The following is a 129,049-nucleotide window of genomic DNA, read 5'->3' on the forward strand; positions in this document are numbered from 1 at the left end:
CAAAGGAAAAGATGGACATGGTCTTTCACATCAGGGAGCTTACTCTCTAGCATAAGAGCTGACCCTGAGTAGATAACTACTGAAATAAATGGCCACCGTGAAAGTACAGGCTGCCTGTGCAAGTGAGTAACAAAGAAAACTAGTCTAGTCCAGAGGGTCAGGAAAGGCTGCCCTGGAGAAGTGATATTTAAACTAAATTGAAGGAAAAGTAGAGGCCAGTCAGTGGAAAGGGATAGAAAAAGCATTTTTGAGAGAAAAAAAAGTGCATGTGTGAAGCTACCAAAGCAGAAAGGAACTTGGTGAATTTGGGTAGCTGAAAAAAGGCCAGAGTAAGCACTAGGAGGAAAACAGCAGAAAGAGTGATGTAGAAGGAGGTGGTGGGCAGGGATCAGATCATGCCAGGTCTTATGTGCCATGTGAATGAATTGAGACATTGGCTGAAGGCCTTGGAAAGCCTTTGAAAGGTATAACCAGAGGCATGATATGATCATATTTGCATTTTTAAAAGATTATGTTGGTTACTATGTACGCAGGCAAAACAGAGTATACAGAGTCCAGTTAATAAGCAAGCAGAGAGGCTGGATAAGAAATGGCTGTGGCTTGGTGGTTGGAGCATATGTGGAAAGGAGAGAGAGAGAGAGTCTATGGGTTTCTGATGTGAGCAACTAGGTGCTTGATGGTACCATTTAACAACATAGGGAACAAGAAAGAAGTCAATTTAGATGGAGTTGATATCCAAAAAGAACAAGAAGGTAGTCAGGTCTGGCACAGAAGACAGGTTTGAGTGGAAGTTAAAACCATGAGAGAAGATTAGATTTCCATGAGAGGGGATATAGAAGAGGGCTAGGATAGAACTCCAGAAAGCTCAAATATTTAATGGCCAGAAAGAAAAGATGAAATCACAGATGGAATAGACAAAAAGAGAGGATTTCAAGAAAAATAGAGTGGTCAACTGTGTTGAATCCTGCTGAAAAGTCAAGTAAGTCGAGATCTAAAAGTTTGTCTGGATTTGGCACCCTGAAGGTCATTTACAACTTATAAAAAGCTTTAGTGAAGGGGGCTGGGAGAGACATATTAAAGTGTGTGAAGGAGTAATGACATGTATTAAAGGATGCATTTGTCATGCATGGCCTCTGTGATATTATGTCATCTAGTTAAATCCGATGCTAGGGAACCACAGCATTCCTAAAAAGCCTTAATCAGTCATGAAACTGATGCCCAAATTCTGCTGTCCACTAGGGCTTTACAAATGGCAAAGAATCATCTATATGGATTTTAACACTCTTATTGAATCAAGCTTGCACTTTATCCTTACAAAATCTTTGCCTTACATAAATATACCTGGGCATGTTAAGCCACAGTTTTAAAGATTATTAGAACTCACAGTGCTTGCCAGGTCCCCTCCCCCAAGGATTCTAAAGGTCAATTAGTGATAAATTCTGATATGGTCCTGTTGAATAGGATAAGAATTCTGTTGGGAGAGAGTATTAGGAATAGAAGAAAGGAAGAAGATTCTATACATATTAAATAAAAACTCTTATCCACAGCATGAAACCCCTTCAAATTCTTGAGTCCATTGTGACTTATATTACCTTATTAAACAAACACTTTTATTTTGGGCAGCTGAACCATATTCAAAAGTATTCACACACTAAAGATGCAGGATGAGAAGTAAAGTGGAAACATTATGAATTCTTTATATTGTGTTTAATTGTAAATGATCTGACGTGTTTATTTAGCCTATATACTGAGAGCTGGTAGTGTGGAATTGAAATAGACTAAGTGGCTGTTGGCTATTAAATTGTACGTGTAATGGGAAATATTAAAGTCTATATTGTGCATTTATATGGTACTTGGCTTAAAAAACGCTTTCACATACATTATTCAATTCTCCCAACAACAGTGTCAGATTAGCCGGGCAGATGTCATCGTCTCCAGCTTACAAATCATAGAAGTGAGGATCAGAGAATTCAAAAGACTTGGTTAGTGTCAGAACTCAGGTTTCCTGTCTCTAAGCCCAGTGCTATGTTGAAAAAACCACACTACCTCTCTGGGGTTTGTGAATAATTATAATCAAAGTCTCTAAACTGATTCAATCCACCAACCTGAGTTTCTGGGTCTACGACACTCCCAGATCATGGTATGAGAAGCTTGTTTTCTTCCTTAGTGATGAATTTTTTTTCCCTTATTCTGATCCATTTTCAGTGGTTGAGGGAGATGGTAGGGAGGCAAAGACCCTTGAGAAAGGGATATTTTCCTCCTCTTCAGCTTCATTTGGGTCTCCATTCTTGTGGATAGAGATATTTTGATTAAACCTCCTTTAGATACTTTCTTCCCCAAACTCCCAGATTTCTTTCTTCCTTGAATTACTCCTTTCTTCCACTTTAGCCCCAGAGAAACTCGTTTATTCTCAGCACTTCAGCCTGACACACTCATTCAGCACTACAAACGGAGCAGCTACTCACCAAGCCTCACAGAAAACCAGTCCCATTCAGCTCTCACCCATACCCACAGCTCTTATTCAGCACCACGGACAGCTCAAGGTCATACTTGATACTGCCTTACTCTTTCAGAACCACGAACAGTACGTGCACTTTCCTCCACAATGTAAATACTTTTGCTGTGCCCCATTCCTGGACAACATATTAGCTAGCTATTATCTCTGGATCATTCAGAGGTAAATTACGTTCAGCAAGGATTCCCATAGCCCCATTTTTTTAGCACCAGGGGCAACTCGGGACTATTCAACTTTAAAAATGGCTCAGTGATATTTTTCTGGTGCCATAGGTAGCTGAAGCTCCATCTCTGACTACTGGGCAGAATTGTGGATAACATAGTCTCACTGTTATCATCACAGTTTATTACACTTTCCAAGTGGCATAGATACTTCAAATACTACCTTTTTCCTGGACAGCTTACTCACGTGTCCGGTGCCTTGTTGTTCCAATCAAATGCCTAGCAATGAAAATTTTCAGGGCAATGGACAGCTCAGCTAGACACATGTCAGCATAACCGACTATCTAAAATTCTGACATCTCAGAGACTTCTCTAAGCCTTGACTAGTCTGGCCACACCCACCCAAAAAAGAGACATTTAATTTCATGCTCCCATTAACATGGAGAGTCCAGCAATATTCCCAGTGCTAAAGCTAGCTTGGTTGCTCATTCCATGGACTAGAGAGCTTAACCACACTCTCAGCACCATCCACAGCACAGTTTCACTCAGATTTGTGAATGACTTGGTCACTGTTTCTCAGCACCAGCTCAGTCACACTCTCAATCTCGTGCCATGAAAGATCCAACCACACTCTCAGTCCTAGCGACATCCTGACAACATGCGTGGTGTTCCACCAGGCAGCAAAGTTATGGCAGCAGCTAGTTATCATGGTCCTGTTCTTTGGGTTCCTCTTATAATTAGTTTAGTCATGTTTTCAGTTACACCCATATCCCAACAACCACCCTCTTTCAGCAACTCGAGCAACCTAGTCACATCCTCTCCACTCCATCATACTTATTCACACTCCCCCTGAGTCTTCATGATTAAAACCATTCCAACTACTAGAACGAGGCTCAGCAGTTCTTAAAACTTTTCTTTCTGCTGTTTTTATGACAATGATTTATCCTTGTTCTTCTTTCTCTTTCACTGCAGCATCTCTGTAATGTTCAATGCCTCTTTGCCCCCATATCCCTCCAGATTCCAGCCTTCATTGTTCTCCTCTCACCTTGGAGAACCAATTTCATCCAAATCAGGATGGATTTTAGGACCCCTAAGCCTTAAGTTGTTATTGAACAGAAAACCCATTTTTTTTTTCTAGTAACAGGGAAAGTGGTCAGTTTCTACCTATCCTGGTCTCACAGTTCAGGTACTTGTGCTTTCTCTTCCTTGTATTTCCCAAATTCAATCATGGTGGCAGATGAAAAGCTCTAGCATTGTTCTGTAATTATCTGATACATACCCATTCAAGATCCCTTGAATTTATTCATTGCCTTATTCCACAAATATTTGTTGATCACCTAGTATGTGCCAAGCACTGTTCTCAGTGTTGAGAGTTCAACAGTTAACCAAACAGACACAATCTATACCTTCATGGAGCTAAAACCCTAGCTGAAAGAGCTAGATAATAAACAAATAAAATGTTAATATTAGTTGGTTAAAAGTGCTATGAGGAAAAATGAAGAGGGATGAGGGATAGAGAGAGGCCAGAGGCTGTTGTTTGGGAAAGGATGGTCACAGGAGGCTTCCCCAACATAGTGACATTTAAATGAGTGCTGTGGTTTATAAATGGGAAGTGAATACCAAGCAGAGCAAAGAGCGTGTCAAAAACCTTGAGGAAAGAGTGTGCTTGGAGTGTCCAAGAAATAGCAAGCTGGTCTGTGGGAAGGGGTTCCAGTGGTTAATAGATAGAATGATATGAGGTGAGCTCAGAGATGAACTTCAGAGAATGTTTTTAAAGAAGCACTCTGATTGCTGTAAAAAGTATAGCCTGCAAGAATTTGAGAGAATGCTAGCAGTGAGACATGTTGAGAAGTCATAATAGGAGGCCAGACAAGAGATAACAATGAATTGGACTATGGCAGTAGCAGTGGAGGTGGGTGGTAGTGGTTTAGATTATGGTGGCAGCAGTGGCTGTGACGAGAATGCTTCAGAAGCAGGGTCATTAGAATTTTCTGAGGGACTGCACCTGAGATTTGATATAGAGAAGTAATGGATAATTCCAAAGTTTCAAGACTTGGGGTCTGAGCCACTGGAAGGATGAAGTTTCAATTTATTGAAACAAGGATGACTAAGGAAACAGCACATTTGGGGTAAAGAAATCAATACTTAGGCTTTATAACATCTATCAGACATCCACGTTAGGGGTGATGAGAGGACAGTTGAATATAACAATTTAGAATGTAGGTGAAAGGCCCAGGCTGGAGATATAAATTTAGATTTATGTTTCAAATGTTACTCCAGACTACCCATGTTGTCATCATAACTTCAGTGTTTTTCTTCTCTGGAAAGTGTCTGTCTGGGAAGCTGGCTAGAAAAGTTGGCTGAGACTCAGAGCTACATTTAAGCTCCAAAAGGTTGTGGATCTATAGCTTATTTACTGCTGTATCCCCAGAGTCTAAAACAATATCTGGAATAAAGGAGGAAGATTTGAGGGAGAAAGAGGCATAAAGGAGGACCTTAAGTTTCCACCTTTGAAAAATGGCTATGCAATTTATTGAGATAAGGACCATAGGAGGAGGAGAAGTTGGGGTGGAGAACAGATGAAGAGAATATGGGAGACAATAATTTTGAGATGTCTATGGAGCTCTCAATGGGATATGTCCAAAGGCATCAGATTAGCTGGTCTGGAGCTCAGAAGAAAAGTCCAGATTTAGGAGTCACATGAATGAAAATGATAATACTGGTTGTATATAGTAGACGAGAGCAACCATGAGAAGCATGAGAAAGTGCTATCCTAAATGGGGTGAGGGCTGATATTTTTATCTACTAATCAGGCTCTGGAAAAACTAGAATTACCTATTTGCCCACATCGGATCTGCCATACAGAGCCAAATGCTACATTAGTGAGGAAAGTCCTCTATTGGATTCTTAAGAACCTCAGTGAGCTATACAAGACAAAGAAGCTATTCTCTGAGGCCCCTGGAAACCTCACCAAATCTGAATGCATTCAGACCAGCTCACGTATCTCTCAAGCCCCAGAACCCTCCAGTGATGCCCCAGTCAGTGGGATTCCAGAACTACTCTAGCCAGACAGACCTACGCCAGCAATGGAAGAGCAGTGGATCTGGAATCAAAAGACTCAGAGACAGTTTGTTTAGTCCATTAACACCTCTGTAATCTATGGTGAGCACAGACCCTCACTGATTCTTAGTTCTCTTATATGTAAGAAAATACTTGTACCTACTCCACAGGATTTCTGTGGGGATTAAAAGAGATAATCATGCATTATGCCCACTGTTGATGTTGCTGTGGATTGAGGATTTAAGTAGTTCTTCTCATGAGGCTCAGTCTTCTTTGTGATCAATTCACTTTTGCTGCACAATCAAAGAAACATTTTTCCTACTAAGAACAACAGAAGCTAGGAGAAGGGACCCTCTGTCCTGCCCTGCCATTGTAATCTCAGGGAGACCATCATTTGCACCCTTATACACATCCACCTGGATCATAGGTCTTGACCAAAGACCAATCAAAGCTATTTCCATTATCAGTGAAGTGACAAATGTGAAACACCAAATTGAAACATCCATTCAATTACCTTTAGTTGACTGTGTTTCTTCTTAGAAACTGCTCACTTGTTAGAGCTCATAGAGGGTGCATAAGATGGCTCTGTGGCCCATCAAGAGGAAACCCAGTAGTCCAGCAGCTCCTCTTGTAACCTAGAAACCTCAGACACAGGATAAATGCCATCGGAAGCTTAATCCTCAGAAATGACCAAATCCCACTCTTTGTTCCCATCCTCTGAGTGTAAGCTCTTTAAAGTTTCCAGCCAGCAGTTGCCCTAACTCTGACAAAAGGAGGAAGGTGGTCCCAAGGACAGCCCCACAAAAACCTCTGAGGAGTCAGAGTTTCTTGGGAAGGTAACTCAACAAGAACACCCCACCACTTGGTGCCAGGTCACTTCTTCCTTAACACACCCAATTCTGGCTTCTGACCTGCCTCCAGAATCCAGGACTTTCATCCAAGTTCCAGAGTTGTGGGAGTAGGTCATCAGATCCTCCTCTGATCCTGTAACTCTGACCTGTTCTCCATCTCACATCCACAGTTGCAGAGGCTTTCAGCGCCTCTCGAAGGCAGAATGCCTTCAACAGCTTCAGCTATAAGTTTAGAAAATCCACCTTCCTAAGCCTCCTCAGACCTATTGAATGAGAATCTTTGTGGGTGGGGTCCAGGAATCTGTATCTTAACTCGTTCCCCCTGTGACAGTGATGCAGCTGGTCTAGCACCAGGCTGTGGTCTGGCATTTGAAGATCACTGTAGAACTAGAACAGGTGGGAAAACTACATTATTCACAGAGCCAGTGGTTGTTGCAGAGAACTAAGAGGATAGATGCCTATTGTAGGAGCTTCAGATCCAGCTTCCCTACAGTAAATAGGGAAAATGCTACATAGATACTGCTCTTCCCATCTGTGACGGCCAGCCATCCTGTTTACTTCCAAAATAGCCCTAGAGGTGGCAGGCTTCCTGAGAACATTTCATCCAACAGAAATCCTAGAGAGTCATTGGAGTGCCTTCCAGGTTTTGCATGGACCATGGTGGACCAGGATCCCAGAGACCCAGTGTGGCAGCATTAGAGACCATGTGTTAGGTCAGGATTTTGCAAACTTATGGGACCAGAGAACAATTTTAAAATCGTCGTCCTGCACTATTAAGTCTTCAAAGGGCTTTAGGAGATGCAGGTGCACTCAGATCCAAATAAACAGCGAAAATGGGTTCACGAATCAAACAGCTGAAGAAATGTTCAAAATCTTATTCATACAATCTTTTTAAAAAAAAAAAAAAGTTAGAAGAAAAAGCACCCAATTAGAAAAACTAAATAATTTATTTTATTAACAACCAAAAAATTACAAATATACTGCCAAGCTGTAGAGGATCAAGCAGGCAGCACATTCTCAGTTAGCAAGTGCAGCCATGTGCTCAAGGAGCTGGGCCTTCCCTATCTTCCTGTCACATCCAGGAATGGCTGTCACTTCTTAAAAGCATTTCATTACATGATAAAAAGAACAATAAAGCATATTACCATCTTCCATACTTTTTAACAGATGCATTTTAATGGGAGAAATTCTACTAGCATTGTTTTTTCCACAGACCACCTGTTTACAGTGCACTAAAGTTCTGTGGAATGTAGAAATGCAGGGTTAGAGAAGTCCTCTCTGAAGGCTTTGAGCCCAGACCCCTATGACTGATCATACAGTAAGAATGATAGGGGCTGTGGTGAGAGAAGTTTCTGCAGGGCTGGGGCTGGCTCATGGGAGCTGGAGGCAGAGAGAGACCTCACTACAGAGAAGAAAGTACTGGCCCTGTCGCTAATCTCCTCTGTCCATCATGGAGGTTAGTATTCCTGGAGCTTAACCTTCCTGCAGAAAGTCCTGCAGCCTCTGGATGACATGGGCTCTTTAGAGGAGCAATAGAGAAGGGTCCTCTCATACTTGACATTAAGAGGGCAGAGGGAACCAAATAGGCCTGTTGGCTCATCTTGAGAGAGCTGCATGTCCACCAAACAGGGAGCCTTGCTTAGCAGGGACAGCTACTGGGCTGGAGGGAATATAACTGCAAAATACTCAAGAGAACTATTTAAAAGCCAAGGCTGAGCTTGGAGATGAGGGAGAATAGAAGTTTCTTGTATCAGCTCCTCCCATCAATCCAAGAAGTGAATCCTAGGCCCAGGCTAATCCTGCAACACATAGGTCCAAGATGATTGCTTCACAAGGGACACGCCTTCCTTACTCCATTCAAATGGACCCAGAAATAAGGATTCCCAGTTAGGTCTGTAAGCAGCTGCACAACAGACCAGGAGTGTAGCAGCAGTCGCTATCTGCATCTTGCCCATATCCCCCAGGGGCCCAGAGTTTACCTGCAGACACTTTCCTTATATGTTGGCTTCCTGCATCTCTCTCTGCCTAGGGTTTCTCTGGTTACTGCTGTAAATTCTATAGAGTTAACATTCTTGGAGTCACTCGCAACTGCTGAGGGGCAGGACTGCTAGATAAAACCTCAGTATCCTTATCCTTCAGTGAAACAATTCTGAGCCCTGGTTGCCCACAAGAGTAATCTGATCATAAAAATACTATTGGCTTTCTTCTTTCTATCTTACTTTTTCATCTTCTCTGAGTTTCCTGAAATTAGCTCTCAAATAAACTACTTGCACCCGAATGTTTATCTCAGGGGGCCACGTAAAATCACTGGGCAATAGATGGAAAGAGAGAGACCACTTTGATCAAGGGACCAAATGCCAGAGCTCTCTCCTGGTTTGAAAGTCTTGGGAGAAGGACTGGGCCCTTGTACCTACACTACATCACTACAAATTCCCACCTGTGAGCATAGTCTCCCCCCCCCCCCCCCCCACCCCCAGCTCTGAGAACAACCATGTCCTTGGCCAAAGGGATTTATGGTGGCCCAGCAGAATTATCATGGGCACTTGGCGTCAAGTCAGCCTTGTGGCTGAGCCAGCTTTGACTTCAAGCTCCAGTTACAGCACCTATAATTCTGGTTTAGTCCTATGCTCAGTTCTAAACATTGCATTCCAGTCACAGGGAGTCCTTGTGTTGTTCCTCTGTAACTGAGTCCTGGGACTCAAATTTGATTCCAACATATGAGCAGCTCTTCTCCTCTGGACAAAGAAGAGAAAGTTAACTTAGCTCTTGTTCCTCAGAAGGAAAGAATTAAAGACACTGATTGGATTCAATCAAGTCAACAGTGTTTGAGTGACCATTGCATAAAAACATCATTTAATCAGGACATGGGCACACAGAATATACAAGTTCTGAGATAGAAGACAGATGTTTAATCCTGTAAACTAGGTAAACTTTGAAAAGTTCCCTAAGAGATAGACCAAGGACAAATGGTCAGAAGGCAGAGAAATGGGAAGGATGCAGAGTAAGTTTCCAGGAGAAAGTCATGGAGGGCCTTAGGAACAGGGGTGGTATCAGAGGGGTGAGGGCTCCTCCGTGGACCACAGTACACAGGAGAACTGGTGACAGCAAGCCGAGTCTCTGGCATAGCAGTAACAGTTTCAATAGCTGTCCCTGCCACCATCTGCTTGACTTTGGGGTCTTCTAGTCTAAAAAAGTCATTAGACTCAATAATCTCTTTGGTTCCTTATATTTCTACAATTGGATTTGTGATTTTTGCTGCGCTTTTCCTGACAAAATGTTCTTTAGTTTTTCAGTTTCTGAAAACTTTGCAGTTACCACTATTCATTTGACAAATATCTATTAAGTGTCTACTAAATGCCAGGCAGGCACTGTACCAGCTCCTGGAGAATCAACACTGAACAGGACAGATGTGTTCCCGGCTCTTCCTGAGCTTACAATCTAGTGAGAGAAATAGAGAAGCAAATAGCAGGTACAAATCAGAGGTTTATGGGGGGAAATGCAGTGAATTATGGGAGCATAAAATTATAATCCTAACATAGACTTCACATAGGGTCAGAAATGGAGGATTTAAAGAATGAGAAGGGGTTAGTCAGGCAAAGCAAGGTGAGACAATAATTTCAGGCAAAGGAAATTGGACCTGAAAAGGCCTTAAGATGAAAAAGAATGGGTCATATTCAAGGGGAAACTAATAAAAATGATATGGCTGGCAATGACAGTACTGAAGAGGTAAGCACACAGTTTGGGTTGTCTTGAGTGCTGTGGGGCACTTTAGAAGGATTTTAAATAAGGATATAATGTAACCAGATTTGCATTTTAGAAACATCATTTGGTTATAGTTGGGGGATAGGTTAGAAAGGACTTAAGGGGAAGCAAAAGGACAAATAAGAAGTCATTGAGATGACAGAGACTGGACTACTGGTATGAAGGCGAGGTTAAAGAGACATGGAGAGAAGATACTAAGGAGATGGAATCAATAGCACTGAATGTCTGATTGGATGTGGGCATGAAATAGAAAGGACATAACTATGATACTCAAGCTTTGGGCAGGCACAGAAATAGGCTCTTTGGGCCCATTCACAGAGGGAGAGAGCCTTAGAGGACAGGCAGGTATTAGAAAGGGGTGGAGAGATGATAGTGAGTTCAGTTTGGGGCATGTTGAGTTTGAAGTGCCCATTAGACATTCAAGTGGAGACGCCAAATTAGGGTTGGAGCCCCAAGGACATAGTGAGATCTGGAGATAAACACTCAAGAGTAATCTACATATAGATGAGAATTGAAACCATAGGAATAGATGAGATGCTCTGAGGAGACTGTATCAGACAGACCCAGGAGTGGGTACCTGTCCTGCCACTTATTAGTAATGTGATCTTGGAAAAGTTAACCTTGCCACCCTGGTTTCTCATCTAAATATTAGAGATAATACCTCGTAGGGTACAGTGATGGTTAACGTTATAATGCGTGCAGATTGCTTAGTCGAGAGTCTGGAACACAGTGGAATCTCTGTAAAAGCTAGTATTATCAGTGCTGTTGATGTTATTACTATTGTCATTACTCAAAAATTTAAAAAGCACAACATAGAGCCCCAAGATTCACAATCATGTATGGGAGAAACTGAGGAAGAACAGATTGAGAAGGAGCAGACAGAAACTTAGGAAAACCAAGAGAATATGCCACAGCAGTTGAGGAGAGACCATGTTTCAAGAAGGAGGAAGTGATCAAAATGGCCATTAGATAATAACTGAAAAGGTTCCTCTGAATTTAGCCATAAGAAGATTTATGGTGTTCTTGCAAGGAGGCATTTTGGTGAGGTAGTGGACACAGAAGCCCAGCTGCTAGGACTGAAGAGTGACCAGAGACAGTGAGTGGAAGTGAGTCCTTTATGAAACTCAGCAGAGAATGTGAGGAGAGAGGAAGATCTGGATGACCTGCGTATCGAGTAAAGTTTTTAAAGTTGAAGGAGACTTGAGAATCCCTAAATGCGGATAGAAAGGAGCCAGTAGACAAGTAGGGAGAGAGAAATGAGGTAGTGAGGCATTAAGATCCAAAGCAGAAGGAAAAGGTTGGCCTTAACCAAGACGAAGGAAGATATCCTCCCTGTTGTGATAGGAGGGAGGGAGGGATGGAGGGCATAGATGCAGGTAGGTTGGAGATTTGGGGGTATGCAATTGAAAGAATACTGTTTTCTTCATGAAGTAGGAAACATGGTCACTGTCTTACTGCAAAGGGAAATAGAGAATAGCCAGAAAAGATGAAGGGTATGTGAACAATCAGACTAGAATAAACTGCTGCCTGCGGAAACCACATGGTTCCCAAGAGGCATTGATGTTCTCCATCACCCCTCAGCATTCCAGATTCAGAGAAACCAGAATTAGACTCATCTAGATTGACTTAGACTTGGAATTTAGGATCAGGATGAGAGAGCGGTCAAAATGGCAGACCACAAGATCTGATCTTAATATGGAGAGAAGTGTTCAGCCATGGACAAAGAGAAAGCAGCCTGGGGGTCCAAATGAAGCTCAGAGAGGGGAAGAAATGTTGAAAATGTCAATAAATAAAAGGTTGTGGTCAGAAAGTAGGATGAGACTCAAGATAAAGTAGGACATGAGCCGAAGTCTTTGATGGATGCAGGAGAGCGCCTGTTGTTCAGTGGTCATGGGAAAGAGGGAAGAGGGCAGTATGACTAAATCTGGTGGTGGAGATGGTGGTGTTACAAAAAGACAAAGGAGAAATGACTTAGAAGCTCATGGAGAGCATAGACACACCCTAGCCTGAAGTACCTGCAGTAGGATGGAATAAACAGCCTCCCCTAAAAGTGCTGAGGAGCAGTGGGGTCTTGGGGGAGCTCAGCTTGAGTCAAGGAAGGAACTGGAGAGGGGGGTGCTGGAGCTCTTCTAGAAAGGTGGGAGGGACGGGATGGAGAGGGCCAGTGGGCAGGCTGTTACCTCTCCGTGGTTATGTCCATTGTCATAAAAGTATAAATTCTCCTTGAAGAAGAATGAGAAGATGGAATTCCCCTTTGGGTCCCTGGGAACTAACAACTTCCGTCGATTCACTCCGGAGTCCCTGGCGGAGACTGAAAAGCGAATTGCTGCCAAGCAGGCAGCAGAGAAAGCCAAGGATAAGCACAGGGAGCAGAAGGACCCAGAAGAGAAGCCTCGGCCCCAGCTAGACTTGAAAGCCTGCAACAAGCTGCCCCAGTTCTATGGTGAGCTCCCGCCAGAGCTGGTTGGGGAGCCGCTGGAGGATCTGGACCCCTTCTACAGCACACACCGGGTAAGGGCTACTGGCTGGAAGGGCTTTTCTCAGTTCTGAGAGAGGAAACCTCTATCCCACCAAGCCCAGGGAGTCCCCCTGCACCCTGGGTGATGTGGTTGTCAGCTAGACTCATTAATGAAAAATATCTCTAACTCACCTCCTTGATGCTCTGTTTGAATCTTTATAGTATTTATGGTAGAGGCTAATTAAACCTAAATCCTCCAAAGCAGTGACAACTGGTGTGGAGTTTTCAGAGGAAGTGTGCTGTTCCCTTGGATGAGCTCTGGCCTAGGATGTCCAGAGGTGTGGGCTCTCTTTGCAAGTGGAGAGCAGAGATCTTGGTGTCAGGGTGGGGGGTAGACAGAAGAGAAGGGGATCAGAAGAACAGAAATCAGGATGATTTAAACTAGTGGTCCTCAAAGTACGATCTTGGAAGCCCCAGGGTTCCCAAAATCCTTTCACTGGGTTCAAGAGGTCAAAAGTATTTTATAGCAATACTTAGATGTCATTTGTCTTTTTCACTCATACTCTTTTGTGAACATACAATAGTGAATGTAGAGGCTATTGATGGGGGATGACATCCTCAGTCTAACAGCTACTAAAAGGTATGCTTGTATATTCTTGTTTTAAAATCTCCTATGTTTTAAATTTCTAATATTATATATACATATGTAAATATACACACATGCACATGCAAACACACACATATGGTATAAGCAAAAGGGTATGAACATTAACCAAAGCTTTTTGGGGTCCTCAATAAGTTTTGAAAGTATAAAAGGGTCCTGAAATTAAAAAGTTTGAGGACCACTAGTCTAAACAAGAGCTGTTTTGTGACAATTACCCTGTTGGTATTGCATCTTAGATGTTCTCACAGCCAAAGAAACGGTGTGTGCATGTCTGGGAGTTGGGAGGGGCAGGAATCAGCCATCTGAAATACGGTTTTTAGAGAAAATAAAAAGCACAGCAATGTCCTTCTCCCTCCTCTCGCCTGACAAAAACTCTCACCCTCCCAGGAGGAACCAGCAGAGGGTTTAAAAGGGGGAGACCAGGAGGTGAAGAGCAGAAGGAACATTACAGAGCCGGGGATGGTCCACTAATCAGAAGAGGAATCCATACAACCAGAACTCCATCCTCCTGCTACCAGAATCCTCACCCTGGGCATGATGCATCTTACCAGCCCGAGGGTCAGCTGCCTGTCCATCGGGCACTCTCAGTGGGCTCATCTTGATGCACAGTCAGCCACAGACCCTGGGGTCTTGCTAGGAGGGTGAGGATATGATCCTCCCTAACTCTCTGCCGGTCCATTTGGCTCTTACTGACCTGAGATTATACCACTCATGCTCAAAAACAAGGTTGTGTGAGGATGTGTGTTTCTCACTGGAGGTCCACCTTCTCTTTTGTTTTGTTTTAGACATTTATGGTGCTGAACAAAGGGAGGACCATTTCCCGGTTTAGTGCCACTCGGGCCCTGTGGTTATTCAGTCCTTTCAACCTGATCAGAAAAACAGCCATCAAAGTGTCTGTCCACTCATATCCTTTGCACGGTTGCTTCTTCCACATGTTAGAAACAAGCCTTGCCCATGTGTCCAGTGCCTTCTTCACAGGTTAGCAGTAGAGCCTTCCTCCAACTGAATCCTGAAAAAAGGGATCACTAAATTGAAAAAAGTGTTTGTGGTTTTAATGTGGCCAACATCCCAAAACAGTCCCAAGACAGAAAAGGTGTTCATGCAACCCACAGTGGGTTTAGGTTCATCTAGACTAGACTGGAAACACCTGTGCATGCATAACTTGAAAAATGTCCTCTTTATGAGGGGAGCTTTGCTGAAGCACTCAGGCACATTCTTACCATATGTGGCCTGCTCTTCCCAAAACATAATAACTGGTAAAGGGGCCCCAAGTCTTCTTTGGGCAGATGAGACAGGTATGGGTTGTTACTCTGTGCCATAGCCATCCTGGGGAGTGGCTGCTTATTTGGCAAAAGAGCAGCATCTCCCAGAGGACAAAGAAAACAGACCTTGATGGGCAGAGCATAGGTTGTCCCAACAGGATCACATTGGTCATGGTGCACTGCCAATGTCACAAGTTACCCCAAAACTACTAGCAGGTTAAAAATGTCAACAGTCCGAGACTCACATCATTGGGAAATGTAGTAATGATTAGAGACACATTGGCCAAATGTCCATATTATATTAGTTGCTTTAGGTAGCTTCAGAAGCTGCCTTCAGTTTTTGTTTTTGTTTTCTTTCAAGGCAAGCCAAAGTAGGACAAAAAAAGAGACTTTGGCTTGGTTTCCAAGGATCTTCCTTGATGACTGTCCAAACTGGAAATTCCTAATGACAAATTCAGCCCTGGCTTCCAGGAGGTTGATTTGCAAGAACAGCCTTGCCTCAGCTGCCTGGCAGACGGGAGCCAGCCTCTCCCTAGGAGGCTCCAGTAAAAGGAGCCCTCTCCCCCGACACTGGGGCAGCTTATCAGATAGCTGGACAGCACTCAGTGAGCTGTAGCCCTGCCACAGGGTCATCTCAACATGAAATGCTTATTGTAGTTGCACTACATTTTCTCTTTACATGTTTTATCTTTATGGCCAACCAGTTGGAATTCTATTTTCTTATTTCAGTCTTGGATTTTCTGATTCTATAGAAGGATATTTAATGATAATAGTGGGCAACCATTTGCTACTACCTCTTGAGCATCAACAGTGTCATAGGTACAGAAACCCTTGAAGAAGGGATTAGCATTCCCACTTTACAGATGATGAAACTGACGCTCAGAGGCATCCAGTAAATTGTCCAAGGTCACACAGCCAGTTAGGAGGTCCAGCCTGTATCCTGCTTAGAGCAGTGTCAGCAGTAAGGGAGTAGACAGTTAATGGAAATGAATTAGGGTAACTTATTTTCTCAGTATGTCATCTCTACTTGGGTGTTTTAAAAATATACATGTATACACAATTACATAAAATTGCAAATAAAGAAAAACAGCAAATACACAAATTCCTCTCTGTGCATCCCAGTTGAACAATATCTAGATAAGTCAGAAACAGCTAATTAGAAATAAAATTCCTTTGAAGAATCAAGTGACCAGTGAATATTCTTTTCATCTTGAGATTTGATGAGTAAATAATTGCCTGTTCAAGTTCCCGCTGGACAGAAAAGCTGTTGAGGGTCTTCTTCTCACAAAAGTCTGCATTTATATATTTAAATCTCATGAACTTGGTAGCTCCAGCCCCAAAGATATTCTTCAAGGTATGGAATTTTCAATGTCTTATTATTAACATTTCACCAAAATTATAATTCTAATCAAATTTGCTATGAATGTTTTCACAAGTAATATTATACATAATATATCATATTACTTTTAAAGGTTTGTAGAGTTGGAGATATGATTTTAATTTAATCCTTGGGTTAACATTTCGCCCCCATGTGAACAAATGTCTTAATTTAATTGCAAGTCAATCGGAAAATGTGGTTTAATTAGTAGAATTTCCCTTTTCAAAATAGATGTGTTCCTAAGTAACTGTAAAACAGGGCACATTAAAGGCATTTAGAGAAAACTAAAATAGATTTAAATACTTCTGCTCAAATTGAAATTATGAAAGATGAGTGGTTTACACTCTCTATAGGTCAAGTTTATCTTCAGGCTTCGTTTTTCTTTAGGAAGTAATTGTTAAGTAATTTCCCAGATAGTCCTGAGAAAAATGTCTAATGGAAGAAATTTATCTTTGGATTTTCCCCACCAACATTTCTTCCTATCTCTTTACCTCCTTCTACTCACCTTCCTTTTCAACGTCTCTTTCCCCTTCTGGTAATCCCTTTGCCCAATCTCTCCTCCAAGATTCTCCTCTCTGGCTGTTCAGAGTTCTCCGCTGCAGCCTAATCCTATTTGGAATTTTCTTTTTGAGCCAGTACTTCACTTCCCTGTGTTGCCTCCACCATTCCTGGCCGGAAGTCCATTTCCTCAGTGTGACTGATCTCAGCTAAGTTAGGAAAGCAATCTGACTCAATGAATGCCCGCGAAAGCTGATAGCCCCCTCTTCATCTCTAACTCCTAGGAGTATTCTGTCTTTTAGGATAAAAGAGATATTTGCTGGATGAAATGTCAGGCCATATTGTATAATGAAATGAAAGCTTCTGGTCAGAAGGACATTTTGGAAAATGGATTCTGTTTCCTTCCGTCTTACTCAGGGTTCTATTATCAGACGATCTGAGTTCACATCTCAGCACTGTGGTGGACTAGCTGTATGACCTTGGAAAAATTATTTAAGCTTTGTCAGCCTGTTGTCTTAGCTTCAAGATGTGGATAATAATATCCACCTGCAGGTTGGTTGCATTAGAAATAATGCGGATGAAGTACTCAGCCCAGGGGAGGCACTCGGCAAATGTTAGTGGTTATTGTATGTCAAGACCATAAAGCTGATCCTAGCTGAGAGTTACGAATTTAATCATTCAGCGTCAAGGTGATCATAGATGACATCAAGGAAACATGGTGACTCTTAGCTTTTCCTTAACACAGGCCTTCTCAGGTGGTTCAGTTTATTTATCATGGTCACGATTGTGATCAATTGTGTGTTCATGACCCAAACTGAATTTCCAGAGAGACTCGAGTGAGTAGATTTGCTGTCATTTTTGTGCCTTCTCTTTTTGCCCTCTTCTTCCCTTTCCTTCACTTGGTGGCTTTTTTCTTTTATTTATCCTCCTGGGTCTCGTCTGGGTAATATGGAATCCTACTGTCTATCTGACTTTGTAATGGTTAGATATCGTCTTCTCTGGGGACTTTGTTTCATAAACATATATATGATTTGCAGCTTTGAAGAGCTATAGATTAGTGGTTCTCAACCTTGGTTGTGCATTGGAATCCCCCTGGGGAGATTTTTTTAAGTATTGATGCTTGGGTCTCAGTCCCAGAGGGTCTGATTTCATTGGTCTGGGGTGGCCTGGGAAGATGAGCCCCTCCCGCCACACACACATTCACCTACTAGGCGCACACATGACTGATGTTTAGGGAAGAGAGGCAGGAGCAAAACTGAAACAGAATTGAGAACAAATGGTTCTGGAACATATTCAGAAAATAATCCATGAATGAAGCTGTTTAAGTTGTCATGGCCCGTATACTTCAAAGTGACCTTAATATTTCTGAGATTATTCTACCTCCTTGGTTAACAGATGGAATCTCTGTAGTTTCAGATTGTGGGGCCTTTCTAAAAACATCTGCACCAACACGTGCGGAAGCGGTTTCCCCCCAGCACAAGCCTGACACACCTTCAGTGTAACAACAGGAGCTCTGTAGAGCTTTCTCTTTTTTCAATTTTTCAATTTCTTTTGCTGGCTATAACATTAATACATGCACCATAGAAAGTATGTTTCATTTCTATTAATAAATTAAAGAATAAAAATCATACGGCCAACTTGATGCTGAAAAATCATTTGATAAAGTTTAATACCTGTTCATGATTAAAAACTCTTCGAAGAAGTAACAGAAGGGAATTGCTGTACTCTGATAAAGGGAAACCACCTTAAAGAAAGCAGCAAACTTCGTACTTACTTGTGAAACATGGCAGGCTTTCTCTTTGAGATAAGAAGAAAAAAAACGCAAAGATGTCTGTTTCATCAGTTCTATTCAGCTTCATAAAGGAGATCCTAGACAGTGTAGTAAGGCAAGAAAAAGAAATAAAAGGTGTAACAAGAAAAAAGAAGTACCAAAGACGTCATGATTTACAGGTAATATGATTGTATGCATAAAATAGCTGATATAATCTAGAGATAAGCTATCAGAATTGATAAGAGAGTACAGCAAGGTAGCTGGGTCCAAATTAATATACATAAATCAATTATGTATATATATATATATACTCACAATAAGCAGAAAATAAAACAATTTTTAAAAGTACCATTTACACTGTCATTTTAAAATAGCAAATATCTAGACATAAGATTATCAAAATATGAATAAGATCTTTACAAAGAAAATTATAAACAATATTGAGTAATATTACAGACAATCCAATAAATGGAGCTATATATTATATTCCTGGATTCAAAGTCACAATAGTGTAAGACTCCCCAAAAAAGTAATAAATTTAATGTGATCCCAATCAAAATCCCAACAGGCCCTTTTTTAATTACTTGACAAACTGATTCTAAGATTTATATGAAAATTCAAAGAGCAAATTATAGCCAAGACATTTTTGAGGATGAAAAGTAAGGTGGGAGAAGAGAACTCACTCTACCGAATATCAAGATTTACTACAAAGCTCTAAATAGAAACTGCGTGCCATTGGAGTAAGATTAGTCAGAAGAGCGGAACAGATTAGGTGGCCCATAAACAGGCCAACGCACATACAGACATTGAATTTGTGGCACAGGTGGTTCTGTGGGACAGTGGGGAAAGGAAAGTTTTCAGTGAATGATGCTGAAGAATTAAGAATCCCAATAGATAGAGCCGGCCCCGTGGCAGAGTGATTAAGTTGACACACTCCGCTTCAGTTGCCCAGGGTGTCGTGGGTTCAGATCCTGGGCACAGGCATGGCACCACTCATCAGGCCATGCTGAGGTGGCATCCCACATGCCACAACTAGAAGGACCCACAACTAAAATATGCAACTATGTACTGGGGGGCTTTGGGGAGAAAAACGAAAAATAAAATCTTAAAAAAAAAAAAGAATCCCAACAGAAAAATTACATTGAATCACATGGTATATAAAGAAGATGATATAACAAATAAAGTAAATAGATTTGAGAAAAGTATGAACACACAATACTATTTATTTATAAAATGTTTTTATAATGTTTGTACTTTTGATTTAAGAGAAAAGTGTTTTTTCTGTTCATTTTTTTAAATTTGTGCTTTTTAATAAAACATTTTTGAATTGTAGTAAAATACAAAAAAAGAAAAATTACAATGAAGACTCAACTTTACACCAAACACAAGAATCAAGTCTAGGTGGATTAGGATCTAAATTTCTTGGTGAAAGACAAAGACATAAAGCTTTTAGAAGGAAAAACACACACCCACACACACAGAGAAGAATATCTTCGCGACTTCAGGTTCTGGAAAGATTTATTACATATGACACAGAAGAACTAACCACAGAGGAAAAAACTCGACACATTTTAGTACACCAGAATTAAGAATATCTGTTCATCAAAAGACAACTTTACGAGCCTGAAAAAGCAAGCCTCCTGAGTGGAAGATATTTGCAACACATAGACCTAAAAAGTGTTTATACCCAGAATAATGAGCCCCTACAAATCAGTTAGAAATATGTCAGAGCAACCAATTTTAAAATGAGCAAAAAATTTAAATGGATATTTCACAAAAGTAGAAATCCAAATGATCAATAAACATATGAAAATATTCTTAACTTTTTTCTTGATCAAGGAAATATGAATTAAAATCACACTGAGAGATTATCATATACTCACCAGATGAGGAAAATTTTAAATTGTGACAATGCCAAGTATTGAGAATGACATGGAGCAACAGAAACTCATGTACTGCTGGTGGGAATATGAACTTGTGTCACCTTTTTGTAAAGCAGTGGGTGTTACCAAATATAGGTGAGGACACAGAGACTGTGATCCTCTAATTATCCTCTTATATGTCATTGTACATACATTCAACAGAAATATGCACTTATGGACACCAGCATATAGCTACAAGGAAGTTTATGAACATTGCCCATAAAAGGCAAAAATTGGAAACAACCCAGATGTCTATAAATTTTCGAGTACCTTAAATATCTCAGTTATATCCTTAAAATGGGATAATGTACAGCAAGGAAAATGAATAAACTATAGCTCCACACAAGAAGGATGAGTCTTAAGAGAATATAATATTGAACAAAAACGCCAGACACAAAACATTACGTAAGTATGATTCCATTTATACAAAATTCAGAAACAAGCAAAACTTAACTATTTTGTTTAGGGATGTATACTTACGAGATAAAAATATAAATAAAAAGGGCAAGAAAAAAATACCCCAAATTAGGATAGTAGTGACCTCTAGGGCTTGTGGGGTGCTCAAAATATTCCATGGTGTGAGTATTTGTCACATAGCTGCTACGGACCAAATTGTGTCCCCCTAAAATTCATATGTTGAAGCCCTAAACCTTCATGTGACTATATTGAAGAGACCTTCAAGGAGATAATGAAGGTTAAATGAGGTCATAACACATGCATGTTGGATATCATAACAAAAAGCTTAAAAACAAAGTAATTTTAAAAATAAATGACCACTGCATAAAATGAATAATACTAAAAAGTATAAATCAGAAGATAATAACTAAGCATAGATCACTGTTAGCATTTTAGCTTATTGTTCTTTTCCCTCTTTTTATACCATAACTGAGATCATGTAGCATGTACGATTTCTATCCTTCTTTTGAACTTTTAATGCAAAGCATTTTCTCTCAAAAGTAAGAGTTATTTGGGGAGTCTGGTTAAATATGGAAGATAGCGCAAATACATCTTACCCCAACCCTCTCCAAATGCCAGTAAAATGACAGCATGGGAATAAGAACAGCATAAATATGCAAGAACAAAGAGAAGGAGAGAGGAAAGCACAGAGGACAAAAGATGTCAAAACAACCTCAGAAGACGGAAAGTGGGCGGAGGACTGGCAAATGACTCAGCAGATCGGGGCTTGTTAAACTACAGTCCCCGCAGAGAGGGATAAAAAGGAGGATCGAGGCATCTTATCCCCTAAAACTGCAGAGGCTCTGAAAGTGTTGACAAGATACACACAGCAAACACTGGGAGTAGAAAGAGGAAGGAACACGAGAGCAGAGAACGCTCACTTATTGCTGCTTCTAATAATAGCAAGAAGCTAAAGAGTATTCTTTACAGTTAATAAATCAAGGAGAGAAAAATAATTACATTTAACAGTACAAAGGTAAGCACAAAAAAGATATTGTTAAATACAATCAGGTGATGATCAAACAGAGGAGAAAGGAAAGAGAATTGCCAAACGGAAATGAGATATTGTTTAAAGAGATAGCGTACTAAGGGCAAGGTATTACATGGCTTTAGTTATAAATATAAATTTGTACTTATAAAGGCAACCACTAGAACTGAAATAAAAACTCTTCTAAATTCAGAATCATACACAAAAAAATAAAGCAAATGAAACATACCAGTCAACAAAATATTTAAAATACTGTTAAATACATAACACAAAGTAATATAAGCAAACTAAGATCAAACAAATCTGTCATGTCAATAAATATAAATGTTTTGAATGATCTGTTTCAAAAAAAATTCATACTGTATAACAAAGAATATCCAACTCTATGTTGAATAAAAATACACTGCTCAAAGCCATACGGAAAGGTCAAAATTAAAGAGCAGGAAGAGATATAAGCAAAGACAGAAAGCGAGCAGGGGGCATGATCTTAATAACACAGAAGGTGGAATTTAGGCCAAAAATCATTAAACTGGACAAAAATGATACTTTGTAATGCTAAATAAACCATAACAGTAATGTATATCTTTGTAACAAATAATGTGGCAACAGTATTCATAAAGCAAAAATTATAAAAGTATAAGGGTAAACAGACAAAAACACTGTAGTGCTAGGAAAGTGTGATTAATTTCTGTCAGCCTGTGGCAGATCAAATGTATAAAAAACCATGTAAAAATATAGATGACTTGGGAATGTAGTTAATAAGATAGATCTGGTTAATATATATCAAACTATATTCCCAGAAAAATAGAGAATATACTGCCTTTCAAATGATCATACAAACTGACCAAATATTAAACCACAGCAAAAACCTGCATAAGCTCCAAAAAGTAGAAATGAGAAAGAAAACATTCTCAGATCACACTGCAGTAAAATTAGAAAATAGTAACAAAATCGGGGGAAAAAAGAGAGGCATTCCCATTTGGCAATTTTAAAAACCTCCCTTAACTTTTAGATGAAAGAAAACCTACAAACTAAAATTATAGAGTTTCCAGGGAAGAAAATAAAAAACACTTTAATCAGAACATATAGGGTGCAGTTAAAGACGTGCTCAGGGGATAATCCACAGCATTGAAGGATTGTATATTTATATCAGTAAAAAATGAAAAGAATTATTTAAGTACCTAACATAAAACTAGGAAAAGAACAATAAAATAAATGAAAAGAAAACAGAAAGAAAAAATAATTTAAAAGAAAAAATTAGTTAGAAAAACAGCAGAATTAATAAACCCAAAAGCTGTTGTAGAAAATAACACAAGACTTTTATACAGAAAAACGACAGTATAAAGTATTTTGACAATGACAAAACACTATTGAGAGAGATTTTCAAGTCTCTAACTAAATTTAAAGATATCTCATATGAACGGATTAGAAGACTCGCTATTGAAATGTCTGGGCTGCCTAAATGAATCTGTATATCCAGCAAAATCCCAACAAAAATCCCAGCAGCGCATGTTTTGTAGAAATTGACTGAACAGATTTTACTTACACGGATGATGCAAAGTTTATTTAACTGTTATCCTACCGATAGGCTTCTATGTTGATCATAATCAACACAATCCTCTTCTTTTGCCATCATGATTCTTTGGTGAATATCCTTACACACATATCTCTGTACACATAACGTGGGGAAATGTGAGGGATGAATTCCTTGAAGAGGCATTGTGGCTCAAAGGGACATACAATTTTAGTTTTTGAGATATTGCCAAATTCTTTTCCAAAGTTGTACCAATTTTCATTCCTACTAATTATTAAACTCATTCTTTGTCAGATTTTTGTGTTAACTAAATTGTTGACAAATTTCCTTGATAAACACACTTTGAAAAAATATAAAAGATAAAAATCTACCTATTTGGGTCTAGCCGTAGAAATCTCAGTGACGAGTATTGGATGCTGTTCAGCATCCTCAGCTTCATAAAAATTATCAAACTCTAGATTTTATTTTTGAAATGTGAACTGACAGCAGTCATTAGTTGTTTACTATGTTGTTGAGAGCCCAGGGGAAAAGAGTAAATATCCTTAGGATACACTGGGACTATAAAGACCATGCAGTGTCTTTTTTAGTAAAAATAAATTGTAGCCAGTAAGGAACCAGAAGCCAATGCTATTGCCATGTTCTTGATACAGTCTTTTGGACGCAAGCAGTTCTCATCCCTTACCTCCCCTGCCTGCCGTTACCCCTCCCTGAAACGTTAACTTTGCACTGTCACCTGCTGATAAAGGTAGCTCCCTGCTTGCCTGCCTATCTGTCTGCTCGTGGGATTATATATGTATCCCACATATATGTGTTCCATTGTGTGTATTCCATTTTTTAATCCTTTCTTGTGCTCAGAAAGAAACTAGAGATCCACTGGGGCCAAAGTGGAGAAGAACATCTCAGATTGGGCCCCAGGAGGAGGTGAAAAGGGCAGGGAGATGCAAAAATGTTAACAGTGACCAGAGCAGAACTTTCCCGCCATCCCCAGCCCCTGAGCTCACAGAGAATTGAAAGGCCCTCTGATGGCCCTGGGACACCCATCGCTAACCTTACTGAGAATCTGGAGAAACATTTGACAAAATACAGCAATTTGGTTGCAGGGAAAAGCACAGTGGAAAGATAAATGCTTCCTCACCTGGAAAAGAACACATGAAATGAAGCTGAACCTATGGCAAACAGGGGAATGGGTGCCCGGCACTGCATGCATAAAGTATTTGTGTCTTTTAAAATTTGTATGAATGATCCCATACCATATGTGTGCTTTAAGCTGAAGCTTTTTAAAAGTCAATATTGTGTTTTTCATATTTGTCTAAATGGAGATATGCAGACTTATTTCATTCATTTTTTACTGTATATAATATTCCATAAAGATATTCTCCTGTATTTTCTTCTAAAAGTCATATTTCTTTTTACATTTAGATATTTCATCCTCTTAGACTTGTGTGTGTGTGTGTGTGTGTGTGTGCATGGTATGAGATAGGCTTCTAATATTTTTCCATATGGATTATCCCAACACCTTTTTTTTTTTCCTGAGGAAGATTAGCCCTGAGCCAACGTCTGTTGCTAATATCCGTGCCAGTCTTCTTCCACTGTATATGTGTTCGCTGGCACAGCACAACTGATGAGTGCTATAGGTCTGCAGCCAGGATCTGAACGAGTGGAGCTGGGCAACCAAAGTGGAAGGTGCCAAACTTAACCACTAAGCCTCGGGGCCGGCCCCCCACACCATTTTCAATAGGTCATTGTTTCCTGAGTAATACCTTCTACTACCCCTGTCATGCACCAGATTCTCAAGCATCCTCAAGTCTGTTTCTCCCAGTAATCTATTTGTTACTCCTTGAGTCAACACTACACAGCTCTAAATGCTTTACAATAAGATTTGACCCAGTTGATGATAACCCCCCTCCTTATTTGTCTTCATGAAAATCATCTTGATTCTTCCTGCTTCTTTACTTTTCCATATCAATGGAAGGGTCAGATTTTCAAGTTTTTTTCTTACAACTCTGTTGAAACTTTGATTGTAGATGCATTGAATTTATCTATCACCATGGGAAGAATTGCCACATTTATAATACCAAGCCTTCCCACGCACCAGCATGGTGTACCTCCCAAATGATACAGACCTTCTTTTATGTTTTTCCATAACATTTTATAATGTCTTCTGCAAAGTTCTTACATATCTTATGCTTAGGTACATTATCATTTTGGTTGCCCTTTTGAATATTTACTTTTACTGCTAAAATATATGAATGTTATTAGTTTCTGTATATTGGTTTTGCATCCAGCTATCTTTCTGAACTCCTTCACAAGTTACATTTCTCTGTAGATTCTCTTGGATTTTCTATTTAAACAACCATATCATCTGCAAATAATGATGAACTTGTTTCTTTCTTTATGATTCTTATACCACTTGTTTATTTTTCCCTTCTTATTGAACTGGCCAGGACCTCCAGCACAATGCTGGATTGTAGCTATAATAGTGAGCAAATTTCTTTTGCTCTTAATTGTAAAGAATATGCTTCTAATATTTCACTATTATCATGATGACTACGGGATTATCATAATTACCCTTAACCAAATTATGGAAATTTCTTTCCACTTCTGGTTTATTGAAAGTTTCATTTTGAATGAGTGTTGGTTTTTATCAATATTTCTATGTTTATTAAGATTATTATATAGTCTTTAATATATTAATATTATTAATGTAGAGGCTACATTAAAAAATTTGCTGATCTATTTTTATTAGTTCCAGCTTGATCATTGATGGATTCAATTTGCCAGTATTTCATTTGATCTATCTTGGTAAATGGGGCTGACTTATAATCTTCTCTCATAAACGTCTCTTTGGGTTGCTTTTCCATCTCTCTGCCTCACTGTCTTCCTCCTGTATTGTCCCTGGGAACTCAAAATTCTTCTCACTCTGCTTGGAAGAGCAATTCAGCTCTCTTCACCCCCTACAATGTTTCTCAATAAGTGATCTAAAGATCTCTATTGATCACCGGAAGTCTCTCAGTAACCTCTAAAGCATTTGACAAATTCAGAAGAAAAAGCAATGCAATCATTTTATGCACAGATAATTTAAAAATCTGAAATGTAAGATTAATTCTAATTTTCATAGTATTTATGACGTTTTGCGTTCTCAAAAGCAGGGTACGTGCTTCAAGGACTGATTTAGCTCATACTGGTTAACGTGAAATTAATCACAGGTAGTTTATCTTAACGTGTTTTATCATCATTTGACAGTTACTGTTTCCGTTTGTTAAACTTGCATTTGTCATTGTTACTGTTGCATTGCATAATATCGCAATTCAAAAAAATGAGTCAGGATTTCAAAAGTGGTTTACAGAAATAAAACAATAGTGACAAAAATAGAAAATAAATCCTACAATATAAAATAAGTTCACAAATATAAGTAATGAATGGACTCGTCAAAAATCTAAAGCTTGAATATGTACGTCACAAGACAAGTGGACAATGGATGTGGATAATCTCACAAAGGCAGATAAAGAATAAATAAGAAAGCAGGAAGCATGACAAGGAAAAATGATAATTAAATTTCATTGGATCAATGATCCTTTTGTCCTAGTACTTAGTTTTTATCTGTTAACATTTTTAACAAATAATAATATAAAGCTACCAAAACTTCCACATTATTTTCCAGTAAAACTCATCAACCCACTATTAAACCAATTGACTATCTCTAGTACAAACACAAAATAAGGCTTTCCATTACAAAATTGTCAAAATTTGGTGTTACAAGTTGAAGAGACGAGAAAACTATATGGTCATCATTCTTCCTCATGGAAAAAACAAACACAATTATACTCTTGCTGGTAAGATAGGAAACCAGCTTCAAAATCAATGAGAAATATTGCAGTTGGAAAGAAATCAGGAAACAATTAGTGGAATTTCTTTCTCAGAAATATTGAATTTCTTATAATGTGACTGGCCTTTAAAATCAATGATGGTTATGTATGTAAACAAGCAGACATTTTACTTTATAGTTGAATAAAACTATGAATAAATCAGTTGTCACCATATATGTGAGAGAGAAGTGCTCGATGACTTTTTGCACTATTTATCATGAAGCTAATTTTAATATAAGAGATTTTTGGTTTAATTAATCATTAGTTTGTAAACTATGAAATAGACTTTAAAAACATATGTTAGCTTGTACACCAATGTTCATAGCAGCATTATTCACTATAGCCAAAAGGTAGAAACAACACACAAACGTCCATTGACAGGTGAGTGGATAAACAAAATGTGGTCTGTACATACAATGGAATTTTATTCAGCCTTAAAAATGATTGAGATTCTGATACCTGCTACCATATGGATGAACCTTTAAAACATTATGCTAAGTAAAATTAGCCAGATGTAAAAGGACAAATCTTGTATGATTCTACTCATATGAGGTACGCAGAACAGGCAAATTCATGGAGACAGAACATGGAATAGAGGTTGCCGGGGCATAGGGGAGGGAGGAATGGGGGGTTCTTAATGAGTACAGTTTCTGTTTGGAAGGATGAAAAAGTTCCGGAGATGAATGGTGGTGATGGTTGCACAATATTGTGAATGGACTTAATGCCACTGAATTTTATATTTAAAAATGGTTAAAGTAGTAAATTTTATGTTACATGTATTTTTCCACAATTGAAAAAAAAAAGATATGATGAATTGGTACTGAGGAAGCTCCAGCCACATGGTCAGCAGGGGAAGGCATTGCTATACAAATGAAAAATATTGCTTCCAAAGGCGGTACATGCCTTATTCATGCAACACAGCAGGGGGTCCATAACCTGCCTCCAGACTCTGATTTGCTGTTGAGGGATGTAGTTGAAATTGTGAATGCCAGCTGATTGTGGCCACTTAGTATACGTCTCCTCAGCCTACTGGGCTGAAACGAGAAGTGAGTACAAGATGCTTGCTCTCCACACAGAATTGCTCTGGCTGGCACACCAAAAAGGTTTACAGTGTTCTAAAATAAGGAATGAAATCCTTTTAAATTACCATTTCCATGAATACATGTGGTGTGTCTCAGTAATACATTCAGGATTTTGAACAGTATGGATTTTTGACTTCAGGGCCTAAATATCAGGATTTTTTAATGATTAGACATCGGAATTCTTAAAACCAAGCAGTGGTGCAAATGGCTCAATGGCTGAGAGTTTGAGTTTTTCCCAATACCCAATGACTTTCTTCATTCATCAGAAAAGCCACTTCAGATATGTCTTTTGTATATTAAGAATCACATCCAAGAGCCAGCCCTGATGGTCTAGCGGTTAAAGCCCCATGCTCTCACTGCTTTGGCGGCCCATGTTCATTTCCCGGTTTTGGAACCACACCATCCGTCTGTCAGTTGCCATGCTGTGGCGGCAGCCCACATAGAAGAACTCAAAGGACACCCAACTAGGATATACAACCATGCACTGGGGTTCTGGGGAGAAAAACAAAAAAGAGAAAGATTGGCAACAGATGTTAACTCAGGGCAAATCTTTCCCTACAAAAAAAAAAGATAAAAACTCACGTCCAAATGCTGCAGCTGAATGTGATGAAATGCCTCGGAGCCAAATGCCTCCAGAGAGAGGATGTCACTCCATCAGCTGCTGTCTCCCAAATTGAGACCTTTAACCTTCAGCTTTCAGTGGCACTAGGCCGGTGAAACACTGAAAACAGTCTTTAGAGAGAAATTTCTCCATAATTTCTGGATCTGTGATTGATCTGGAAAGCCAGAAATATCCATCAAAGTTTCCCAACAGCCTATAATTCTGAGTTAAGATTTTCTAATTTAGAAAACATAAAGAGTTGGGGGAACACCAACACAATATGGAAGCTGACAGCTCAGGCAGCTACCCAGCCAGATATAGATTTCTTTGTGAATGATTTCAAACACTATTTCTCCTCTTACAGATATGGACAAATGTTACTGCTATTCACTTTTTAATTTGATTTTTACTTTTATTTAAGATATATAGGTTTATAGTTTAAAAGGTCTCATAGTTCTATAAAGATTCTAATAAAAACAGCAATTTCGTGTTTCTCATCTCCTCACCCCTAATCCCGTAATTCCAGAGGCAACTACTCTCAGCTTTTTTACCTCTTTCTTCTGATATCTCCGTCTCTAATAATATACTCACACTACTATTTTTTTATTTTTCCATTTTAGATATCATCTATTGACTTTCTGCTATGGAAAAAAAGAGCTGGGTCAGCATACACACACTCATTTCCTCTTGGACTCGTCTTCCCATTACAGTTATAAATTTTGGTTAGATAACCAGATAACATGTACATTGTCCAACTACTTATATGATTATGTAATAGTATTGTTAAGCAATTACTACTCACAGATATATCATGCAATTACTTTGATTACATTTCCTTTTTGCATGTTTTTGCTTTCTCTGGAGTTAATAAGGATTTCGTTTCTTCATTTGCTCAGTTTTCTATATATTTATCACCAATTTGCTCCCAAATTTTTCTCCAGAGCTTTAATTTTTGCTTCAGTTTATTCAAACACATCAGTTTCCACTTTTCTTGGGGAAATCACTCCTAGAATCTCTATCTCCTGCTTTAATCTAACCTAGATGTTCTCAAGGCCTGATGCACAGCTCTTTTCTGGAGATTTTTCCTTCTCCATCCTCTTTTGGATTCCGTTTGTCTCTCCTCTGCATCCCATGTCTTCCTCTTTATTGGTTACTTCCTTGTTTTTTAGAGTGCATCCTCTAGTAACTTTCTTAGAAGGGTAGATAGGAGGTAAATTTTCAGAGACTGTACATCTGTAGTTGTCTTTCTTCTACCCTCATCTTAACAGTTTAGTTGGGGAAGAAATTCTGTATTAGAAATTATTTTCCTCAAAAATTTGAAGGCATTGTTCCATTGTCTCGTAACCTCCAAGGTTGCTATTAGGAAATCTGAGGGGCCGGTGCAGTGGTTAAGTTTGCATGTTCTGCTTCGGCAGCCCAGGGTTTGCCAGTATGGATCCTGGCTGCGGACCTACGCACCCCTTGTCAAGCCATGCTGTGGCAGGCATCCCACATATAAAGTAGAGCAAGATGGGCACAGGTGTTAGCTCAGGGCCAGTCTTCCTCAGCAAAAAGAGGAGAATTGGCAGCAGATGTTACCTCAGGGCTAATCTTCTTCTTCTTCAAAAAAAAACCCAAAAAACAAAATAAAACAAAAAGAGAAATCTGATAGTTTTTTTTGTGGCCTGTGATTTTTGCTCCCTCAAGAAAAGTTAGACTCTTCTCTCTGTGCACAAGGTTCTGAAATTTTGTGATGTTATGCCATGATATGAGCCTTTTCATTCATGTTTTGGAACAACTGTGGGTGTTTTTAGCTGATTACTTAGATCCTTCAGTTTAGGGAAATTTTCTTAAATTATTTCTTTGATAATTTGCTCCTGTCTGTTTCTTTCTAGATTTCTCATTAGTCAGAAATTGTACCTACTGGCCTGACTCTCTAATTTTTCATACTTTTATCACCTCTTATCCATTTCTGTCTTTTTGTTCCACTTTCTATGGGATTTCCTCAACTTTGTTTCCAGCCGTCCTATTAATGTTTTACTTTCGCTATCATATTTTTGTTTTCAAAAATTGTGTTTTGTTCTGGGAACATTCTTGTTTATAGCATTCTGTTCTTGTTTTATGTATCCACTATTTTCTCGTCTCTTAACTCTATAAAAATGTTAATGATGGGGTTTTTCCCCCTAACTTTTCTTCTGCTCCCCACATTGTCTCTTTTTCTTTCTTTCTTTTTTTTTTTTTTTTTTTTTCCTGTTTGGTTGCTTTAGTCTTTGGTGTTAGAAGCACCCCTCCAATTCCTGATGCTCATTGGCTGGCTGTCCATATTAAAAGTGCAGCATCTTCCCGGGCTATTAATCTGACTGCCAGGCTTCTAGGCACTTACCGAGGGGAAGAAGAGGGTTGTCTGCCTCCAGCATGTAAATTTTTTCTTGATACTCCTGTTTCAGTATGCAGCTCTCTCCCTTTTGTTCATCTCTTGAGAAAATGAACATCCAGTCCATTTCCAGAGCAGAGGAGGCAGCTCCTCACTGGATGGGTAATGTGGAGTGGGGTCTAGCCCAACTGCTTCTTGTAAAGACTCTCAAACTGTCCTTTCAGCCCCACTTGCCACCCTCTCCCCATCCCCACTTTCAGAAGCACTTAGCATCTCTAAGTCCTGAGCTGCTCTTCAATGTGGGTTGGCTGGTTTCTGGGAACTCCCCACTTCCAGCTAAGGTTTCCACTTTCTTGGGTCTGCTCTGTCAGTTGCCACTCACCCATCCGCTCTCTAGTTTCCAAAACGCTATTGTTGTGTTCTCCATTATCTTCGTTCTAGTGGGTTTGCGCTTTTTAAAAAATCCTTTTACTATCATTTAAGAAGGATTTCAGAAAAGATGGAGGTAAATACATATGTTCAATCTGTCATATTTAATCAAAAGTCTTCCCATTTTTAACACCAGTGTTTATGTTTATAATTTTAAAAAATTTAATGTATCCAAAATTACATGTGATTTACATGTGCATCTGAATCCCTTTTGTCAATGGTTCTAAAAGGGCAGTTCCCCAGGCTAGCAACATTACCATCAGCTGGGAACTTGTTAGAAATGCAGATTCTTAGGCACTACCCTAGACTTCCCGAATTAGAAACTCTAGGGGAAGAGCCCGGAAATCCACATTTGAACAAGCCCTCCAGGTGGTTCAGGTGCTTGCTAGAGTTTTAGAACCACTGCTGTAGGTGATTGAGGGGTTCTGAATGTTTGACAGACACTACCCTACTCTCAACATCAGCTCCAGAACCATCTGTTCAAATCCAAACCCACAAAGTGCCCAGAAGAATAAAAGGGCTGTTTTGAGATGGTCCTCTAACGGGATCCATCCTCTTGAGAAAATGCTTGTGAATTTAGATGCCTTTTTCTTCCATGATGCCTAGTTGCTTATTGCTTTATATGGTTCTTAGACTGGGATGCCTGAGGCCAGAAACAAGGCAGACCAGACACAGTGTGAGAAGAAAAGACAGCCAGAAGTAGAGAACTTTGGAGACGGGGGATGTAGCAGGGCCTGGCCCTCTTCCACATCTTCAGCCCTCAGCGATTTCAGAGAAGTGCCTCCAGCTTCCCTCAGGGCGAGGAGCCTCTGGGAACCTCATGGAACAGGAAGATCCTTGTTCTGAACCTTGTGGTACTTCTTGAGCTACCACTGCCCTCTGCCTACCTTCAGAGCAGCAGATGCTGCAATCATCTCAGCCACACACATCCCTCCCCACCTTGCTCATCTGTGTGACTCCTCTAAGTTCCTCCGTCTGTGTGTTATCTCCTTCCCTTCCCATCTTCCCTTTCCCAGCTGGTGATGATCTTTGCATGCTTGCCTTTGGAGCAATCACAGCAGCTCTCCCCCAGAGCTCTCCCCAGGCACAGTCAACTCTCCTTTTCCACCTTCACTCCCAGGTATATCTTCACTGTCATTTACACCTTTGAAGCCTTGATCAAGATACTGGCAAGAGGATTTTGTCTAAATGAGTTTGCGTACATGCGAGATCTGTGGAACTGGCTGGATTTTAGCGTCATTACTCTGGCGTGAGTATTTCTCCATGCTGATGTGTCTGTGTGTCTGTGTGGAGCTTCTGGGTGTATCTAGGCTCAGGCTCTGGAGGTGTTTCCTTATCTCCATTCAGCTTCCTCGTTTGGGACTGGCGGCCTGGGGTTTTCTTGCCACCAAGTGTTGCTTTGGGAGTCACTTTCCAGGGTTAGTTCCATACCCTCAGGGAGAAGTCAGAGACCTCAAATTTGAGCCCATAACTGGCCTGTCAAAGTGGATCAGACAAAGCTCAACCTTGCATCTACCTGGCATGAAGTGCTTTCCCTGAGGAATCAGTGTTTGAGAAGACTGGTTGGCCAAGCCCACATGCTTGAATATCCATCCATACGTGTAGCACACAGAGCCCCACACACAATGCATCTTCCCAAAGGGACCATTCTGAAAGATAATGCAATAAAGGAATCAGTGTTAGTGTCGGTCTATAGGTGGAAGTGTTACTAGATTCTGTGTTTGTTCTGGGTCCTTTCTAGGCTCGTGTTCCCAAAATTGTTCTCATTTATGCTGCATGCACTCCCAGGACCCTCCCCTTGCAGAGATGCTGACTGACTTCTGGTCCTACAGATACCTTGGTGAAGTGATGGATCTCCGAGGGATCTCAGGCCTGCGGACGTTCAGAGTTCTTAGAGCTTTAAAAACAGTTTCTGTGATCCCGGGTGAGCTGCCTTAACCAGCACATTTATTCAGAGCACATGTTGATTTCCACAGCATAAAGTCTTCCTCTGATTTTCACAAGAGCCCTGTAAAGTTCCAGGGCATGGAATATTGTCCCCACTTAAGAGACAAAGAAACTGAGGCCTAGGCAGCAGAAGACACAATCCCAAGTCCTCATCACTAGTAGGAGGTAAAGTGTGACCTGGAAACCCAATGTCTCAATTCCTAGGCCAATACTCTGTTCATGGTGCCACATGGCCTCCGCATCCATGACAAGAAGGTCATGTCCTCATTTTATGTTGCTGTGGGGTTCAGCGAGCCTCCAATCAGATTCTCATTTATACCTTAAACCAAAGGTGTAAACTTGGGCCCAGGGAGGAAGGGAGAAGGCAGTCGGAGGCTCTGGTGAATGTCTTTGCCATGTCCATGGATCTGAAACCTTGAGGCTGAGCTCTATCTTTGGACCCCCAGAGGAGAAAACAATTAGGCAATACTTGATTACAGAGAGTTCGTAAACAAAAGTAGTCCACCAGAGCTCACGTTCTTGGGCCTCCAAGATCTCTGCTGTCACGAGTAGCCCAGTGATACTCCTCGTTGACTGGTGGAGGGAGAGTGACAGCCCTGAGACAGGACTCAACGCTTCCCCCTCGTGGCCTGATGGATTATCTCCCCTCCCTCACCTGAGAATCCATTCCTTCATCGGCAAAATAGCAACACTCATGCTGGAGAGGAAGTCCCTTTCTACCACTCTATGTCTGACTCTGCAGGGAGCAACTGGAAAGTTTTCGCCAGCTCCCACTGGACAAGCTTCTTCATGAAGAGAGTATTAGCAATAAGCAGTCAGTTCTGCCACTTGCTCTCACTCTTACCTACTCTTAGCCAGGAAGACCCTGAGTCTTGTTTACAAGACCTGCCCTCTCCAGACTCCCTCTCCTGCCTCATCTCTCTCCACTGTCTGCCTCAGATCTGGTTCCAAAATCTACCTGTGGTTCCACAAATACTGCACACTTCTGCTCGTCCCTCAGCCTTTGACCATGCTGCTCCTTCCATCAGGAGAGTCCTTCCTCCTCTCTTTACTCAACTCATACTCGCTCCTCAGGGCTCTGCCAACCTCCTCGAGGAGACTCCCTGGTCTGTCTCAATTCCCCACCCTCCATCTCACCCCATCCCCACTCCAGGCTTCAGTTGGGGGCTGCTCTTATCTGTGCCCACCTGCTTGATAATCCTACAGAGTTTCCCTTCAGTCTTCAGACAACCCCACCACATGCCAGTGCCTTCACCATTGTTCAGCTCCCAGCCCAGGGACTAACACGGGTCATATTCAGTGGGTTATTTGTTGAACAAAATGACAAGGCAAGGATAGATCCCAGACTGCTTTCCTGGTCAGAGCTCTTCCTGCTACCCATGAAGCTGCTTTCCCAAAGAAGCTGATTTCTTTTGCCAGAGCAACAAATTATCCTTCTTCAAATAAGCAGGGGCCCCATCTTTGCTGCCAGCTGTACTTGACTCTGGGATAGCTCCTTCTTAGATTCTCTCTGTTTCTGCCTCAGCAACTCTCTCAGTGTCTCTCATGGTCTCACTCTATTGTGATGTTCATCTCTTAGTGTTGTTGTGTCTCTGTCGCTCTTTCTCTGTCTCAGTCTATCTCCCTTGTATGCCTTTCTCTCTCTCTCACTCCCTCTCTCTCTCTCTCTCACACACACACACACACATGCATTGAGGCTCATGTGTCCCCAGCCTCAAGCTGCCTCCCAGAACTAAGGTGAGTGCAGAGAGACAGATGCCAAATGATTGGAGTGAAGTTAGTAGCCTCACGTCTAGCACAGTGCCTGGAACATAGCAGATACTCAACAATTGTTTTTTAAATTGAACTGCTACTGTGAGGAATTTATTAGCTTAAGATGACAAGAAATGCATTGCCTGAGTCTCAGTTGCCCCATCTTTATAATGGGACAATAATCTCTGCTTGCCTGCCTGCCCGCCTCTCAGGGTTATTGCAAGGTTCTGATGAGGAACTGGGCTTGGAACTGCCCTAGAGTTTGTAAAATACCTCCCACCTGCATGTAGGGAGAGGGTAGGATGGCTAAGATGCAAGCATGCCAGGCACACATGCTCTGTGTGTGGTACCTCATCCATGTGGGAGTGTCGCTGTCATCTTTCCGCAGGGCTGAAGGTCATCGTGGGGGCCCTGATCCACTCGGTGAAAAAGCTGACTGATGTGACCATCCTCACCGTCTTCTGCCTGAGTGTCTTTGCCCTGGTGGGCCTGCAGCTCTTCAAGGGCAACCTCAAGAACAAATGTGTCAAAGATTGCACAACTCTCAACGAGACGGCCAATTACTCCTCTTACGAAAAACTCCAGTCGAATTTCTGCCATACGGACAAAGGTCTGGTTGGCAAGGGGTGTGAAGCCCCTGCAGACCTGTAGAGACATATATTTTCATTCCTCTTTCCTGCTGAAGTGCTTCTCCTGAGTTGTGTTTTGCTTGCGGGTCCTTCATTTTCTGTTGCCCAATGTCCCTTTGACAAGGAAATGAGCTATAAATCCAGAGGCAGACCATTCTGCCTCTGCTGGGGGAGGCTCGGAGCTGAAGTCACTGCTCAGCTTTTCTGTCCCCAGATGGGACTTTTCCCCTTCCAAGTGTCCCAGCATGCCCACTGAGTGCACGTAGCTGAGGGAACTCACCTTGCTTGTGCAGAAGACTTAGGAGGTGTTGCCCTCACCGCACAAGGCTTGGGTTGGAACGTCCAGAACAATAGATGAGGCTTTCATTCCCTCCTCTGTTTTGCAGATTTCTACTTCATTAAGCAGGGCACTTCTGATCCCTTACTGTGTGGCAATGGATCTGATGCAGGGTGAGTGCCCAACCCACGACAAATCACCAATGCCCAGTAGTCCATTTTCCTTCTTGTCATCAGCATTCCTGTGGCCATTTTTGAAAACAATCTACCATGGGAAGGAACTAATACTTATTAAATATAGTTTGTGTCAAATGTTCTACATTTAATCACCACAATGCAATCACGTGGGTTTCATTATCCTCACACAAAAGAGGAAGAGACACATGCATCCAACTTCACAATTTCAAATTCTTACAAAGGTCAGACACATCACAACAAATGAGAGGAATAGGCTGGGCGGAACCATGGCAGTGAGAGTTCATGCCCCAGATAAAGGGGACAGCCACTGCTCAGTCCAGCTTTTGGTTGTCATGTGGGTCCACCGCTTCCAGCTCTTCCAACTTTTAAAAGAGAGACTGGAAATTTAGATTTTTCTGTGAAATTTCCCAACTATAAATATTCTCTACCAATTCCAAAAAATGTCTCCATATTGTGGGCCAAATAAAATATTTCTGCAAGCCAAATTCAGCCTGCAAGCTGCCAGTTTGTGAGCTCTGATGCATATCCATTGAGCTATTACGCGATGGAGAACCAGTGCCATGCTAGAGGCCCCACTGGCTGGGGAAACACAGTGAGGCGATGGTGTGAGGCAGGGGAGGAGGTCAGGGAAGGCTGTCTGCGGGGGCTGAGGTGAGCTATGAAGGGCAGGCGGGATGTCTCCAGGTTGGTTGAACAAGAGATAGTTTGGATGGAAGCCATTCCAGGTGGCAGAACAAGATGTGAGACAAAGTAATGGGTAAGAGACCCCTCAGGTCTGCCAGCTGCTTTGACCACTGGTGCAGGCGTGGACAGAAAGGGTCCAGGCAATAGATTAGAAAGGCTTATCTCTCTCATCTCCATGGCTGGGGATCTGGAACGCTAAACCCCCATGATCCCACTCCCTGAATGGCTGACAGCCCCATATTGCCCAAGTGGAGCTGGGTGAGACCTGTGTGGAGCTCTGCCTTACTCAGCTCACTAGGAAAACAATCTCTGATACAGCTGAGGAGTGGGGACAAATAGGAGAATTTGATCAACATAGGCTCCTTGACCTCTTTCTTCACAAATGCACTTGGCATTTGGCTGTTTGGCTCAGGGAGAGGATTGTTCCAATGTCAATTTTCACCTGCCTTTGACTTAAATTTAAACATAGGGCCCCCTCAATGTCCTTTTCCTGTCAGGATAATGGCATTTCTCAAGGTGGCGGCTCCAGAGTAGCCCAAGGGCTGTTCGTAGTAAAGTTGTGGGCTCCATCCATGCTGCCCGCCCAGCTCCAGCTCCAAGAGAGACCAGACATCCTGCCGGGCAGGTCCTGGCCAGGCGGCAAAGAAGTGGGTAGGTCTGGGATGGTAAGTGGCGGTCAGCTCAGGATGATGGGCAGAGTGAGCCCTGAAGGGCATGCTGTGAACACCAAAGCTGGGTCCTGCGCTGGGCCACAGAGAAGCCAGAGCCCTGAGTGAAGTCCTGCACTGACCAGTGGCATTGTGGGAGGAAAGTCTGAGGTCTCAAGGTGGAGAACAAGTACTAGGAAATACTTGATGATTTTCAGCTTTCTTTCACAGGTGTTATTCCAGTCCATCCTTTTGGTAGCTTCAGGTCAAAAACAGCAGGGATTTTAACTTTGCATTTTACATATAATATTTGCTATGCTGAAGGTACCATGCAAGAAGCTTTGCATCGTGGTCTCATTTGATTCTTAGAGCCATTAGCTGTTGATGTGGAGCAGCTATAGAGAGGTTCCATGGAAGACCTGGAAATGGGTAACATAGGTAATGGGTTGGCTAGTTCCTTGGGAGAGCGAACCAAGAGACCGTCTTTACCTGTGGGCCTACAGAGTTTGGGAATTCGCACATCTCCAACCAAAGTTGGAGACAGAATTGAGAATGATTATAATCAAGTTGCTGGGACCCTAGTCAATTGTATGGGCCCTGAGATTGTGTGTTTGCGTAGTTGTCTGGAATAAAGAGAGCCCCAGAAGTCAGTGTTGGTGGAGGAATCCTGGAGCAGTAGCACCCCAAACTATAAACAAGGCATGACTGTTTTCTCAGTCAGATCATCCCACTAGAATGTACGAGAGCACCTCGCATGCCCTGAGCTTAGAGATACTTCTTGACACCAACTTATCCCCTTATTATAAGAGAGAGGAGTCCAGCACCCCCACCCCAATACTCACCAAGCAGTCATCTTCAGTTTGGCCCTCCTTCATAGGTCAGTCTTCATAGGCTACTTGACAGTTATATTTCTCCTTTTAAATAAACACATTGGCATCTGTGTGGTTTTAGGCAACTGACTTCTTCTCTCTGAACCCCAGCTTCCACATCTGTAAAAGAGGATTGTTGAGATGATTAAATCATAGTGTGTCTGAAGCACTTAGGGGAGAGAGTGGCACACAGTAAGTGCTCAGTAATTGGAAAGTGTTGTTTTCATTGTTATGTATAATTGGTCAGTGGACTTGGCTAATGTGAGTCCTCCTTTGATAGACAACTCTGCAGGTGATGCCATCTGGCTCAGGTTTTAAATCTCCATTATTGGTAGTAACTCTCCATCCCCTGGTGTGAACTTGCAAAGAGCTTACCACCTTATAGGGTCATGTATGGGCAGTCAGTTGGCCATCCCCAAGCCACTCCCCTGTGCATGAAACTATGAAGTGAAAGTATTTTCAACCCCATTTAATGGGCAATGAAACCATTTGGGCAATGGTCCCATTAATGAGACCTAAAGAGACTAAGTGTCCAAGGTCATCCAGCTAATAAGAGGAAGGCCAATCTTTGGCTTCAAACCCTGTGGTCTTCCTGTAGCCCTGGGCTGCTTTACCCTCAATAAACAGGGGGCTGTGCAATTGATGACCTTCTCTATTTTTGCTACAGCCACTGTCCTAAAGGTTATCTCTGCCTTAAAACATCTGACAACCCGGATTTTAACTACACCAGCTTTGATTCCTTTGCCTGGGCTTTCCTCTCACTGTTTCGCCTCATGACACAGGATTCATGGGAACGCCTCTACCAGCAGGTAGTGATCTGCCTGTCTCCCTACAGACTTGGTTGGAGGGGGGTCAGCTGTATGGCTACATTTTTCCTGGAGGAGCCTGACAATGTCAGGGGCCTTTGTACTCTGGGTATATATCTCTCTTCTTTCTCTTGAATCTGCAGACCCTGAGGGTGTCTGGGAAAACATATATGGTCTTTTTTGTGATCGTCATCTTCCTGGGGTCTTTCTACCTGGTCAACCTGATCTTGGCTGTGGTCACCATGGCATATGAGGAGCAGAACCAGGCAACTATTGATGAAATTAAAGCCAAGGAGAAGACATTCCAGGAGGCCCTTGAGAGGCTCCGGAAGGAGCAGGAGGTCTGTGAGGGGTGGAAGCTTTGTGAAGGCTGTTGCAAGCTGTACATTCCTGGGCAGAGGTCTGGATCAGCCACTTAGATTAAGGCTATTATTCTAGAAAACTATAGGAAGATTCATCTTACCTCAGGGATGATCTCAGGGCAGGTTTTCTCAAAAGAAGAACCTGAGCAAAGATCTCATGCAAATAATTTATTGAGGGGTTCTCTAAGAAGGAGAGTGAAGGAAGCAGCATGGGACGGGGGAAGAATTACACAAGAAGGTGGCCTCAGCAAGACTACCTTCAGCCTGATCCCATGGGGAGTGCTGGGGCATGACATACCACAGAGTTAGCCCTACTCTGAGGCAAGAGGGCTGGCCTTTTGTACCCCTACACCTGCCCCAGACAAATGTAGTCAAAGAAAATTTTCTGCAGAATGCTGCAGCTGTGGTCCATTATCAGCTAACACTCAAGCAGCTGGAGATGGGTGTACTGACCTGGTAAAAGGGATCCAGGCAGAGCATCAATAGGGTCTACTACAAGGTGGGAGCTAGGGAGGTGACCTAGAGGTGACTCTTCCTGTCATGTCTCAATCCCACTACCACCCAGGTCCTAATCCTGACCTCTTCTGTTTCAGACACCCTCACCTCTGTGACACCCCATGTCTAGGGAATACATTTATGCTAAGTTCAACCAGATACTGTTGGATTCAACTGCTGTTCTCTCTCTTCAGATGCTGACAGCACTGGGGATTGACACAGCCTCTCTCCACTCCTACAATGCATCACCTTTAGCCTCCAAAAATGCCAATGACAGAAGGCACAGAATGAAGCCAAGGGTGTCAGAGAACTCCACAGATGACAACAAATCGCCCCAATCTGAGCCTTACAACCAGCGCAGGATGGTAAGGGGCTCAAGTTGTGCTCCAAAGATTACACACCCTGGCAGCTTCCATGAACAATAGGTTGAAGTGGGAAGAGGTTTGTAGCAGAGAAAAAGCTAGAGGTACAGAGATTAAGAGGATGTTTTAGTAATCCAGACCCCACCCCCACCCCGCAATGGTGGCCTAAACTAGGACAGGAGTATTGTGAATGGGGAAAAGGGGTGGATTATAAAGACTTATGGTGGTTGGGAGGAATCAACAAGATTGGGACTGTGGAATGTGGGAAAAAAGAGAGAGGAGTCCAAAATGACTCTCAGGTTTCGGGATTGAGCAATTAGATGAGTAATGATTCTAAAACAGGAGTACTTGAGGAAGAACCCAGCTTTGTAGGGAAGATGGTAAGCTCACATTGGACATTCTGACCTTGAGGTGTCTGTGGACCTGTAGACATCAAGGGTCGTCTTCCTCCTGACATTCTTACCTGCAATTCCGGAGCGGGAGGAGGGGACGGGTGTCATTGTCCATGGTGCTGAAATTATTTACAAGCTTCTTTCTGACCTCATACCTCAGCCCCCGCAGCTCAAACTCTCACCTCTCCTTGGCACAGAGCAACGCAGCACTCATCTCTGTGATGCAATCCAGCCTAAGAACAACTTCAGTACCTCATTTCAGACCCTGTAGCAATTCTGCCTAACATCGTAACCTTCTACCTCTCACTCCAAGATTCCCTGTACTCTCAAAGTTTCCTCCTACCGCCTCCCTCTCACTTGAAAGTCCTGTGTACCCCAGTTACGCCTTTTCCACAGGCTTTAGAGATAATAACCCCTTTGTGGAGGGTAGTTCCCAGATTAATGGTATGGGAAAGGGGATCAACATGGCTATTTTTCGGGCCTCCTGACCCTCACTTCCCTCTCAGTCTCTTTTCCTGTGCTCATCTGAAGGATGTCCCACTTTTTGGAATCCTATCTCTATACTCCCAGACTTAGGTGTGCATAAATGTACATAGATGTGCTCACATGCACACTGGCCTCAGTGATACTCACATTTCAGCATTTATCAAGGTCTGTGCTCTTCCTTTCCTTGCTCTGCCTCTTTTTTTTTCCTGAGGAAGATTAGCCCTGAGCTAACATCTGCTGCCAATCCTCCTCTTTTTGCTGAGGAAGATTGGCCCTGAGCTAACATCCATGCCCATCTTCTGCTACTTTATATGTGAGTTGTCTGCCTCAGCATGGCTGGACAAGCAGTGCATAGATCCGCACCCAGGATCTAAACCGGGGAACCCCGGGCCACAAAGTGGAATGTGTAAACTTAACTGATGCACTGCCTGCCCTGCCCCTTGCTCTGCCTCTTTTGAGCAGTACCTGGCATCATGGGCACAGTTCAGAAGATGTTTCAAAGGAGATTTGACTAGGGCTCTGGCAATCATAGATCAGAATGAACCACAGCATCCACAGAATGTCAATGACGCTCTGAATTGGACTTTAATTTCCCCCATTCAGTTAGCCCCACATAGATTCGTGCCTGGATATCCAATAATTGTTTGATGTCTGTGCTTGTCTCTCCATCTGGGCTTACCTTCAGAGGGAAAAAAGAGGAACTGTGTCTTTTTAAGTTAACAATACTAGGTGCTTGGTATAAAGAGATGACTAAAACATGGTCCATTTCTCATGGAATTCCATTTGGGTGGAGGAGGCAGATATAAAAACAGCTATGTGTTAAATACTGTATTAGAGACACATACATGGTGCTTTAGAAATAGATGTATGGGGGTGGGGGTATGTCAGGAAAGGCTTCATGGAGAAGGGGATAATTGAAATGAATAGTAAATAGTGAGTAAAGGTTCCTCCAGTAATTGAGGACTAGGAGGATTTGGGAAGGAGTATTTTCCAGGCAGAAAGAAGAATATGTTAAGTGCAAAGACAAGGAGGCACCATCTGGGCACTTATTTAATCCTAACTGATTGAGTGGAGCCCATTCAAGAAGACATTCCCTTCCTCTTTTTCCAGGTGTGTTCATGTGGAAAATAGGCCATAGGCAGTTTTTATATAAAACCATTTTCTGACTAGCAGCAATGAGAGAAAGGTTTGGGGTAGCACCTAGGAGAGACACACCAAGGATTTGGGGGAACCCACAGGATACCAGATGGCCAGCTTGGATGATGCATTTTAAGGCAAGTCTAACACTTAGATTCAGAGGACATTGCCCACCACTCGTCAAATAGGTTAATTCTGAAATGTTAATTGGTGGCCAAGGAGGTACAGACTGTCAAATATGGGACCAAAATTTTCTTCTTAGTTTCTTCATTAGTTTGCTTAGTGCCCAAGTGCAAATAATTCAGTTATCCTGTCTTTAATAAGGATCAGCCAATTCTTAAAGTGTGATATGCCAGTTCAAAAAGTGTGAAGGATTTGTGGATTTTTATGAGTTCCACAGTCCTTGGGCAGATATTCTAGGCCAAAGGTGCTCAGTTTAGAATACCAGTATTGCAATGGTAGTTGCTGAAGAGTACTGAGCTCCAAATTATCAAGAAAGAAAACCTCAGTTCTGTGGGATAGGTGGATAAGTAAAGAGGATTCTGATTGATAAAATGTCCCAACTTTGGTAGTTTAGTAAATAAAAGGAATTAAGGAAGGGGAGGAAAATTCAGTAGTATCATTGGAGTTTGGTAGGAAGTCATTGGTTAGATTTTAGAAATACTTTATATGACCTGAGGACAGAATTGATAACTTGTTATGGTCAGGTTCCCACAGTGGTCATGGGAACTAGCCAACCCATCATATTAACTCTCCAGGGCTTTTGAACCTATAAATTAGCTCCTTTTCTCTGGCAACTGTAAGCCACACATTTCCCTCACAGGAAGATTTTGATGGGAAATGTTTATTGATTTGGAGGAATGGCATTATTCTTCCAGGAAATTGGGCTGCTATGCTATCTTCAATCTCCCCATTGTTGACTATTCACAGTTTGCCTCGAGGGATCCTGGAGGCTCATTACATTACAAAGCTCTTGTCTCCTCCTTTGCAACACAAACTCTCACATCCATATAGGCTGAGTCTAATGAATTGTAGAACCTAATTTTCAGACAATGTAGTGCACCCGTTCATTCAACAACCGTTTACCAAGGTTGTTCCAGTACTGGTGTGCATAATAGTCTCTCTAGGTCATAAGTTGGCATGCGGAGCAGGGAACTGGAGACAGATTTGTCCAACACTATGACCAATCTGGGTGACAAGATTGTCCTCTGACATGCCCTTGGCTATGTTGACCTACTTGCTGATCCTAAGTATTGTAATCTCTCATCTCTCTTGGCCTTTTCCCAGGCTGTGTCAAGAATATTCTTTTCCCTGTTCTCTACCCATGTTTACCTAGAATACCCATTGGATCTGTGTCTTTAATTTTATGCTGGAGGGTCATGAGAATAAGGGCAGGGAAATGGGAGTGGGTGGAGGGAAGCGCTGAGTTCCAGATTTGCCTGCAGGACAAGCTGCCAGCCTGCCTTCTTTCCTGCTCCTTTGGGGCAATGTCCAGTCTTTCCTAGGCCTCACCTCTGGAAGACGCCGGGCTAGCCATGGCAGTGTGTTCCATGTCCGGGCCCCTGCCCAAGACGTCTCATTCCCTGATGGGGTCATCGATGATGGAGCCTTTCCTGAAGGCAGTGAAAGCCCTCGGGGATCCCTGTTGCTGAATAGAGGTGCCAGCCAGCAAGGGCCCCTCCCCACGAGTCCGCTGCCTCAACCCCCCAACCCTGGTTCAGGGCATGGAGAAGATGGACACCCCACATTGCCCACTGGTGAGCTCGCCCCTGGAGCCATCGAAGTTCCGGTGAGTTTGTGAATGCTCCAGACTCTCTTGGGCTGCCCTCCAGCTAGAGGCCTATGGCCAAGAGGTCCTGAATGTCACCCACGCAAGGGTCCTTTAAACCTCACTCGGCTCAACACCTCCCATCTACCCCCATTTTACAGACAGGGCAAGTGAGACCCAGAGAGAGAGACTGGGTTCACCTGAGGTCAAACAGGTTTTCTGGTTTTCTCTGCAGTACAGTGATACAGATTGTTTTCCGGTTGATCCCATATTTTTTTCAGCATTTCTCTGTCCATTCTCAACACCACTGCTGTTACCGAACCTGAAGTGAGTTCGTTCACCCATTGTACAGCAAGCCAATCTCTGACACCGGGTGTGGTGGAAGAAAGTAGGAATTTTATTTTTGCACAGCGCTGAGCAAGGACAGAGGGCAGCTAACGCTCAAATCCCAAACTCCCCGAATAGCTAAAAGGAAGGGTTTTTATTTGGGGTTTTAGGTAGGGGAGGGGGAGCATATGGCCTTGCTGGTCGGAGGTTTCCTACCAGCCTGTCTTTGGCCTTGAGACACCTACAGAGAGGAGGGAGCCTGTGACCTTGCTGGTCAGCAGCTTTCCCACCAGTCTGTATCTCTTTGTGGGGAGGAGATAGTCCAGATGCTTGTCCTTGACGGTGTCTGTCTCCATGGAGGATAGTAGATTCTGGAGCCAGGAAGCCAGAGAGTAAGCAGGGAATGAGTGTTTTGGTTTTAACCCCATATATGCTGGGTTTAATGTAGGGAAACTGATATCAGGGTCGATATCACTGCTTTAAAGATGGGCCTGCTTGCTCCCTGGATGAGTAGGAGAAAAATTGAAAATTCTTCTGTTCCTGCCTGTAGCTCTGTGCACACTACCCTGGGCTTGGCAAATGGGACCCAGAGAAATCCTGGGAGGTACCCTGGACAGATCTCAGCAGAAGCTAAGTATTCCCTGCTTTACTCAGAGATAACTTGCCAAAATGCACAAATTAGGCAACGGTGACTAGCTAGCTAGCATTCTTAACAGAATAATCACAGAATGTAATGGCAAACCAGGGACTCCTCATTGGATTGGGAACTGTGATTTAATTTGAGCTCTCCCTCCAGTTTCAGTAATAATGATGCTTCTAGTGTTTTTCATTTGCCCTCTCTTGCCGACCAGGGACACAGAGCAGTTTGCAAACAGAGTGGTGAACTGACCAATATATGGCTCTACTGACTTGGATAAGTCTTACAGAGTTACCTTAGCTCCCTCTCTGATTGGACGCCATGTAATTCAGGGTCCCAGCAGGAGACAGATGAACCACTTCAATGGGCAAGGGGAAAGAGTTTATTGAAGTATTTACAGAGGTGTGAACTGGACTCTGGAACTAAGAAGGGACAGTGAGGCACCTAGAGACCAGCAAAAGTGGGATTCTGTGACCTACCTTGGCTGGGAGATGAGGGAAAGGACCAGAACCAGAACAAGGCAAGAGCTGCAGCTGTGTGTGAGAGGCGGCCAGACAGAACCTGTGATCTCAGGTGGAGGATTGTGGCCACAACCCAGCCACAGCCCAGCCACAGCCCAGTAGGGAAGAAGCCAGGTGACAGATAGCCAACTCCTTCTCCTTCCAGCTTCTAATCTCCTATCTGTGCCTCCCACTGGCCAAACCTCACCAGAACCAAAGGGTACAGAGCAGGGCAGAGAAGATGGAGAGCGGGTCTCCAAGAGCCACAGAGAATCGCCAGCACAGTCCTAAAGTCAAGGCCAGCCTGCAGGATGTGCCAGAACACTCTAGAAAGTGCCTCATTCAAGAAACCTTGTTATTTCCTAGATATTCTGACCTTGATTCACTTTAGTTAAATTGTTTGGCATGAAGACCAAGTCTTCAAGACCTTCCTTGTTGCGTGGACCCAGTTTCAATAACAGCTGTGCCATTTACTGAGTCCTTTAGCAAGTCCTTAAATTCTTCAAGCCTCCGTGTCTCCCCTTATAAAAAGGTTTCTAAATAGCTGAAGAGTTAAATAGAATAATAAAGTGCCTACATTTATATACATGTATCTGTCAAATGACAACAGTAGCTGTCAGTGTCTTTTGTTGAGTCCTAACTGTTGAAAACTTTCTAAACTTTCTTTATATGGACCAAGCGCTTACCGTATACCCATGAGTTTCACCTATGGCAGGTGCTCAATAGATGCTTGTTGAATTTGGATTCTGAATGGTTTGTTTAGTGCTGAATCAGCTGCCGTGGGCCTCGGACTCCCCACATCCGGGGTGTGTCTGTGACTAGAAGTAGGGAACTGGCACAAAACCCAGACAGAACTTCCGGTGAAGCCCCGAAGAGGGAAAAGTCGAAAGGATTGTGTCAGACAACTAAAACTGGACAATACACACACATAAATATCCCCTCAGAAAGAAAGAGATTGGGTGGAATTGGAACGGGATTGTGTGTTGGGGAGGAAAATGGGCCTATTGGAAGGGAGGTCAAGAAAACCCATTGTGGAGTAGGAATTCTGTCTCAAGTCCTGTGTACAGCCCAGAGTCTCATAATGACTGCCTGCTACTCCTGCAGCTGTCACCTCCCTTTGGTAGAAACCTCAGAGACCCTGGAGGCAGCCCAGTCCCCACGCTGGTACCCAGGTACCTGTCCTGGGGCAAGAGTTTGCAGAACCTCAGGTGAGCCCAGGTCCCTCCATTAGCTGCAAACCTAGGCTCTGGTTGCACCCCAGCTCTGTGCCCTGGTCCTCACGCTAGAGCTCCTACCCCAAGTTCAAGCAGTAGCCTGTTTCTCCAAGCACGACTCCAAGCAGAGGCTCATAGCTTCCCTGGGCAACTCACAACCCCAAGAGACTGGCCAATAAGAGGCTGAGTGATAGTCTTCGCCACTGAAGACTTCAGGTTGGGGGAGTGTCCTGACTCTGTTTGTGTCCCAGCAGGCACTTGATGCAGGACAGAAGAAGACTTTTTTATCAGCAGAATACTTGAATGAACCTTTCCGAGTCCGAAGGGCAATGAGCGTTGTCAGTATCATGACCTCTGTCCTTGAGGGTAAGTACTGTTTGTTGGAATATCCATCCCTTGTGCCATGATGAGTCCCCACATGAGCAGCAGAGAGGATGCCCAAAGCAGGCGTCAAAGGGCACCCATCTCTGTGCCCTGGGATCCTAATGCCCCTCTTTTTTTATGCCCTTGGTTCCATCACCCTTTATCAATGTGTTTTTTTTAACGTGGATAATTTTGCAAAAACAATAGAATCCAATGAATGAAATGCCCGAGTTCATCTTTTATTCAGATTAAAATCTGCTTCATATATATTCACAAAACTAGATTTTAAAAAGTGATCTGGCAGGCACCAGAGAACTTCAAGCTACCACAGGTAGACAAGAAATTGAACAGTCTTTAATTTTCAAACATGGCAAAATTATCCTGATGTTTCTCATGGCTGTAACTTTTACGGTTATAACTTAATTTCTGTCTCAAGCCCCCATTATGCTGAGTAATAGAAGACAATTTAAATAAATTAATCAGGCAATTTAACTAAATCCTTGTTAATTCAGGGTTCCATCAATTAAGTTGGAATCCACTCAGTCTCCCTGGGGATGCATCCAAGTTCCAGTTGCTTACACCAAGGCAAGGGTGGAGGAAAAGAATGGCACTGGGTCATGTCCACCTGACACTGGAGTTCCCAAAGAGCGTGGCTGCATCCTCCTCACCCTGAGTACAAGGCCTGTCTTCTTATCCAGGCTTTATTTTGTCTCGGGGTATGGAAAATACAGCGTTAGTCATAGCTGGTTATTTATCTCCCCTAGACACATTTAAAATGTCACGGACCAGAGGACAGAGAAGGGAGCTTGGATGTTGGTGTGTTCCTGAGAAAGGGGTCTGTGTGCTTTCCTCCAAGCCTGGGCTGAATCCTAATTGTGAGGGAAAGGCATGGTGGATGACAGAAACCAAAAAAATGTTTGAGGGATTTGAAAACAGAGCCAATCTGTGCCCTCTTTCTAGGTGAAGCCAGAGGTGGCAAGCCTTAGAGAGATACCTCCATGCCCAGCATGGCACTGAAACTGTGGTGTAGAATGGACTGGTAAGGTACCTGGTAGAGAAGGCCTGAGGCAGACTCAGAGAGGGCCCAGTGGCCCTGGCATGACAGGACAGTAGCTGGATGATGACCTCACCCCCACTGAAGGCTACAGAAGAAACTGAGTGAGAGCCAAAAAGGGAAAGTGGAGAGGCAAAGAGGGAACAGCCATCTCTGTGGCTCTCCCACCAGAGACCAGATGGGAACGGTGATGACTCAAGTGAAATACACCTGGCCATGACTAGGGACCAGCTCAACTCCCACCAACCTTGAGCCCCCCAGAACTCAGACACCAGATCAGATAATGCAGTAGTAGCAGATATTGAATTAACCAAAACAAAGTCCCCAGGTTGAGGACTTGAAGTACAAATTGAATTCAATTACAGGGAAAAACAACTCTTAAATCACATTTCTTGCATACCTGAGTTTGGGTTTTGAGAAATGTGTACACATTCCAATAACAACAGTGTGCACATCCTCTTCCATGATTTTTCCTCATTGATAATTATTTAGCAATCTGTTTTCATTAGAATGCTGTCTGCACGCTTAACATTTCTCACAGGTGTGTAGAATTTCACCATGCTGCTCTGTCCATGAGTTTGTTGGCTATGTGGGTTGCTTGGAATTTTTTTTTTTTTTTTTTTTTTTTTTTGCTGTTAGCCGTCAAACAGCAAATACTAAATACAAACAGCTTGCTTTCTCATTTATTCTTCAGAACTATCAACCTTCCTCCTTCCCTCTTTGTTCATCTCTTCACTCATCAGCAAACATTTGTCGAGCACTGCCATGTGTCTGGCATTGTTCCAGGTCCTGGGGATTCAGTGGTGAACAAGACAGAAGGCTGTGCTCATGGAATCCACATCCTGGGGCCAGGGTATAGAGATGCTAAACACAAACAGATATTCAGGTAGTGATGAGAAGTAGGAGAAACAATAAAATAGGGAAGAAGATGGAGAATAGGGGGCTGCAGAAGGGGCCATTTTACATAAGGTGGTTGCAGAAGGCCGTTCTCTCTAAGGAGACCAGAAATCTGAATGAAGACTTGTGAGAACATGGCGGAGAGAGTTCCAGACAGATGAACAGCAAATGCAATGCATTTTGCAGGAATTAGACAGGAATGAAAAAAATGAGTGTCCTAAACACATCCCAATTTAGATAAGAACAAAGGAGGTCTTGAGATGGGTGAGAGGCAACAGAGGGTAGTAGTTAAGAACACAGACCCTGGAGCCCAACTTCCTGGGTTTGCATCCCAGCTCTATCCCTTATGGTAAGCTGTGCAACCTTGGAGCTCCATTATCTGCTCTGTGCCTCAGTTTTCTCACCTATAAAGAAGCGGAAACATCACATCTTAGGGTGTTTTATGAGGATTAAATGAGTTAGCACAAATAAAGTGCTTACATCCATGACTGGCACATAATAGATACTCAGCAGACGTTGGCTATACTTATTCACTAGGTTGTAAATTCCATGAGAACAGAGATTTGTCTGTTTTGCTCACAGCAGGATTTCCAGTTCCTAGAAGAGCAGTGCATGGTACATAGTAGGCACTCAACAAACAGTTGCTGAAAGAATGGTGAAGGAGTGTGATGCACAAAGGTGATGTTGAAGGAGGGTGATGCTAATTTATAGTGACTTGAACTGATGAACAGGAAGAGAATAAGGAATGATCAGATATCCTGAGGTAGGAAAGACTTCCTCTCAAGGAAGACACTTGGAGAAAAGACTAGGACAGGTAAGAGAAACACTGACATTTTTCAGAGAATCTGGGTAAAGATGACCTTAGGTTAGGTCAAAGTTTTTTGAGCATAGGGCAGGTGACGTGTGATCTTCTCTGGTCAGACAATCTATCCACTACACCCATGGAATACATGAAAGATGCCTGATGCTGCCAGAGTTGTGACAGGATTTACAAAGGCCACCTCTTTGGGAGTGATCATGCCTGAGAAAGTTTGGCTCAATCCAATAAGACCTTGGCCATTCACTGAGCTCAGGGCACTTGAGCCACCTATGCTCGGCATACAAGCTAAGACTTGGCAGTTGTCCAAACCAGAAGACTAGAAGCAGGAGCACAGCAGTGAGCACAGCCTAGTCTCTGCCCTCATGCTGAGTGAGAGAAAGATGGGGAACAAGTTATTACCAGGTACTGAGTGTCTTGAAGGGGAAGTTCAGTATGCTAAGGGAAATACAGTAAGGTTAGCCTGGGGTTAGAAGTATTCCAGGCAGAAAGGACCACAAAATCCCTGAAGCAGAGGAGAGCCTAACACTTGAAGAAATTAAAAAGCCTGATGTGGCTGGAACACAGAGAGTAAAGAGGACAGGGGCTCAAAATAAGGCTAGAGAGATGGACTGGGGCCAGACCCACAGAACTTTCTACACCATATCAAAGAGTTTGGACTTCATCCTAAAAGCAGTGAGGTGCCATTAAAGAATTGGAGACAGGGGAGCTACATTTGCATTTTATAAATGTTGCTGTGAATGCACGTAGAGAATGGAATTAAGAGGAGCAGAGTGTTGGCAGGGAAACCGGTGAGGCGGAAGCCAGGTGAGAGATGGTGGAGCCCCAGCTCTGGGGCAGTGGCAGTGGGGATGACAGGAAATGGGAGGATTCTGTAAGGGGCATAAGATTCAGGACTTGGTTGTCATATGGTTCTGGAGGGATGCTGGTGCAATGACTCAAAGGGAACACTTTAGGGGGAGAAGGGGGGTTCACTGAGGAAAGATGAGAGGGGAAGATCATGAGTTGAGTCTGGGACACATTGGGTTTCAGGCGCCCTTGAAACATCCAGGTAGGGATGTCCAGTAGGAAGTTGAGTTTTGATAAATGGGTCTAGAATTCAGAAGACAAGGGTGACCTTGAGATACATATTTGAAGGCAGTTTGAATATAGATGGTAATTTTGAAATGGGGGAAGTGGTTAAGGTGACATAGACAGAATCAAGTAAGAAGAGAGGAAGGTCTGGAACAGAGTTCTAAGAAACTACTATGTTTAATGATTGAAGAGAAGACATGGAGCCAGCAGAGGGGGCTGAGAAGGAATGCCTAGAAATACAGGAAGACCCAGAAAAATAAAATGCAGAGCCAAGGGGCTAAATTCCTTCAGGAAGAATAGAAAGGTCAAAAGAGGCAATGCTGTAGAAGGATCAAGTAAGATCAAGCCTGAAAAGAGTCCAGGGGCTTTAATCACTTGAATATCTTTGTGATCTGAGCAAGAGAGGATTGGTGGAGTAGGGAAGTAGGCAGAGGCCACGTTGGAGGGGATTGAAGAATAAATGAGAGGTGAGGAAATGGAGATATTGTATACGGACAACTCTTTCAGGAAATTTGCCTGTGAAGGGGAGGAGACAGTAAAATAACACTAAGGTGTAAGTAGAATTGAAGGAAGATTTTTTTGGTTTTCCTGCATGGGTTTTTTTTAAGCATATTTACCTGCTAAGGGGGAGGATCTGTGACAATGGAAGAGACTGAAGATGAAGGAAACAGACAAAATATTCAATAGATTCCTGAAGTGGCAGGAGAGGATGCATGAGTGGGACATTGGCTGCTCATAGGGGGGACACCTCTTTAATCGTAACAAAAGGAAAGGAGGAAAATTCTTTCTGGATTAGCTTTTTGCTGGAGATTCTTCTGGGGAGGAACCATGATCACGTTGCAAGCTAGCAAGTGCGTGATTCTTTTAGCCTCTGCATCTCCCCAGACAGTCAAGATCAGCAATGTTAAAGCTGTTTACAAGGCTGAGTCTCTTTTCCTGTCCTTTCTCACAGACAGGCTGCTTCCTGCCATAATGGCGTATCTGCAAGATTCCTCATTCAGTCCTACTTCCTGTGCTTCTTTTTAGCGCTAAAATAGGTCCAGGGAAGCTCCTGCTTTTGCTCTAACCAGAGATTGTTGATTTTGTCCCCAGGACTTGCTAACTTCTTTAGAGAACCATGCTTTACCAGTTTTGGTATCTGCAGTTTCGAGTGCCCCTTCAGAGGGTCTCCTGCACCCTGATTGACCTGTGCTGCATATGAAAGCCTTTGCACATCACTTATGATTTGAGTTTACAGATGTTACCTGGTTTGAGCAAAAGTAGAGTTTGCGTTTCTCTTCCTCAGTCTCCTTGATACCTTTGGTGCTTTCAGAAAGTAGAAGGGGCAACGCATCCTTTACTTTTTTTAATTGACAAGATTTTTTTTCAGTTTTATTAAGATATAATGGGCAAAATTGTAAGATATTTAAAGAGTACATTGTGATTATTTGATTTACATATACATTGTGAAAGGATTCCCCCATCTAGTTATTAATATAATCATCACCTCATGTATTTATCTTTTTTTTTCTTTTTGGTGAGAACACTTAAGTTCTGCCCTCCTAGCAAATTTCAGTTACACAGTGTTATCAGCTATAGTCACCATATTAGATCCTCATACCTATTCATCTTTGCCTGAAAGTTTGTATCATTTTACCAACCTCTCCCCATTTCCCCCACTCTCCACATTCCTAACAACCCCTAACAACCACATTTCTACTCTCTGTTTCTATAAGTTCAACTTTTTTTTTAGATTCCACATATATGTGATGCCATGCAGTATCGGTATTTGTCTTTCTCTGTCTGGCTTATTTTACTTAGCATCAAGCCCTCAAGGTTGAGGGCAAACACCAAGATTTCCCTCCTTCTCATGACTGAATAATATTCCCTTGTGTATAAATATATGTACCACATCTTCTTTATCCATTCATCCATTGATGGACACTTAGGTTGTTTCCGTATCTTGGCTACTGTGAATAATGCTGCAATAAACACAGGAGTGCAGATATCTCTTTGAGATCCTATTTTCATTTCCTTTGGATGCATATGGAATTAGGATTGCTGGATCATATGATAGTTCTATTTTTAACTTTTGAGGAACCTCCATACTGTTTTCTGCAGTGGCTGTACCAATTTACATTCGTATCCACGATGCACGAGGGTTCTCTTTTCTCCACATCCTTGGCAACACTCATTTGTTGTCTTTTTTATAATAGCCATTCTAACAAGTGTGACGTGGTTTTGATTTACATTTCCCTGATGATTAGTGATGCTGAGGACCTTTTCATGTACCTATTGGCCATTTGTATGTCTTCCCTTTGGAAAAAATGTCTGTTCAGTTCCTCTGCCTATTTTTAAATCAGATTATTTGGTTTTCTGCTATTGAGATATGTGAGTTCTTTATATATTTTGGATATTAACTCCTTGTTAGATACATGATTTGCAAATATTTTCTTCCATTCAGTAAGTTGAATTTTCATTTTGTTGATGATTTCCTTTGCTGTGCAGAAGCTTTTTAGATTGATATAGTCCTACTTGTTTATTTTTGCTTTTGTTGCCTTTGCTTTTGGTGTCAAATCCAAAAAATCATTGCCAAGAGTTTGCATTTCTATTTCTCAGTCTCCTTGACAGCTTTGTTGATTCCTGGAAGTAGAAAGGTCAGTACATTTTTTGCTCCACTATTTTAAATAGACCTTCTCTCTCTTTTTTTTAAATAGACTCTCTTTATCAAATTTTTGTTTAGAACATTTTTGTTTGAATAGGCAATACATTATACAGAATTTAAAAGATACAAAAGGGCATATAAAAAAAGGGCATATATAAAAAAGAAATATCCCTTTGTCCACTCAGTTCCCCTCCCCAGAAACAATACTCAAACCAGCTGTTTTGTGTTTCTTTCCAAAAATACTCTATATACGTTCAATCAAAAGTCTATAGCCTTTTCCTTCTTTGGAAATGGTAGCATATCACATATGTTATTCTGCACCACAGTTTATTCAGTTAATGTATTTTGAAAATCATTCTACGTAAATATCCTTATGCTTTCCAATAACAGTTAGTATTACATTGTATGGATGTACCATAATTTATTTAACCATTCCGCTCTTGATGGGAAGCAAACTCCGCAGCCAATACATCACTTTCTACATGCACAAATTTAACTATAGGTTAAACACCTTGAAGGGAAATTGCTTTGTCAAAAGGGATATGCATTTTTAATTTTGAAACATGATGGATGCTTTGCATAAATGTACCAATTTTCACCCACCCAAGCAATAGATGATATTGCCTTTCAACCCACACCCTCCCAAACACAATTACCAGACTGTTTTATCTTTGCAAATCTGATCAGTGAAAATAATGTCTTAGTACAGTCTTATTTTGCATTTCTCTTATTTTGAGTATTGTTGGCAATCTTTTCAAATATTTATAAACCATTTGAATTTTCTTTTTGGAAACTATCTGATCCTTTTTCTGTTGGGTTGGTCTTTTTCTCCCTGATTTTTAAGAGTTCTTATTTATTAATGAAATTAGTATTTTGTCTGTGATATGAGCCATGATTATTTTTCTCATTTTTCTACTTTATTTGACCAAATGTTTTAAAGATTATAAATCCACAGTAAGTCATTAAAACAATGTGATAGTAAAAATAAACAGTCTGATCTATGGAAGAGAAATGGGCACAAGTGTATATGAAAACATATGGAAATAACTTGTGACCAAAATGAAACTTCAAATCCTTTGGAAAATGAGGTATTATGCAATAAATAGTGTTAATATAAATAACCAGAGGTTCAAAACAATAAACTGGATCACTATCTTACTCCATACTCAAAATAAACTCCAGATGCACCAAAATTTTAAATGAAAAAAGTAAAGCTACAAAAGAACTAGAAGAAACATGGATAGATTTTTTCTAAATCTCGCAGTGAGAAAGGCTTTGTTTAAAAGGCATGAAAGCAAGAAACATAAAGAACAGCACTGACAAATTTGGCTACATATAAATTTTTTAATTATCTATGGGAAAAAGAAACAGCAGAATTTGGCAGCATACATTTATTTCTATAAACTCATTTTTTTGAAAAAATGCATGTAGTAAAAAAAAGTATTCAAATACTACAAATGAGGGGCTGGCCCCATGGCCGAGTGGTTAAGTTCATGCGCTCCGCTTCAGTGGCCCAGGGTTTCACCGGTTCGGATCCTGGGCGCAGACATGGCACCACTCGTCAGGCCACACTGAGGTGGCGTCCCACATAGCACAACCAGAGGCACTCACAACTAGAACATACAACTATGTACTGGGGGGCTTTGGGGAGAAGAAGAAGGAAAAGAAAAGAAAATAAGGGAAAAAAAAAGAAAATAAAGGGAAAAAAATGATTGGTAACAGTTGTCAGCCAGCTCAGGTGCCAACCTTTAAAAAAAAGAGATTAGGCTGGCATTGAAAAAAAAAATACTACAAATGTGTGTACAATGAAAATTATGTCTCTATTCCACCAAAGATCCTCCTTGCTCCTCAGGCTCCAGTGCGCTCCACCAGTTTCTCTTGTGTCCTTCACGCAATATTCTATACATATATAAGCACACATGCACACACATACACACACACACACACATTTCACAGATTTTTTTAATATCTTCATAACTAAATCTGTCTCATCCTTTTTCATAAGGTACATTACCCGTTGTTCCCTTTTTTATTATTCTTATAAATGATGGACATCACCTCTTTTTGCCCAGATAGGCTGGATTTATCTGCAGGGTGCATATGTTACAGTGGAATTTATAGACAGCCCTAAAGCTACTCAGTTGCCCTCCACAGAGGTGGTCCCAGTTACACATCCAAGTGGGGAGTTGATGGAAGCAGCTAGAGAGATGAACCTGGTGCTTAAGGAAGAGATCAGAAAGTGGACATATAATTTGAGGGGAATCAGCATAGAGATGGTTTAGAGAGAGAAAAAAAAGAGAGACTAAGGAGAGAATACTTGAGTTCTCCAACATGTAGAGGCTGGAAGGGAAGACAGAGACAGGAATAGAAACAGAGAAGAAGCAGTCACTGAAACAGGAGAAAAACCAAGAGATTGTGATGTCCCAGAAGCCAGATAGACAAAAGGTTTCAAGGAGAGCATTATAAATTCTGTTAAATGCTCTGAGAGACAGAGTAAGGCAAGGACTGGAAACTGAGGATTTGAATTTAGAAGGGGTAAAGCCCTGATTCCAGGGGTCGGGGAGGGAACAGGAAGTGAGAAACTGGAGATGGTTAAGTGTAGAAAACTCTTACAGGGAATTTTGCTGTTAAGGGGACAGTACATGATAGATAACGTAGGGTCCAAGGAGACCTTTTTAAAAGTAGAGATAGAATGAAAGCATGTTCACATGCTGATGGGAATGGCCCAGAGAGGAGAGAAAGGGGAGGACACAGGCTTTGAGGAGGTGCGAGACGGAGGGGCCCCTCCACAGGTGGGAGGAGTCCAGCGAGCTCAGGTGCTAAGCAGGGCACAAGGCGGAACGTGGGGATGGACTTGGAGATTCGTTGCAGACTCAGTGATAGGAAGAAGAGGAAGTTCTTGGGTGAGTGATTCTGTATTCTGAGGGAATCAAAGGGAGCTCATCAGCAGAGAGTGAGGATTAGAGAAGGAGAGGTACAGGCTGGAGGCGAGAGGAGGAGACGATGCTATCCTGGAAGACTGAAGGAGTGGACTGAAATGGAGAAACATGGCAGGATTTCTGGACAATGACAAGCTGGGACTCATGAATCTCTGGTGGGACCAGTCAGCATGGGTGCATATTTTTCCGACTAGGTTCACTTTGTTGGGTACAGTCTGCACTTTGGGTTTATTCAGGGCTGGGGTTTTGCAACAAGTCCAATGAAGGGGGAGAGGGGCAAGGGAATTGAGGATATCTGCAAGGGAGTATGTAGAGGGGTGGACATGAAATCTAAGCTGGGTAAGTTGAGACATAGGCAATGGACAGTTAAAAAGTGTAGGGGCCATGGTTTAGAGGACCGAACGGGACAGAGATTGGATTGCACTTGCTAAACTGGAGGAGCTCAACAAATAGAAAATGGAAATCAGAGAGAGGGGGTGCTGAAGTGGAGATTGGAGGTGGTAGTTATTAGTAATGGAAAGGTCTAGGGGATGGCCATGGGACGGGACTCTGAGACAATGCATGGCTAACAGCTATCATTGACCACACTTGTGATGCAGAACTCGAGGAGTCTGAGCAGAGATGCCCACCCTGCCTGACCAGATTGGCTCAGAAGTATCTGATCTGGGAGTGCTGCCCCACATGGGTGAAGCTCAAGACATTTCTCTTCGAGATTGTGACGGACCCCTTTGCAGAGCTCACCATCACCTTGTGCATCGTGGTGAACACCGTCTTTATGGCCATGGAGCACCACGGCATGAGTTCCACCTTCGAAGCCATGCTCCAGATAGGCAACATTGTGAGTGCACTGCCAGCCATTGCCTGCGCTGTCATGGCTGGGGGGCTTTGGGTGGGTGACAGCATGCCGTCATTTGTTAGAGTGTTGATCTAGCTAGCTGAGAGCAGAGGAGCAGTGAAGGAGAGGTAGGGACATTGAGTGCAGGAAGTCAAGTCTGGAGGACCAGGCTGACTTGGTGGGAATTGCTTTGGGATGAATAAGCACAGAGAAGTGGACCAAGAGAGCCATGACCTAGGGGCATCTAGCTCCCCTTTACAGGACTTAGGACAGCCACTTGAATTCTCCAGATCTCAGCTGCCTCTACCTTGAAATGAGGATAATTGTCCCTTTCCCAACTAAAGACAACCTATGGACTTGCAAGTTCCTTCCTGTTTTATTGCTTTTATGACCGCAAAACACAGTGACTGTGGTTTTTCAGTGCTGTCATCTAAGGGCACAAAGAGTGGGAGGGGAAGGGGAAGATAATGAGAGGGAGGGAACATGGAGACCTGGTTGCTGTTGTAACAAAAGCGTCAGGGAGTCAGAACTCTTCTTTTGTATCTGGCTTATACATGATGCAACTTTAAATTTTCCTCCATTATTTTTTAGTATTATTTGCTTTAAACCAGATAAAATCCATACTGGATTTCACTACATGCCAAGTAAAGTATCTGACTCAGAGGGAGAACAAGTGTCCTCAACCTGTGACCCCTCACAGGGATAATAACAGTAGCCAACTTTATTGGAACACTTACTCAAAACCAGATTTGGTCTCAGATGCTTCTCATGGATTATCTCATTGTATTTTCACAACAACCCTGGTAGACTGTTATTTTGACAACAACCCTCAGTAGGTACCTGGTAGGTATTATTGTTATTCCATTTCTCAGAAGGAAAAACTGAGGCACAGGAGATTAAATAATTTGCCCAAGGTCGTAGAGGTGAGTAAGTGGCAGCATCGAGATTTGAACCTAGGCCAATTGGCTCCAGAGCTCACACTTCTCAACTCCTGGGCTAAACTCCCTCACAGGACGTGCTGATGTGTGTGAGAGAGTTTGTGTGTTGAATGCATGTGTATGTGTGTGGGTGTGTGGGAATGTGCACAGGAGCGAACGAGAGAGCGTACGCACACACACGCGATAAGCAGAACCTAGGAAGGTCAGGGTCTTGCCTCCATGTGTTCACCCCATACCATGTGGTCCTCCACACCAGTGGTCACCCCGCAAAAGGTGGCCCACTAGGTCCACCGGGACCCTCTAGCTCTTCTGAATCCTCTCGTAGGCTGCAGACTTAGGTAGAAGGAGAGGTCCCAGAAAATGTGACTACTCTTCCTTAGAAAGCTCCCCACTCCCTGAAAATCCAGAGATGTGAAAAAGATTCCAGTAGGTTCTGGAATACTGTGAAACCAGCGTGCCTTAGTTTTGGCAGCCCCTAGCCTAAGAGTCACATTCTATTTAAAGTTGATTTGCAAAGAGGAAATGGAAAGAGAAGGGAGAGTTCATTCTCCAAGAAGTCAGCATAGACTACAGAGAGCCTTACGAAAGAGACCTCTGAGCTCACGCCCTGATTTTACCTTGGAAAAGTTGAGGCAAGAAAGAGAAAAGGACTTTACCCCTGTGAAAGAGCACAGTGCCATTTTCTAGAAAGAAAGGCAGGCATTGTTTGGTGCTTATGATGAGTTAGGGGCTTTATAAGTCTTATCTCTGCATCACAACAATGCTATGAAGTTATCAGTCACCCTCACAGCCCAAAAGAAAGCACTAAGACTCAGAGAGGTTAAGTATCGTGCCTGAGGTGGCATAGCAGGTGAAGGTGGAGCCAGAGTTGACTCAGGTCTCTTTAGGGCACAGGACCTCACCCCCGCCCCCTGCCACACCACAGGGCTTCTCTACAATGGGCGCTCAGTAGATGCTCTTTGAATTACACAGTTGCAGTCTTGTGGCACTAGGCAAGTCACTTAAACTCTCAGCCGGTCCCTTGACTGTAAAAGGGACGCAATCGTCTCTGTTTTCCAGGCTGGCCAGAGGCTTTGATGAGAGCAAATGAGAGAAAAGCGCCTGGCCCTGATCTTTGCTTTCTTCCTCCTCTGCCTCCCTCTCCTGCTGGTTATTGCATGGCTGAGCCTGGTCCTGACCTCTCTCAATGTCAGACTTCCATCCTGTTTAAGACAATTAGAGACACTCAGAGCTGAAAGAATCTTGGAGACATTGTATTCCCATTGTTCTTGCTAATAGCTATTATTTATTAATGAATTACTATCTGCCAGGACCTTTGCTGAGAACTGCATAGGCATCATCTCATTTTATATGCCCATTATGCAGATGAGGAAATTGAGGTACAGAGAAGACGCATTCCTTGTCCAACCTTACACAAGCCAGGAAATGGCTGAGCTGGAATTTTTATCTGGGTCTGTGCTGCTCCACAATCCATGCTTTTAAGCTACTGAACCAGACTGACTTCTCATTTCCACTATTATATGAGAATTATCCTAATGGTTATCCACTTACTCTACTTCTACCGCCATTCATATGGAAACACTGAACCATGGGTTCTAACGCACATTCCCTGAGCACTGGTCCAGAGATTTCTCTATGGGCCACATGAATGTTCCCATCCATAATCCTTCAGGAGCCTACGGAAAATATAGAAACTGAATAAAAACAAGATAAAAGGATGTGCTGTTTTATACACAAGACATCTTCCTTCTGTCCTATTTGTCATTGTCCCCTCCCCCCAGACACTGCTGAGATGGATCCTTTTTCCACCCACAGGTCTTTACTGTGTTTTTTACTGCTGAAATGGTCTTCAAAATCATTGCTTTGGACCCCTACTATTACTTCCAGAAGAGGTGGAACATCTTTGACTGCATCATCGTCACTGTGAGCCTGATGGAGCTGGGCGCAGCCAAGAAGGGAAGCATGTCAGTGCTGCGGACCTTTCGCCTGGTAATGTTTTCGCTTGGTGACTTGGGGAAACCACCCCCACATCCAGGGAGGCTCACTCCTGGAAACAGACACTGTCTTTTGGAGACCTGGCCAGCCAGCTCCTTCTTCCTTTTTTATCCCTATGGGAGGGGGGCAGGGCATGGCTCCTGGGAGCTGGAGTCTTGGAGCTTTCCACTTACTTACCGTAGGAGCATGCCTTCTCCTCTCTGAGCCTGGGTCCCTTCACCTGCATCAAGAAGGGACTTCCCAGCATGCTCCTGTTCTCTTTCAAATAAAAATAACAACACTAATCATAGCAGCTACTGTTTCTTGAGCACTGACAATGTGTCGGGCACAGTGCTAAACCCCTGACAAAACATATCTCATTTCATGCTTATGATGACCCTGGGAGAGAGTTGTTTTCACTATCCCCATGAATAGAGGAGGAAAACTGAGACACAGAGTGGTTAGATGGTGACCTGAAGTCTCCCAGCTGCCGAGTGACCTGCATCTCAAAGCCAGGTTGCCTGACTCCAGCGTCCCAGATTCTCTTGCCTCAAGGAGGTCATCCTGATTCCTGGTGCCCTGAATCACAGCCCCAATGTCTTGTGCACCTCAAAAACTGCCTTCAAGTACCCTCATGTCCTGGCTCTTCTCCAAACTCAGCTCCGGGACTCCCTTTAAGGAGGAGTCCCCTATTCAAGTTGCTAGTGCCCCGCTACCCACAGGTCACCCGCTCTTATGAGAGCCATATCTATCAGATTTGTCAGATTCCCAAGAGGACAGTCTGAGATAACTGGGGTCCTGCAGTTCCCCAGGCCGTCTGGAGGAAGCATGGCACCTCACCGACCCTTGGGAGTAGACAAGAGGCTTGAAGAAATCGTGTGGCTTCTTAGCATGAGCCCCTTGTTCTCAGTATTCTCTCAGTGCCAACAGGGGGCCCTGTGTCTTGCTTCAGAGAGAGATGAAGGAAAGCATGCCCGGCAATCTCACCAAGTCCTCTTCTAGGCCAGAAGGTCTGCTTGGGGCCCTCTTGGGGGAGCCAGCGAAATGGCACTGAGCTCCTGGACTTGATTTACTCGCATCGGGGTGGCAAACTCAAACCCTAAAGGAACCAGGTGGGCAATGAAATCAAACTAGCAAGGGAGAGATATTGGCCCTGGATATTTGTCCCATGGAAACAGACAGGGACGACTCGGTCCTGCCTGGGCAGAGCCAACAGGGAGGACAACTCCAGGGAGGGGCATAGACACAAAAATCAGCATGACTTAAGCCAAAGAGGTGATTTTGTCCATTATTGCCATAGTTTCCAATTTTTCACAAGAAACAGAAATGTAGATCTTTATGTGAATATTTTTAATATTGGCTACGAATCCAATTTTATACGAAGTACTCTAAAGGCAAACAAAACGTGTTCCTGGATGCATTTGTGCCATGCGCCATTGGTTTACGACCTCTGCCTGAGAGGATGGTGCTCTCACCATCCTGTGGAGGAGAGGGCAGAGCGAGCCTGCAGAGCTCCTGATGCATAACCTGGAAACCTGAGAAGATCAGAATTAGATCACACTTTCAGATGGACAGATTTCTCTAAGCACCTAGAAAATGAGGACAAGAGGCGGGTCCCTAAGCTAGTGGTCAGCAGAAACCATCCATGCACGATTCCATCCTCCCTGTGCCCTGGGAGGGCCCGAAGTTAGTTTCCTAATAAAATATGAACATTTTTGGAATACTTTGGAAAACACAAGCTTGGTGTTTTAAAGTCTATGTGCTACTTTTGTTGGGATTCCATGAAGCCAGCAGTCTCAAACAACCAAAAATAGGCAGTTTTACTCCACAGCCTGGGCCTACAGAATTCTCCAGGTGTCTCCCCTCTGCCCCCGTCCTGATCCTGATTGACTCACAACGCCCCGGCCACCAGCCCCACACTTTCTTGGCATCATTTGGTCCTCCGCCTCCATCATCTCCACCTCCCTCGTTACCTGCCTTAGATTTCACGGTCCACCAATATTATGATGCCCTTGAAAACAGACTCAACCACCTTTCCTCTCTGCCGCTTCACACTTTTGTGTTTGGCAAAACCCTAACATGGAATTGAAGCCAATATTTCCCTCTGCCATGTCTGCACCTGAGCTGTGAACATTACCACAGAAAATTCACTCAGCCCAGACATCAGTTTCATATTTTTTATTAGGAGGCTTTATTTTTTAGAACAGCTTTATATTTATTAGAAAAACTGAGGAGATAGTACAGAGAATTCCCATATTATCCCCCCCCACACACACACATACAGTTTCTCCTATTATTAGAATCTTGCATTCGTGTGGTGCATTTCTTACAACTCTTCAGTGGTTTCTCATCGCTGTGAGGAAAAAATCCAGAGTCCCCGTGATGGTCTACAAAGTTCTGCATAATCAGGGCCTGCCTGCTTCTCCAAACATCTCCTCTTGCCCATTTTGCTCCAGCCAGAGTGGCCTCCTTTCTTGTCCTCACATGTAACAAAACTGTTCCTGCCTCCAGGCCTTTGCACGTTTATTCCCTCTGCCTTGAATGCTTTTCCGCCAGTCTTTACTTAGCTCATTCATTCTCATCTTTCCTGGCTCAACTCACACATCACCCCCTCAGAAAGATCCTCCCCAACCACATTCTCTACAGTTGGATTCTCTCATCAAATTAACCTTTTCCCCCACAGTTTACTATTATTCTGATATTCCATGAGAAAAACAACAGAGCTTTCTTGTTTACCATTCTATCTCAAGGGCCTAGCAGGAGCCCCAGCACATAGTAGGAACTCAATAAATACTTACTGATTGAAGAAAGAAAGAAAAAAAGGGAAGAAGGAAGAAACGGCAATTCTGTGTCTTCATTCTTGCTTCTTCCTCTCTTTTAAAGTACCATTCCTTCTCTTCCTATCATCTAAGGCCTTGATCCTTTAATCCGTTGGCCTGTCCTTGGACCAATACTACACTGTCTCAGTTACTGCACTGGCCTTGAATCTGTGTCTATAAGGCATGTCGCCCACCTTGTTTTATTTCCTCAAAAATATCTTGGCCCCTGCACTTCCATATTCATTTTAAAATCAACTTCCTGCATACAAACAAAGCTGTTATCTTTTTCTATTGGGGCTGCAATCATCTATAGATCAATTTAGGAAGAAATATACCCTCACACTATGTAGCCTTCCAATCTATGAAAATAGCATACTCTCCAATTATTTCAATCTTTCAATAGTTTTATAACTTCTCCATAAAGTTTTATAATTTTCTCCACAAAAGATTTTCTCCATATCTTTTGTTAGATTTATTCCTAGAAACTCCTTAGTTCATTATGCTGTTCTAAATGAAATCTCTCTTTTGTGTGTGTGTGTGTGAGGAAGATTGGCCCGAGCTAACATTTGTTGCCCATCCTCCTCTTTTTGCTTGAGGAAGATTGGCCCTGAGCTAACATCTGTGCCAGTCTTCCTCTATTTTGTATGTGGGATGCCACCACAGCATGGCTTGACCAGTAGTGTGCAGGTCCACGCCCAGGATCCAAACCTGTGAATCCCAGACCACTGAAGCAAAGCACATGAATTTAGCCACTACACCACTGGGCTGGCCTCGAAATCTCTTTTTAATGTCCTTTTCTGTCTTTTTTTTTCTTTTTGTAGCATTTTGCTATTTGATATTTTTGTATCCAGAAATCTCTCATTTAATTCTAATGATTTATCTATATAATCTTTTAAATTTTTTACACAATCATATCATATGCAAATAATGAGTTTTGTTTCTTCTTTTCTAATTCTTACACTATTTTGGGTTTTTTTATTACATTATTGTTCTGATTAGGACATCCAGCACACTTTTGAAAAGAAGCATTAATAGTAGACATCCGTGCCATTTTCCTGATCTCAAAGAGAATGCTTTCAGTATTTCATCAAGTCCGATATTGAGGGCAGATTATTTTAGAGATTAAAAGAAAACCTTCATCAGTTTAGGAAGCTCTCTTTTGTTAAAAATATTTATCACGAAGAAATGATGAACTTTATCAGACAATTGTTCTGTGTTAAGACAATCACATGATTTTCTTCTTTAATCTGTTGAAGTCGTGAATTATATTAATTGATTTTCTAATGTTAAATCAACTTTGTATTCCTTTGATAAACCCAACTTGACCTTGATAGATGTTTTATATATTAGAAGATTTAGTTTGCTAATAATGTGCTTAAAATCTTTGCATCCATATTGATAAGTAATAGTTGGCCTGTGAGTTTCTTACTCGCACTGTCCTTACCAGGCTTTAGTGTCTAGGTATCAAGGTTATCTCATCTCCATAAAAAGAGGTGAAGAATATTTCTCTCTCCTACACCCAATCTTTGGGTAAGATTGGAATTATTTGCTCCTTATGGCTTTGGTAGAATTCACTAATGAAACAATCTGGAGGTCAAGATTTTTCATTACTGATTTAATTTTCTTAATGGCTCTGGAAATAGTCAGGTTTCCTATTTCTCAAATTGGTTTTGGTAAGTTGTATTTTTCTAAAAATTTTCCTTCTTATCTAAAGTTGGAAGTTTATCGGCAGAAAGTTGTGTGTGCGATGCTATTATCTCTGAAGGGTCTCTATCACCTGGACTTATGTTACCTTTTTCTTTCTTTAAAAGTAGTGATTTGTGCTTTCTCTCATTTTTTTTATTAGTCTTGCCAAAGATGGTCAATTTAATTAGTCTTTTCAACGAACCGACTTTTAGCTTGTTGATCCTCTCTACTTCATTAATGTTTGCTACTTCAATTAATCCTGCATCTTATCTTACTTACCTTACTTATCCTCTGTTCTACATATTTAATTCTTTTCTAGCTTCTTAAGATGGAATTTTCAACCTATTTTCTTTTCCAATATATTCATTTAAGACCTCAGTTTCCTTCTAAGAACTGCTTTAATATGTAGAACTTTCCTTATTGTTTGGTTCTAAATATTTCCTAATTTCAAATTTGATTTATTCTTTGACTCAAAGGTTAATTAGAAGCATGGTTCTTAATTTCAAAACATACGTGGTATTTCTAGTTATCTTTATGCCATTGAGTTCTGGCTTAATTGTATTATAGTCAGAGAACATACACTGTATGATTTTAATGCTTTGAAATTTATTGATAATTTCCTCTTGGCTCAGTATATTGAAAATGTTTCTTATGCACTTGAAAAGAATGTGTCTTCTGCAGTTGAAGGGTGCAATACTCCGCATATGTCCATTGGGTAGAGACAGTTCATCATGTGGTCCAAATATTCTATATCCCTGCTTATTTTTGTCTGCTTGTTCTAGCAATTACTGAGAGGGTAATGTATAAAAATATCTCCCACTATGATTATGGCATGATCTGTTCCTCTTTATGGTTCTATCTTGAGGCTGTGTTATTAAATGCATACATATTTTAAGTTTTATATCTTCCCAGTAAAGTGAAACCTTTATCAGTAAAAATTGATCTTCTTTATCCCTAGAAATGCTTTTTGCCTTAAAAATCTCTTTTTTCTTTTTCTTTCTTTTGGTGAGGAAAATTGGCCCTGAGCTAACATCTGTGCCAATCTTCCTCTATTTTGTATATGGGACAGTGCCACAGCATGGTTTGATGAGTGGTATGTAGGTCCATGCCCAGGATTCAAACCCACGAATCCCAGGCTGACAAAGTAGAGTGTGCAAACTTAACCACTACCCCCTGGGTCAGCCCCTTAAACATCTTTTTGCCTGGTATTACTATCCATGTTTTATTTTTTTTAGAATTTGCCTGACATATCTTTATCCATCCTTTTACTTCCAGCCTTTATGTATCTTCAGGGTTTTTATATATCTCTTATAAATAGCATATAGATTTTGGGTTTGTATTCAGTTACGACAATCCAAATCATCATCATTTAACTAAAGCATTTGGTCCACTTATTTTACTGTGAATATTGATATATTTGGATGTATGTCTATCATTATATTTTGGGTTTTCTATTTCCTTCATCCACCCTACTATTTTTGCTCTCTTTCTCTTCTTGATTTATTTTGGACTGTTTTTTCCCTTGTACCATTTCCCGCCTTTATTGCTTTGGGAACCAAATACTCTATTTTTATTTTTTGAGTAGTTAACTTAGAAATTACAGCATGAGTAGTTAACTTAATCAAAGCCAAAAGTTAGCTAAAATCTTTACTTTCCAGGACAACTTTTCATTCCAATTACCCCCTCCCAACTTACTATTACTTTACGTATTTTCATTTTATCTTGTTTTTAAAAAGCTATATGACTTAATCAATGATAAACAATTCTATCTGTTGTACAAACAAGCCCTAAAACTGAGTAGCTTAACCCAATAAAGACTTATTTCTCACTCACGTCATAGTCTGATGCAAGCCAGTCAGCCTTAGGTGTGACTCCTCAAGAAGTGACTTTGCCTCAGTATAACCTTCAAAGCCTGCCTCCTCCCTGTGGAAAGATGGCCAAGGCTTGTTTTAAGTTGTAAACAGTCAATGGTTTTTTCAGTCAGGGCTCATGGTTTCTTTCGTAATATAATTTCTTCAAAACTTACACGGCTTCAGACCACTCTGCATCCCACACACCCATGGTACTTTCTTTGACACAGCTCTCAATTTCACTTTATTTTTTTTTTTGCTTTCTTGTCCCCACGCCTGTATCTCTCAACTGGTGGCTCGCAAATGGTGGCTACACCATTAATACAATCTTTGCTAGGATTTACTTCATTTCATTGAAAAACTTAACCGGTCTTCAACCCTTAAAGACTTAATCCTGTCGCTTACTGTTTAAGATCCAAAGCAGTGTACTTTCCTAAAACTTCAAGGCTCTAAACTTCTGGATTCTGTTTCCTTTTGTTTCTTATTAATCAGCCAAACATCCCCTGAGCTAATCTCTTTCTTATTACATCTGGACAGACATAAACAATTCTAACTGGCACAATGCTAAGGTTCTGTTTTAGAAAAGCTTCCCCTAGGACTGCTGGCTCAGGAGGCTCATGACCTGCCCCAGCATTTTTGCAGGTAATAGTTTTGCCACTGCAACAGAGATCAACACTTTCCAAGCCTTCCTATGTCCGTTTCCTTGTCGTCCATCACATGATCACTAGGCCAGGGTCACACATTCAATGTTTTTGAAAGGGCAAAAGCTCTTTTCAATGTATCAATTTCTACATTACTCAAGATAAGTACGCCTAGTTGAAGTGACAATCTCTAAATCTGTGAGTTAACATAATAGAGGTTTATGTTTCACAGCATGTTCAAAGCTGGTTGGGAAGCTCTCCTGGAGTGTCTGCTCCAGGTAGTGACTCAGGGATCCAGGATGGTGTGAAGTCACTGTCTACAATGGCTGGGCTCTATGGTGGCCACTGGAGGGGAAGAGAAAGCGCGTGGTGTTTGATGGCTATGCCTGAAAGTAGTATACATTACTTTTGTCTCCATCTCTATTCCATCAGCCAGAATCTAATAACACAACCTCAACTGTATGCAAGGAGAGCTGGAAAGTGGTCTCCTTTTGTGGCTGAGAGGAGCAAAAGTGAGTGGCGACCATATAGCCAGTCTCTGCCCTACCCCAGGAGACATTATTGCCGTATCCATTCAACGTTTGTTTAGACTCATTCCCATCCTTAGCATGTTCTTGCTCTTCATACATTCTTCATATAATATCTTCTTTCTGGGTTCACTTTCCTTCTGCCTGAAGCACACCTTTACAATTTCTTTTAGTGAGTGCCTTCTGGCAATCACCTCTCTCAGTTTTGTTTATCTGAAATTTGCCATTCAGTTTGCCCTTGTCTTTGAGAGGTATTTCTTATGGACATAAAATTCTAGTTGATAATTCTTTGACCTCAATTCATTGAAGATATTATTCCACAGTGTTCTGGCCTCTGTTGTTTCTGATGAGCAGTCAGCTTCCAATTCAACTGTTGTTCCTGTCTCTCTGGATGCTTTTAAAAAGTTCTGTCTTTGGTGTTCTGCAATCTCATTATCATGTGTGTAGGTCTGGTTTTCTTGTTATTAATAACGCTTAGGATTCACCGGCTTCTTCAATCTGTAGATTTTTGATTCTCTTCAGTTCTGGAAAATTCCAAGACATTATCTGGACAAATATAGGCTCCACTCCCTTCTATTTCTTCTCCTTCTGGATTTTAATTAGATGTATGTTAAACTCTCTCACTCTATCCTCCACGTCTTTTGCATCATTTTGATATTTTCTATCTTATATCTCTCTGGGCTGCATTCTGGACAGTTTCTTCTGAACCACTAATCACTGTCCCAAATCTGGTGTGAAACTCTTCCATGGAGTTTTTGATGTTGTGTTATATTTTCATTTCTAGAAGTTCCATTTAGTTATCTTTCAAAACTTCTTGATTATTATTTATAGTTTCTTGTTCTCCGCACACACGTTCAAGTCTGTATTTTATTTCTTTAAGCATATTGTATCTAATTATACTGTCATCCATGGCTAATAATTTTATTACCTGAAGAAATGGAATGGCTGTTTCCACATCTCTGGTTTCTTCTGGATCTCCCTCACTCGTGGTGCCTCATTATTTCTGTACTCGTTTGTTTTTTACTGCAACTCTTAGGCCCTTTGAGGGGGATGCTTTGAGACCCAGGATGCAGGTTGGTTCCTTCAGAGGGTGTTTATGTTGACTCCTGGAGGGCACTTTGTAGGATTGCTCTAAATCAAAGCCTCAGCTTGAAATACCTAGGAAGTGTGAGTTCCTGCTAAAGTCCTATGTAAGCACCACTTCGGGGTTCCAAATTCTCGGTGTCAATTTTTGCCCCCTCTGCCTGGTGTCTGGCACTAGACATTTACTTTTCCTTGCTTTCTCCTGGGTTTATTTCTAGTTTGTCCTCACATGGAGGGTTTGGCTCTTTGGAATCTAGTCCTAATGGGGGGAGAAATTCCTGTTAGACTCTCTATCTTAGCCAGGCCCTGGGCTGTGTTTCCTGCTCCCCAGGCCTCATGAGACCATTAAAACCTATGCTCAGACTCACCCAAGTTTGCAAATGTCTTCAGAGAAAAAGCTAGCTTCAGTAATCTGTTTATATCTCTGAATTCCCATATTTATTTAGCTTTTTACTGAAGAATTACTTTATTGACAGATTATCGATACACTTAAGATTTTGTCATTCAGCATGTTTAGTAATTTTTTGATGGAAAGAGGAAGCCAAGGAGGGCCCAATGTAGTCTACCATATTATCCTGTCTTCTGATAGTTTTTACAAGTGCAAAGCCCACGTCATCACCAAGTGGTGACCTCCAAGTAGAGGATGGATATTAGACTTACCTTTCATTCTATTCTAAAAGTAAAGCAACCTCATTAAAGTAAGTTGAAAAATATAGAAAAGCTTGACTTGAAGATTGGAAATATTTGGATATATTTCTATACAAAATATATCCATGTTACCAGCTTGGTTTATTTCCTGCCAGTCTTTTTTCCCTCTAAATAGAAATTTTTATATTAATTCTGAGATTAACGAGAGAAATGGTTAATTAAATGTGAAGGAATATTCAGCAGCTATTAAAAGCAATAGTTTATAAATATTATGTGATAATATGAAGAAATTCCTTTAATGTAATGCTAAGCTGGGAAAAACTACAGAGAACAACTGGATGGGGGACCACTCATTCTAGGCATCAGCAAGAGTGAGTCATGTTGTTTGGGGCACCACAGCCCAGCAGCAGGAACTCTGTAAGAGAATGTTGACTGACTGACTAACAGTAGGGGCCTCCAACCCCAGACATCTCTGGAACAGCAAGTAGAGGGATCCTGTTTTCTTACCCTTTATAAAGACAACAAAAGAATTAATAGAGGACGACTCCATTCATGCCCTCTAATGAGAATTATACACAATTTGTGTACAGTTTAACATAAGCTTAATTACCGACAACAAACTGCTATCTAAGGGGATTCTAATAGTCATTTCTAAACTCTCCCCCTCCCACCCCACCGGAACCAGTGGAAATTGTTAGCCAAGCGCAATTAAGGCAAGAGGCAGCGCCTGGTCTTTTTGCTCAAGTGGCCCTCAAGTGACCCTCACTGTCTCCAGTTGCACCCCACAGGCTCTGTGGCGTGGTGGGTGGCTGTGATCCTGTGTCAGGGCCCTACTCCAGCCTCTGCTCTTGCACTTATCCAGAGTCTACTGTGAGGATGGAAACTTTTATCAATCACGTTGCTAAGGAAACTGCCTTCTCCCAATATTCTCCACAAAAGGGCTCTGTCCAGTGATTAACACTTGGTTTTTATTTGTGTTGTCAGCTGCCTCTCTGTCCAGCCCCACAGAACTGGTGTTTAAAGCTCTGCTTCCAGTATGAGGAGAATGAGTTCCAGATTAGGTTTAAGGTGAACATGGACCCCCCATCACATGGAGAAGCAGATGTGGAACTTCCTGTATAAGAGCATTAAACCTCCTCCCTGAGGACTTACTCACTGCTGTGTGGGAGCCAGAACTGTCACTGCTCTGCTCTGCTCAGCAGGGCAGCCTGGCACCTAGGGCAGAGCCTGGCTCTTAGCAGGTGCTTCATAAACACCCCATGACAGCCAAGCCCAGACATTTCTTTCTAACAAATTGGAGAACCATACAAATGTATTTTTTAAGTGTTTATACATCTTCGTACATGGTGCTTTCACTGTCTTGTAGGACTTAGAACATTTGAGTTTACAATGAAGACTTTTTGGGTCTTTGCCTTGTCTCTGTAACTAAACCATTAGTCCACGAGGGCAGGAGTCCACATACCTCTCTCCATACACCTCACAGGCTAGCACGGTGTCACGCACATGCGTGGCTGGTGTTCAATAAGATGGGCAGTTTGGTTGGTCAATTAAATAAACATATGAATGCTGAGTCCATGAAATCACAGATACCTACCATTTCAGAGCTGGTGGGGGCAACAGATGGTGTCCACAGCCCCGAGATGAGAAATGCCCCAACAGGCGAGTAGCCAGTACCTCTCAAATGCAGGGGCCATGGCCCTGCTGCAGGAGGCTAGCCTCTCTTGGCTCAAAAGTGGACTGTTCTTGCATATTTGTCAGCTCCATCCCACAAAGCATAGGCCCACATTCAGGATGCCTGTGGCTACAGAGCAGAGTACATGTGGCAAGACCATCAGCCTAGAGTAAGACCCCTGACTTTGCCACAATCAGTGAAGCACACTGATATGTATGGACCATAGAGGACTGGTCATATTTCTGGCTACCTGAGGACACAGGAAGAAAGGTCTCTGCAAGCAGCTTCCAGGGAGCACCCAAAAATAGTGGAATGAGCTGCTTGTGCTTTTCCCAGACCTTTGCTTTCTGGCCAGGACTTGAGATGAAAGATGATAGAACAGCCACCAGGACCAAACACATTCTGTTTCTCTGCAGCTGCGGGTCTTCAAGCTGGCCAAGTCCTGGCCAACCTTAAACACGCTCATCAAGATCATCGGAAACTCAGTGGGGGCTCTGGGGAACCTCACTATCATCCTGGCCATTATTGTCTTTGTCTTCGCTCTGGTTGGCAAGCAGCTCCTCGGGGACAGCTACTGTGACAAGAGGCGCATTATCTCTGCACCCAATGAGGAATGGCCACGCTGGCACATGTATGACTTCTTCCACTCCTTCCTTATCGTCTTCCGCATCCTCTGTGGAGAGTGGATTGAGAACATGTGGGCCTGCATGGAAGTCGGCCAGAAATCCATATGCCTCATCCTTTTCCTGTCAGTGATGCTGCTGGGGAACCTGGTGGTGAGTGCTGACCCTCACCGGGAGCACTGTTTTTGGGGCAATGGAGGAGACTCCTGGGTTATCCTAAACGACTCTGTCACGGCACATTTTTATGCCCACATTGTACCTCCCTGACTGAAACATCTTCAACCTTTTCAAAGTCATGAGGGCTACATTATAAGAACTGTCCCCTGGGAGGCATCCTGACTTGCTAGAGTGAGCACATAGGACAGAGAAGGAAACACCTGATTTAGAATCCCAGCTCCACCGCTAGTAAAGCTGGGTGACCCAGTGCAAGAGACAGTTTCTCCGAGCTTTAATTTCCTTAAAATCAAGCAGACAGTGCTTACTCATGGGCTTACTGCAAGAATTAAATTACAGGAGATGACATATGCAAATTGCCCAGTGCAGTGTCTGGGTTATGGCAGGAACTCAATAAATGCTAGCTGTTAGTTGTTGAAGGAAAAATTTCCTTCCCCGTTCCAGGGGGTCTTTGAAGATATTTTCCTTCAAGGGAGTAAGAGCTGACTGATTTCTCCAAGCTACACAGGTCCTAGCTAGCAACAGGAGGGCATGCACAACGGGACAAGATGAAAGAGAGAAGCTGGGTCATGCACAACATCCAGCACCACAATGACAATAATAGAATCCACTCCAAGGTTTGGGGGGAGCCCTTCTGGAGCCCCTCCTGCCAGTTGGCCCAGCACTCCTTCTCTGTCCCAGCCAGGCTCCTTGCCCTCAGCTTGCCTCCACCCACAGCAGTTCTGGGTGCCCTTGGTCTCCCAGCACTGCCTGCCTGTCTTCTAGGAGACCCCTTCTCATTGCCCTGGAAGTCACCCAATTTAGATTCTTTTCCCATAAAAGTTTTTACGGACAAGAGAAAGCTAAACCAAGAAAGGGATGAAAACACAAATCCAGACTCTTCAGAAGTCTTTCCCACCAGGTTCCCTGAGCCAGAGACACCTTCTGTCCGCATTCCCAAGTGGCAGGCTGGCCAAAGCTCCTCTCTTCCAGGCTGAGCTCCCCATCCCTGCAGAGCCACAAGGGCCCCTAAGCCTCAGGCAGGAAGTCTGCCTCTCTGAGCAATTTTACATCCCTCGTGTCATGTCCTCTTCACAACCACTCCAAAAGGTCGGGAGTCCCCATTTCCTCCTTACAGGTGAAGAACATGAAGTTGGAAGCAGTGAGGAGATGTGCCCAGCATTCCAGAGTGAACCCAGGGCTTTGGCACATGAGGCTGGTCCTAGGGCAGGCCCTGTCTGCTCTTATATATTGTCCCTGAATGTCCCTTCACTCAGCAGGGGTGATCCTCCTCTCTGGGGGAGAATGTGCTTCCAGGCCTTGTCCACATGAGGCAGGACACTTGGGACATCCTCAAGGCTCCTCCCAATTACTCTCAGAATGCCCATTCCCCCAAGAGGGAAAGCATCCTGGGAAGGCAGGGGGAGGCCCAGGTGTGGCCGTCCTGGTACCCAGCTGTCAGCCTCCTGGGCCATGGGGGCTCAGCTCAGTGACTGAGGGATCTTCCTGTTCTAATTTTCCTCTCCAGGTGCTCAACTTGTTCATTGCCCTGCTGCTGAACTCCTTCAGCGCTGACAACCTCACGGCCCCAGAGGACGACGGGGAGGTGAACAACCTGCAGGCGGCCCTGGCACGGATCCAGGCGTTTGGCCGTCGCACCAGGAAGGCCCTTTGCAGCTTCTTCAGCAGGCCCTGCCTGCTCTCCCGGTTCAAGGCAGAGCCCCAGCTCGTGGTGAAACTCCCACTGTCCAGCCCCAAAGCCGAGAGCCACATTGCTGCCAACACAGCCATGGGGAGCCCTGCAGGGGTCCCGGCTCTCACAGGCCCCAGGGATGACCACAGTGACTTCATCACCAATCCTAATGTGTGGGTCTCTGTGCCCATTGCCGAGGGTGAATCTGACCTGGAGGACTTGGAGGAGGATGGTGAGGAGGATGCTCGGAGCTCCGGGGAGGAAGCGAGCCCCCAAGGGCAGGTGAGAGTTGTCCCATGGGACAGCCACAGGAAGCAGGGAGGGGTCTCAGGGCTGGAGGGATCGGGAGCAGAAGGGAAATTATGATAAGAGGTTTTCCAACATCAGGGCTGGCACAGCCTTGAAGAGCCCTGGGAAAGCCAGGCAGAGGAGCCCTTGACGTGAGGAAGCATAAGCCATGCCAGGCTTTCCAGAGGAGGCAGCATCTGGGCAAAGCCTGGAAGAAAGAATCAGAATTCCCCTAGGCAGGCAGGGCGCAGGGGTGGCGCGTGCGCCTCAGGCCACTTTGAGGTGCCTGGATTGTCTTTCACACAGCTGCCCTTCATCCGCCCAAACCAGGCTCTGTGCTGAGATGCTAATGAGATTCCTTTAAGAACAGGATGTTGTCCAAGAGCAAGGCCGGTCTAATCTTCACCAGAAGCCTAAGGAGTCCTGATCATTATGTGACTCATTTATCCAGCTTTTCCTGACAGGGTTGTCGAAGGAAAATGACACCTGTTCCTTTTGACACCAAAGAATTTAAAGCACACTTAAGCCTTTTGGTAATATATATTTGTAAACATTTTGCACAGTTCCCTACTACCTTGAGCTCGTAGATCAACCCTCGTTAACCTCTTCTCAATGACTCGGGGCACGCGCTTCTGCACAATGTGGGAAGGCAGGGATTCCTGTGGGGCCTGGGGACACACAGGGCCGCTGGCCAGGCCACTAAGTGGCCTCAGACAGCTGTGCTTTGAGTCTGTAGTTCTTCCATAGCCTTCGTCCCCTGCAGCTGTCACTTCTCTTGTGTTCCAGCAGCTGCTGTTATCAGCTGCCATATTTTACATGCCTTTGTCTGGGTGACAGCCTAGGGCAGAGCGTCACCATCCCCAGAGTAAAGGACATGAACTCTGTGACGGCTGTCTCCACTCACAGGCATTTTCAGTTACTTTGGGATTCTCGGAGGACTCCAGATGGCCAAGTCCGCTACCAGTGTGACCTCTAGACAAGTAATAATGGTCATGGCTAATGTCTATTGAGCCAAGTACTTCATGCAAAGTGTTTTACAAGCATCAACATATTCAGTCATCAAAATAACCAAATGAAGTTGATCTTACCTTCTCAATTTTGCAGATGGGAAAAATGAAGATCAGAGAGGTTAAATAACTTGCCTAAGGTCACACAGTTCATACATAATGCAGCCAAGAGTTAAACATCTATCTGGCCATAGCATCTCCGTACTCACTTCACACAAGTGTGTGTATGTGTGCATATATAAATGTGTATTAGTTGCATATATTAGGTCCTCAGCTCTGGCAGACCATGAGGTACAAGATCTCTTCAAATTTAGAAGTGGCCAGCTGTGGGTGGGCACAGGGACCCAGCTGGGACCTCCTCTCACTTTCAGGAGCAGTTGCAGCAAGTCGGGCAGTGTGAGGACCACCTGGCACCCAGGAGCCCAGGCTCTGGAATGTCCTCTGAGGACCTGGCTCCCTACCTGGGTGAGAAGTGGAAAGACGAGGCTGCTGCTCAGGCCGCTGCAGAGGTGGGTATGTGAGCTTGCTAGAGAGGTTGAACAGCCTGCCGGACACTGTCCCGTGCGACTGTGGGAGCTGGAGGAGGGGGTCTCCAGACTATCGCATAACCTCATGTCTCCTTCTGGGAATTTTCAAAGTCCCTCCTAACCTCTGGGCCAGTCAGTGTGATTTCAGCGGGAAGAGTGAGGTTCCACAAGCTGCGGGGGGCGGGGGGAGGGGGCCCGAGGACCAGTTGCTCCACCTCTCTGAGCCTCGGTGTCTTCATCTGTGAAACTGAATGGTAATGCCTACCTGTTAGGATTCTTTGGAAGCTTAAATGAGATGCTGTTTGTCAAGTGTTTAGCTCCCGCCTGAAATGGAATAAATGCCCAGAAAATGACAGCCAAGAAAAAAGGAAACAAAAGACGTCGCACAGGGAGAGTTAAGTATCTTTCCAAGCCCGCAGATGAAAGTGGGTGTGGCCCGTGGTTGAGGAAGTCTTCTCTGTGACCCGCACCCCCGGCTTTCTTTTGTCGGCATCATTTTCTCAAACCAAAAACATTCTGGTGCTCTGGAGAGGCTGTCTGTAGTGAGCGGTGTCCTGACAGCCTTACGCAGACGGAGCAGGAACAAGAATCAGGGTTTAGGAATGTCTTATAGAGGTAAAAATAAACTTGGTGGTTTCATTACAAACCTTTAAAGAAAACAAGCTGTAGGGAAAGAGGTGTCTGTAAAGATTTAGCGTCTTTAATAGCGCTGTATGAAACTCAGGGATTTCACTTCACACCTAGCCACTCAGCGCTGACACTGGAACAGGCACTGGGCTGGGCAAAGATAAGGGAGACATCATTCATCCCCAAGTTATCAAGCCCTTCAGCCTGAGGAATGTCAGCTACTGGCTGTGTGCCCTGGGCCAGGCTGACCCCAGCAGGGTCAGATAAGAGGGTGGGCTGAGACGGGATTTGGGGGCCCTGAGTAAACACGAGCGCTTGGTTCTGGCTGGGTGAGGGTTGCTGCCTTCTACACGTGGATGTCGTTTTTCCTGCTGAGATGCTAAGGGCTCCCCTGGCTAGTTTTTTCTACTCAATGTTTTCAGCACACCACTGCTGGGTATTGGTTTTGTTTTTGTTTTTGTTTTTTTGTCCACAACCCTGGCCAGGCAGGGAGGGGCCTGACAGTGACAGATGGGGACCCACCCACCATTTGGGTCCATTAGCCAAGCTATCAGGTTTACTAATGTGAGAGCAGCTTCAACTCCTAATTGAATTCATCTGGAGACATTATAGGGCTGGAGCTGCCAGGAGGGCAGCAGGGCCCCCACAGCATTGCTCCATGATTAAATATTCAAGCCCAGTGAATGCTGCGAGTCTTTATGGGTGTAATTATGGTGTCTCGGGCCATCGCCAGCACTCCATCAGGGGCCTGGAGGTTTAAAGCCTTGCACAGCTAAACCTCTGAGGCTCCGCAGAGAGCATCACTGCTCCGGGCCTCGGCTGGAGAGGCACCAAACACGCAAGGGACGCCGTGGGGGGGGCCAGCCTCAGGGGCTCTCCCTGCATCTCGGGGCTCTTGGTCAGTGAGACCTGCAGTGACTGTGTGCAGAGTCACTGACCCCTCAGAAAGCTGAGTTCACTGCCCTGGGCTTCTGCCCTGCAGGGAGTGGATGACACGAGCTCCTCAGAAGGCAGCACAGTGGACTTCCCAGACCCTGAGGAGATCCTGAGGAAGATCCCTGAGCTGGCGGATGACCTTGAAGAGCCAGATGACTGCTTCACAGAAGGTAAAGTGGCAGCCCCAGGCCTCCTCACACTGATGTTAATTGGGCCAGAATCCGGTTCAGCAAGCACTCATCTGGCACCTCTGTGTCCAGGGCCCTGGCAGGGGGTCCACAAGAGACAGACAAACAGGGCCCCTTGCTGCCTCACTCCCGCTTGAAGGGCCAGCATCAAACACAAATGCCACAACTCGCAGCAGCCTACTGGTGGGATCTGCATCTTGTGCCACGTCAGACATGACAAAGGATGCTGTGCCTTCCTCATCACCCTCAAAAACACCTCCCTGAGGTATAAACCAGCCCTCTTGAGGTTGAAAAGAGAAAACATGGTCACCACCATAAACACTCTCCATCGGGGACATAAAGGACTCAGAGGAGGGCCATGACGTATCTGTGCCCCTCAGTCCTTTGTGTACCTCTGACAGGCAGAACTGTGTCTTACTCTTCCTTTTCCTCAATGTTTAGAACTGCAAGGCACATTATGTTCTCAACAGATCTTTGTGTAATAAATGAATAAACACGTAACTCATACTATGAAAGTAATTGTGGCCTCAATAATAAAAAATTAAAATTAAAAAAAAGAAAACACTTCATTGAGTTTCCAGTTGCACATGACCCTGGGCTGGGCTGGACCCAGGCCCCATCCCAGTCATGTTCAGCATGGGTTCAAGACGTAGCCCCTCAGACATCCCCAGGCCCAGGCCCGATGGCCTGTCAGGCTTCCAGAGATGAGTGGACATAAGGACAGGGACCACTAATATGATCTTTAAGAAGGAAGATGGTTGGGGAGGAGATGGCTGGCAAGATCTATGGTGGAGAGGAACTCCTGAAGCGCAGGACTGTGTCACTGCCTAAAAGGAACCCTGCTTCTCTCATATTCCAGGAGAGAATTCCTTTCCAAAGGGGTGGCAAGTGGGTTTCCCAGCAGAGCGGTTTTCCTACAGGGCTAGGGCAAAAATGCTCCTCCTTTTTCAGGAGAACATCACTCACCATCAGTCACCTCTCCCCACAGGCTGCATTCGCCACTGTCCCTGCTGCAAAGTGAACACCTCCAAGTCTCCATGGGCCACCGGCTGGCAGGTGCGCAAGGCCTGCTACCGCATCGTGGAGCACAGCTGGTTTGAGAGCTTCATCATCTTCATGATCCTGCTCAGCAGCGGGTCTCTGGTAAGGGAAGGTGGGGTCCCTGCCCCAAACCCACCATCCAAAGGTGCTGGAGCTGCATCAGGGGGCTCCCCTGATTCCTGGGCTGAAAGTTCCCAACCTGTGGCTGGAAGGAGAGCTGCCGCCCAGCACAGGCTCCTCTTAGCAGCAGGGTATGGCAGGTGCTTGAGGTGTCCGTGTCATGGCCTGCTAGACCTAGCTGCAAGTATTTCAAGCAATGAGTGTATGCACCCCACTTTATAGACAGGAAAACTGACACTCAAAGGGCTTAAGGAACTTGTCCAAGGTTACCCGGCTTGTCAGTAGCCAAACCTAACTTTGCCCTCATTTGACCCCAAAGCCCCTGACTTCCCACTCTGACTTCCCAAACACACTGGCCTTCTCCGAAGGCCCAGTGCAAACAGGACCATCCTTCCCTCTCCTATCAAGCCTGTTGCAAATACTATTACTTATTCAAATCAAATCATACCGTTACTCACAGCAAATCATTACAACAGCACCTCTCAAAATTGAATCACCTGGGGAGCTTGTTAAGCTGCAGATTCTAATTCAGTAGATCTGGGGTGGGCCCTGAGAATTTGCATTTCCAACAATCTCCCAGGTGATGCTGATGCTGCTGGTCCATAGACCACATATGAATAATGAGGTCTTACAGGCATAGAGATTCTGAGTTAGGAGACACTTCCTAACCCCTTGCTGAAGGCCTGGCTTTGGAGGATGAGGAAGGATGCTTCTCTCCATACCACGGCTTAGGCACAATCTCAACCGATCTTCCCAATGGACCTAGGTAGACATAGACATAGGAAGGGACTCATCATTCCCAGCTGTTCACATTTTCCAGATGAGGAAGTCACAGCCCAAAGACATGAGAGGACCTTCCTGGGGTCCCAGCTAATTAGTTAAAGGGCTGGGACTAGAGCCCCACTCTCCTGACACATGGCTCCAAGTGTTTTCACTTGTCTTACCCGTCAGGTGTCATTTGTTCCTGAAAACAATCTACTGAATATCTGGGCACCCACTTAAATGCCAGATTTCCCAGGAAGGTGCCAACACTGCTCAGAGTATGGCCTCCACCTTAGAGGGGAGCAAAGGCAGGTGAGAAGGCATGATCTGAGTGGTAGGAGGAAAACCAGGCCAGCAATGGCTTTGTGCTGAGGGAGAAGAGAGTTTCCAGGAGCTGGGCTGCTCTGCCATCTTGGGTGAGTGGAGAGGGTGTGGCAGCCTCTGAAGGCGCCCGTTGCCCCGGCCCAGGGAAATGATTCCACCTGGAATGGCAGTCTCGGGACAGTGCTGGGTGCAGAGGCCACCATGCAGGGCAAGAGGAGGCTGGGCAGTGCTTTCTCCACACCTACCCTTCCCTCCTTCCTGTCCTCCTGGATGAAAATAATAACCCCATTGCTGCTGACGAGGCACTTTCCTCGTTACCCCGCTGGCTCCAGGCTTTCCCCATGGGCCTTCTCTCCTCGTTTCTCTTCTGCCCTCTCCCTTGCTCCTTTCCTTCTCTCTAGACCACTTCTCCACACACCCAGCTGCTCCCCCTTCCTCCCAGCAGGGTGCTCAGATCCTGTGCCAGCTGCTGGCCCCACCCAGCTGCTCTCCCCTCTCCCCCTCATCTCCTTCCCCAAGGGACTAAACAGGCTGGCACCAAATTTAGTCTTCCTTATGCTTTCACTTTGAGTGCTTTTAAAAAAATAACATGAGTTTTCATCTGACAAAGTAAAGTGCAAAAAAAAAAAAGCTCGGAAATTATGGGAAAATGCAAAGAAAAAATATCACCCATTTTCCTATCACTCAAAGAGAATCTCACTTTGAAAACATTTTGGTATACTTCCTTCCCATCTTTCTTATGCATATGTTACATAAATATTACAAAACTGAAACCACATTTATGCATTCTGTAATTTCTCAGTAAATATGCTCCTCCTAGCTCATTTAAGGACTGTGTTCCATTACAGGAATGTGCCATAATTTATTTAACTCATCCCTGTGCTTACTTCTAATAAGCACTGAGCATCCTTAAGCACACTCTTTTGGAGACATTGGCTTATTTCCTGTCTTAGGTCTAGTCATAGAGGCAGAATCGGAAGCAGAGATTTTTGTGAAGTTTGTAGAGGGAGCGCTCCAAGGTGGAGCCTGTGAGGGAAGCAGGACTGAACAAGGAAAGGAGCTGGGAAAAGACGTGGGTTCCGATGAAGTCCAGCCTCAGTCTGATCCCTCTGGAGCTCTGAAGCATAAAGGACGCCCCAGAGCTCTCCCACCTTGAGGCCTTTTAAACCCTTAGTCAGTCACTGGCTGAGCGCTGCCCCCAAAGTGGGGATAGAACCCCCAAAGGTGGAGGCAGGTCCCTTCAGCCCAGGGAAGTCCTCAGGAAAGGGGGACGTTTGCAAGCTGTTCACAGCCAACATTCATGGCAGCTGGCCCCTCAAACAGGATCTAGGTGGGGCACCAACAACATCTAGTGTCCTTAGGATAAATTCTTAAAGGTAGAATTGCTGGATTGCTGGGTTTCTAAAAGCTTTGAGTCATATTACCAAATTAGATTCCCAAAAGACCGAACTAGTTTTCGCTCCCACAGGCCATGTATGAGAGAAGCTGCTTCCCCATAGGCATATTAACGCTGGGACCCCTCACCCCCTGCCACCCATGCTTTTCCATCTTCACCAACCTGATAAAAAAAAAAAAAAAAAAAAAAGACATCTTCTTTTCATTTGAATTTCCTTGATTACCAGTGAGACAGAACATTCTTTTTCAGAGGTCATTGGCGATTCTTATTTTCATTTTTGTGAACTGCTTGTGAACATCCTTTGATGCTTTTATTTTTAAACCAAGTCACTGTTAGCATCCCTTTGGTTCACTTCCAAAATCCAATTCGAGAAGGTTTCCTTTCTCACTTGCATTCAGCTGCCCTGCAAAGATGAGCAGAGCTGTGTGTCCCGTGGGCTCTGGGGCAGTCATGGTTTGTATCTCACAGTGCCTCCTCCCTCTCACACTTTCCGTCCCCAGAGCAGAAAAAACAACGTGATACAAGCTAGCTGGTTACCAAAGCCCTCCCAGGGGCGGAGGGCAGGGCTGGCTGGATCCTTCCCTGTCCCTGAGCCCCAAAGCTGTGGGTCCAGGCAGCCTGCCATCCCGCTTCCTTCCTTTCAGGCCTTTGAAGACTATTACCTTGACCAGAAGCCCACGGTGAAGGCCATGCTGGAGTACACGGACAGGGTGTTCACATTTATCTTTGTGTTTGAGATGCTGCTCAAGTGGGTGGCCTATGGCTTCAAAAATTACTTCACCAATGCCTGGTGTTGGCTGGACTTCCTCATTGTGAACGTGAGTGGATCAGTGGGCACACGTGGGGTTTGGGATCCTCACCTCTGACTGATGGCTGCAGCTAGTACACAGGGAGCTTGGAGGCCTGGTCTTTAAGGGCTACTCCAAAGAAAAGTCTTGAGCACTTAGCAAGGAGTCTGAGACTAGCCCTGCACACCTGTGAGTGGTAAGATGCAAGCAGTACATGATTCTGACATAATGATGACCCTTGGGGGAGTCCCAAGTTCCTAGGTCTCCAGCCAGAAAGACTACTTACTGCCCTCTGTATTTACATCCAAAGCAAGATGCCACCTGAGGCTTTCAATGGTCTTATGACCTTGCTTCCACTCACGGTGCTTTTGGACCTAAGGGAGCTGAGGATGGCAGAGCACAGAGAATCTGCCCACCTGCTGACTCGCTGGTCCTCAGCCCTGGCTGCACTGTGGATTCACCTGGGGAGCTCTTAAAAATACAAGGAACAAACACTACTATTCCCAGAGAGTCAGATATGACTGGTCCTGAGCGGAGTCCAGGCATTAGTATTCTGTAAAAGCTCAGGGGTATGTCCAATGTGCAGCCAAGATTGAGAACCACTGAGCTTACACGGCTGGCTTCTCCCCAGTGGTACTAACATGGACAGAGGGTCCTTTGGAAAGGTGATGACCTGAAGTTCGTGTGTTCGGACCCATCCTGACCTGTGGCCACCAGCTTGTCCATGAATAGGTTTACCTAGTGCCTCCTGCACATTAGACTCGTGATTCCTTAAAGCTGTGAGGAAACCCTCTCCATAAAGTCTCCTAGGAGCATTCCTAGCCCCTAAAAGCCAGGAGTGATCTCCCCCTCATCTTAACCACTACCCTCTATCTCTGTCCAGGCCTTTGCCCTCTTGGCTTTGCAAGATGGCTGCCTGAGTTATTTGTTCACTGCTGTACAGTTGAGGGTCCCTGCAGGCAGGGGGAGGCACATGCTGTGTTTGTCTCCGCCTCGCACACTCCAGCAGCCACCAGCACCAAAGCTACACATCAGAGGTGTCAGAAGATGTGTCTGTATTTGGTGCTTGTCCCCTGAAGCTAGATGGGTCCAGTACAGGACATTCTGTCCATCTCCCGTGTTGGCAGGTCCTCCACAACAGGTCTGTGCGCTCAATTCTCTTCTTTCCTGATACCAACGTGCTAGCAGCAACAGGCCACTGCACCACAGGGATTAACTGTGAGGCCTGAAATCTGAGTCACAGGCGATAATTTTGTGCATATATCATATTCATAAATGAAGGGAAAATGTTATAATCTGGCTACCGACCTCTCTGGGGGGCACAGTCACTACTATCTACGTAGGTCTCACTAGGTTCAGTCCTGATCACCTTAAATGGGCACTCACTCATTCCATCCATCCTCCTACTAATTCTTTCCTCTGACCATTCATCCTTCCTTCCATACATTCCTCCTCCTATCATCTAACCATTCACCCTTCCTTTTTCCTTCCTTCCAAACATCCATTCATCTTTACTTCTTCCATTTATCCTCTCTGTCAATCCTCTTCCACCCATCCGTTCTCATTCTTCTTCCCTTCTTCCCATACATTCAGCCTCACCTTCCTTCTGTCCATCTATCAACTGGTCCTTGACCCTTCTATCTTTTGATTCATCCTTCTGTCTAACTATTCAATTGTCAAACCTTCTATTCACTCATTCATGCACCTTCCATCCAAGTATTCTTCTATCCACTCATTCTTCCATCTTTCTCTTTTTCCTTTAACCTGTTCATCTATCCTTCATTTCTTCCACTCATCTGTCCATTCATCCATTTTCCTTCCATTCATCCATCAATCCAGTCATCCATCCAATCAACTTTCCATTCATTCTCTAATCTCTTCCATTCATCTGTCCATCCAACTCTATCTTTCCATTCATCCATCAGCCATTTTATACAGCCATCCATCCTTCCCTCACCCATCCACTATTCCATGCTTCCATATTTTATCCTTTCTTCTTTGCTTTCTTTCTTTCATCCTTCCTTTCAACTATCTAGTCTATCCATCTTTGTATTCTTTAATCCACTCTTCTATCCAACCGTCCTTCAACCTTGCATCCAGATGTTCTTCCTTCTTTCTTTCCTTCCTTCCATCCACCCAACACGCTTCTATCTTTTCTTCAGTTTATCAAATGTTTACTTATAACTACTGAATATAAATTATCTTATGATGTGCTCTGGGAGAGATAGAAGCCACAAAATAAATTGTCCCTATCTCCAGGAGTTTACACTTTAATCTTCCGGCAGGTAAGACACACAGAGAGAAATAAACATATTATAAGGGGAGATGTGGTGAGCACTGCTGGAAATAAGTAGTGTCTTAAGGACACAGAGACATGACTCTGCTTTCATTCCTCTATAGGACGTGGCATTAGACATAGGGCATACAATGAGCAAGAGTAGTGAGGTGCAAAGAGGACTGGAGGAGGCCAATCTTAATTAAAAGATGACCCTGAGCAAAGGCAAAGACACAGACACATTTAAGGAACAGTTTGATTTGGGTAGAACATATGGGTGAAATATGACTGGAAATGTAGGCTGTGGCCATATAATACAGGCTAAAGAGTCTGGAGCTTATCCTGAGGATGATAAAGCACTAGAGAAGGTTAGGAGTAAGAGAGAGACACGATTGTAATCAAATTTGCAGTCGGATGGATGCACTACTGAGGCCTAGAGACCAGTTGGGCAGCTAGTGGCCTGAGCAGTGGGAGCGGAGCTGGGCTTGGGTGGGAGGGCTTTGATGGAGAGGCGCCAGCTCCTGACTGTCCCAACTGCAGATTTTGCACATGAGGCAGCCTTCCCAGTGGACAGAGAAAAAGACTGAATAGTGTTCAGGAGGGAACTGGCCCCAAATCTCCCTGCCTTCAGTCAGCCAGACACCTACTGGTGTCTAGAGCCTTGCATGGATGGAGGAAAGGGGGTCCTTTCCATTCCAGTTCTTTGTCATGGTAGAATACACTACCCATTTAGAGAACAGGCATTGTTTGAGGCTCTTGCACCCAAGTGTAAACCCCTCCCTTTCAGAAGTTCTGGTGTACATCTCTACCTAGCTGCCCGGATAAGCTAAGCCTGAATTCAGCCCACCAGTCATGGTGCAGTTGGGGTCTCACAGGATAGGGTCACAGTCTCTGGCAAGCTCAAGCCTGTGCATATGGTATCTCCCTGCCACCTGCAAAGTTCCCGGAAGGTGTGACCCTTCTTCCATCAGTTTGTATCCATTTCAGTCCTTGGTCCAACATTTTAAAAAAGTGAAAAACCAACAGAGCAACAGGGACTCACAACTCTGTCGCTATATCTCAGCTTTCTGTCAAAGCTGGATCTCATGGGCCCATGCCAGTCCCTCTCACTGAAGAACTGCAGAGCTGTAAGGACCTTGGAATTCTCTTGGTCTGACTCTCATTTTACAAAGGGTGAAAGTGCAACCTGGACCACCTTTCCGGGACCCTAGAGTAATGCTTTTGCTCTCTGCCTGCACTCAGATCTCACTGACAAGCCTTATAGCGAAGATCCTGCAGTATTCCGATATGGCATCCATCAAAGCCCTTCGGACCCTCCGTGCCCTGCGGCCACTGCGTGCTCTGTCTCGATTTGAAGGCATGCGGGTAAGCCCTATCTCTAAACCACTCTGGTCTGCAGCATTTGGTACCCCTCTCCCTGTTACACCCTCCACACCACTGATCATGAGCTTGGGCCCCAACCCCACAGTTTGGCTCTTGGGTCCTCACTTCCTGCCCAGACACTGGTGGTGCTGCAGTGTCCTCACTCTCCTAGTTCTCATTCTACTCCCCTTGTGAGGCCCTCTTCCCTTCTCACCTCAACTATCACATCTACCAGGGCTCAGACCTCTCTCTCTCCTGCTTCGGTGAAGTGATCCTGCTTCATGGCTCCACAAGCATCTCTTACCTCAATCTCCCCACCCTGCCTCTTGTCTTTATTGCCAAAATATCTGGAACATCCCAAGTTCTTCATCCTTCCATGACAAATGAGCCTTTCTTCTGACTCTCCATTTAAATGTAGTAACATCATCAGCTCAGCACCTCAGACATCAACGACTGAAATGCATCTTCTCCCCAAGCTAACGCAGTCATTGGGTCCTATGGATTTTTCCCTTTCATCCATCCCTTCCTCATCCATCGATATCAGCCTCACCTTGCCCTCACTGTCTTCCTCAGGATGGAATGCTCACAAGCCTGGAACTTGTCTTATGGGGGGATGAGAGACTACTAATTCCTCCCCCGCCCCATAATTACAGAAGTCTCCTGGTACAGAAAGTGAGGTTTTTCTTTCTTCCTCCACCATTGACTCAAAGACATCATGTCTTCAAAAAACAAATGTGGGCTTTTAAAATTAACGTGTACCTTTACAAATGGTAGGAGCTTATGATTGAAATAGTTTGATATTTATTTTATCTCCATGTTGCTGATTTACAAATAAGCACGTTTGTGAATGTGGATTTAAGTTTTCACTGATTCTTGACCAAAGCTTGCTGTGAACTATATTTTGTGTGTTGTATTTAAGGAAAATAAAGCAGGGTTCTAAAATTCTGTATGTGCAAGCACAGCATACGTACTCACACTTCTAAATGAGCATGTGTGTACTTGTAAATTCATCCATCTCCTCAGTCCTGAGGAAAGTCACAGAAACCTGCCCTGAATGAAATTTGGAGAGAAGGTATAAACCGATCTTCAGCTGCCCATTGTCTTTCAGTTTTCTGAGTCTGAATTATTGCACTAATTAACCTACTTCTCTTGCTTCCAAAGGCCACTGGCTCATGAAGCAGCCTGATTGAGTGTAGAAAGAAGTGGGATCCAGCAAGGAGGGGTGGGGCATTTGTGGGGTTCCAGGTCCTTTTGCATCTCCCCCCAGGTGGTGGTGGATGCCCTGCTGGGCGCCATCCCATCCATCATGAACGTCCTCCTCGTCTGCCTCATCTTCTGGCTCATCTTCAGCATCATGGGCGTGAACCTCTTTGCAGGGAAGTTTAAGAAGTGCATCAACACCACCAATGAAGAATTTTCTCTTGTGCCTTTGTCTATCGTGAATAACAAATCTGACTGTGAACGTCAAAACTACACTGGCAACTTCTTTTGGGTCAATGTGAAGGTCAACTTTGATAATGTTGCAATGGGTTACCTTGCACTTCTGCAGGTGGTGAGTCCTGAGATCAACCATCTCTTTCTTTGGGTGCTCAATAACATGGAGTGTCTGGGGTCTCCCAGAGATGCTTTGTAAAGACTGAAAAGGGTAGCACTCAGTGTGAGTTGAGGTCATTTCCTATTCCTACAGACTACACTGTGAGGCCAGAGGGTCTTACCAATGAATGTGATCTCACAGTGGTGCACTTAGACCAATGTGGGCTAACAGAATAGAATAAAAGAATGGGCCTGCCATGGGATTGTAGCAGGTGATGGCTTAGAATTCACTGCTGTACAAAATAGACATAGTATTGCCACATGTTCAGTCTTCTGCTGCAGATCATCTCCCAAAGGATAATAAAGTATGTTCCAGATCTATTGTAATGATAGATAATACTGGTGATGATGACAGTCAAACACATTCACACTTCCATTCATTCATTTATCCCCTGTCTTCATCCACTTGGTCATTCAGTCCTCCATTCATTGAAGTGTTGATGCAATTGCTTATACATTTGTCATTGCAGTTACCCACAAGTTCCTGCATTCCACCATTTGTTCATGCATTCATTCAAAAAATAATCCCTGAGTAGCTATGGTATGCCCGGCACCGTGCTCAGCCCTGGGAGATACAGAGACATGTCAGAACTGGCTCCAGGGGGGCTGATACTCTATGAGCAAAACAAATAAGTGAATCAAAACAGATTCCAGTATAGACAAATGGGAAGACACTGAATGGCCTCTGCTCCTTGTTTCCAGGCAACCTTTAAAGGCTGGATGGACATCATGTATGCAGCTGTTGATTCCCGGGAGGTGAGTCTCAGCCCGCCATGCCTACGGCCTTCCCCTCCATGTGACATGCCCATGCCAGTCTATTTGAAATGGAGTGAAGGTGCCTTGGTACCACAAGCGGTGATCACCCAGCAGCCTGGCACTATCCTTTCCTGGAGCAGGGTCCAGCTGGCCCTCTGTTGGATATTTAGCCAACCTAGCCTGTTCCCTTTCCATGCACATTCCCCAGGCTTCTCAAGATCTTTCTCTGCTCACCAATGAGGAAAGTAGTGGATAACTTCTAAAGGACTGTGTGTAAGGGCACTCCCTGGGCAGAAGCAGGAGTAGGAGCAGTAGCAAGAACAAAGTAGCATCGGAAGGAACAAGATGGCATTTCAGATACTATCGTGGCAGCCAGGTGGAAAAGAGGGACGCTGTTAGGGAAAGACGTATTCCCTCTGTGGCAGACACTGTGTATGACCTGCCCCATATTCCCTCAGCCCACCTCTGAGTTCACTCGTGTGCTGCATTTCTGATTCTACATGTGAGACTTGACTTTCTTCAGTGGTTCAGAGCTGGCTCAGCAGCCCCTCCCTCAAGGGCGGGGAATTTAATGTCCCCCAGGGCAATCCTCATAGAAAAGTTTTGAGAGTCTGTAGATAAATACTCCAGCTTCCCTGTCCCTCAGTGGTACAATTCTGAATTGTGTTCTACACAGTTCTTTAGAGGGCCCCAACAGGATAGAGAGCCAGTTGCCCATGAAAATGGCCTGCTTGACAACACCCTCTTCACTGGCTTTCTGCTGCTCCTGCTTGCCCTCCCTTCCCTCACTCCTGCTTCCTGAGATCACCTCCCAAATAAACCCCCTGCACCCAGGTCCTTGTCTTGGTGTTGGCTTTTGGTGTGAACCCAAACTAAGACACCTGTCTTCCCCACGCCCCACCTTGTCCGGCCACAGGAGAACCTGCAGCCCAAGTGGGAGGACAATGTGTACATGTACTTGTACTTCGTCATCTTCATCATCTTTGGCGGCTTCTTCACCCTCAATCTCTTCGTTGGGGTCATAATTGACAACTTCAATCAACAGAAAAAAAAGATAAGTGGGGCTGGGACGTTTCTGCAGTAGTGGCAAATCTTATACTTCCTGTCCGCTGGCCTCAAGACTAAAGCCAGCCATACTTACAGCCCGTCATGCCTGACTGGGAGCCCAATTTTGGCCTTTAACACCAACACAGACCTTTGTCCCCTGGTTGCAGCCCTCACCCCTGTCTAGTGTCCAGGGCTGCTGCTGGAAGAGTTGCGTTTCTCTGTGTCAGGAATGCCCCTGAGCCCCACCTGGGGTCCTCATCCTCTTTCCCAGAGTGCCACGGTCTTCCCAGCTGGAGCCAGGAGTGTTGGGTGTGTCCCAGGTAACTCTTTGGGAAATAGTAATAGAGAAAGAAAGGGCTCCAGCACTTGCTGCCTCTGTCTGGGTCCCTCATCCCCAGAGCACTGAATCAGGACACCTCAGGAAGGGCCAGAGCCCCAGTGTTGGCAGTGTCCCAACCCTCTTTGGGATGGGAAGGAAGACCCTTGCCTCTATGGGTGCTGACTCTAATGAATAGGAACCCAATCCCAGATAATCTCTCTCATTTATATTAAAATACAGGGCATTAAAAGTGTCAAATGCTTTCATGAGATCCTTTCACTTAATACCCTCCATTCCTCTGAGGTACATAGGGCACCATTTTAGACTTGTATAAACCAAGATCCAGGAAAAAAGAGGTCACATCGGTAAGTCACATAACCCAGCACTGAGAGCCCAGCAATGGCTTTGGCATCATACAAGCCTGGGCTTGCATTCCCCACTGAACTACTTGCTGGATGGGTGACGCTGACAATTTCTTAAATCTCTCTGAGCCTCAGTTTTCTCATCCATTCAATGGAGTTAATAATACCCACTCACAGGGTTCTGGTGAGAGGTAAATAAAACCCTGTGCAAGAAACATCTAGTTGGGGCCAGCCCCGTGGTCAACTGGTTAAGTTCACGTGCTCTGCTTGGGCGGCCCAGGGTTTCGTGGGTTCGGATCCTGGGCACAGACCCAGCACCGCTCATCAAGCCATGCTGAGGCGGCATCCCACACTGCGGAACTAGAAAGGACCTACAACTAGAATATACAACTATGTACTGGAGTGCTTAGAGAGAAGAAGAAAAGAAAAGAAAAAACGATTGGCAACAGATGTTAGCTCAGGGTCAATCTTTTTTTAAAAAAAAAAATAAAAGAAGCACCTAGTTTTAGGGCTGGGCACACAGGAGGCACTAGAGGAGAATTGCTAGTTACTTTTATAATTGAGAATAAATATCTAATAGGATGGGCACCCCACCTGCAGGAAGTCCTCAGCCAGGGTCCTGGGCATGAGAAGGGCAGGACAGGGCTGTGGGAGCCCTCACTGAAGGGCTCAGTGAGACAGCTGTGAAGTGCTGACCAGTGTCATCAGTACCCTAGAGGGCTTCGAGATCATTCAAGCAATTCTTTCTCCCATTTTACAGATGACTAAACCGAGGCCTAGACAGGGAGCTGGCCATGTTAAGTGGTAGAGTGAGATAAACCAGTGATCAAGCTGGGGTCAGAAACTGTATTTGCTGACTCTTTTCCCAGAATTGTCAGTGTGGCCCACCTAGCGCTTGCCAGCACTCTGCCCCTGGCCCTGGCCCTGCCCCCATCCTCACCAAGATGTTCCTCCAGGAAGTCCTCTGTGTCCATGAATTTTCTGAAATCTCCTCCCTAACGCCACAGATCTCAGCCCATTTCCCCAGCATTTGCAATGACTAATTTACACAAACATGCTACTGAAATGGGAGGCTTTCATATATGTCAGCAAGCGAAAGGTGAGGGGTTGAATGAAGAAAGTCCAAAGGGTTCTTAAAGAAAACCTAATCCTAAGGGAGGAAGACATCTTCACTGGTGGAATTTCTGGCACTGTAACAGCAGAGGGCAGTGCAACTGGCAGGGCCTTAAGGGAACCAATCGCAGATTCTCCAAGGACCCTTGGATAAGGCAATAACTGTCCCCAGCTCCTCTTCTCCAGAAAGGGCTCAAAGGGCTGGATCCCAGGGTCTTTGCTCCAGGAGGCCCTGAGGGAAGCTTTTGCTCCTGGCAGGGACTATGATTCTAGAAACCCAATGGATTTGACTGTAACCAGCAGGCTGGATTCAAGGCTCAAATTTTAGACTTATATGTACCTTCTCCTTGGGTTCTGTTCCCAAACCCTCTCCCCCCTCTGTCCAGGCAGCATTGCTCTGTTCCTGGAGAAGAGAAACAGGCTTTGTTCCAGAGACCCCGGCAGGGAGTCAGAGCTGGGGCTCAGTCTCAACTGCTCTGTCACCAGTTGTGGCACCCGGGCAGGACAATGCTTGATCCTGGCCTTAGCATGTTTTTCTGCAGAGAGGGGAAAGGTTGAGATGTCCTTCTCCGGCAGCATGCTCTGATTTTGGTATCCCTGGGGGTTCTTGTTACTTTAATAACAGGAGTGTGTGTTACCCTTTCCTCCACTTAGGGGGTCAGGACATCTTCATGACAGAGGAGCAAAAGAAGTACTACAACGCCATGAAGAAGCTGGGCTCCAAGAAGCCACAGAAGCCCATCCCACGGCCCCTGGTGAGCCCCAGAGCTTCCCTCTAGCAAAGTGTGTCTGGAAATCAAACCTACCAGCCTATATCTGTGCTGGGTGGGGGTCTGGCCAGTGCCCTCTCTGGAGGAGGAGATCTAGGTTGAGTTTGGGGATGAGGTAATGAGAGTTCCCAGGCATGGGGAATGAGAAGTCTACAAGAAGCAACTCTGACCTTCTGCAGTGAACATAGCTCCTACAGGTGCTCCAGATAGACCTGCTTAGGGCAGTACTGAGTTCCCCAACAGGTTTAGGGTTCAAGCATAGGATTGGGAGCAAATGAGGCTAAATGATAGTAAGGGTGGTTAGAGCCCTGAGATGAAACATTTGTGTGGTTATGCATCATGATCTAGGTTGCAGTGGATCTCTAGCTTCACCCTACATTCCAACTCATGCCTACAGGTAGACAGAGGAAATGGCCAAAACCCAAAACCCCTGGGATCTGTGGACCATTCTTGGTCACGGCCAGGTTGCACAACAGGAACCAAAAACTATCCCACTCTAGTGTTTAAAGATTAACCAAAACCTACTGCCATACTCCACTTTATTCTCAAAGACCCTAAGAGACATGCCCTTTTATTCCCCCCATTAAATGCAGCACCCAAACCATACACAATATCACCTAAGTTCTTCTCAGCCCTCTGCCAGAAGATGGAAAACAACCTCTGGTTGGCCCCTGTTGGGAGTGGATGAACAGGTTTGTGAGTGGGAGTATTGCTAAGTCAGAAACATGCAACTGAACCTCTTAAGAGAATTTCTGAGCCATCCACTCCAGTGAATGGAATTGGCATCTTGTCCCTTTACATAACCTTTCTGTGGTTAAGATGCAGCATTTATGAAGAAACTACAGGTACTGCCCATGGCACAATCCCATTAGCCTTTCCCCACGCAAGGGCAAAGCCTAAGGACCTTCAACAAAGGAACAGATTATGGAGACTTTCATTCTTTTGGCCAAGGCATTAGGATTTCTAAATCAAGACATGAGGTTTGCATAAGTCACTAAAAACTTCATGAGCACAGAATCTTGAAACATTTACAAGAGAAAAAAAAATGTTTTAAACTTTGATATACCTTACTTGGAAACCGGAGTCATGAATTTATTACTATTCTTAATTCTGATAAGAAGTGTTACAATAGGGAGTGATAGGACGTTCAGACCACTGTAGGGGCAGAGGGTCCTCCCAAATCCCCCAGGAGATAAAGATAACTGGGCTTAGGTGAGCCTGAGGGAAAGTTCTTAATGTTCATTGAGTACCCCTCTCCCAGCCAGTCCAATGGGCAAGAATAGGCTCAAAATTAAAAGATGTAGGTGAAAGGCTGAGCTCAGCCAAACAGAGTCAAGTCAGGGGCAAAGGAAGGAGGATCCTGAGAAACCAGCAGCTGAGTCCATGTTGACCTTTACCGGTTGCTGGACTGATGTTGAATCCACATTTGAACTAGACACCGAGGAGTTCTGTGTAAGGGGCAACCTTGGCAAAATCATGACAGTTTTTGGTACCTTCCCTAACCCACTGCTCAATCTCTCTATAATGCCTCAGCTTTCCCCCTCCTCATCAACCAATCCCACAGGCCACTATAGCTTCCTCCTCTCAAAGAGGGCAATTTCCCTGGGACAGGGTGGGCTGCATTTCAAAAAGGGACCCTGGAGAGGACACTATCTTAATATAAAGGTAGGAACCTAATGTTGAAATTCCAGGCACTACAATAGGAGTGGAATTCAATGGTTGGGCAGGAAGATGTACAACAAAATCACCATTTCTTCTAGCTAAGCCATAACCAAGATCCTCCCACCTTGGCACTGGTGGAGGTCCTCCATATGGATAAGAGAAGAAAGGCCTCATAGCCGAACTGTGTTCCTAAAATTCACCATCCTTCATGATGGTAGGGGTGTATACTAGCTTTAGGGGAGGAACATGGCTCTTTCCTTAATATTCAGGTCCAAGCATGGCAAACACTCTCTCCTTAGCGTAGCTGAGGCAAGGCTGGAACATTTAAACAAGACTTTGAAATCTTAAGGATGCCAAAAGAGAAACTAGCAGAGCAGGGCCCAAGCAGCAACTGCATATGGCTGCCCTCCAGAGCCCACAGGCCTTGGCCCATCACAGCTCCTGGCCAGCATCCATACAGCAGGCAACATCTTGACACACACAGCACAGTGGCACAAGCCTGGTCATCTGCCCTCCCTAAAGTCCAGAGCCAAGAAAGAAACCCAAGGAAAACGAGAAATTCCCTCCTCCACCTAAGACCCACCTTCCCAGGTCCAGCTTCCTTTTCACCAGATTATTGGCACTGGAATGCTCATCTTCATCCCAACAGGAGTGCCAACAGGTCAAGCTAGTCAGATAAGCAGAGCATTGGCACAGGAGTTCTGCCCCACAGGTGCGTGGGTGCCATTTCATGGCAGGACCAACCTGGGTCAACATAGGGACATACATGTGTAGCACATACATACTACCTCTCGCCACTAGCGAAGCCCAAGTTCTAAATATTATGCTTCATCCATAGCAAAGACTACAGCTTCCACAAGACTGGTAAATTTTATTCTATAACATTCCCTGCTATTGAAATCACTAAAAGGACGTTTAACATACTCCACTTTATAGGAAAATAATAGGCTCCAGAATGTCACATCATCAGTCACCCACTTCATCATCTATGAGAGCACCGAGGGTTGCAAAGGAGTGATCCCTGCCCACAGGCTAAACCAAGAGCAGCCAGCAAGCTGCTCCACCCCCATCATCCGAATATCCAGGGCAAATCCGACACCCAGATGCTTAGCAATGTTGTTGCCTGATCTGTTTAATTAGAAGTCATGTGGCCACGAATGGGCCTATATTTTTTCACCGTTTTCAGTGATGAAATGAAAGCTATTAGTGATCCAGCAATCCCCCTCCAACCCCAGAAAAGATATGAGCCAGCAGTTATACCTGGAGCCAGACCCACTTGGGGTTGATTCTTTGCTCTAACCCCACAGGGTAGCAACACATCCCCATCATGAAGCAGACAGCAGGAACCAGCCTCTGTCACAGCCCTTCTTCCCTCTGCTTGCTTTGCAGCTCCTGGGAGCTCCATGGTAAAACTCATGACAGGTTCCTCTCTTCCCCTTCATAGCTACTCATGCAGAGCCCTGCACATAGTACACATTCAGTGACTGCCTGTTGTGCAGAATTAAATTTAATCAAATCTAGTAGGGTGGCCTTATAATTGTATTTGAGGTGTGGATAACAGAGCTGTCCGTTCTGTCATCCATTCATCCTTCTATGTATTGAGCATCTATTGTGTGTCAGGCAATATGCAGACAATGGGGATAGAGCAGTGAGCAAGATGGACAAAGTTCCTACCCTCACAAAGATTACAGTCCATTGACACAGGAAAATAATTAGCAAAAATCACACACATATTAATTCACAGGCTTGAGACATTGCCAAGAGAGAAAGAATGGGGTGAAAAGCAAAGTGTGCCTGGGACTGAGCCTTGAGGAGCTCTAACATCTAAAAGCTGGGTAAAGAAGATGCAAAAAAGAGAAGCCAGAAAGGAAAGAGAGAAAAAAAGAAAGTAAGTCATGGTGGGAACCAAGAAAAGAGTTTCAAAGTGGAGGGGGTGGTAAGCAATGTCAACAAGTGTCCTTCGGGTTAGCACTACAGAGGTCATCAGTGACCTTAACCAAAACCATTTTACTGGCAGGATGGGGACAAAAGCTATGCTGTTGTGGGTTGAAGAGGGAATGGGAAACAATGATGACACACAACTCTTTTAACAAATTTCACGGTGAAAGTGGAGAGAGAAGTAGGGTGGTAGCTGGAGGGAGATGTGAACTTCAGGAAGACTTTTCTTCAAGTTAGGAAAAACTATGTCATTAGAGATTTAGCTAAGGACGTGAGGGATAACAGCCAAGAGTGGCCAAGTGTGGCTAAGAGCTTCACTCACTAGTCATGAAGCAAAGGGGCCAGAATGTTGGTAAGTGGCAGCATGAAGAGGAGGTGGAGGTAGGCTAGCTAGATGACACAAGCTTCAAAGGAGGAAGGGTTTTACAAGACACAGGAGGAGCAAAGGTCTGGAAGTGACAAGGGGAAACAAGAAGGACCTCAGGCCTGCCCCATATGCCTGGGGTACATGGGTCGGGTGGGGAAGAATGAGCAGCCATTGAGAAGGAAGAGATACTTGCAGATCAAGGAGAGTGAGTGCCAAAGAGGTCAGGAGAAGGGTTTGGGAGAAGGTGAGGGGTGGAGAATGGGGTTGGGATCAAGTACTCACAGAACAGTAAGATGGTAACAGCACAGGAAAGACTACAGGGCAATACTAGGAACTTTTTTAAAAACAGTTTTTTTAAACATCTGTTATAAAAATAGATAGGTAGAAATGATCTCTTGGTTATCCAGACCACTCTGCCTCCCTCCAAGGATGCAAACAACCAAGACTTGACCCCATGCCGTGTACCTGCATTTGTTTTGACATCTGCACAGCCCCAGGCATAAAGAAAACATTTGCAAGACTAAGTTGTACCATAACACTTAACTTTACCCTCGAGTCAATAATTTTGCAAGCAGTTCTTGAACTCTTGCTATATGCAGGGCACTACAGGAACACAAAGTTAAATAAGACATGGCCCCATCCTCAAAGAGCTCATTGTCTAATAGAGAAGACAGGAAGTATACCTGAAATGCTAGAACTCAAGACTGACTGTAAAGGCTGTGGGAGCCCAAAGAAAGGATGGAACAATGTGGTATGATGTGATTAAGGAAAATTCTCTGGAGGAAGTGGGGCTTAAGAGAGATGGGTCACTCAAGACTGTTGGGATTTACATAGCCAAGATAGGGGACTAGAAGGGCATTGCAAATGGAAGGTAGAGCATGGCCAAGGACAAAGTGCCTGGTGACTTCATGGGACCAGGAGAGGTAATGAGGACTTAAATTGAGGCAATGAGGTAGAATCAACTAAGAGTGAGATTTTGGAAGGGCTAAGAACAGGACTTGGCTTCTGTTTGGATGTGAAGTATGGTGTGAGGGAGACAAAAGATTCAGACTTTAAAAACCCATCTATGATGTGGTACATATATACAATGGAATACTACTCAGCTGCAAAACAGAACAAAATCATTCCATTTGCAATAACATGGATGGACCTTGAGAGAATTATGTTAAGTGAAATAAGCCAGCGAGAGAAAGATAATCTGTGTATGACTCCACTCATATGAGGAATTTAAAACTATGGACCAAGAACAGTTTAGTGGATACCAGGGGAAAGGTGGGGTGGGGGGTGGGCACAAAGGGTGAAGTGGTGCACCTACAACATGACTGACAAACATTAATGTACAATTGAAATTTCACAAGATTGTAACCTATCAATAACTCAATAAAAAAAAAAAAAAAAGATTGGCACCTGAGCTAACAACTGTTGCCAATCTTTTTTTTTTCTGCTTTTTCTCCCCCCCCCAAAAAAAAAAAAACATTTTCCTAAAGCAAACTGGAACTAGAAGAATAAGCTCTATGTGAGGATTGTGTTGGCCATGCGACCAAAACACCACAAGCAGTGCCCAGCAGAGAATAAGACCTCAATCTATGTTTGCTCAGTGACTATGTGATTGGATCAATGAAGAATATTCCTCCAAAACTGCTATGTATCGGATGGTAGTGTGCTTCTAACCTACCACCTAGGCAATCTCCAGCTTTATCTCTTACCATTTGTTGCCATGGATTTTATGACACAGCAACAACAAATTATCAGTCGTCTCATGCTCAGTTTATGCTCTTTTCCTTCTCGCTACAATGGGCTATTTTCTCCTTCCCTTTATACTTTCCCAAGTAAGCCTTCCCACTTCAAGACTGTGCAAATATCACCTATAACATTTTTTAACAGAAGGTAATTATATTTTTAAACAGACTAACTTAAACTTTATAGGTGATTAGTAAAAATAAAATATATGTGTATATATAAATACACAGTCACAAACATTAAAAAAAAAAAACCCATCTATGGAGAACAACACAGCCCCTTCAGATGCCTGGTTTATGTTGGTCGAAAGGTCCTGATGTACCATCTCTTGTTTTCTCAGAACAAGTACCAGGGCTTCGTCTTTGACATCGTGACCAGACAAACTTTTGACATTGTCATCATGGTCCTCATCTGCCTCAACATGATCACCATGATGGTGGAGACTGATGAGCAGAGTGAAGAAAAGACAAGAGTCCTTAACAAAATCAACCAGTTCTTTGTGGCCGTCTTCACGGGCGAGTGTGTCATGAAGATGTTTGCCTTGAGGCATTACTACTTCACCAATGGCTGGAATGTGTTTGACTTCATTGTTGTAGTCCTCTCCATTGGGAGTAAGTTGGTATCAAACATGGTGGGGAAGCCCAGCCTCTGTTTGGGGTTGTTTTGGCTGCTCTTGCAAAATCAAGGGGACAACCAACAAACTTTTAAAACACATGCTATATGCCAGAGGAGACCCATATTTGCTGCCTTCTAGGAGCAGCAGACTTAAATTGCCCCTGGCCTTTCAGTGAAATGGAGAGGTTCCATTTCATGCTGTCACAAAGTGTTTTCAGGCACCTACTGGGTGAACAGCCATTGCCAGAACTTTGGGGGCTGATAGGGAACAATCACTCTTCCAGAGAACCTAAAATGGTGGAGTTTCCAGTGGGCCTTATCTTTGTGGTCTTCAAAGCAGAGAGTGGTTGATGTGATGTGAGGTGAGCCATAAAATACTTTCTGGAAAAGGAGATGGGTTTCCAGAAGAGTAAGGAAAGGCTAGGGGGTGGGGCTGGCCCCATGGCGGAGTGATTAAGTTGTTGCGCTCCACATTGGTGGCCCAGGGTTTCACTGGTTCGGATCCTGAGCATGGACATGGCACCACTCATCAGGCCATGCTGAGGCAGCATCCCACATGCCACAACTAGAAGGACCCACAATTAAAATATGCAACTATGTACTGGGAGGATTTGGGGAGAAAAAGCAGATTAAAAAAAGACTAAGGGGAGACTGTTCAAAAGAGATTCTTAAGTCAAGGGTCTGGAATTAAATCTCTATATAACTGTCTACTTAGGGAATATGAGTGATAGAAAAGTCAAGGGATCAATGCCAAGAGATCAGTGCTGTTATGGACTAGTCTGGGAGTTGTTGAATGACAAGCCCAGTATTTTGAGGTCAGTGGAGTTCAGAGAAAACGAATAAAGTCAGAGGCTAAAGTGGGAAATGGAGCCGACATAATTGAGTGCTTGCTGAGTTCTGAGCACTGGACTAGGCGCCATGGATCTTCACAGCAACCCTGTGAAGGAGTGTTACTATCTTCATTGTATACATTTAAAATTGAGCCTCTGAGATTAAGAAAGTTACGCGAGGACATAGAGTTTGTAAAGGGCGGAGCTGAATTTAGACCAGGCTAATGTTCTTCTAATGAACTAGCCGCCTCCCAGCAACAACCAGGAGACTGTCCCTGGGCTTCCTGTGGTTTAGCCGAAGTTTGGCCCTATGAAGGCCAAATCGCAGCACACCAGCTCTACCTTGCATTATAAATCTACCTTGATCTATTATATCATGACCTGCTTACTCTTCATGTCAGGGCATGGCTGTAGATTTAATTACCCATTGATTTACCATGAAGAGCTAATAGCATCTAAATACAACTTGGCAACACTTAATCCATCTCCCTACCCTGCTGCTGAAACACAGCCTTGGGTTGTGTTTGTTTGAGGGATTTAAATTTATTTTTGTTTTTTGTTTTGTTTTATTTCCCTGTTGCTGCTATTTTTTGTAGGAGGTTTATTTTGTTTGTTTGTTTATTTGTTTGCCTCCCAAAGTGAGAGATTCTAAAGGCCATTTTGATTTTAGATTAGAGAGGGGAGCTTTCTTATGTGACTTCCCACATCAGTACTATAGGAATAAAATATACTCAGAGTACTCAATTCTATAATGGGGACACCTTAACTGTCAGTTCCTATAACCCACACAGCAACACCATCCACAGGACAGAAATCACTCAGACAGAGAACTAGAAAACTAGTGAAAGAACCCACCTGTTCCTCCTTCTGCCCTCTCTCCCTCTCCCCATTTCTTCCTTCCCGCCAGCAAGACATACTGTTACAAGTATGAAGATTCATTCTCCCTTGTAGTAGATGTAGACCAGTTGGCTGACAGAAACTTGGGAGATTATATAGACACATAACGTATCCCACACTATGAAAAAATGTCCCAGTTAAACTGAACTTTGAGAGGGACTTTTGTAAAGATTTTATAATCCAAAATTATAATTATTTCCAAAGTGTCCTCCCATTTCTTTCCTCCTTCCAACACAATACTGTGACTACCCATGTTCATATGACAAAAGGCAAGTAGGGTAAGAAGGTCAAGGGAACTGTAGCAAGGAGAGAGCTTGCTGCCACCCCCTCACCGTTTTTCCGGAGAGGTTTTGAATCCTGTCTTACCCAAAGGCTTTGCCTAATCTTTGGTGGTCCCAAGGCCTTCACAGATCCCCCAGACCTCACTCCACAAATCTTCAAGTTAGATATCACGTAGGAAGTCATATACATTCTTCATCTTTCCAACCTCGTTCATAGTTGGGATGGGGGGCTGTAACTGACCCTAAACGAGCTCATCTCCAGGTCCTAACATAGAGTTCAAATATAGCTGGAAATGAAAGAAACAAATAAAAGCCATTATGCAGACAGCTGGCCATTCAAAGCCATTTTGCTTTAGCTGTCAGCAAGTTGCCCAACTCCTCAGGCCCCCTTATAATTAAAACCAGGCTCTGTACAATTATCCACAGGACTATGTGCCAGGAACTGAGTCAATCTTCGCAGTAGGAGATAGAGAGATGAATCATAGGGGGTCCTGGCCTTCACAAAGCACAGGACCAGGGTGGAGGAACAGGCATGATCCAAAGGCTGAATTTTCAGGGACGAGCAGGGTCTGTTGTCATATATAGAAACAGATAAAGGAAAGTGTACATATGGAATATGGTGTAATCACTTCCAGATGAGCTAGGCTGTAGAACATCAGGTTTTGACCATGGAGGTTGACTAAGAAGATATTCCAAGTAGAGGGAAAGATAAGAACATGGTAGGAAGAATGAGGCTTGCTTGAGGGAGAGAGGATTTATACAATAAACATTCACTGAGCCCCTACTTTAGGCCAACCATAGTGCCAGGTTCAGAGGGCCCAGAGTCCTTGAATTCAGATGCTCATGTAGAGGTCCATACGGAGCAGAGATGAGGGATGAGCGAATGTGATCACGGCCAACTTTGTCAGGACTCACGGCTGGAAGTACTAATTAGATAATTTCCCCTTTCTTTGAAAGGCCTGATGTTTTCTGCAATTCTTACGTCACTTGGAAATTTCTTATCCCCAACACTCTTCCGAGTCATCCGCCTGGCACGAATTGGCCGCATCCTCAGGCTGATCCGAGCAGCCAAGGGAATCCGCACGCTGCTCTTTGCCCTCATGATGTCCCTGCCTGCCCTCTTCAACATTGGCCTGCTGCTCTTCCTCGTCATGTTCATCTACTCCATCTTTGGAATGTCCAGCTTCCCCCATGTCAAGTGGGAGGCTGGCATCGATGACATGTTCAACTTCCAGACCTTTGCCAACAGCATGCTCTGCCTCTTCCAGATCACCACGTCAGCTGGCTGGGATGGTCTCCTCAGCCCCATCCTCAACACGGGGCCCCCCTATTGCGACCCAAATCTGCCCAACAGCAATGGCTCCCAGGGGAACTGTGGGAGCCCAGCCATGGGCATCCTCTTCTTCACCTCCTACCTCATCATCTCCTTCCTCATCGTTGTCAACATGTACATTGCAGTGATCTTGGAGAACTTCAATGTGGCCACAGAGGAGAGCACTGAGCCCCTGAGTGAGGACGACTTTGACATGTTCTATAAGACTTGGGAGCAGTTCGACCCAGAGGCCACCCAGTTTATTACCTTTTCTGCCCTCTCAGATTTTGCAGACACCCTCTCTGGCCCCCTGCGAATCCCAAAACCCAATCGGAATATATTAATCCAGATGGACCTGCCCTTGGTCCCTGGGGATAAGATCCACTGTTTGGACATCCTTTTTGCCTTTACCAAGAACGTTCTGGGAGAATCTGGGGAGTTGGATTCTCTGAAGGCAAATATGGAGGAGAAGTTCATGGCAACTAATCTTTCAAAAGCATCCTATGAACCAATAGCAACCACCCTCCGATGGAAGCAAGAAGACATTTCAGCCACTGTTATTCAAAAGGCCTATCGGAGCTATGTGCTACACCGCTCCATGACAATCTCCAATGCCCAGGGTGTGCCCAGGGCTGAGGAGGAGGCTGTGTCACTCCCAGATGAAGGCTTTGTTGCGTTCTTGGCAAACGAAAATTGTGTGCTCCCAGACAAATCTGAAACTGCATCTGCCACATCTTTCCCGCCATCTTATGACAGTGTCACTAGAGGTCTTAGTGATCAAGTCAACATGAGCACATCTAACTCATTACAAAATGGGGATGAAACTGCCAGTAAGGAAGCCACTGCCCCTGGGCCCTAGTGAGGACACTCCACCATGGACATGTCCAGTTCTGATGTGTCCTTCTGCTCTGTGATAACTCTTTCCCACTACAGGTGGCACCCAGCTACCACCTTACCAATGCATGCCACTGGTCACAATGTCAGAACTGGGCAGGGAATGCAGTTGGCACCCACCTTTGGAGAAGCCCACACACACCAACAGGAGTCAGAAGCCAAGAGAATTTCCACTGTGACTTCCTTTTTGACTTTCAATATCAGATGACGGGTTCCCTTACTATCCAGAAAATGTCCCTGGTCCTTTTATTTTGATTGCGACCAGAGCTTACATTTACCAAGACAAACTTCTCAGGACCAGAACTTTCAAAGATATATGGCAGGGATGTTGCTGAATGTCCAAGGTAGTCCTCTGTGAAACACCACATAGAGATTGGCAATGTCATTTAGGATTTTGCATGACTGCATGTTGAGAGCTGCCAGACAATTGCTCTGGCCCAGGGTAATCCCTGTGGCCTATGTCATGAAAGGCCTCGGAGATATCCATTAAAATAAATATTTTTAAAGGGATGTCAAGACTGAAGTTATACCTTAAAGCATTATTTTTTTTACGTTATGTGAGACTGACACGTGTCATAAATCACTTCTCCTTTACTTTCAGGGTTCCTGCTATCTTGCAGTTTGAGCTTGAGACTGGGTAGGGCAGGAAGGAGCGCTGTCCTGGGAACTAGTTCTAATCCTAACTCTTCCACTGATTGCCTGGAAACCTGGGCCAAACCCTTTCCATTCTGAACCTGTTTCTCCACTGGGAAAACTGGTGGTAGAGGGAGACAGAATGGATACTTTCTCTAGCCCTTGAATTTCATGTTGTAGAACTCAGTGGTGCCCCACTCAATTTAGATGAGAAAAACGCTCTTTTCTAAAGCTGCAATAGTCAGACCTTTCTGCTGTGTAGCTAAGGAGGCAACTTTTGGATACATTCCAGAAACTATTCCACATCTCATAGACTTTAAGGAGGAAGGTTTTCTTATTTCCCTTGGACCAGGGCACCATAATTAGTATGATCAAAAGAAAAGGGACATTTTGATAAAGATGATCTGGGAGATAAAAGATTTGGCCAATATTTTCTTTAATTCATCCTATAAATGTTATTAAGTATCTATTACATGGCAGGCGCTGCTCTAAGCACAAGAGATAATGAGAGGTAAATCCCAAAAGATTAATTGGATTTATGCAGTGAATGGAGCAAGGGTTGTCAGAGGAGACTATTCAGCCCAAGGCACACGGCAAGTCTTAAGAAGAAGGAGAGAAAGGAGTTCATGTGACAACATAGGACATAAAGGATGTTAATGACAGCCATGATCTTCTATTAACTCTTGAGATATTCCCTGCCACAATGACAAAGATCACATCAATTCATTGATATGTATTTGGTGACTTCATAAGATTTCCCATTTATATAATTACAAAGCCTAGAGGCTGATCTACCTTATGTGCCTCACAGATACAGATTTTTCTGGGGCCTTGCTCTCCTTTCTCTATCACTGTTAGCCCATCAGAGGCCAAAGAGGCTTTCAAGATAATTGTTGTATGTGGCCAGCCCCGTGCTGTAGTGGTTAAGTTCGGTGGACTCCGCTTCGGAAGCCTGGGTTCACAGGTTCAGATCCCAGGCGTGGACCTACACCACTTATCAGCCATGCTGTGGCAGTGACCCACATACAAAATAGAGGAAGATTGGCCTATATGTTAGCTCAGGGCTAATCTTCCTCAAGCAAAAAGAGAGGAAGATTGGCAACAGATGTTAGCTCAGGGCAAATCTTCCCCAGCAAAAAAGATGCTTGTTGGGGTTTGCCAGCACCCACAGATGCAGGTTAATAAGATGACAATGGCATAGCTGAGGGAACAGGCTGTCCCAGTACAAATAAGCTATTCTCTGGACCCCTGGTTTGTATATAAAAGATAAGTTCAACAAAATGGCTCTTCCTCCCTAGTTCCACTAAACCAGAGAGCACACATGTCGACTGTGCAGCTTCTTCAGCATCTAAATCTCATGCAATCAATGAACATGCTATCTGAGAGGATGCTAGCCCAAGTGTTTATAAGACAGCTGGGTGGACAGAGAGCTTGGGGAATGGTTTACTTTTACACTGTTATGTGGAAGGATTAAATGTACCCAACCATCAGACTAGTTTTATTAAGTAGATGATATTATTCTCAAAGATATTTTTGTTACATTTTTTGCCCCATGTTATGAGTTGAATTGTGTCCCCCAAAAGATATGTTGAAGTCCTAACCATGGTACCTGTGGATGTGACCTTATTTGGAAATAGGGTCGTTGCATATGTAATCAAATTAACATGTGTCATAATGGATTAGGGTAGGCCAGTAGTGTCTTTATAACATGATGTAAATTTAAACATAGACAAACAGAGAGGAGAATGCCACGTGAAGACACAGACACACACACACACACAGAAGACAGCTATGTGAAGACAGAGGCAGAAATTGTAGTGATGCAGCTGCAAGCCAAGGAATGCCTAGGATTTCTGGCAACTTCCAGAAACTAGGAAGAGGCAAGGAAGGGTTTTCCTCTAGAACCCTCAGAGAGAGTAGAGCCCTGCCAATACCTTCATTTCAGACTTCTGGCCTCCAGAGCTGTGAGAGAATAAATTTCTGTTATTTTAAGCCATCTTGTTTGTGGTAATTCGTTACAGCAGCCCTTATGAAACTAACACACCCCACATTTTTTTCCACACAAATACATTTCCCAAATTATAATGAGAACCATTGGAAAAGCAATGCAATATACACACCTTGCGTTACACAAAGTTTTCAGAAATGTATTCAATATAAGTGCAAGATTAGCCCTTGACAATTTCAGAACCTTTAGTTCCAAAGTTTACCTGATGGTCCAATTATAAGGTAAGAACTAGACTTGTAGGGAAGCAAATCTGAGAGGTCCAGGGCATATGAAGAAACAGAGCTACCTTCTCAACCCCACCCATAGGAAATGGCACTAGAATCTCTCTGGCCCAAAATATGTGAGGATCGTTAGTGCTAAAGAGAGATAAACGGAGAAGTGGTGTTGACTGTATGAGTATCTGGAACCTGCAGTTTCTTTAAAATATGTCTCCATCATAAACACTACCCTGACTTTTTATCTGTTAAACTGCATTAACACACAGACATGGATGGCCAAGAACATTCAGGAACATCCAGCCAACACAGATGGGAGATGTAGGCATGGTGTGCTAAAGCATTTGCCTTGAGAGAAAGGTGAAGCCACTTTCTCAAGTGCTGGGGATGCAAAATTAATAAGAAATAATTAGATAATCAAAAAAGTAAGGTAAGAAAGAGGATAAAAGAGAAATAGAGACTAAGAGAACAAGTATAAGTAATGAGTATGAGTAATGTAGTATCTTTGAACACAAATATATCAGTAATTATATTAAATATAAATGGACCAATGGTCCAGAAAATAGACAAAGATTATCAAGAAGAATTTTAAAAATTCAAATAAATGATATTTACAGAGAAATAGGTACACCTGAAACCTAAGGTTACCAAATGGGTGAAAATAAAATGCAAGAAAAATATGTACCATGTAAATTAATCAAGTAGCTGCTAAATACATGTTCTTTTCAAGTACTTATAGAACATTTACAAAAATAATCTATATACCCAGCCATAGAATAAAATTCAAAAAGTTTTCAGGGGATTAAAAACATATAATGTATGTTTTTGGATCATAATACAGTTTAGCTGAGAATCAATAACAAAAAGAAACAAACCAAAGCATATATGGATACCTAATATATGACAAAGGTGACATAACATGGCAGTGAGGAAAAGATGATCTTCTTACAAATGGTGCTAGGACAATTGTGTTTTCATGAGAAAAAGAAACAAAATTGGACCCTTACCTAAAACCATACTTAAAAATCAATTCCAGGGGACGGCCCAGTGGCGCAGCGGTTAAGTTCACATGTTCTACTTCTTGGTGGCCCGGGGTTCGCCGGTTCAGATCCCGGGTGCAGACATGGCACCGTTTGGCACGCCATGCTGTGGTAGGCATCCCACATATAAAGTAGAGGAAGAGTGGCCCGGGGTTCGCCGGTTCAGATCCCGGGTGCAGACATGGCACCGCTTGGCACGCCATGCTGTGGTAGGCATCCCACATATAAAGTAGAGGAAGAGTGGCCCGGGGTTCGCCAGTTCAGATCCCGGGTGCAGACATGGCACCGCTTGGCACGCCATGCTGTGGTAGGCATCCCACATATAAAGTAGAGGAAGATGGGCACAGATGTTAGCTCAGGGCCAGGCTTCCTCAGCAAAAAGAGGAGGACTGGCAGTAGTTAGCTCAGGGATAATCTTCCTCAAAAAAAAAAAAAATCAATTCCAGCTGTACCTAAATGTGAAAGGCAAATCTATAAAGCTAAAATCTATAAATCTAAAAAGGACATAATAGAAGAAAATGTCTACATGACCTTGGAATAAAGAAAAGACTGATAAATTTGACTATACTAAAATTTAGAAGATCAGTTCATTAAAATATATCATTAAAAGAATGAAAAGGCAAGCTATAAAGTGGAAGAAAATACTTAAAACACTGATATCCAACAAAAGTTTAATATTCAGAGGAGATTTTTATTAACTTCTACAAATCAATACAAAATAGATGACACAGTAGGGAAAAAATGGCAAGAGATTTGAAGAGGCACTTCACAAAAGAGGAAACCTAAATAACCAATAAACATAAAATGTTGCATAACCTCAGTAGTAATCAGGGAAATGCAAATTAAAACTATAATGAAATACCACTGCACATCTATCAGACCTGCAAAACTTTGAGTCTAACAAATATCAAGTGTTGGCAAAGATGTAGAGTAACAGGGACTCTCATGCACGGCTGGAGAGTGTAAACTGGCACGATCATTTTGGAAAACAGTTTAACTTTATTGAAAGAGTTAAAGATACATGTACCCATGACTCAAGTTTTCTACTCAAAGATACGAAACTTAGAGAAATCCATGCACACATGCTCTAGGAGAGATACACGAGATTTTTTATCAACATTGTTCATAACAGACTCAAATTAGAAGCAACCTAATGTCAGTAGATTAAATTAATAAATTGTGGTATATTTTTAAATGTAATTTTATGCAATAATGAGAATGAATGAGATGTAGGCTCGTACAAGTCCACAGATGAATCTTAGAAACAATATTGAGTGAAAGAAGCCAGACACCAAACTGTATACACTATATACTTTTATGAGGTTCAAAAACAGGCAAAATTAAATATATTGTTTAGGAATGAATAAAGAAAAGCAGGAATTAGTCCATAAAAGTCAAGGTACAGGTTACTGATAGGAGGAAGGAGGCATTTGATAGTGGGTCTTTGGCAACATTCTAATTCCTCACCCTGGTGGTTCTCTTTACAAGTATTGTCTTTATAACTGTTAACCTAAACATATGTGTCTAATGTACTTTTCTGTGTGTGTGTCATAGCTCATAATTGTTTTTCTAAATTTAAATGGCTTAATTTAGATTCTCATCCCTCTTCACAGAAGTAGTTACAATCTGCTACTCGAATTGTGACGTTTCTATCTTGGTCTTGGATTATCTGAGCTGAGTTGTAAAAGGAGGAGTAGGAGTTCCATAGTGGGTAGTAGAAAAGGAAACTCTAGAGAAAGAGAACTTTCCACTATCAACTCTATCCAAGTAACCATCGTCTCTCACAAGTATTATTTCAATAGCCTTCCAATTGGTCCCCCATTTCTACTCTTGTCCCCAACAATCTATTCTCCTCCAACAGCAGCCAGAGCTCAAAATCTACCCACGGCTCCTATGGCACTCCATTCCAAGTATGCATCAACACAGTGGTTTTACATAATCTGGCCCTTACTCATCTCTGACCTCATCTCCCAACCCCGTACCCCGCAACCCCACCCGGGTGCTTCAGCCACCCTGTCCTCCTTGCTGTTCCTTAAACACACCAGGCATGGTCTTGCCTCAGTGCAAAGGCCCTTGGCACTTGCTTTTTCCTTGGCCATTCTATGCACACAGCTCACTCTGCCACACTTTCTTCAGTTCTTCCCTGACCAACCTATCTAATTACCAGCCACATCCATAGCACTTCTCACCCTCTGGTGATCATATATGTACTTGCTTATTGTCTGTCTTCCCCACTAGAATGTAAACTCTGTGAGGGCAAGGACTCTACTTTGCTCATTGATGCATCCCCAGCACCTAGAACAGTGTCAAAGTAAATTCACAATATTCGCTGAATGAATTAAATGTTTTTTTCTTGATCAGTCTAGCGGCAGCTCCTCATGCCCCAGTACCCAAAGGCTAGCCATCTGACATACAATAGTATAGGATAAATGTTAGCTTCAACAAAAATCTCTATTTAGAAAAGGTGAAACCACATCCAGAAGTGCCAATCCACAGTATACCCTGGAGCGTGTACTGCTTGCCCTGAGAGTGAATTTCTTGGTCCTGTTTCTGGGAGAATACATCATTCACTGTCCTACTCCCTCACGAGACAGGAGCACTGGGACAGCTTATTGCACTTTCTGTTGGCATCAGTGGGCCCTGGAAATTGTCTTAAGGTTTGAGCAACCATGGGCCATTATTTTCCTGACCTGAAGTTTCTCTGGCAATACAACTCTCTTCAAACACTAGTATGATTTCTATTTCTTGCATTTTACCAGCTCATCACGTCTTGTTGGATTATGGTCTTTCAGTTTAGACTTGAGACTGGATATTACTGCCTTTTAGCAATAGATGTCTTGTCCTCTTTCACTTCTCAGCTGAATTGCCTGCATTCTGGCCTCAGCCAGCCACTGTACACAGATATTGTTGAAAAGCAATTGGCTTGGGTGTGGAGGCACAGCTTACCTGCCTCCAGCCCAGTCTGTATTCCTTTGGACAGCTCTTTAAAGTAATGTCTCCTTTGCGCTAGAAGGAGTACAGGGACAAGATGTCAGGGGAAGGAGTGGGAGGATGTCAGGCTTCTCCTAGCTTCTTACCCCCATCTCTATGTTTCCAATAATTAGAATGCTGGTAAATGTTTAACAATTAGTTCTTCAAGAGAAAAAAAAAATACCTGATTTGTAGCATTTTCTGATTTATCTGGTATAAATACTCCACTATGGCTCATGTCAAGCTACCAAGGTGACATCTCTGAAGGCAGAATTGGGAAGAGGTGTGCACAATTGACTTGAGCTGGTATGAGTTGGCTCCAGCACACCAACGTTTCCAACCCTTGCCTTTTCTCCATCAATATTAGCTTGGGACAGAAATGTGTTTTTTATACTCTCCAAGGAATAAGACTATAAGATCTTGGGTTCCTGGCCATACACAGACAAGGCCTCCTTTTCTGCTTTCATATGTGCCAGTTTAGGCAAAGTATATCTTTCTGTGACTTTACTAAATCTACAAGAAGTAGCCCATGCCTTTCCAAATCCTACAGGTTTTTCCATCAAGGCCCTTAACTCCTGCTGCAAGAGGCAGGTGGTCTGAGTCTCCAGATATAACAGGCTACAGCTAAAAGCATAATGGAAATTTCCAGATTCAGATTTGGGGATGGGAGACTCTCAGTGTTCCACCCCAGCTCAACTTGGCCAATGCTACACTTTAAGGTCCATTAGTAGTAACACTCATCACCAGATATCAATTTCTATATCAGAGTCATTTTGTTACAAGCAGCAGAAACCAATTTTGGCATAAAAGGGATTTACTGGAAGGCTATAAGAAAGTGCAGAATAGAACTAAATGCTGAATAATCAGCAAGGGCAACAGCCAAGGCTGGGTAGGTTTCTGGGCAGAAGGCGTCAACAGACAATCTTTTCTAGGGGCCAGGACCAATCAGTTCCAGGATTTCTTCCCTGTTGGTGTCCAGTCAGGATTCAAATTCCAAGGAGAGAGCATCTGATTGGCCCAGCTCCAGCAAGGGAAGGGAGGGGCATTTTGATTGATAGCCCCAACAGGACTTCAGTCAATTACCTCCTCCCACCCCTTTCAAAGCACCCCCTCCCCCCGCCAAAAAGAGTTAAGACACTGTTACAAAAAGGCAGAAGGAAGCTGGGTGGGCAAAAACACCCAGTGAGTTACAAATTACAAGTTGGATTTGTGTTTTGTGACCATCCCTCTGGCCACAGGGATGAATTACAGAGAAGCTGAAGTTGGGGGCAGAAAGATTAGGAGGTTGTGCCAAAGGGGGACCTGAACTATGGATTTTTGAGTCTCTCAAGCACATTGACTAAAAATCATTACGTCTGCTCAGATAGAACCCCCAAAACATGGACTAGGGTGCCAGCTTCCATCTTCATCTCTGGTGATAGGCCCACATCCTTTTCCTCCAGATGAATGCTCCCTAGGACCCAAATATCAGCAACGCACTCTGTCTCTGGAAAATCACTCATACATTCCCTGAAGTGTGTTCTCCTGAGAAGCCCCAGATGAATCATCATCCACGTGTGTTCAGGCGGAGAAAGGCAGGATTTGCCTGGGGGCATCAAATCTGTACCAAGAAAGTTATGTTTACAATTGACCCCATAAAACACCAGTTCTGACAAAAGAAACAACAACGACAAATGGTCGATATGATTCATTGTACAAAGATAACAAATTCTAAAGGGGCATGCATGAAGAGCACTCATTTTTTTTTCCTGACCAGAATTGAGTTAATTGATTATTAGAAATGTGGCTGCTCCTGCTTACAGATTTAATCGTATTATAAAGCAATATAAAGGCATGTGTGTGTGTGTGCCTGTTGAATAATGATGCTTCTTGTAGTTAGAACAGGGAGCCCCAGAACCACTTGGAAGCTGAAGATGTCTGTAAATGACCCACACAAAACACTCAACTCATCCACTAAGCACGTGGTACTCTAGACTGAGCTCTAGCTGAGAGGGCAGAAGGTTCCAGTTTGATTCCGGGCCTTCTCTCGCTCTCTCCTCTTTCATGTCACAACTTCTCGAATAACTTTCCTTGTCTATACAATGGGAATAAAGATTCCTGCCCTGCCAAACTCACTAAGGAGGTTCAATGGAGATAAAAACGTCCTCTCTGCCCACTGAAAGAAGCAGGAAGATAAAATGGGAGAAAACTAGAGAACCATCCTGCCACACTGTGCCCCAGGGTTGTCCATACCTAAAGGGCAATGCTGCTGCCCCTCTCCCATTGGGAGGAGGTGAGTAACCCTGTGCTTCACATGCAGAGAAGCATCTAATCCCATGCAGGGTCCTCTCTGGACACACCCAGCACTTTGACTGGTAGACAAGGTAAAGGGTAGCTCCTCCAAAACCCGCTGTGGGAGGCCATGCTTGGATCCTACTATTTTGACCCTATAGCAGATACTCCTGGTGCCCCACCCCACAGTCCTTGCCTCAATTGACTTTGAATACAACTCTACAGCTTTTCTGTCTCAGGGCTTTCTCCAAAGCCACTGACTTTTCTCTATGCAGTCCAGAGGTGCAGAGGGAAGGAGAGATGTTGACATCTGAAAGGACAATCCTCAATCAACACTGGACAAGGGTTGGAAGATAAATAAATACGCTAGCCTCCCACACCTTGGAGAAACCATCCTGAGTCAAGTTTCTCAGAGAATCCCTAGAACATCTGAGCCCTAATTGTAGGCCAGTTTTTCACAAACCTGAGAGTAAGTGCCCCCATGATGTTTGTACCCTAGGTGACTCTCTAGGCTCACCTTACCTCCTGCCCTACCTCATTGCCCCCACCACAACCAGCTTTTTTTGGAGTTTCTCCCTTCCTTGGCTAACTCTCCCTGCTTATTCACTTTTGCCTGCTAGAATGACCTCGCAAATAAATTACCTGCCCCAAAATGCTTGTCTCAGCTCCAGATTTGGGGGAACCCAAATTAAGACAAACTCCTAGAAAACTTCCCAACTAGGAAGCTGTTTTCTCATGCTGTCCATATCCCCATCATCCCATCTGCAGGCTTGCTATATATGGCTCCTGGATAAAGGACTTTGGGAAGGGAATCACTTCCCCTAGGATATGCAAGGTGTGCAAAGGGTCCCACCCAGAAGTGATAGCATCATCTCCACTTTCTAGCCCCCTTCCCATCACCCACCTGCTTCTGACTGATGAGGCAGGAGAGGCTTCTCTCCTTACCCCCTCAAAGCACTATTGAAGATTTGATTTTGGTAGTAACTGCTTTGGGACCAAGTGTATCCTTGCCTCCCCTTCAAAACTGTTCTATGATGAATAAAAGATTAATTACAAGTTTGAGCTTCAGCTTCTCACCGCATCTTATAAACTGACGACATTCTTGCCAGGTCCACAAACACCTATGGCCCCCTTTTCCATGAGTTTGTTGTATTGGGTTATTTTGAAATTTCACAATTTGCAACAAGACTTTCCAAATTGGGACTTTACCAAGAAGTAGTCATAGTGCCTTTTTCTGGCACACAACATTCTTCTAAGTTGCCATCAGTTCACAAGTAGCTTGGCTTGTGCCACTCGGAGCAGCAGAAGACTATGGGGAAATCTCCCTGGCTTCCCTCTTGTTGTCCACTCCATAAAAGAAGTCAGTGAGCATCCAAGGCTCTCTCCTGAACACTGAGAAATATGGGGTCAAGCTGATGGCTTCATTCCAGTGGCATCATATGTCTGGACAGTGACATCCACCTAACCCACCCACTATCCCTTCTTTGGACAGAGCCTGCATCATGTTTAACAAAGTTCTAAATCTTTCTGGGTAGGGATCTCCTTGAGGATGATAAAAAACACTTCTAAATGTCTTTATCCTGCCAGATGAAACATTTCCTATAGCACTCAGTACTCAAAATGCCTCCCTGGATTTCTCCCTTAGAGAATCTATGGACCAAGACAAACTTCTCCCACAACACGCTGCCATGGTGGGGAGAGGACTACTGTGTCAGCTCTGGTCCTCAAAAAGCTGGTGTCAAATCAGAACTAGATGTGCAAGAGACTTACTGGAGGAAGCACTTATGAAGAATCAAAGGGAGGGAGCAGGAGTTGGCAGGGAGAGCCTCGGGCTGCATTTCAGGTCTGCCCTTGTGAAAGCCGAGAGGGAAGGAAGGAAGATTGGATGGGGAGAACCTCAGACTGCAGGGCAGCTGTGACAAAGTCTCAGCCAAGTTGGTGGCAAGTCCCAGAATAAAGACTGCCCAGTGGAGGACTCTTTCTTGGGCAAGAATGGCCCAGCTCTAGCCTTCCCACCATCTTTAGTCATTGGTAGGAACAGTGCGGGAAGAGCGTAGCTTCTACATGAATACTGCAGGAGATCCTACATGTGTGACAGCTGGAGCTCACCAGAGAAGATATTCAGAAATATATTGTCTGAGAACCCATAGCCATCTTGTACCAGAAAAGTCATTTTCTAATTAGGTCTAGGAACACCTCCTCCCTGAGTGCCCACAGTCATCATGGACTGCCCTCAATACTGTGGAGCAGTGTTTCTGAAGCGGAGCCCCCATTCAAGAAGCTCCCACTCAATAATTTTGACGTTTCCAAATCAGTGCTGAGGAGTAGGTTTGGCCCCTCCTTTCATGGGTTGTTCTTTACCTTCTAGTACTGTTTTCCAGGGAGAGAACCAGGGTGAGGCAAGCGAGGTACCCTGGGCACAAAATTTAGGGGAGCACTCATTCTCAAGTGCTGATCTTGCGCTTGCGTAAGCCTGAGAGTGAGAACCTCCTTAAATTTTGCACCCTGGCAACTTTCTTGTCTCATCCTAGTTCTGGCCTGATGACCACTGCTTCTAGTGCACCCACTGAACTCTGGGGTATCATCAGCAATAACAGGCTGAGGTTATTCTCGACCATTCATTAACCCCATGGTCTCTGGCTCATGTTCCCATCCTCAGTCCCAGGGTTATTCATCCAATACACAGATTTCTCAGATCCAATGATCATTTTCTCCACCCTACATTCACTACCCACTCAGGTGGTCATATCCAGAAGCTTGCCATCACTATTAACAACACCAATCTCATAATTATGCCAACTACTCTCTCTCCAGTACACTTACCTTATTACCTCCACCAAAGTAATTCTCCGATTGCTTTAGGTCTTCCTTCCTTTGACTTTCATTCACTCCCATTCTCTCCTTACGCACTTTGATGTCATGGTCTATCTTTATAAGCACATGCCTGTGATTACTTTCAAGTCTTTTGCCAGCCTCTCCCTGCATCCTACCTGTCTGGTAAAACCTTTACTCCAGTTAAACCCAAATTTCTACCTTCTCTGCTCCTGCTCCAGACAGCTGCAAGTTGCTGGTCTCCCTTCAGTTTAATGACTACAAACCTTAGATAGGCTCTAAATACTGGCCAATGATGCTATTGCATTTCCCAAGAAAATTCATTTTCCTACCCACCAAAATGACATTTTTGTGCCTCTTCCTCTCTTCTTAGACCTCCAACTCCCCAACCCCTGCCTTCCTTCCCTCCTTCATTCTCAGTCTATGGTCCCAATTCTTACTTCTCTATTCAATGATGCAACTTCATTTTTGTCATTCCCCATCCCTTAAACTTTATTCAGGATGGAAATTGTAACACTTCTGAATAAAATCTTGAATTATTCCATGACTTTTCTGATTACTCTTAAGTAATAAGAAATCCAATGGTTACTTTAAGTCACAAAACACTATTGATTTGATATTTAGAATGTCAGTCCTACGTGATAACCAAAGCTTCCAACTTCATTCAAAGTTCTGATTACACCCCTCCCTCAAGCTGGGGCCTGCTGCAGTTGGGCTGAGGGCTTCCTGGGAAGCGGGTATTGACGGCTTTCTTACTCACTTGCCTTCTCCCTCTCTCCTAGATGCTGCCTCTGACTCCTACAGGGGTTGGGGGTTGGAGAGAGAAGAGAACTGGAAAATTCTGCTCTCTGAGCCTGGCCAACATTTAAAGATGACTCTCTGGGAGCACTTATGAGTTCATCTAATAGCTCTCATGCCTGGAGATCTCTCATCTGCAGCTCCTTTGTTTGGAGTAATATGTTCTCCTCCAGCTCGTCTGCCCACTCACTTCCTTCTGCAGCCCCGAGAAACCCTGAGGTGGTCCACTTCCAAGTTCTGTCTGCTGAGGGGCCCTGATAGATGATTCTCTCTTTCTCTGTCTGTCTCTGTCTCTGTCTCTGTCCCTCTCTCTCTCATAACCCACATATGATGCATGGGAACACTCACAGGTCTTTTACCTTGACAAGTTCTGGGAGGGAATGTCTATTACAATACAGTCACCTCTCCTTTAGCTTCTCTGCCAGCAGCTAGGCAGCCCATCTTCAGCTGTTTAATGTCCCAGGCAGGAGTCAAACGCCAGCCACTGCATCTCCCATCTGCAGGGGTCCCAGAGTTGGTCTCTTGAAATCTTCCTCACAAGGCTCAAATAAGGCAGGCACCGCACCCAACCCCTCTCCAGTAGAGGTGGGGCTGGATCTCTATACACTGTCTCAGTACACTCTAGCCCCTCTCATCAAAGAATCACCCTCAAAAATCCTTCCACCTTCATCCTGACAATCTTACTCCTTCCTCTCTCGATTCTGGTAGAGTTTAAGAGTCATGTAACTATTTCTTCGAAAATTTGGCTCTTAGTCTAGCACCTCACTTTACCATGTCAGATCCATTATATTTTGTATCTCAATCAACACTTCCAATTTAACATCCTGTTACGCTTCATTGAAAGAATAATGTCATCAGACAGCTTCCCACCAGCAAATAGACAAATCCACTTGCCACTATGAGCATATTCTCTGCATTCCCTCCTCTTAAATGGAAAAAGAATTTCTGCTCCAGTTAAAAGTCAGTCTGTGCCCAGGATCATATACATCCTCACCCACCCTATAGATACCCCTTTGCCTTCATCATCAATGTCATCATTCCGTCAGCCTTCAAATATGTTCTCTATCCCCCACCTTAAAACACACACTCTCTTCTCCCTCCTCTCCACATCTCCCTCCCACCCCATCTCCCTGCTCTCCTTCACAGCAAAATTTGGCTAGAGAGTTGGCTAGACTCACTCTCTCCACTCATTTAACTCTTGTTTGTTTGGTTGGCTGGTTAGTTTGGATAGAATTTCTTTATTTCAAATTTTTATTCTAAATTTAAAATATAGGGAAAAGTACAAACAACAATTCCACAAACAGACCCCCATTTACCCACCTCTCTGAACAACACATGACAGCCTTTTAGTGGTTAATGGCAGGTCTCTGGAACCAACCTGCCTGAGTTCAAATCAAGACTCCGCCCACTGTGGGACCTTGGGTGAGTTATCTAACCTCTCCGTGTCTCACCTTCTTTATCTGCAAAAAGGGAAGGTAACTGTACCTGCCTCAAAGTATTGTTATGAATATTAAGGGACTGAATCAAAGACTCAGCTCTGTCCCTGGAGCATTGTAACTGACTACAAAATGTTAGCCATCACATTTGCTTCAGATCTCTTCTTTTACTCTTGAAAGAATTCAAACATTAAAGATGAGTTGAGGTGCCCCTTGTATCCCTTCTCAATTCAATTCTCTTTCCTCCCTTCCCAGAGGCAATCATTATCAAAAATTTGGAGCCCATGTGTTCTTGCCGGGTTTTTATATTTCTATTACATGAACTTGTTTAATGAATAATATATGATATCTTTGGTATTTTGTAAAATTTGCATGACATAATATTTTACATGTCTTTCTGCATCTTTTTCATTCAACATTATTTTTTGAATTCATCATTCATTTTAACAGTTAATTACTTTTATCTTATGAATATACTACAATTTAACAAACCATTTTCCAACTGGTGACCATTTACATTGTTTCAAATTTTAAGTATTAAAAACAGGGCTGCTTAGAACACTCATATACACTCGCTTATGGTTACATGTGAAAGTTTATCTGGGGTACATGCCCTCAAGGGTTGTATATACTCCACAGTGGTCAAACCAAATTATAACAGTAGTGTAGAAGGTTACTGCTTACCCACATCCCCATCCACACTTAGAAGTTGTCAGAAATTTTAATTTTTAGTAATATTATGAAATGGTGAATCATTGATATTTTAATTGTGCTTTCCTGGTTCCTTTTTTTTTCTTGTCACTTAGAATTTTTATTTGTCCTTATTGAAATAGCTCTTTTAGATTTTTTTAGACATGAATTATATATCACTTCTATGAATACATGAAAAAGAGTATGTAAAGAAAACTAATAATTTAACGTATTCCTAAAACTTGTCTGACTCTTCCAAATCACTTTTAAAAAAAAAACTTTTCATTTTGAGATAGTTGTAGATTCACATGCAGTTGTAAGAAATAATTCAGAAAAATCCCACATGCCCTTCCTCCAGTTTCCTCCAATGGAAATATCTTTCATAACTATAGTACGGTATCACAATCAGGAAATTTACATTGATACAATCCACTGATCTTATTAAGATTTAACCAGTTTTTCATGCACTTGTGTGTATGAGTATTTTGTGCTAAGCAATTATATCACTTACAGTGATTTGTATGATGACCACAGTAAAGGCAGGGAACAATTCCATCACAAGTCTTCCTTGTGCTTCCCTTTAACAGGCACAGTCACTACCTTCTATACTCTACCTCTAAACCCTGGCAACCACTAATCTGTTCTCAGTCTCTATAATCTTGTCATCTCAATAATGTTATATAAATAGAATCTGCAGTAAGTAGTCTTTGACTGATATGCAATTGGTTTTCTTCACTCAGCATAATTCCCTTGCAATCCATCCAACTCGTTGTGTGTATCAATAGTTCATTCTTTTTTATTTCCAAGTAGCTTTCCATGGTATAGATGTATTACAATTGTCTAACCATTCACCCACTGAAGGACATTTAGGTTGTTTTTAGTCTTAGCTATTAAGAATAAAGCTGCTATGAACATTTATGTACAGGTTTTTGTATGAACATAAGTTTCCATTTCTCTGGAATAAATGTCCTACAGTGTTCCCTTAGACTGAATGTTTGTGTCCCCTCAAATTCATATGTTGAAACCTAATTCCCAATATGATGGTATTTGGAGGTGGAACCTTTGGGAGGTGATTAGATCATGAGGGCAGAGGCCTCATGAATGGGATTGGGGCCTTATTACAGAGACCCTGGAAATCTCCGTCTCCCCTACCACCATGTGAGGAGACAGTGAGAAGACAGTCATCTGTCAACCAGGAAGCAGGTCCTCACCAGACATCAAATTTGCTAGCGCCTTGATCTTAGATTTCACAGCCTTCAAAACTATGAGAAATAAATGGCTGCTGTTTATAAGCCACCTAGTCTATGGCATTCTATTATAGCAGCCCAGATGGACTGAGACAAGTGCCACTGCTGGTTCATATGGTAAGTGCATGTTTACTTTTATAAGAAATTGACAGGCTATTTTCCAGCCTAGCTGTACCATTTTACATTCCCACCAGCAATGTATGAGTGATCCAATTTCTCCACTTCCTCACCAGTGTTTGGTCTTATCACTATTTTGTATTTTAGCCATTCTGATAGATGTGTGGTGATATCTCATTATGATTTTAATTTACATTTCCCTAATGATTAACGATGTTGAACATTTTTTCATATCCTTATTTGCCATCTGTAAATGGTCTTCAGTGAAATGTCTGTTCATGTCTTTTGTCCATTTTTCAACTTGATTGTTCAGTTGTGTTACCATTGAGATTTGAGAATTTTTTATATATTCAAGATGGTAGTCCTTTGTCAGATAAGTGGTTTGCAAATATTTTCTCCCTGACTGTGGATTGTCTTTACATCCTCTTAACAGGGTCTTTTGCAGAGCAAAAGTTTTTAATTTTGATGAGATGCAATTTACCAAGTTTTCCTTTTATGGATCATATTCTTAGTGCCAAGTCTAATTTCTGAAATCCTGAAATTTTTCACCCACGCATTTTTCTAAAAGTTCTTTAGTTTTACATTTACATTCAAGTATGTCATCTATTTTGAGTTAATTTTGAGGTTTTGGTTTAGGTTCATATTTTTGCATGCAGATGTCCAATTGCTCCAATACCATTTGTTCAAAAGTCTATCCTGGGCTGCCCTGGTGGCATAGTGGTTAGGTTCACACACTCCACTTTGACTGCCCGGGTTCACCGGTTCCGATCCCAGGAGCAGACCTACATAGTGCTCATCAAGCCACCCTATGGCAGTGTCCCACATACAAAAAGAATAGAGGAAGATTGGCATGCATGTTAGCTCAGGACCAAACTTCCTCAAGCAAAAAGATGAAGATTAGCAACAGATGTTAGCTCAGGACCAATCTTCCTCACCAAAGAAATATATTTTTTTTTAAGTCTATCCTTCCTCCATTGAATTGCTTTCACACTTTTGTCAAACATCAGTTGGACGATTTGTGTGGATCTGTTTCTGAGTTCTCTATTCCATTCCATTGATCTATGTGTTTATCCCTCCATCAATGCTACACTCTTGATTTCTGTAGCTGTGCAGTAAGCCTCAACATCAAGTAAAGTAATTCCTCTCATGTTTTTTTTCAAAATTACTTTAGATTCTAGGTCCTGGGCCTTCCCAAGTAAAATGTAGAATAAGCTTGTTAATGTCTACAAAAACTATTGCTGAGATTTTGATAGGAATTGCATTAAATCTATAGATTAATTTGAGGAGAAGTGACATCTTTACTATATTGAGTCTTAAAATCCATTAACATGGTATGTCTCTCCTTTTATTTAGATCTTCTTGGATTTTTTTTAATCCACATTTTCTAATTTTCAGGATTTAGTCCTACACATATATTATTAGGTTTATACCTAAGTATTTGACTTTCTTTGGAATAATTACAATGGTATCGTGTTTTAATTTCAGTTTCCATGTGCTCATTGTTAGTATATAGAAATGTAATTAAATTTTGTCTGTTGATCTTGTATCCTGCAATCTTGCTTAACTCATTAATTAGTTCTAGGAGTGTGTTTGTTTATTTTTGCAGATTCTTTGGGATTTTCTACTAGACAATCATGTCATCTGCAAATAGAGACAGTTTTCTTTCTAATATATATGCTTTTATTTCTTTTTCTTGCCTTATTGCACTGGCTAAAGCTTCCAGTATTATGTTGAATAAGAGTCGTGAGAGTGGACATCCTTGACTTGTTCCCAATCTTAGAGAAAAAGCACTCTGTCTTTCACCACTAAATATGATGTTAGCTGTAGGTTTTTTATAGGTGCTCTTTATGAAGTTGAAGACGTCCCTTTCTATTTCTAACTTGGTGAGGGTTTTTATCATGAATAGGTTTTGGATTTTGTCAAATCCTTTCTTCTGCATCAGTTGATATGATCATATCACTTTTCTTTTTTAGTCTTGTTGATACGATAACAGTAATTGATTTTCAAAGATTCGAATTATTTTCAAACCAGCATTGAAGATCTGGAGTAAATCCTACTCAGTAATGGTCTATAATAATTTTTATAATCACTGGATTAAATTTATTAATATTTTGTTGAGAATTCTCATGTCTAAGATCATGAGAGATACTGATCTTTTTTCTTTTTTGTACTGTCTTTGTCTGATTTTGGTATCAGGGTAATACTAGCTTCATAAAATGAATTGAGAACTGTTCTCTCCTCTTCTATTTTCTGGAAAATTGTGTAAATGTGATTCCTTTTTTAATATTTTTTGTCATTTGGATTTTTTCTCTTCTATGGACTTCCTGTTTGTATCTTTTGTCCACTTGTCTATTGCATTGTTTATCTTTTTCTTATAAACTGTAAGAGTTCTTTACATATCCTGGATATACATTCGTTATCTGCTATATGGATTAAAAATGTCTTAAAAATAAGCACACAAAAAGATGCTAGACATCATTAGTCATTAGGGAAATGCAAATTAAATCTACAATGATATACAATTACACATGGAGTTAAAATTTTAAAAGACTGACAAGAACAAGTGTTGGTGAGGATATGGAGGAAATGCAACTATCATACACTGCTGGTGGGAATGTAAAATGGTACAACCACTTTGGAAAACAGTGTGACAGTTTCTTAAAAAGTTAAACATACATTTACCATATGATCCAGCCATTTCACTTCTAGATATTTACCCAAGAAAAAATAAAGCATATGAGAAAGAAAGTATATGTTCATACAAAGACTTGTACACAAATGTTCATAGCAGTTTTATTTATGAAACCTAAAAACTAGAAACAGACCAAACTCCATTAACAGGTGAATGGATAAAAAGACTGGAATACAACCATACAATGGAATACTATTCGGCAATAAAAAGGAAAGAACTATCGCATGGATGAATCACAAAATAATTAAGCTTAAAGGAGCCAGAACAAAAAAGAGTATGACATGACCCCATTTATATAAAGCATTAGAAAAATGCAAACTAATCTGTAGTGGCAAAAGGCAGCAGATCAGTGGTTGCCTGTTGATGAGGGGTGGGTGTCGGAAGGGACAAGAAGGAAAGATTGCAAAGGGGCACAAAGAAACTTTTGAAGGTAATGGATACGTTTACTATCTTGATTGAGGTAACAGTTTCATGGATGTATACATATGTCAAAACTTATCAAATTGCATATTTTAAATTTTACTTTATGTAAATTATATCTCAATTTTTAAAAAAGTACTCATCACAATCTCTGATCCAAGGATCAGTGTTTTGGTTGTCTACTGATATATAGCAACCTACCCCAAAACTTAAGGGGCTTAAAACAATTACCATTTAATTTGCTCATAAGTTTGTGGATCAGGAATCTGCGCAGGGCTCAGGTGGGTGGTTCTTTTGCTCCAGGTGCCATTGGCTGGGGTCATTCACTCAGCTACATTCAGCTAGTGGTTGGGATGAGCTGGAATATCCAAAAAGGCTTTACTCACGTGTTGACATCTCAGTGCTCCTTCATATGAGCAATATCTCTCCACGTGGCAATCTGGGCTTCCTCATAGCATGGCAGTCAGACTTTGTACACAGTGTTTGGCTTCCCAGACAGTGTTCCAAAATATGAAGGCAGAAGCTGCAAACCTCTTAAGGAGCAGCCTGAGAAGTGACACACCATCACTTCTGCTGCATTCTATTGGTCAAAGCAAGTCACAGGACAACTCAGATTTCAGAAGAAGTAAAAGATTCTCTGTCTCTTGATGGGGAATTTGCAGCCATTTTAATCCACCACAGTCAGGAAGCCACTGTAAATGCTGCATTTTGCCTCTTTATACCCATAAATCTAGTCACAGTTTGCTGGAATACTGATCTAGAAAAGCCCAACAGCTCCCTGACCCTGCTTGTCAAATGTAACAGCCAAAGCACTGGGAAGACAGTTTCTGCTACGCAAATCTCATGCCAGCGCATCTAAACGATGGAACCTAAATTCAAATCCAGAGCTCTGTCTGCAAGGAGCCTGGGAAATCTAGTTACTAATTTTCTGGTTTAGGTACAAGTGGAGGCTGAGTGCCTGACCTACTATGTCCATCACAGCAGAGATTGAATGGCATCAAAGGCATCAACAGCTCTATTCTGCTCCTTAATGTGGTCCAACAAGTACGGACCAGGCATGTGAGCCAGGAGGCAGATGGACGGCTGCTCCCTGCTGTCCACTCCCACAGGTCTGGATACAACCCTAGGAGAAAGCATTCCTAATTGGATGTTTATCTGCCTTGGAGGGGCATCCCAGCTGGGGCTCTAGGGTTACAGATAAAGGACTGATAGCTGAGGTCTGGATTCTGGCTGATGGCTGAGAGCTATTCAGTAGGGACTTCTGAAAGAACAAAAGCCAGCCCAGTGTTCTTATCTTCCCCTCTGAACGTCCATTGATAAGAGTGTGGCCCTGGTGTTGGCCCAGGCTGAAGCCAAACCCCCTGGGAAGTACGGTTGATCTGGTCCCCAACACTCCTTTCTCAGAATGAGGGTCACAGGATCCTGTTCTTTGCAGCCCTCAGACATTATAAGGTTGCTGCCATTCAACAGATGAGTCCAGGATGGCTCTGAGCTCCCACAGTGTACATTCGGCTGCCAGGTCCCCAGACCCTCCCCCGGGGGGACCCCTGCAATAACCACTGCCACTGACAGGCCCTAGGCAGGTCACTCCTTGTCCTAGGCCTGTATCCCTCCATCAGAGCAGTGAGGGGGCTGGAGTGGTTGACGTCTCTGCCCTGGCAGCCCGGATGCTCTGAGCCGGTGAGAGTGGGAGGCAGCTCTTCTGTTCTCCTGTCAGCGTTCACTTGAGAAGCCTGCACTCCAGCCTCTGCCTCTTATCTCTTCAGAAGCTGATACACTTGCAGACAAGAGGCAGCTTTTGTCAGTTGCTGCCAGTTCTGAGCATTTTCTGGCCCGAAGCATTGACTTCCAGTGAAAAAACCAATTTCCTTACAAAGTCTTCTGAATTCTCTTGTCAGGTCTGGCACCTTTGCTCATCCACTTTCCCTGGCAGTGTGCAGGTGGGCGTGGGGCAGGCAGTTTGCCAGCCAAGGTCACCCGGAACTTGTATCAGTGTTTGGATGCAGAGATGAGGGAGGTAGCCCCAGGCAGAGTCCTCCTCAGGTGCCTGCGGAGTAGTGTGCTTCCTTCCTTCATTGCCCCAACATTCTGATCCAGTATTAGAGAAGGATTTCAGAATTCCAAGTCTTTTCTCTTAGAGATGGGGAAACTGAGGCCCAGAGGCATCTGGCAGTTAGTCTGTACAGCACTAGGACTTGAGTCGATTGGAGCTATGGACCCCACATCCAGTCCTCTTTCTGGATGCTCTCTGCATCTGTGATGATTTTATTTTTAGGACGCTGTGGATGTCGGGAGGGACAGGAGCTGGGGCAGCTCGGAGGTTCCTAAGTGTGGGGCAAGGACTCGTTAACTAGCTCCCTCCGCTCTTCTCTACCACTGCAGCACTGGCGAGGAAATGTCTGACCGAAAAACAAAACAGAACAGAACGAAAATACAGTCTTTCGTTTCAAAGTCCACGACCCCTGTTTCTGGGCAACCAGAGCCTTTAGTGGAAGCTCATGTACAGAGCAGCAGAGACTGCATACCTGAAGGCCAGGGACCGTCTCAGCTCTCTGGGGCTCAGAAGGGCGGCTCTGACCACCATCTCTTCAAGAACCACACATCCCTCCTGTTTCTCTTCCACTCACACACCACACACTCACACACTCCTGAAGGAAGTAGCACTTCCATTTAAAAAGGTAAATGTGTCTTCCTTTTTATTTTTAAAACTTTTGTTTATTTTAATTTACCGTCAGGCAAATTCATCCTTTTTGTTACAGTTCTTTGAGTTCTGATCAATGCAGAATCATGTAACCACCACCATGGCCAAGATACAGAAAAGTTCCATCATCTGAAAATGTTCCCTCCCTCATGCTGGCCCTCTGTGTCAACCCCACACCTCCCTCCACCCCAACCCTGGGCAACCACTGACCTCTTTCCTGTCCCTTTAATTTTGCCCTCTCCAGAATGTCACATAAAGGGAATCACATGGTGGATGCAGTCTTTTGAAACTGGCTTCCTTCACCTAGCATAACACATTTGAGATTCATCCATGTTGTGTTTATCAATAAAACTGTTTCTTAAAGATATAAAAGTAAAACTCTGGTGGAAACTCAGTCCCCAACGACAATGCCCATCTGGCGGGGGTCTCCAGCTCTGAGCATGGCTCCCCAGCTCCTCTATAACCAGCATCCTCCTCCCCACCAACCTCAATCTCATTCCTGCCCCCTACCTGCTTGCTCATCACAACACACAGGCTGCCCAGAGCCCAGAATTCCCAGCCCTCCCTTCAGCATCTACCTACTTCTGATCCTAGCTCACATGACCACACTGGGTGATCCAGAGTCCTCATGGGGCTGCTTGGCCTTAATCCAGGAGAGAAAAAGTCAAATGCCTGCAGGGCCATGCAGGTAACGTTAATAAACATTAGACAACAAGGAACGGTGGGAACCAAAGAGAACTGGAGAGTGCGTGTCTCAGCTAAAGATTTTCAATGTATTATAAACTACCTGACACACTGTACCTGCAACCCCCCAAGAAAACCACATCTGTGGGCTGCAATCAGGTGCGGTGACTCTGGTTTGCAGCCTCTGAATCGCGTGCACTGACTTCTTCCTCACCTCCACCTCTGTATTTGACAGGAACTATGACAGGACACAGGGTGGTCATGGCACCGTCATGAAGGTGGCAGAATCTGGGGTGACTACGTGTCCTCTGTGGAATGCAATGGAATGTGGAGAAGCAGGCTGCCCTAGGTGGACATGGACATACTTTTATGGATTATGCTCTGTGCAGGTAAGGCTGTCAGAAAGGCCAGCTGAGTGGAAGGGACAATGCCCAGGAAAGCCTATCCCAGCCACAGCAGTCTGGTGCTTCCTGCTCTACAAAACCCAAACCCAGGAAGGTTCTTCAGTGTACAGAATCAATTTTTGGCTCTTTTCTTATACCTTCCATGTCACATCCACTGAGAACAACACACTACCCCACATATACCACCAAGGGTAGAGGGATGCTGTGGCTAGCTGCCCAGCATCCCTCTTAGGATCGAGGTACCACTGTCCCTCCAGCTGCTGGGAGCGTGGCTACTGATGCCTCACAGCTGTGCCCCTTTCTAGGCATTGCCCTTGCCTCAAGGGAATGGCCTCACCCAAGGTGATGGCCCCTCGGCAGGAGCAGCCCACCACAATGACTGGTTGAAGTAGAGGTAGAAAAGCTTGCTCACTCTCTTCTGGCCTTAATTTGGGATAACTCCAAAGGGTCATCCAGCTCCAGAGCTTCCTGTGGGCTTGGCTGAGGCTGAGGTTGTAACTGCATTGGGCATCCAGTTCTCCCTCTGCCCAGCCCTGCTTCCCTCACATCCTTGTGGATGTTGTTCCTGAGTGCACTCCCTAGAAACCTCCTGCATGCAAGTCTCCATCTCAGAGTCGGTTTCTAGGGAACCCAACCAAAGGCAAAGGGTGAACAGCCTTTAGTAAGACTGTCAAGTTCAGTCCATAAAATATTTATTCCACTTCTCAAACACTTTTCCAGATGTTATTTCATTTGACCCTCTCAACAATGCAATGAGGTGGGCAGATAATTTTTCCATTTTATATATGAGTAAAGTGAGGTCCGGAAAGGTTATGTGTCCAATCCAAGGTCATATGGACAATAGTGATGAATCTGATCTGAGCTTCCGACCCTCCAAGCCCTGCTCTCTAGTTCACTACAATGGCCAGGGCTGATGGGGGAGTGACAGCATTTCATAAGGAGGAGATGGGTGAGGTGGAGGCAGAAGCAGCCTTCCACATACAGTTGGGCTTCACATAATCTTGAGGCATGATGTATATTCCTAGTCATCAAAGATTTATGCCTACTTTCTCTCAACTCTCCAGCAGATGGCAGTCGAGTGTCTTGAGGAAGGGGCAGCCTTTCCTCATCTAGAGACCAGCATCATTTGGGCTGGTGGGGAGCAGCAGAGGCTAGGGGGGTGTGTGTCTGACCAGGGCTGAGGGCACATGTAGGAGACAGCATATACCCCCTTTCAATGGTCCCTCAGATAAGAGTGTTAGCCTGTCCATCATCTAGATATAAAGGGGGGATCAGGCCACTATCCCCTTTGGAAACAGGCCATGTCCTTGCCCTTGACCACAAAAACTTTTCTTTTTCTCTGCCCCTCCTAAGAGGGTCTCGACTACTCAAGCAAAGTCTCTCCTGAGGAGAACGCTGACAACCCATGAGGGTAATGTCTGATTACCACTTAAAATTAACTGAGGTAGAAACTGAAATGGAGGACTTTCTTCAAAATATAGTGGATTGAAGACATCTCTTGAAATTTCACTAAAATAACAGTGAAATACTTTTTTTCTCTCTTGATTTTTTTTTTTTTTTTTTTTTTTTTTTGCTGAGGAAGATTCACCCTGAGCAAACATCTGTTGCCAATCCTCCTCTTTCTGCTTGAGGAAAATTCGCCCTGAGCTAACATCTGTGCCAATCTTCCTCTGTTTTCTTTGTGGGTCACCACCAGAGCATGGCTACCAAGTGGTATAGGTCGGCGCCCAGAACTGAACCCAGGATGCTGATGGGGAGGACCCGTAGGCCATGAGCCAGCCCCCTAATAATAATTTTAATAAACTCTACAAGGACAAAAAGTATGGAAGATGAAACAGTAGCAGATGTGACGACAACTTTTGGGAAGTTTGAGTGATAAGTGACAGCAGAGCAGGGAAGGCTGAATTGGAAGTGCCCCCAGAGGGAGAGGGGCCAAAAGAAAGTAAAAGACACCCTCCTCTTCAAAACCCTGGAAAGTTCCCGGGACTCAGGCATAGGTACCTTGGAAAGAGGGGAGAGGGTTGACTAACAACAGGAGAACTGGTAAACAGTCTGTATTAGGAGCACGGGGGCTTCCAGATGCTTCACACCCAATCCACTCCGGGTGCGATTACAGAGAATCTGGTCTCATTTGTTTACACAAAGATTAAGAGAGAAGTATGAAGGTGTGAGCTCTAGGGTTCATTGTCATCAGGGCCAAGGCCTGCATATCTCCTGGCCTTACCTTCATGGTTGTGGTATGGCTTTGTCAGCTCCAAGCATCCTGCCCTCATTCAAGGCAGGAAGAAGGGAAAGAGGGAAGGGAGCTCATCCAGCTGCTCCTGTCCTCTTTTATCAGGAGTGTAAATGCTTTCCTAGAAACCACCCCTTCCCCAGCAAAGTTTTGCTGATGACTCGTGGCCATTATTGAGTCACTCGGCCAGCACTGGGTAGAAGGAAAGCTGGAAAGGCAAATCACTTAGCTTGTACAGCCTCATAGCAGAGACAGGCAAGGAGACAGATGGGTGGGAATGAATGCGGAGCGAGCAGAGCTCCTTGACAGGTGGGCTCTACAGTGGGGGTGGCTGGACGGGTGCCCAGGATCTATCCAACATCTTCTCTCTTGGGCTGGGCATGGTGTCAACATGGAATTCCCCAAGGCTTTGCCAGAGTTCTGGCACTGAGTGGAGGCAGGAAACCAGGGGTCTCCCTAGATCCCCTTACTTTCAGTAAGGCTCCTCACTCCTGCCTCCATTATGCCAGACGCCCCCACCCAGAGCCAGACGCAGTTGGCTGGATGGGGGAACCAGTCTCTGGCTGGGTGGGGGCCGGGGGCAGTGCCAGGTGTCTCTGGGTCTACAGGTCTTTGTGTGAGATTTACACTAGGCCTCTTGTTTTCAGTCCCAACCTGCACCTCTGCCATCTCAGATGCCCAGTCCTGAGTGTTTGTGGGTTCTTCACCTGCTCCCACCTCGGGCCTTAGCAGAGTGAAGAAAACAGAAACACAAGCCAGTTACTACTCTTCCATCCACTTACCATCTTCAATCCTACCTACCATCCATCTCTAGGGGAATGGATAAATAAAGTTCAGTGGACGCATAACACAGAACACCCTGCAGCTATCAGAAGCAAAGAATAAGCTGCCTACGCCACAACATGGATAGAGCTCAAAAGCAGAGTGCTAGGGAGAAACATAAGAAAAAGAATCAAAGTTAGAACAATACCCATTTATATAAATGAAAAGCACATACACACAAATGGCCAATAAACCATGAAAAAGTGCTCAATTTCATTAGTCATCAGAGGAATGCCAATTAAAACCACAACGCGAAACCACTGTACACCCACTCAAGTGGCTAAAATGAAAAAGATAAAAATACCAAATGCTGGAGGATGCAGACGAACCAGAATTCTCATACATTCACTGCAGGTGCGGGGTATATTGGTAGAACCACTTTGGAAAACCGTTTGGCAGTGTCGACCAGAAGTGACCATGCTCTCCCATGACCCAGCAATTCCACTGCCAGGTATGTACCTGGCAGAAGCGCATACCTGTGTTCACCAAAATTCATGTACTAGAATGTGCCGTAGCAGTACTATTCCTAGTAACCCCGACTAGAAACTACCAAACACCCATCAGCAGTAGAATGGATAAATAAATCATGGCATATTCATACCATGGAATTCTATACAGCAATGAGAACAAGCAAACTGTAACTACAAACAGCAATATGGGTGAATCTCAT

The 129,049-nt window shown here is 43.6% G+C and overlaps 1 protein-coding gene across 1 annotated transcript; it reads left to right on the forward strand.

The window, feature by feature from the left end:
* Nucleotides 1-12,590: 12,590 nt before the first annotated feature.
* SCN10A (sodium voltage-gated channel alpha subunit 10) lies at nucleotides 12,591-102,131 on the forward strand. The gene is made up of 27 exons (XM_046677233.1): nucleotides 12,591-12,860; nucleotides 14,257-14,389; nucleotides 17,355-17,445; nucleotides 32,732-32,860; nucleotides 33,444-33,535; nucleotides 35,699-35,920; nucleotides 36,326-36,389; nucleotides 39,281-39,422; nucleotides 39,563-39,760; nucleotides 40,471-40,641; nucleotides 44,149-44,442; nucleotides 47,354-47,465; nucleotides 57,487-57,725; nucleotides 60,476-60,649; nucleotides 71,977-72,336; nucleotides 73,865-74,311; nucleotides 75,696-75,833; nucleotides 77,461-77,584; nucleotides 78,591-78,745; nucleotides 81,890-82,063; nucleotides 85,551-85,673; nucleotides 86,938-87,222; nucleotides 87,966-88,019; nucleotides 88,936-89,073; nucleotides 91,511-91,615; nucleotides 97,678-97,948; nucleotides 100,918-102,131. The coding sequence occupies exons 1-27, from the start codon at nucleotides 12,591-12,593 to the stop codon at nucleotides 102,129-102,131; spliced, it is 5,919 nt and encodes a 1,972-aa protein (XP_046533189.1).
* Nucleotides 102,132-129,049: the final 26,918 nt, after the last annotated feature.

This window comes from Equus quagga, chromosome 1 (genome assembly GCF_021613505.1).
Source record: "Equus quagga isolate Etosha38 chromosome 1, UCLA_HA_Equagga_1.0, whole genome shotgun sequence".
NCBI lineage: Eukaryota > Metazoa > Chordata > Mammalia > Perissodactyla > Equidae > Equus > Equus quagga.

Bases quoted from the DNA above. Each gene is read 5' to 3' on its own strand.
- SCN10A (XM_046677233.1), top strand. From the start codon at position 12,591: ATGGAATTCCCCTTTGGGTCCCTGGGAACTAACAACTTCCGTCGATTC. The intron at 82,064-85,550 runs GTGAGTGGATCA...GCCTGCACTCAG, and splicing joins TGGACTTCCTCATTGTGAAC to ATCTCACTGACAAGCCTTAT. The intron at 85,674-86,937 runs GTAAGCCCTATC...ATCTCCCCCCAG, and splicing joins CTCGATTTGAAGGCATGCGG to GTGGTGGTGGATGCCCTGCT.